At 41.9% G+C, this 121,896-nt stretch overlaps 1 protein-coding gene and 1 pseudogene across 3 annotated transcripts; both read left to right on the top strand.

Annotated features, from left to right (window-relative positions):
* Positions 1–10,975: 10,975 nt before the first annotated feature.
* Positions 10,976–63,200, top strand: Rcl1 (RNA terminal phosphate cyclase like 1). Of its 3 annotated transcripts, XM_042699405.1 has the most exons (9): positions 10,978–11,315; positions 28,818–28,889; positions 31,718–31,893; positions 35,849–35,923; positions 37,907–38,031; positions 42,783–42,908; positions 45,252–45,408; positions 50,460–50,563; positions 62,306–63,200. In XM_042699405.1, the coding sequence occupies exons 1-9, from the start codon at positions 11,180–11,182 to the stop codon at positions 62,454–62,456; spliced, it is 1,122 nt and encodes a 373-aa protein (XP_042555339.1). In that variant the 5' UTR covers positions 10,978–11,179; the 3' UTR covers positions 62,457–63,200. The 3 variants fall into 3 exon arrangements, with proteins under 3 accessions (XP_042555340.1, XP_042555339.1, XP_042555341.1); XM_042699406.1 differs by lacking the exon at positions 50,460–50,563 and having other exon boundaries at positions 10,976–11,315; positions 62,306–62,452; XM_042699407.1 differs by lacking the exon at positions 31,718–31,893 and having other exon boundaries at positions 11,301–11,315.
* Positions 63,201–110,583: 47,383 nt separating this feature from the next.
* On the top strand, positions 110,584–110,856 carry LOC122124668 (annotated as a pseudogene).
* The last annotated feature ends 11,040 nt before the right edge of the window (positions 110,857–121,896 follow it).

Raw genomic sequence — 121,896 nt, 5'->3', positions numbered from 1 at the left:
AAGTAGTAGAGCACTAGCCTTGAGCACAGAGAGGCTCAGGGACAGAGCCCAGGACAAAAACCTACAAACCATTTTCTACAATCATATTGTTGGTGGTAGTTTGGTGGTGTTGGTCTGAAGCTGCATTTTGTTTTTGTTTTTTTTAATAATGCAAAAGAGTAATAATGTTGGAATCATTGGAAGCCAGGATTTTTTGGTATAAGAAAGAAAAAACAAGATGCAACTATAGGGACAATAAGGTTAACTTAAAACCTTAAATCCAGGGCACTACCACTACCGGCTTGTGGTATATTTCATCTTAAAGGAGAGGAAAATATTCTGGTGCTGTTTACTGAAAAAGTCTTGAAATAGGGTAAAGTAACAATGAGCGCTAGCTCTCAGTCCCTAATTCCTCATTCCTATTCATTAATATCAGAGCTTTGAGAAACATGACTGGTTTCAGATTAGGGGAAGAAAATAGAAAACTTGAGTTGAAATAACATGCCATTCACAAAAAGTATTAAGAAAGTTAACTTGAAATACTAAAATCATACATAGAGACTTAGCATCCAAATTAAAGAGTCTTCTTCTAGAGAGAGGGAGGATAACTTGTAAGAATACTGTCTTGAGGCCTAGCGTAGATGAGAGAGCACTTGTCTAGCAAGTACAAGGCTCTGTGTTCAAATTCTAGTCATACACACATAGAGCTGTAATATTTTAGGAGACTCATCTCAAATTAATCACCAGAAAACCTGAAGGGGTGCTGTGGCTCAAGTGGTTGATCAAGCACTAGCCTTGTGCTGAAGAGCTCAGGGACAGCGACCTGGCCAGAGTTCAAGCCCTACAACCAACAACAACAAGAAAGAGAGAAAGAGAGAAAGAAAGAAAGAAAGAAGGAAGGAAGGAAGGAAGGAAGGATGGAAGGAAGGAAAGAAAGAAAGAAAGAAAGAAAGAACCTTTTATGTTTTAGTATAAATTTTAGTTCATTTTTCTATTTCTATGTAGAAAGCCATTAGAATTTTCAGGGAAACTGCACTGAATCTGGAGATTTCTTTTGGCAATCTGATCATTTTCATAGTAATAGTTCTGCCAACCCACAGATAATGGGAGGTAGTTTTAGTTTCTAGTGTTTCTAATTGTGTGTGTGTGTGTGTGTGTGTGTGTGTGTGTGTGTGTGTGTGAGAGAGAGACTTTAGAGCTAAATTTTTAATAGAATGTGAGTTTAAATTCTTACATTTAAATCAAAACCATAAAGTTACTGATTGGTTAAAAATGGCTTTATGAAAAAAAGTTAATCCGTAACAGAAACTTGGCATTAAGTGTGAAGGCCCTATTCTTTTTGTTTTTTTTTTTTTTGAGAAAAATATACCAAGTTTCTATGAGCAAGGCCAAGAAGGAGGGATGCAAACATTTCTAACAGCAGCAATTTTCTTTTTCTTTTACTATTATTAGTTTCCTTTTTTTTTGGGGGGGGGGGTCCGGTCATGGGGCCTGAACTCTGGGCCTGGGCGCTGTCCCTCAGCTCTTCAGCTCAAGGCTAGTGCTCTACCACTTGAGCCACAGCGCCACTTCCGGCTTTTTTTTTTCTGCTTATATGGTACTGAGGAATCGAACCCAGGGCCTCTGGCATGCAAGGCAAGCGCTCTACCACTGAGCCACCTTCCCAGCCCTTCTTTTTTCTTATATGGTGCTGGGGAATCGAACCCAGGGCCTCAGGCATGCAAGGCTCTACCACTGAGCCACCTTCCCAGCCCCAGTTTCCTTTTTTTTTTTGATGAGAAATGGGCCAAAGGACTGCTGGGTTACTTCATGAAACACTCGAGGCCTCACTGTATGGAAGCTGAACATCTCAGCTAATTCACAGCACGTATCTCCTTAGCCATGGCTAATTCCTATGCCATAGAAGGAAGATGATCGGCATCAGATACTTCTTCTGTGTCTTACTTGTATCTTCATTTTCTTCAACATGATGGTTTCTTCCCCCTAGAATGAGGGGGCAATGGTGTCCCATTTCTGGATACCACTTTGCATAGACATTTTCAATTCAACACACCTAAGGGAAAAGTAAGTTAAGAACATATCTGTGGCTGGGAACCAGTGGCTCATACCTGTAATCGTAACTACCCAGGAGGATGAGATTGAGAATCTCAGTTCAAAGCTAGCCAGCGCAGGAAGGTCTGTGAGACTCTCATCTCCAATTAACCACCAGAAAACCAGAAGTGTAGCTGTGGCTCAAAGTAGTAGAGTGCTAGCCTTGAGCACATAGAGCTTAGGGACAGTGCACAGGCCCTGAGTTCAAGGCCCAGTAGCAGCATACACACAAGGATACATCTGTTTGTGAACAGAAAATGAAGTGCAATCTGTCATGTATATCTTTTTTTCCCTTTCTTTAAAAATTTTTTTTTTCTGCTGGTCCTGGGCCAGCTCTCTCATGTGTATCTTCTTGACCAGTTTTATCTTACAAGCCTAGATTCACCAGTTTACTACCATAATACGGGCAGAGTAGTCATCAAAGATTCTTCAGGAAGTTCATTGGTGATGTGTAACTGATCAGTAGAAAAGTTTAACCTATAGCTCTTCTCCCATCACGACACAATTAATGCCAGGCCCTGGGGCCACTGGCTGACAAAGTACTTTGGTAAGAAGTGACTACAAACTTCAGACTATAGGCGGTACTGGGTGCAAGAACTACTGTGAAAGCTGTTCAACTCCTGCTGACCTGAAGCAACCACTGCCCAAAGCTGAGGAAAACTGCCTTGGTTCAGTTTATTCCTAGATTTTTTTTTCTTCTGAGGCTATTGCATATAGGATTGCTTTTCTGATTTCTTTCGTTCATAGTTTCTCTGCAGAGAAACCACTGAATGTTTTGTTTTGTCGGTTGTGGGCCTGAATTCTGAGCCTGAGCACTGTCCCTCAGCTCTCTAGCTCAAGGCTAGCACTCTACCACAGCGCCACTTCCAGCTTTTTCTGCTTACGTGGTACTGAGGAATTGAACCCAGGGCCTCATGCATGCAAGGACAAGCACTCTACCACTGAGCCACCTTCCCAGCTCGCCACTGAATGTTGTATGCTGTTTCACTGTAAGTGTTTATCAAATCTAGGCGTACTCTGGTGGCGCTTATAAATATAGGATCATATCATCTGTTATTAGGAAGAATTTTACTTACTACTTTTCTTTCCATGTCACTTTTACTTCTTTCTCTTGCCTTATTGCTCTGGCTAAAAGTTTAAACATTCTTTTCAATAAGAGTGGAAAAAATGGACTCTCTTGTCTACCTCATTTTAGAGGAAGGCAATTCCCCCCCCCCCCCCCCCCATTCAGCATAGTTTTAGCCATAGTTTTGTTGTATAATGCTGTTAGTGGTTGAGGTATATTCCTTCTATCCCCAATTTCACCAGAGCTTTTTATCAAAAGAATTTTAACTTTTTTTTTTGAGGGGGGTCAGTATTAGCCTTTTGTTTTGTTTTTGCTTTGGTTATCTTTTGCACAGTGTTTTTCTTTTATGGCCTAGCTGGCATGGACTGCAATTCTATTTGTACTTCCTGCATAGCTGAAATAATAGGTGCATGCCATTGTACTTAATATTTCATTGTTTTGCTTTTTAAAAAATTTATTTTTTTAACACAATGTTTTACTTTTGGCCTGAAATCTTTTCAATATCCACCTCCCTAATAGCTGGGATTACAAACATGAGTCACTGTATCCAATGCTAGATACAGTGGGGTTTGAACTCTGGGCCTGGGCACTGTCCCTCAGCTCTGCAGCTCAAGGCGAGCGCTCTACCACTTGAGCTACAGCGCCACTTCCGGTTTTCTGATGGTTTATTGGAGATAGGAGTCTCACGGTCTCTCCTGCCCGGGCTGGCTTTGAACCAGGATCCTCAGATCTCAGCCTCCTGAGTAGCTAGGATTACAGGCGTGAGCCACCAGTGCCTGGCGCAATGCTAGATTTTATCAATTTTTTTCTCCATTGATTGAGATGATCTTACGATTTATTTTTCTTTGCTTCTATTTATGAGTTGTATTTACACGTATTGCTTGGGGATATTGAACCATCCTTGAATCCCCAGAATGAAATCAACTGGCTCATGATTGATAAGGTATTGTTGAATTCAGTTTGCGAGTACTTTATTGAGAATTTTTCCATCTATGTTCATCAAGAAAAATTATGATAGTTTTTTTTCTTTGTATTCTTACTTTGGTTTGGTATCAGGATAACCATGGCTCTACAGAATGAGTTTTGTAACATTCATTCTCTATTTTCTTTTAAACTTTTATTGTAAATGTGATGTACACAGAGGTTACAGTTACATGAGGTAATGAGTACATTTCCTTTTGAACAGTGTCATCCCTTCCATCATTCTCTCTCAGTTTTTCCCCTCCCGACTTCCCTCCCCACAAAGCTGTATAGTTCATTTCCAAAATCCTTCTCTGTTTTACAAAATAAAATGAGGTACATTAGTGTTACCTCTTCATTAAAAGTCTAGTAAAGTTGGGGCTGGGAAAGTGGCTCAGTGGTAGAACACTTGCCTTGCATGCTCGAGGCCCTGGGTTCGATTCCTCAGCACCACATAAGAAAAAAACCGGAAGTGGCGCTGTGGTTCAAGTGGTAGAGTGCTAGCCTTGAGCTGAAGAGCTGAGGGACAGCGCCCAGGCCCAGAGTTCAGGCCCCACGACTGGACCCCTCCCCCCCAAAAAAAAGAAAAAAAAGAAAGTAATAAAAGTCTAGTAAAGTCATCAGTAAATCCATCACAACCAGGGATTTCCTTTGTTGGAAAAAAATTTTTTATGTCTGTTCCAATGCCATTGCTTGTTATTAATCTGCTTAGATTGTTTATATTAGGTAGAGCTGGGGGCAATGGCTCAAATGTTAGGCAACCACTTAGCAAGAAAAAGGCCCTGAGTTCAAACTGTAATACAGCAGCAGCTGCAGAAAAAGAAAAAGAAGAACCTAGATTGTTTATAACCTCTTGGTTCAGTTTTGGAAAATCAAATGTGCCTATAAATTTATATTTCTTTTAGCTTTCTCAATTTGTTGTAATGTCAGTGTTTCCTCATGATCTCCTGTATTTCGCTGATATCAGTATTAATATCACCTTTTTTGTCACTAGGTTTATTAAATTATATCTCTTTTCATTAATTTGGCTAAAGGTTTGTCAATTTTTTTTTTTTTGCCAGTTCTGGGGCTTGAACTCAGGGCCTAGGCACTGTCCCTGAGCTTCTTTTGCTCAAGGCTAGCACTCCACCACTTGAGCCACAGTGCCACTTCTAGCTTCTTCTGTTTAAATGGTACTGAGGAATTGAACCCAGGGCTTAATGCATGCTAGGCAAGCACTCTACCACCAAGCCACATTCCCAGCCGTCTTTTTTTTCTTTTTTTCTTTTATCCTTTCAAAGAACCAACTCTTCGTTTCAATGATTCTTTGTATGGTGCATTCTTTCATTTCTTTCTTCCATTCTTTCTTCCTTCTTTCTTTTTCTTTTTGTCTTCCTTTCTCCCTTTTGATCTTCATCTTTCTTTCTTCTTTTCTTCTCCTTTCATTCTTTTCATTCCTTCCCTTCTTTCTTTCTTTTTTCTTTCTCTCTTCCCCTCCCTACCTCTTTCTTGCTTGCTTGTTTGCTTTCTTGTCCTAGGACTTGAAGTCAGGGCCTGAGCTTTTGTGCTCAAGTTTAGTGCTCTACTCTATGGTTACAGCTTCCCCATGGATCATGGAATTGTGCCCTGCTGCCTACTTTTCTGTTTCCATTTCTCCATGCTTTTTAGCTCTCCTATCACTTCTTTCTTGAATCCTGATACTCTTCTTTTATTCTTAGAATACAGCCTCACCTTTGTTAACTTGACTCTTCTCATCCACTGAGCTACAAAGAAAAAAATCTCTCCCATGTGCAGTATGAGTGTGTGTGTGCATGTGTGTGTGTGGAGGGGGGCGGAGGGAGAGAGGTGGTAGTGGGGTTTAAACTCAGAGCTTTATGCTGACTATGTAGGTGCTGTACCTCTTGAGCCATACCTCCAGCTCTTTTGACTCTGGCTATTTATTTCATTCTATTTTGTGCCTGTCCTGGGGCTTGATCTCAGAGACTGAGTGCTGACCCTGAGCCTTTTGGCTCCCACTTGAGCCACAGCTGCCCTTCCAGCTTTTTGATGGTTAATTGAAAGTAAGAGTCTCATAAACTTTCGTTCCTGGGCTGGCTTTGAACCCAAATCCTTAGATCTTAGCTTCCTGAGTAGTTAGGCATACACATGTGAGCCACATGTGAGAAATGCCAAGCTGTTCTGGTTGTATCTAATCTATCTATCTATCTATCTATCTATCTATCTATCTATCTATCTATCTATCTATCTATCTATCTATCTATCTATCTATCTATCTATCTATCTATCTATCTAATCTATCTTACTAGTGTTTTCTTATTGAAAGGATTTTTTTGCCCTCTAAAACTACAGAGTATCAGAAACTTTGGTTCTTTTCTTTATTCTCATGAAGTTGTTGTACAATGGGGCTACCATTCAACAAACTGGAGAATATACCTTTTTTTAAAAAATCATTTTATTATTATTATCTTTAACTAACTGTATAAAGAAGTTCCCCTTCTACAAACCAGTATATAAATATAAGATGCAGGTCTGACAACATTGTCACCCATCTCTCCTAACCCATCCTTTCTCTCACTTTTCTTTTTTAAGTTGAGATTAGGTGATTACATAAATTTCACAGTATCGTGGAATAGTGATACTTAGTTAAAGTCACAAACACATTTTAACCTTCACAAGGCAAATTGTCATTTTCCTGGTCTATAAAGTTTGTGAATTCTATGAGTTTGACAATATAATTATTTCTTCCACATCAGGTGATGCTTACATTACTTTCCTTCTGCTTAGTGTAGGCTGTTCCCTCTTTCCCTCTCATCCCTCCCTGCCCATCACTGTCTTTGGTTGCTTAGTTCTTTTTCTTCTATGTCCAGTGCAGCTGATGGGCCCCTTTGTTGTATGTTGTTCCGTTTCCCATTTATTCTGTGTCCTCCTCCTATCTTCCCTCCATTGCGTGCATATATATAGTATACATGTTGTATCATTTAGCAATGATACAACAAAATGAGTGGCTGTCCTTTGTTTCTCTCCAGTTCTTTTTACTTTGTCATATCTCCTTGCATTTGGCTTTAGCATCCACATACCAGGGAGACCATGCACCGTGTGTTTCTTTGTTCTTGGCTTACCTCGCTCAAAATAATTCACACTAGTGAATGGCAAATGCCATTATTTTGTCCTTTTTAATGGCGGCATAATATTCCATTGTACAGCAGTTTTTGGATCCACTTATCAGTAGTGGGGCATCTGGGTTGTTTCCATATCTTGGCTATTGTGAACAGTGCTGCAATAAACATGGAAGTGCATGGTGCATGTGTCTTTGTATTCTGGTTCCTGTTGTTTAGGGTAGATGCCTAGGAATGGTATGGCTGGGTTATAGGGGAGATCTATATTAAGCTTTCTGAGGTACCTCCAGACTGCTTTCCACCAGCAATGAAGTAGGGTTCTTCTTTCCCCTCCAGCATTTGTCATTGGCTGAATTTAGGATATGGGCCATTCTTCTAGGGTAAGATGGTATCTCAGGGTTATTTTTATTTGCATTTCCTTTACAGCCAGGGATGATGAACATTAGTTCATTAGTTAGTTTCTTGAGTTCTCTGTACATAATGGATATTAGGCCCTTGTCTGATATATTGCTGGTAAATATTTTTCCTCTGGTTATGTTTTTACTTTTTTTTTTTTTGCCAGTTATGGGGCCTGAACTCTGGGCCTGGGCGCTGTCCCTCAGCTCTTCAGCTCAAGGCTAGTGCGCTACCACTGGAGCCACAGCACCACTTCTGGCTTTTCTGCTTGAATCGAACCCAGGGCCTCATGCATGCAAGGCAAACACTCTACCACCTCCCAGCCCCTCTCTGGTTATTTTTAGAGATAGAAACTCATTATTTTGCCCAGACAGATCTGGGTATGATTTTCCTATTTACACTTCCCACTGCATCCGGGTTAACAGGTGTTCCTCCTTGCTCAGATTTTTATTGGTTGACACAGAGCCTTGAGAACTTTTTTTTTTGGCCAGAGCTAGCCTTATGATTGTAAAACATGACTGCCTTGCCATTTCTGAATATTAGCATCTGGAGAGTCACTTGGCTGCATAGTTCTGGCTCAGTCTCTCTTAGCAGGTTTCTGTCAAAATTCTAACAAGGGCTGCAAAAGATTTATTGAAACAATTTAAATGGAACATTAGAAAGATGAAGTTTCTCAGTTATAAAGTACTAAATGGTAGGATAAACTCAGAAGGGTAAATTTACTTCTACCACTTGAGAATCCTCTATGGGATTAAAGGAGATCAAATAAATAGGATTGTTCCAAGCAAATGAACAAAGGCCATGGACAAAGAGCTTCTCATCTCTCAAATATCCCCAGGCTCATCAAAATCAGAAACACTCACAGTAGGCTAGACATAACCCTTAGCATTTTCTCTGTAAGAAACTATATCCTATGACTGCCTGAAGAAAGCTAAACAAGGATACTGCTTCCTCTGTTCCTCCTAGGCTGGAGTGCTGGTCACACAGCTTCTCTCAGAAGCTGCGTATCATCCATTCTCCATGTGCTTCTGCACCAGAGAATTGCACAGAGCAGTTTGAGCCCCCTGCAGAATGGTCAGCTAGGCAATTTATTTTAAGATACCCATTTCTGCAGCTGACTCTACTTGTGCAAATCAGCAGACCTTCGGTTGTATCCCACGAATATTCATCTTTAATAAGATGTCTTGGGTAAATTATATATATGTGTGTATATATTATATTTTATTTATTTTATACATTGTACTTATATTTATTATATTTAAATTCATATGTTTTAATATATGTTTATGTATTTTATTATGTATACATATATGTTATATATACATATATATACCTTCACTGACTATATATGTGTATATATATACATATATATAATGTATATGTACACACACACACACACACACACACACACACACACACACACACAGGTGTCTTGCTCAACTCTACATTCCTAGTTGCTCATCATGGGTAATTGCACTCTTCGAGATGTTAGATAAATATTAATGGCATTTGTTATGCTTTGGATATAAAGTATCCCTCAAAAGACTCACTTGCTGAAAGTCCTCTTATGTATTTGAGTTCAATAGGTATTTCCTATTGTGTAATTTTAATTATTTTGTCAGTTTACTATGTATTTACTATGTATTGTTTAATTTTTAGTGTTGAACTGGAAATGAATAATAGTATCTATTAGCAGCCTATTTTAAATAAGTTCTAACTCAATTTCATTAACTATTCCTTTTGTTTCTCTCCTTCTACTCTATGCTGTTATTGTTACAATTTATACCTTCCTTCATTGTATATCCTATAACATAGATACTTAGTGATTGACTTAGGCATTGTTTGCCTTTAAAAAAAAAGGAAAAAAAGTTGTAAGCATAAATACTAACATCATTTATATTTACATACTTAGTTACTTTTGTAACTTTCTTATCTCCAATTAACCAGCGAAAAGCTCAAAGTAGAGCTGTGGCTCAGTGGCAGAGCCTAGTGTGGAAAAAGCCAAGTGAGAACTCAAAGCCCTGAGTTCAAGGCCTATTATAGGCACTCACACAAAAAGATCACCCTTGTGACACTTCCTTGTATTGCTTTAGCATCCCACACAACAGCAATAAGGGGGAGTCTTCAGGGCCCCTGGAGTTTTCAAATGCTGTCTATAGATTACCATCAGCTCCCTAAAATGCCATCTCAATAAACAGCATTAATACAATAGGTTTGCAGTTACCCTCAGGGCTGATTCTATCAAGTTTAAATTACATTTGTATACTAACCTGACCTCCTTCTTTCTGTCCTCCTTATATTTCAAAACGGATTCTTACCCTGATTCTTACCGTTTGGGGTGGGTTACACTTTTTGATCTTACTCCAGCACCCACTCTTTGAGCATACTCCCCTCACCCCATGCCCCACGGTGCATTCTGGAACTCCTTGCTCTGGGGAATTTTGTTTAATTACGGCTACAAACTTAAGGTAATGATGACACTGAACTTTCACGTTGGTAGGTAACTGGGCATCTCTGAAAGTCTGAGAAGTGGAATCACCCAATATTCAAGAACATTTGCACGTTTGGAGAATGGAGAAGAGGAAGAGGCTCTCTCTGTCTGTCTCTATCTCTGTCTGTCTGTCTGTCTGTCTGTCTCTCTGTAGAGACAATGTTTGAAGTTGCTGCAACTATTTGTTCTGAGGCTCGGAGGTGAAGCTCAAGGAATATAAACGAAGGCACCGACGGAAAAGGACAAAGCGAGGTGGGTCTCCCACAGTAAGCCACGATCGGTTTCCCGAACTCGGGTCCCAGCTCTAGGGTGCTACTTTGCGCTTGGCGTTTTCTTCTAGGCTTTTCCCCCCGCGACCAAAGGCGGCTATTCTGCCACGGACAGCGGGCACGGTGTCGGCGTCGCCCCGGCAGGGCGCGCGCTCTGCCGGCTCATCTAGGACAGTATCATCCTCGCGCCTGGCTGCCGTGCGCGGCCCTGCTACGGTAGGCGATTCACTGGAGTCCCCCGCCTCCTCGGGAGCTTCCTCCGGGAAAACCACCGAACACGGACCCGACCAGCCCGTTCCGCGCCTGGGTTCCCAGGCAGCGGGTACGCGCCCCCTCCTCCATCCCTCCCTCCACCCTCCATCCCCTCCCACTACGTGCGCTGTTGCCGGGGACCTAGGCTCCGCCCATCTCCACTACTGGCCAATTCATCGAGGTCTGGGCACCGCCCAGCTCCAGCGTGGGCCAATGGTGGCCCGGAATAGGCACCGCCCTGATTTTACAGGACCAATAGAAAGCGTAGCCCGGAGCAATCGTCCGCCCTCCCCCGCCGCCGCCGCCTCCCTCTCCACAACTGGGCGGGGAAGCAGAAGGGGGCCGCTGGCTCCGCCCCGCTCCCCTCTGACCCCGGTGTCTGGTCTACTCCGTCTTCCTGTTCCAAACCACGTGGACGCGCTGAGGGGCTGCGGGATCTGCGGGACTAAAGGGCGGCCACCCGGGGCCGCCGCCGTCCCCGTCGCCGGGGGGTCGCCATCCGCGTGCCCCGTCCGAAGTCTCGGGGTCTCGCGCCCGGGGAGGGGAGGGGTGGCCGGCGCCTCGGCGTCCGGGCGCGCACATGGCGACCCCGGCGCACTCGCTCGGCTACGCGGGCTGCAACTTCTTACGACAGCGGCTGGTCCTGTCCACCCTGAGCGGCCGCCCCGTCAAGATCCGGAAGATTCGGGCCCGAGAGGACAGCCCGGGCCTCCGCGGTGCGTACCTGAGGGGGGCGGCACGGGGTGCGGAGAGAGGGGCGGCCGGGGGCTGCGCGTGGGGGGGCGGGGACGTGGGGGGCCCGGGCGTCTCGGGGTGCGGGGGGAACGTGGGGGGCCGGGCGTCTCGGGGTGCGGGGGGGACGTGGGGGGCCCGGGCGTCTCGGGGTGCGGGGGGGGCTGCGTGCGGGGGGGGGGGGGAACGTCGGGGACCCCCGTGCGTCTCGGGGTGCGGGGGGAGCTGGCGCGCGGGAGGGACGTGGGGGGCCCGGGCGTCTCGGGGTGCGGGGGGGACGTGGGGGGCCCGGGCGTCTCGGGGTGCGGGGGGGACGTGGGGGGCCCGGGCGTCTCGGGGTGCGGGGGGCTGGGGTGCGGGGGGGGGCGGTGGGGGCTGGCGCGCGGGAGGGACGTGGGGGGCCCCCCCGGGCGTCTCGGGGTGCGGGGCGACTGCGGGGCGCTGGTAGTAAACATGCACACGTTTCCCAGCCTGACGTGTTATTGCCAGCTCCCTCTCGCGTCCGCCACTCAGTGCCACAAACCTCTCCCCACAAAGGGGGGGGGGAACAGTCTGTGGGCTCGAATTGTGGTCCAGGAGCATCTGGAGAGGAAAAAAAAAAGATAACTACGGGTTGGTTCCAAAAGCAGCGCCGCCCCCACGCTCGTGTTGCTCGGCTGCTCCTCCTTCCTTGGGTGTGAATTCGAGAATTTAAAAGAAGAATGTGTTTGTGTCCATCAGGACGCGTGATTGATAGGCCTGGAGCGAATCTGGACGTGGATGGGTCACTAGGTAGGCCCACGTGTCTTCACTTCACGCAAGCAGTCAACTGTAGATTTTTGTAAGCTCCCTTCTTGTCCCACAGAGCTAGATACCATAAAAAAAAAAAAAGACCACATTTAAGTCTCTCAAATCAGAATAGTTTTTATTTTTGGCTGGTCCCCTGGAATCATAGGCATATGCCTTTGAAGACTTATTACTGAATTTTCCAACAGTGGACAAAAGAAAACCAAAGGTGTGTGGTTAGTCACAGAAACCGCCTCGGTCAGGATGATACCTTTAACTTTTCTCTGGCTCCTGTATTCGGTGGCCCGTCCATTTCATCATCTGTCTGAATACATTTTTTTTTTTTTTTGATAGTTCTACTTCTGTCTTTTTTTCTTTTCTTTTCTTTTTTTTTTTGGTGCCAGTACTAGTGCTTGAATTCAGGGCCTGGGTGTTGTCTCTGAGCTTTTTTTGCTCAAGGCTAGTGCTCTACAATTTGAAAAACTGGTCTACTCCTGCTTTTTTGCTGGTAATTGGAGATAAGAGTCTTACAAACATTCCTATCCTGGCTGGCTTTGAAACATAGTCCTCAAATCTAGCATCCTGAGTAGCCAGCAGTGGCCCGCTATGCTATTTCTGCATTTCTTTAAGGGAGATTGTTGCATATGGTGGGATGGAGTGTTATGTCAGCTGATGAAGGTAGAAGATTGGGAAGGAAAGAACCACAAGATCTTATGTACAGTGATGAGGGTGATATTAGGAAAAGCTTGCCCATATAGTTCCTGTGCTCTGTGTACTACTTAGAAACTGGAGGTGGAAAGCTGGATGTGGTAATACACACCTGTAATCCTAGCATTCTGGAGACTGAGACAAGGATGCTCGTAAGTATTTGGCCTGCCTGGGCTATGCAGTGAGATTCTGTCTAAGAAGGAAGGAAAGAGGGAAAGCTGAGCGAGTTAAGGAAAGATCACTGAGTTATTTGTGCAGTGACTTTGTCACCCTTATTTTCAGTCTGGCCTTGTGAAAAGTGATTGATTAGTGTTCACATTGATCTTTTTCATTTTTGAACTCCAGATTAGTCTAGAGACATACAAGAAGATACATACAAGAAGGGCTTCTATTTTCTATGAACTCTGGATTTTTTTTTTGAATAGAGGTGCCTTAGAATGAAGACTTTTCATATATATATATATATATATATATATATATATATATATATATGTTTTGTAAAAATACTGTACAGAGGGGTTACAGTTACACAAGTAAGGTAATAAGCGAGTAAGGTAATGAGTACATTTCCTATCGGGCATTGTTACCTCCTCCTTTGTTTTTCCCCTCCCTGACTTTTTTTTTTCTTTTTAAACAACAAATACATTGCTATACAATAGAAAGTTGTGAGCCCTTGGTAGCTTGATGAGAGATATAACCAACAGGCTGTGTTGCTAGTTGTCTCTTTCTGCTTTTTTCTGACTAGGGTTTTGACAGTTGGAAACAACTCAGGGAATATCCAGTAAGATCTTCAGTAAAACCTCTGGCCAGATACAAGAATAACATCTGCCAAAAGTACTCCAGCATCCCCCATGGAGTGGACTGAGGGGAATAGGCATTTTTATGAGAGGCTTTCTACCTCAGGACCATTCTTTCGGAAAAAGTTTATTGAGCCTGTTTATGTGCAAGGTTTTTTGAGGGGCATAAGATGTGAGAAGTTTGCCTCTGCTCTTCAGGGGCTTGCTATCTAAGCAGGAAGAATTTGAGTAACTTGAAGTAGAAAAAGCTGAGGCTGGCCTGCGAAGTTACAAAGGAAAACTTTGTGGATCTCTTTGTATCTTGATAGGATGGAGTGAGTGCTGTGAGGATCCTTATAGGTGAAGGAAATGGTTCTTAAGTAAAGATGTTCTTTATTTTCTTTATTTCACCATGGTAAAAGTCGTCATGGTCATACTAGCTTGGCAGTTAAGAGTTTAGGTTTAGTATTAGACCTTGGATTGAATCCTGGTCTAACTTTTAGCTCTTGGACCTTAGGTAAGTCCTTTAATGTTACTTAGGCTCTACTTCCTATCATTTGTGTAGGGTGATTAGTGCTACGTATCATAGGATTATGATGAGTTCTAATAAATACTTAAAAGTGTAGTGAGCTGGGCGTGGTGGCTTAAGCCTGTAATCCTAGCTGACAGGTCTCGGATCACAGAAAAGTTCTGAGACTCCATCTTACTTAGTGGCTGGGAGCAGTGATGTATCTCTGTTATCTTAGGGAAGCACAAGTAAGGGGGACCACAGCCCAGGTTGGCCTGGGCATAAACTGAAACACTACCTTGAAAGTAAGAAACACAAAAAAGGTGCTAGAAATGTGGTTCAAGGCGTAGAATGCCTGCTTTGCAAGCATGAGACCCGAGCCCCTGATTCAATCTCTAGTACTGTGGACTATTAGATGTAGTTGGTGATATCCTGAATCTGTTCCTGTTTCTGCTTGGAAACTTTTCAGAACTTTAAAGAGAATTATATCTTTTCAGTTTTTTTCATTTAGCTGACCGGTTCTAGTTATTTGTAGGTACTTTGTGAATGCAGTGATTGTCAGCTAGAGGTATAGTTGCTCAACAAAGGGCATTTGGCAGTGTTTGGAGATCTTTCTGGTTATTTCAACCTGGAGTGTTGTTTTGGTATTGACATCTAGTATTGACCAGCGTACTGCTAAATATTCTATGAGGCAGGATAGTTTCCCGCAATAATTATTCTGTCCAAAAGTCAGTTGTGCTGATGTTGAAAATGACTATATTTTAATAGTTAAAACCTTTCTTTTCCCATATCCTTGATGATTAGGAATAGCAGCCTGTGGCATTAAGAAAACTGCCCAACAGTTAGGTGTAGTAGTGCATATCTGTCATCTTAACAGGTGGGAGACTGAGGCAGAAGAATCATGAGTTCAAGACCAGCCTGTACTACATAGAGAATGTGAGGACAGCCTGTAGCCTACTAAGTGAGATGCTGTCGCAAAGCAAAGCAAAACAGCAGAACAACAAAATGAAAGCTGTAAGGATTCTCAAGGAGATAGACCTGGGTCAAACTCTGGGAGTTCACTTCATTTGTTAAATAAAACTATCCCCTTCCTATCCAGAGACGTTGTAGTTAATGAGAACTTGAGTCTTCAAATTGATGCTGGAATGCATTCAGTGATGGACGTATTCATGTTGGGCATGGTGTATTATACGGCACTCTGGAGACTGAGGCAGCAGGGTCTTGAGTTCTAGGCCATCCTGGGCTATTTTATAGTCAGCATCAATTACACTATATCATTATATGCTTCCTGACATTAAAGAGGAAATGTCATTTTGCTGAAGATAAAAAGCCAAGATATAGAAAGCTTCTGAGTTAAACATTCAGTGAGAATTCATCCAGCTCCAGCCTGGAGACTTACTTTCCCCTGTCTAACTTCACAATAGACAGTATTTTGTACCATTTTTAAAAGTAAACTTTATTATACTGACTACCCTCATCAGCATCATAAAGCTCTGTCCCAAGTACTTTTTTTTTGTTTGTTTGTTTTTTTGGTCTGGTCGTGGGGCCTGAACTCTAGGCCTGGGCGCTGTCCCTCAGCTCTTCAGCTCAAGGCTAGTGCTCTACCACTTGAGCCACAGTGCCACTTCCAGCTTTTTTTTTTCTGCTTATGTGGTGCTGAGGAATCGAACCCAGGGCCTCATGCATGCAAGGCAAGCGCTCTACCACTGAGCCACCTTCCCAGCCCTCTGTCCCAAGTACTTTTGTCTCTGCATATCATAAAGCCCATGACTCAAGAGATTATATGGAATTTGAAGCCTAAATAGAAAAGAATTCCATGAGAAAGATAATTGTTTCTGGGAATTGGAGAAGCAGTGGATTTGGGCAAGAGCTCTAGTGTGTCAGGAGACTAAGCCTCAGTGTTACCACCTGTGAAATTTGAGGAGCTCACTTGGTCTCAAGGTAGTGCTACACATGGTTTACGTGAGATTCTGATGAGGAAGAGCGAAGTAGAATTTTAATCAACAGAAGCCTTTAAAATGTCCTGTTGAAAAGGAACACATTTTTTTGGCTAGTTGGTTCATTGTTTTGGGGGAGAAATCTGGCTGTTAATAAATTGGATCTTCTGAAAGAATGTATCTGTCGTTGTTGTTATTGTTGTTTTCCCTCTCATTGTGTCCTGGGACTTGGGATTGTTAACTGACAGCTGAACCGATTTGGGGTTAGAATGACTTTTAACATGCTAAGTATGGATTGAATATTGTTGATTAAGACCCTACTTTATTGTGCCTCTATTGACCAGGAAAGTGTACTCCCCAAGTGATGAATTTTTGGCTACCCAAGGCATGATTTATCTTTTAGAGGCAAATGGCAAGAATTGTAATGGCCTTTTATTAAATGCTGTTAGTTGAAAGTTGTGAAATTCTATTCCAGATCCATCTGTCTACCATCCTTGTTATTCTTTAAGCAAAACATGTTCATTTGAGATAACTTTAGATGCCTATACAGTAATAAAATATAACACAAACCCTATGTAGATTTATCCTATTTTCCACATGGGAAACATCTGGAAAAATCTGGTTTTCCTATGATACCTATAATATTATACTCAGGCTATTAATATTGATGTAGGGGAAAGCCAGAACATTTTTTTTTGGGGGGGGGGTCCGGTCGTGGGGCCTGAACTCTGGGCCTGGGCGCTGTCCCTCAGCTCTTCAGCTCAAGGCTAGTAGTGCTCTACCACTTGAGCCACAGCACCACTTCCGGCTTTTTTCTTTTTGCTTATGTGGTGCTGAGGAATCGAACCCAGGGCCTCATGCATGCAAGGCAAGCGCTCTACCACTGAGCCACCTTCCCAGCCCCAAAGCCAGAACATTTATACTACATTTTTGCACTCAGTAGACCATTGGTATTGTGGGTATAGTCCCTATTTAGGAGAAACTTGACATGGTCAGGATGCATAGTTCAGTGTTGTACTGTGGCTGTTTGATTTCATTTTCCTACAGTGCTCCTGTCTTCCTCCAGAGACATGCCTCTTTTCAACACATCTTTTTTTTCCTCAACAAATCTTTTTTTTTTTTTTGGTCAGTTGTGGGACTTGAACTCTGGGATTGGGTGCTGTCCCTTAGCTCTTCAGCTCAAGGCTAATGCTCTACCACTTGAGTCACAGCACCACTTTTATTTTTTCGGTGGTGAATTGTAGACTTTCCTGCCTGGGCTGGCTTTGAACTGCGATCCTCAGATATCAGCCTTCTGAGTAGCTAGGATTATAGGCATGAGCCACCAGCACCCAGCTTCTTCAACAAATTCTTAAATTGTCATTTTATAACGTTATTGAAGCACATTAACTTTTGCCTTGATTTTTGAGCATCATTTTCCTTGCTCTGTTACTTGATTCATTCTTCAGCCCCTTTCTGAATTGGTTTTATATATATATATATATATATATACATATATATATGTATATATATATATACACACACACACATATATATATAAATAGAGAGTGTGTGTGTGTGTGAGAGAGAGAGAGAGAGAGAGAGAGAGAGAGAGTGTGTGTGTGTGTGTGTGTGTGTGTGTGTGTGTGTGTGTGTGGTGGGGGGGTTGGTCCTAGATCTTGAACTTAGAGCCTGGGTGCTGTCTTTGAGCTTTTGTGCTCAAGGATAGCAATCTACCACTTGAGACACAGCTCTACTTCTGGATATTTTGTTAGTTAATTGGAGGTAAAAGTCTCATGGACTTTCCTGCCGAGGCTGGCTTTGAACCATGGTCTTATATCTCAGCCTCCTGATTAGCTAGCATTACACCAGCATGTAAAAGTACCAGAACCCAGCTTGCAATGATTATTTTCAAGGTAAGGTCTTGCATTATGTCTACAGCCTATTCTGTGATCTTTGTATTCCTGTGCCTCTATTGTCTCTGTTGGCTGGGGATGACAGATGTATACCACTAGGTCTAGCCATTAGGCTTCCTTCTTATCTGGGACAGCATGTGTGCACTACTGTGCCAAACTGTTGGTTGAGATGGATTCTCATGAACTTTTTGTCTATGCTGGCAAGCTATGATTTCTTGATCTCTGCCCACCGCGTACCTAGGATTATTGTCTTTGGCCACCACAGGCATTATTTTGATGTGAATTCAGGTCTTGTTTTCTCTGGAATAACTGGGAGCAAATGCTTTGTTGTAGTTAGTTGTGTTTAATTTCTTGAGAGACTGCCAAGCTTTTTTTTAGGGTGATTGTACTATTTTATTCTCACCAACAAGTGAGCGATTCAATTGCTCTTCATTCTCCAGCCTTTGACTATTTTTAGTTGTAGTCATTCTACTACTTGTGTAGTAATATCTCATTGTGGCTTTAACCCACATATCACAAAGTGACTAATGATGTCTTTATTTTTTTAATGCCATTGCCCATTTTCTAATAGGACTGTTGATTTGTTTATAATGTTTTAAGAGTTGGTAGTGGTTTTGTTTTCTTGTTTTGACTTGCCCTCAACCATGAGTTTTGGGCATTTGGTGTATACTCAGGATTTTTGGCCAGTTAAGTGGCTTGCCAATAATTCTCTTCTTCATCAATAATTCAGTTCTTCATCTTTATAGGTAATCAATTTACAAAAATAAACAATTATTTCATAATGTTTTATAAATAATTTGTAAGTTATTTATTTTTTTATCTTTTATTGTAAAAATGCTGCACAGAGGGGTTACAGTTACGTGAGTAGGGCAATGAGTACGTTACTTGTCGAGCATTGTTACCCCTTCCCTTCCTTGCTGTTGCCCTACTATCCCTTCCCTCCCCACTCCTCTCCCATGCCCCCCACCCAAAGTTGTATAGTTATTTCTAGTATACTGTCTTGTGGCCTTGTTGCAATGCATCATCCTGTGGCCTTGTTTCAGTGTTTTATTATTCCTCTTCCCCTCCCCAAGTTAGATAAATGTATGTACAAGATGCAGGGCACCAAAATCAAATATAGTGATAATACCATAAAGGAAAGAACATACAAAAGAAACAACAACAATAATAAAATCATATGGTACATTAAAACAATAACAATAAATAGACCCCTTGTTCCATATCTTGGGGTTCATTTCACTTAGCATCATCTTATATGGTCATATGTACATGGCTTTTGAGTTTTTCAGCTCATCTAATAAGATTATCCTATATGTATGCTAATTATTGCAAATAAGGGAAACCATAGGATCTAAATTTCTTTGGGACTGGGTTACTTCACTTAATACAATTTTTTTCCCGGTCTTTCCACTTCCTAACAAATGGGGCAGTATAGTTCTTTCTGATGGAAGCATAGAATTCATATATATATATATATATATGAATTCTATATATATATGTATATATACATATATACATATATATACCATATTTTCTTTTTTTATTGTGAAAATACTGTACAGAGGGGTTACAATTACATGAGCAAGATAATGAGTATATTTCTTATCAAGCATTGTAGCCTCCTCCTTTGTTTCCCCTTCCCATCCCTTCCCATCCTCTCCCCGCCCCCCCCACCCAAACCCCCCCCCCACCAAAGTTGTAAAGTTCGTTTTCTACATAACGACTTGTACATCTCATTGTTGCAATGGATCCACCTGTATCCCTATTTAAAAGATTTGTTTTTTCCCTTCCCCTCCACAAATTATACCAACATCAAATACAATACACCATATTTTCTTGATCCATTCATCTACTGAGGGGCATCTAGGTTGGTTCCATATCTTAGCTATGGTGAATAATGCTGCTAGTAAGATCAATAGAAAGCCCACAGGCTGGGAGAAGATCTTCACAGGACCTCATATCGAAAATATACTTAAAACTCAAAAAATTAAATCCTCCCAAAACAAATCCTCAAAGAAACAACTGCCCCATCAACAAGTGGGCTAAAGACTCAAAGAGAGACTTCTCTGAAAAGGAACTAAGAATAGCCAATAGTCACATGAAGAAATGCTCAACTTCTCTGGTCATAAATGCAAATCAAAACAACCTTGAGATTCCACTGCACTCCAGTTAGAATGGCTATAGTCAGAAAATCTAATAATGACAGATGCTGACGGGGATGGGGCCAGAAGAGAGCCCTACTGTATTGTTGGTGTCAACCACTGGAAGTCAGTATGGAGGTTCCTCAAGAGACTCCACATAGAGCTCCTTTGTGACCTAGCAATCCCACTTCTGGGCATTTACCCAGATGATCACAAACAAGGCCACACTAAAGCTACCAGCACAACCATGTTTATTTTTGAGACAAGAGTCTTGCTAGATAGGACAGCCTGGCCTTTGGCTGAGTGCTGGGATTACAGGTATTCAGCATTTCATCCAGTGTTTTATGTTTTGTTTTTTTTCCCACCCAGTGTTTTTGTTTTGTTTTTTGTTTTTGTTTTTTGTTTTGTCAGTCCTGGGGCCTGAACTCTGATCCTGGGCACTGTCCCTCAGCTCTTCAGCTCAAGGCTAGCATTCTACCACTGGAGCCACAGCGCCACTTCTGGCTTTTTCTGCTTATGTGGTGCTGAGGAATTGAAACCTGGGCCTCATGCATGCAAGGCAAGCGCTCTACCACTGAGCCACCTTCCCAGCCCCTACCCAGTGTTTTTAAAGTCACAGAGTAGATTTTCTCAATTTCTTAAATTGTGGCTGAGCTTTTGATTTTAAATGTAAGAACTCATTTCCTAGCCTTAAATCTTAAAGATTTTCTATGACAAATTAAGCATTCTTAATCTGAAAATCTGAAATAATCTCATAATCTGAGACTTTTCTTTTGAAGGCTGACATAACTCCACAAATGGAACATTTCACATCTGACATCATGTGACATGTCAGAAGTAAAATATTAGGTACACTAAAAATATTGTATAAAAAGCACTTTCAAGATATTTGTGTAAGAGGCTGGGAAGGTGGCTCAGTGGTAGAGTGCTTGCCTTGCATGCATGAGGCCCTGGGTTCGATTCCTCAGCACCGCATAAGCAGAAAAGGCTGGAAGTGGCACTGTGCTCAATTGCTAGAGCTTTAACCTTGAGTTGAAGAGCTGAGGGACAGCGCCCAGGTCCAGAGTTCAGGCACCATGACCCTCCTATCCCCCCCCCCCCCCACACACACACACATACAAAAGATATTTGTGTAAGATGAATATGAAACATAAATGAATTTCATGTTTAGGCGTGGGTCTATCTTTTTTTGTATGTTTCCATGTTTTAAAGTTAAGAAAAAAAATCAGAAATCCAAAACACTTAATCCCAAGCATTTTGAGTAAGTGATACCCAATCTGCATGTTTTTCCTGGTTCTACAGTTTTTCTACCTGGGAAGATAGATGTGTGCTATAACACTAGCTTCTTTCACTGAGATGGAATTTCATGGATTTTTCTAGTTGGGCAGTTTTGAACTACAATCCTTCCGTTTTCAGCCTCCAAAATAGGATTCTAAGCATGAGCCTGAAGAGCCTGGCTTCCTAATTTTCAATTTTCAGAATCATTTCACTTATTCCAGCTTTACATTAATTGCTTTTCCACAGAATTTTAGAATTTGCTGGTCTGTTCTACAGAAAAGTCTTGCTGTTAATTTCCACAAGGATTGTATTAAACATATGTCAATTTGGAGAGAATTGATATTTTTGTTGAGTTTTCGAATTTATGTACATAGTCTACTTTTAAAAATACCTATTTTTTTCTTTTATCAGTGTTACGTTGTTTTCTAACTCAATCCCTGTGTATACTGTTAGATATGCCTGATTTTTCTTAAAGCAGTTGAAATGGAGCAGTATTTTTAATTTGGTCTCTGTGTTGTTAGTATATGAAAATATAGTTGATTTTTTTTTTTTGTATATTTACCTTGTACTCTGCAAACTTGCTTTATTTTCTTAGTAGGTAGGTGGGTTTTGTTGGTATGTTTCACTGCTTTTTGGTAAATTTTTAGGGGATTTTTCTACATTGATAATCATGTTATCTGCAGGTAGGAATAATATATATGTATATGTACATATACATAAATATATATACATATGTGTATATATATATAAAGTAAATCATTAAATATTTATATATAAACCCATATAATATACATATGTATATATAAGTATGTTATATATAATATATCAAATAATATACACATATGCTGTGTATATATACATATTATCTATGTACATACAATACACACATTTTATTATATAGTTATATAAAGTTCTAAATCATAAAATCTAATAATTAGTTAATAATTATATAATTATATATAACATGACATATGTAATTATATATAACATGGCATGTGTAATTATATATGTTATAATGTAATATATAACTTAATGTATTGTACAATATGTTTATGTGTAATATACATTTATATAGATTATAGATTCATATAAATATATAGATTATAGATTTATATATATAAATCAGCATGTCTGTTTATGAATACAACACATCCTGATCAATGTCACCCTTTCCCTCCTCACTCCTCCTATGTCCCAACCCACCCTTCCCCTCAAGTTGCCTAGTTTCACATACCTACATTGTGTATTATGACTGCCATAGCCCATTATTTCTGTCTCCATTCACTTGCCAGGAATAATTTATGAATTTAATCTTTATGACTTTCATTTGCTTCTGCCTTATTGTATTGGGGAGAACTGTAAACACCATATGTTAAGTAAGAGTAGTAAAAAGAAACATTCTTACTTGTTCCTTATCATAGGGGAACAGCACACAGTATTTCACCAAGTGTGTTAGCTATATTATTTTTTATTAAATTAAGGGACTTCCCTTTTATTACTATTTTCCTGTTGTCTCTTTTTTAAAGAACCAGCTCTTATCTTGGCCTGTTGGTAGAGAGCTTGCCTCGCATGCATGAGGTCCTGGGTTTGTTTCCCCAGTACATGCATACATGCTCTCCTGGAAGCGGCACAAACGTTGTTTTAGGTGCAGCAATTTTTGTCTTGTTTTTCCGTTTTCAATTTCATTTGTCTCTGCTTGTGTGTGTGTGTGTGTGTGTGTGTGTGTGTGTGTGTGTATTTGTTTATTTGGTAGTACTGGTTGTCAGTTCAAGGTCTCTTCTTGCTAGGTAGCCACTCTACCACTTGAGCCATATCTTCAGCCCTTTTTAAAATGTTTGCCTGTTTAAGTCCTTCTTAAGCAGCTTACTCCCCACCCCCCACCCCTGTAAGTTAGTGGACTACTGTCCTCTCTCCTACACCCCCCTGCATAAGTAGGATGACAGGGGTCCCATCACTGAGTTCAATTTGTTGGCTGAACTGACTCCTAATCTTGTTTGCAGCTCACTGTGTTCTTGTTATTCCCTAAAGAAGTTTAAGTCATGCTGCATCTAGTACTTTTTAAACCTTTCCTCAATACTCTATGAGTGTTTCTTTGTGTAATTAAGTAAAATTCTTTTCAAATTTTTTTTTTTGTCTTTGAGATAGAGTCTCACTGTGTAGAGCAGTCTGACGTCCAACTCCTGAACCTTCTGCCTTAGATTTGTCCATTGTTAGAATTATTAAGGCTTAGAGGAGTATACTGCCTCATCATCTGATTGAAAATATTTTAAATTGCCACATAGTATGAAGATATACTGTAGACTGCTTTTTTGTTTTCGTTTTTTGTAGGTCATGGGGCTTGAACTCAGGGCCTGAGAGTTGTCCTTGAGCTCTTTTGTTCAAGGCTCTCTACCATTCGAGCCACACTGCTACTTCCGGTTTTCTGGTGGTTTGTTGGAAATTAGAATCTCAGGGACTTTCAGATCTCACCTCCTGAGTAGCTAGGATTACAGGTATGAGCCACAGGTGCTCAGCACTAATGCTGGCTTTTTGCTGGTTAACTGGACATAAGAGTCTCACAGACTTTCCTACCCTTGCTGGTTTAGAACCCCTGAGTAGCTAGGATTATGGATATAAGCCATTAGAACCCCTGAGTAGCTAGGATTATGGATATAAGCCACTAATGCCTGGCTGTCTTTTATTCTTGACTCTGAAATAGCTCCTATTACAAATCTGTTATATTTTTCATATAACACACCCACCCACACACCCACACACACATTTTTTTTTACCTGAGTCCTCATCTTTTTTTTTTTTTTATTCACTGTATGTTGAAGATGACTCATAGAGGTACAGCATATTTTAAAAATATCTCAATAATTCTAAGGCCAGGGCCTTGCAAATGGTAGGCAAGTTCTTTACCACTGAGCTAAATCCTCAGTTCTTGTTATTTTGAGACAGGGTTTCCCTAAAGTGTAGCCCAGGCTAGCCTCATATTTGAGATATTCCTGCTTCAATGCTAGAATTTTCCTTCCAAGTGCTAGAATTACAGACAATCCGTGTTTTTGAAGTACAGGTTACTAGGCTTTATTTTAGCTTGCCCTTTCTTTGAGACATCATTTTGCCTTTTGTGTTTTGTCCTTGTTCATCTGGAGGTTTATTAGGGAAACGGGGGTAGGCGTGGGTTTGATGGTCCCAAATAGTTAAAAGACATGATTAAAATACCAGAACATTATTTAATAAACAAGAATATTAATGGATTGTGAAGTGAACATCTATGTAAACTCCATCCAGGTTAGAAAATAGAACCTTGCCAGCATTCTTACCTGTCAACTATTGTACCAAGTGGTAGCTATGTCCGAATTTAAGATACGGCATACACTTTGACTCTCTCTATACCTTTATAACCTTATATATTCTTACACAACATAGTAAACATAGTAAACTTTTTTTTTCTTTTGGAACTTTTATCCCCCAACTTTTAGATCTGTAATATTGTCTACCCCAGGGAACAGTCTTGAAGGGAGAGAGTCCAAGTGTATAGAAAGGCAATGGGGAAGGAACACTATGCATCTTGGCTTAATGAAGTTTTGGGACTTGGCGCTTAGTATTTTTAGGTGAACTTGAGATCTGTTTTGTACCAGGTGATGGAGCTCTATTTTCACTGTTGCTAGGACTCTAGAACTAGCTGGGAGTGTGGTTCTTTGAGATACTGCATTGGAAGCACTTGCTGACTGACCTGAGATGGTCTTGTGGAGGTCTGTTTAGGTGTCTGTTCTCTTCCTGTTCTTGTTCTTGTTAAACATTTCTGGCTGCTTATGCTTCAGAATCCTGTGGATTGCAAAGCAAAACAAAGCATTTCTAACATAATATTTGTTTTCTTTGCTGGTTTTTCTGACCTCGTTTGTAAAAGGTATGGGGTTTTCATTTTAGTCGTTATTTGTATTTGTTCCTTTCTCATATTGTATCTGGAAAGCTTGAGCAAATAAGGTCTGCCTGCCTGCCTGCCTGCCTTCCTTCCTTCCTTCCTTCCTTCCTTCCTTCCTTCCTTCCTTCCTTCCTTCCTTCCTTCCTTCCTTCCTTCCTTCCTCCTTCCTTCCTCCCTTCCTTCCTTCCTCCTTTCCTTCCTCCCTTCCCTTCCATTCCCTTCCTCCCTTTCTTTCTCCCCCTTCTCTCCCTCCTTCTCTCCCTCCCTTTCTTCCTTTCTTTCTTCCTGCCTCCCTCCCTTCTTCCCTTTCTCCCTCCTTCCTTCTTTCCTCTTTCCCTCCATTTCCTCCCTCCTCTTCCTCTCTTCCTTCCTTTCTTTGTCTCTCTCCCTCTTCCCTTATTTCCCTCCTCTCTCTCCTTTCCTTCCTTCCTTCCTCCATCCCTCCCTCCCTCCCTCCCTCCCCCTCTCTCTCTCTCTGTCTCTCTCTTTCTTTCTTTCTTGTAGTATTTTGGTGGATATTGTGTCTAGTTTTTTCTTTTCATATTAATGATACAGAATATTCTGTAGAAAAAGACCAGAGACATAATTTTAGTTCAACTCCACAGTGCAGTTGTTTAAAAAAAAAAAAGATGGGGCTACTTATCCCACAGTCTGTTTATATGTGGACAAAGAAATGTCCAATTGAAGCCAAATTTCATGACCAGCCAGCAGTGCTAGTATATAATTACTGTGAATGTTCCAAGAACCCAGTGATGCTTTAAACTGTGTCTTCGTAGTACTCAAGTCTTCCTTTATTTGTTGTTGCTGTTTTATTTTACTTCTTGAGATCGAGTCTTACTATATAGCACAGAGTTGCTTAGAACTCAACTGTGTAACACAGGCTGGCCTCAAATTCATGATCCTTCTACTTCAACCTCCCACAGTTGGGATTAAACACCCCCACACCTAGCTATACTCGCCTTCACCATATACATACTTAATGATAGTAGGCTTCTCTTTGGCATATCCACATTTCTAGCATCATACTCTTGTGCTCTAGGGTTGTTGTTAAGTAAAATAAAGATTTATTGAACAGAAGTACTGGGGTCCCATGACAAGATCTGCAATAACTGAAGTGTCTTCTAAGTGGCAGATGGTTTAGGAAGGATGTGTGGTGTTTGGATATTGCTGGGCCAAGGAAAGATTTTGATTCTAGACAGAAGGGAAAGGAATGGTTTATTTCTTTTTCTTTTCTTTTTTTTTTTTTTTTGTCGGTCGTGGGGCTTGAACTCTGGGCCTGAGCACTGTCCCTCAGCTCTCCTGCTCTAGGTTAGCGCTCTACCACTTGAGCTACAGCACCACTTCTGGTTTACTGGTTGTTTATTGGAGAGAAGAGTTTCCCGGACTTTCCTGCCCTGGCTGGCTTTGAACCAAGATCCTCAGATCTCAGCCTCCTGAGTAGCTAGGATTACAGGCATGAGCCACCGGCCCTGGCTAGGAATGGTTTATTTCTGAGATTTTTCCATTTAGTCTTTTCTGAGTTTGGTTGTCTGTGGGTAAGTGAAATTGTGGAAAATGAAATGGGCAGATAGGAGGAGTCTGTCCATACTGTTCTAGGTTCATTAAAAAGAAATGTTGATTACAATCATTAAATGGACAGTGAGTTGCTGCTTGCAATTTAAAACTTACCTAGAAATCAGTGCTTCACTTCTTTTCGAAACAGCCAGGCACTGGTGGTTCATGCCTGTAATCTAGCAACTCAGGTGGCTGAGATCTGAGGATCACAATTCAAAGATAGCCTGGACAGGAAAGTCCACGAGACTCTTAACACAAATAAATTACCAAGAAAAGAGCTGCAAGCTATGGTTCAAGTGGTTGAGCGCTAGCCTTGAGCACAGAAGTTCAGAGACAGTGACCAGACCCTGAGTTCAAGCCCCATGACTCACACACACACACAATAGACTAGGAGCAAGCTAATGTCACAATGTGGTTAGAGCATGGACTTTTAAGGACAGATTTAGTTCCAAATCCTGCCTGCCATTGCTGGTTAGGGTAGGTTTGTTGGCCGTCTTGGCCATAAGATATGCATGACATTCATTGCCAATGAGGCTTACATGACAGAAGGTCTGGTGTAAAGTATTAGCCATTTTTATTTATTTATTTTGAGGTTTAATGGAGTTTCTCTGCCTTCCAAACTAGAGCTCTTTGCAGAAATGGTGGAATTTACTTTGACAGGAGTTAAGAGGCAGTGTTAAGCAACAGACTAGGGAGATGAGAATTGCTTAGTTGATTTGCTCACCCTTTGGGATCAGTTTAGGTGACTGTTGAGATCTGTGCTGGTTTATTACAGGAGGGGAACCTGTCTGCAAGTGTCAGGCAGTTCCAGTGTCTTTAATGGCAGGATTGCTGGCCTTCCTGGGTAGCAGTTGTGTGTGTGTGTGTGTGTACATATTCTCTTGTTAGAATCATTAGTCTGCCCTGTTCCATAATTTCACAATTCAGAAAAGAGATTCTCTCATATTCTTATTAACTTTTTCCCTCTCTTTCTCTTAAAGAACAACTGCCTTATGCTAAACTGCCTTATGCCTAAGTGGAATTGAAGGAAATTTGAACAGAAAAGTATAGCCATTTTATATAAAATTAAATTCATATAGTCTTTTCAACAAATGAAGCTCATGTATTAATTGTGTTTTATGCATTTACAAATAGGTAACAGTGCTGTGGCTCATGCCTATAATCCCAACTAATCAGGAGGCTGATATCTCTGGATCTTGGGCCAGCCCAGATAGGAAAGACCTTGAGACAACCAACAACAACAACAACTTTTTTTAAAGAGTTTCAATATAATATTACTGTTACTTATTTTGGAGGGTAGATGGTGTTAGTTGTAGGGCTTTAACTTGGGGCCCTGTTACTGAGCTCTCTTTGCTCAAGGCTAGTGCTCTTTCACGTAAAGCCACAGTGCCATTTTTCAGTTTTTCTGAGTAGTTTATTGGAGATAAGAGTCTCATGGTCTTTCCTGCCCAGGCTGGCTTTGAACTGTGGTCTTCAGATCTCAGCCCCTTGACTAGCTAGGATTACAGGTGTGAGCCATCAGTACCCGGTTGAAGCACCTTCTTAAAGAAACCAAAAAAAGAACTAGTTAGTGATCTTTTCCTGTCTGTGAGACACCATTTAATTTCCACTTTAATGGCCTTCCATTTAATTTCCCCTCTCAGTTATTTTGGAGCAAGAGGTAGGGAGGGGAGGGGGCAATTTTAAACCTTCCTTACTTTCTGCTGTTTCTGTCCTATTTGGCCATCCTAAGGTCAAAGAACAGATCTTTTATGGACTTTATGCTGCTGAAATTAACATTCCATTCGGTTGCTGGTGGAGTTGCCATTTCGTGTGAATGTGAAAGCTGAACTCTTTCCAGCAGTTCTATACTAACCATATATTCTAGCTGGTGCTTCAGATTCCTCAGCCAGTTCTGGAAGAAAACCCGGATGTGATGCTGGACGTAACCTGTCCTTTCCTGCAGAATCTGGACAGATAAGCGTTCTGGAAATAGTACCTTAACACCAGACCAATGCATTTCCTCTTTTTCTTACAGATTTTGAAGCCAGCTTCATAAGGCTATTGGACAAAATAACTAATGGCTCTCGAATAGAAATAAACCAAACAGGTAAGCTGCTTTTCTGTCAATTCCTGTAAATACCTCGCTGTACATTCCTCCATTTCTCACTTTTTGGCAGAGTTTGAACTCAGTCTTGTACTTTCCCAGCAGATGCGCTACCATTTGAGCCACACCTCCCCCCCTCCCCCAGTCTGTTTCTTACCCTTTTTAGTGGTATAAATAGTGTATTATGTTGAAAATTTTACTAATCACTTTGTACACATAAGTCATTATCAGATTAGATGATGTAGAAGTACCTTTTGGGATTAACATGAAAATTTTGTGAGTGAATAGTATAGTTAAACTTATTAAAATACCAGTTCAGATAAAAAGGCTTATTAGTTCCTTCTGTGTTATATGATTGTCCAGACATGTACATGAAATCTTCCAATTTAAGTGACATTCACATGATTACCTGAAAATTGTCAGATGAATGACAAGCCAGTACCGTTTTGGGGGGCGGGGGAGGGGTGCCTGTCTTGGGGCTTGAACTGAGGTCACAGGCACTATCCCTGAGCTTTTTTGCTCAAGGCTGTTATTCTACTACTAAAGCCACAGCTCTACTTCTGACTTTTTAGAAGTTTATTGGAGGTGAGTCTCATGGATTTTCCTGCCAGGGCTGGCATTGAACCAAGATTCTTAGATCTCAGCCTCCCGAGTATTATAGCCATGAGCCACCAGTGTCTAGCCACTCTTTTTATCCTGGCTACTTGGTGCCCTGGGTTCAAGCCCCCCAGTATTAGCACAAAAGGAAAAAATTACGTGTAGCATTTATGCAAAACTTCTCAAAGTCCATTTATTTATACCATCATAGTAAGTTCTTACAACAAATTCTGAGTTTGTATGTACTAATACCTATTTTATTTAAAGTTTGTCTCTTAAAATTTGTACAAAAAGATGCACAAAATGTGAGAAGTCCTTCACTTCTATTCTCTTACTTTTATTTTTACTTATTTTATTATTACTGTAAAGGTGATGTACAGAGGGGTCATACCTGTATAGGTAATGAGTACATTTCTTTTTGAAGTGTCACCTATTCCCAGTTCCTCTCCCCCATAAGTTGTGTCATTCATTTTTTACACAGTGTCTAGTGAATGTCACTGCTGCATTTGTTCACCCTTTGTTCCACCATTTCTGTGTTCTCCCTTACCCTCCTGCAAGCACATAAACTTACATACAAGACAAAAGGTACAGCTACCAAAAACAGTGACCCAAAAAAACCCACAAGAAAGCAAAAATAACATAAAACCTCTTGTTTCCATTTCTTGGAGTTCTTTTGGATAAACATCATTTTATTTAATCATGTGCCCATAGCTATTGAACCTTGGTGATTCTTTCCTAAGAATATCGTCCTTTGGACTCACTTTGTGAATGTCTAGAATTCTAAATAGTTGATCATGTTCTGCTGTATTTTTTTTTCTTGTCCTTTACCGTCCTTGAGTGTTTACTTGTAGATTTATAAGAACTTTCTAGTTACAACAAATGCACCTCTTATTGTCTTTTGACAGTCTTCTCTAGGGATAGCCAGTGTCACAGCATTAGCTTATATGGGCCCCTGTACAAACCCAGCCATCAACAGGGTCATGTTTTTCGTGTTTTTCTGCAGCCAGAGTTTTTTCAGTAGCATGTGTGTCTCAGAGCTTTCCTTGCTTCAGGAACTGGTCTACCACCTTACTTCTATGGGCTTTTTGGATGAGTAATAATTGAAGTAACCACTACTTATGATACACTTTTTGCTGTTACAAGAGACCATGGCAAGCATCCTGTGGCTGATTCTGTGGGCTATATACCCTTGTATATAGCCTTTCTCATATGTTGGCTTCCGTGTGTGTGTGTGTGTGTGTGTGTGTGTGTGTGTGTGTCCGTCCTGTGGCTTGAACTCAGGGCCTGGGTACTGTTGCTGAGCTTCTTTTGCTCAGCCACAGCTCTATTTCCACAGCTTTTTGGTGGTTAATTGGAGATAAGAGCCTTACAGACTTTCCTGCCTGGGCTGGCTTTGATTATGATCTTCAGATCCTGCCTCCTAAGTAGCTAGGGTTACAAACATGAGCCATTGTCACCTGGCCAAATTAACAACAACAACAACAACAACAACAACAAAAACCCAAATCCCCCCCAAAAACAAAAATCCTTTTTCAGTGATTCACAAGGCAGAATATTTTATCCTCTAGTCATATATACCATGTATCAGTGGAAGTGTGGCTCAAATGGGATAGCATCAAATGAGCTAAAATGCCAGCTAGGCTAAAAGGCCTGGGTTCAAAAAGAAAAAGAAAAAATAAGTAAGGATAATGAAGAGCATTCACTAATGCCATGAAATAATTTGTGGTCTTTCCATTTACTAATACTAAATTGAAATCGCTGCCAGGAATAGCATGAAGTGCCATAAGTCCCACCTTTTCCTGGGGATCTTGTTTGGTAAATAAAATGTATGAACACTTGTTTCAAGGGCCTAGAGAATGCAGGATACTGGTAGACTAAGACCACCTCCAATCAGCGTGATCTGAGACAATGCCCCCAGGAGGTGTGGGTGCCCGTGTAGAGCCCTCCTGTGTGCCCTGCTGTGACATTGGCAACTTAAGATGGCTCGGGAGAGTTTTAATTTATTACTGTCTATTAAATTACTCTCACGGTTTATTACTGTTTCAGAGGCTTGACAGTAGTGAGTCAGCTTTTGGAGTGAAGTGTGGCTGTCAGGAATGGCATTTTGAATTCCCTTGGATGCCCTTGTCAGATTTTCCCCTTGGGATGACTTCTTGCCTTCGTTGCCTTGTGACACTTGGTTTTGTTCCTGCTACATTTGCCTGTTTTTTGTTTTTGTTTTTCTTCACTTTAAGGAACAACACTGTATTATCAGCCTGGCCTTCTGTATGGAGGATCTGTGGAACATGACTGTAGTGTCCTTCGAAGCATTGGCTATTACTTAGAAGGACTTCTTTGCCTGGCTCCATTTATGAAGCACCCATTAAAAATAGTTCTGCGAGGAGTGACCAATGACCAGGTTGATCCTTCAGTGAGTATTGAGGCCAAACTATGGTGTGTATGGTGTAATTCCCCCCCCCCCCCACTTTGTCTATTTTTGTTTTTGTTTTAAACTTACTTTTATTTTGGAGCATGCTCTTTCTGTTATTTACCTTAAATCTGAGGTCAATGCATTCCATGAGGCAGATGAACCCAGACTTGAAATGGTCATTTTGGGGATGGTTGCTAACATTCCAGCAAGACACCTTCCATTGTTATGTCTAGGAACCTTCACAACAGGTGCTGGCCATTTCATCATGTCTGACATGAAAGATGGCTCTGTTTGGCTGTATTGCGGGAATGAAGAGTTTCTAAGGTCACGTGAGAGCTCAGGCTAGGAGGCAGCAGATCAAAGGTTTAAGTAGGAAATCATATCTCTTGGCAATGCCACAGTGTAATCGTTACTTATGCAGGTTTCAGTCATGAACTCAAGGCCTTTCTTTGTGTTAGGAATTTTCAGAGTTAGACAAAAAGGCCTAAGGATAGGAGAGGAATATGTGAGCTTTTGATAGATTATGGGTACTGGCAGGTTTTTTTTATCAAGCATACTAATTTTCATATATATATATACATATATGTATATATGGGGACAATAGTTTAATATCCAACTACAGTTTTCATCTTAGCCCCCACAGTTGATTTTTGTGACAGTCTTAGACATCTCCTAGGGAGGTCTAGAGAAGGTGTTGGAAAGCTGATGGCCCTGAAGTCCTGAAGGAAGAGGTAATCTTGTTTTTACCACTCTGGACACATGCCATAACCCATAAAATGGATAGCTTCTGAGGTCACTTGTGAAGTGTAGTTCTCCTAACTGAGAAGGATCTGTTAGTGACGTACTGAGCAGCCCCAAGGTAAAACTGTTGGTCTTTACCCAGATACCCACTAAAGTCTAAACACAGTTAATATGTTCTTAAGGCAGTAGAAGAGTTACTTCTAAATTCTTGGAAACTCAGTTGAGTAAACTCTTCCCCCTAGAATACAGAGAAATAGCTGAAATTTTTATCCTTAGAGGAATGTTGCATGAGTGGTTTAGAATTTTAAATTAACTGATTGCTTTTTCCCCTTGGCATTTTCTAGACAGTTCTAGGAAATGAGCCCTTTGATTAAAAGTGATATGGTCAAGTTGAGATTGCACTTTTAGATTGCACTTCTTTTTATTTTTTTTTGCAATTTTTTATTGTGATTAAATGATTACATAAATTTCACAAATTTCATAGTATTATGGGATAGTGGTACTTAGTTAAAGTCACAAACACATTCTAACCGTCATGGGGCAAATTGTCTCTATTGTGGTCTATAAAGTGTATGAGTTCTATGAGCTTTGACAATACAGTTATTTCTTTCACATCGGGTGACATGTACATTCCTTTCCTTTTGTTTAGTGTCATCTGTTCCCTCTTTCCCACTCGTTCCCTCCCTCCCATTGCTGCCATTGAGTTGCTTAGTTCGTTTTGATCAATGTCCAGTGCAGCTGATGGGTCTTGCTGTTGTATGTTTTCCATTTCCCTCTGGTTCTGTGTCTTCCTTCTAGTTTCCTTCCAATGTGCACATATATACCCTATATGTGGTCAGCAGCATGGGGTCATTTAGTATGCACTTCTTTTTAGATCCACTTTCAGATTGCAAGGAGGGAAAGTACCTTCCTTGATGGGAAAACTGTAGCACAGTGTATCTCAGTTTTATATTCTTTTTCTATGATGGCTGATAATCTTAAAAAATTGGTTTTGATTAGCAAACAGGTTTTTTAAAAAAAAAAACATGTTTTACATGTTCACAGTGAGTGTTTATGTACAATATTAAAAAACAAATCAGTTTTTATTGCCATCTGCTTTTATTATTACATGACTAAAATGATCATGAGTACCTGGCTGTAGCCTAGGTTAAACTAAACATGCCCTTGGACTTCCCCTGCCTCTAGAAATAGAAATAATAAAGATCAGACTGGTGGTGTGGCTAGATAAAGAACATAATATTTTTTTTTCAAGCTTCCTTTGTGTGGTTTCCCTGTCAGTTCATGTCCCCAGCTCCTCTCTTCATAAAAGGATGAATACCAGGAATGATTCTGACCCTAGAGAACTTCATTCAATAGTATGGGCAGCTGTAAACACAGCTGGGGAGCTAATAAGGCTGAGTTACCCTGGGCCCTGATAGGAGTATAAGAATAGTGCTGAGCGCCAGTACTAGCTGAGCGCTAGTCTGTTTTACCTTGCTTACTTTGCTATAACAAAATACCTGAGACTAGCTAATGTATAAAGCAGGGAGGTTCTTTTCTGTATTCCTTTTTTCTTCTTCTTCTTCTTTTATAGTGGGGATTGAACTCATTCATGATCTTGCACTTGTTGGACAAATACTGTGCCACTTGAGTCATCCTCCTACTCTAAGATTTATTTCTTACAGTTCTAGAGGCTAGGAATTCTCCCAGGATCTGGTGAAAGCCTTTGCGCTGTGTCTTGATATAGTACCTGGATTTCACAGTGGTGAGCTAGAGCATCCTTTTTATCAAATGCATCCTTTGATCAGGAGCCCACTCCCAAGATAATTACCTTTATCCTCATGACTTAATGACATCTTAAAGGTCCTACATCTTAAAAGTGTTACACTGGCAAATACAGTTTAGCATGAGTTTTGTAGCAGACCTTCAAACTGTAGGATTGCTAGAGGAAGGAGATCCACAATCCGTAATGCAGTTTAGGGTAATTGTGTGGAGATTGAGTTAATATAACACATTTTAGATTGTTGCACACAGGTTATATACGGACAGGATATGATGTTCAAGCAAGGATGAAATTGCTTAATGTTGCATCAGAATGCATCACTGTTAAGTGACACATGCTTAAGATATCGGCTTTAATATTTAATTGAAATCTTAACCTTAATTCAAATAAAAATCTTGAATAAGTTTTCCTAGTCACTAGCCCTGCCACAACTGACCTATCCTGAGCACGTTCTTAGGGTTTTATTTTCTGATATCAGAAAATTTACTTATAACTTGTCTTCTGTCCTAAAGCCTTGTTGCATTATTGAATCAGCCTCCAAGAGTTGTTGCCAGCTTGGAGACAATCGAAGCTTAAAGCCCTTATTGTATAGACAAGGAAATTCAGGTAGTTGTGAGTTTCTTGTTTGAGACCAAGCAGTGAGTTAGTGGCAGAGCCAGGAGGACTGGGCTACTCCTGGGACCCTCTTGCTCATTTTACCTTTCCTCGCTGCCCCTAGTAGGTCAGCCTCATAGGCTTCAAAGGGAATGGCTCATTCCTTAGTGAGCAGGTATGGGAGTAATTCTCTTTCCTTTGTGTAGTTGAGCAATATTTATGGGCTTGTTAGGTATATATGATGTGAATGTCATTTGCACACCCTATGAGGATCCACAGGTGACTAGGGAAGACCTAGAAACTGGGAAAGACATAACAGAAAGACATAACAGAAGCAGGTGGCGTGGTCTGAATGAAGTTGGGGGGGGGGGGGTCCTGTGCTTCTTCATGTACTTTGAGGTTTGTCTTAGCCCCATCCACCCGTACATTCATGTAGAAATACCACCTACACCTGGCTGGATTCACCTTGAACATTTTATTTGGTTTGCATAGGCTCATTGTGCCCCCAGCTCTAAACATTAAAAGGCCATCTTAGAAAAAAGAGGAATTAGGGAAGAAAATGAGAATGAACAAGGGCCAGGTTAGTTTTCTGTGCGAGTTTGGCAGTTTTTCCCATGTTGCATATAGTGCCCCCAGTGACTTTAAGATAGGCGCAGGTCCCTGTGATCAGTGAGGAACGCCAGGCTGATGGCGCCCCTTCCCCTCCTGGCCTGTAAACTTGTAGATCTACTCAAAAGCAGAGCCGCTGTAAGCCAGCTCTCTTTTCCTCTTAGCAAACTGTGGTTGCTAAGCCTCACTTGCTCCTTGGACTGTATAACACTTTAAACTGTCTTACTTCTTTCCTGAAATAATTTCTAGGTTGATGTTCTTAAGGCAACAGCGCTCCCTTTGTTGAAACAGTTTGGGATTGATGGAGAATCATTTGAGCTAAAGGTATGAACTGCTGGCTTTCTATATAAGTATCAAACATTTCTCATGAACTCATTTGGAAGAGTTGTGACTGTGTGTGTGTGTGTGTGTGTGTGTGTGTGTGAGAGAGAGAGAGAGAGAGAGAGAGAGAGAGAGAGATTTGAAGTCACTGTTTATCAGAAGTCCCAGAACACCCACAAAGCTTACCAACCAGACAAACCAGACACTACTGATTTCCAACTAAAGGCGACCTTTTAGTAATGACTGTAGTAGCCAACAGTCATGTTACACTTACTTTGTGGTAGGTGCTGCTATGAGCATTTCCCATGGACTTAATTCCTGCCTTCCTCTTCACAATTCTTGAGCAGCAAGAACTGTGATCCCACTGCCTCTCTGACCTAAATCATCTGTGCAACTTATGTCCAGGAGCTTGCAGTATTTCTCAAACCTTGTACAAGTACTTTAAACATCTATTAACTATTTATTGTTATCTTTAAGTAGTGTACAAAGGAGTTGCTGTTTAACAAAGCAGGTTTGGTTTTTGTTATTGTTGGTTGTGGGGCCTGAACTCTGGGCCCGGACGCTGTCCCTCAGCTCTTCAGCTTAAGGCTAGCACTCAACCACTTGAGCCATAGCACCACTTCTGGCTTTTTCTGCTTATGTGGTGCTGAGGAATTGAAACCAGGGCCTCATGCATGCAAGGCAAGCATTCTACTACTCTGCTACCTTCCCAGCCCTTAACAAAGCAGTTTATGAATACAGTATATGTATTTTTAAAATTTGTTTTGTTTTGTTAGTCCTGGGGCTTGAACCTGGGGGCTGGGCACTGTCCCAGAGCTCTTTTTGGTCAAGGCTAGCTCTCTATCACTTTGAGCCACAGCACTACTTCCATGAATACGATATATAAAATTGATCAATATCACACCTTTCAATATTCTCACCCATTTCTCCCCTACCTACCCTTTCCCTCACTTTTCTTAATTTTGTAGGATATATATTAGATTTTGTCTGCATTTTCCCTCTCTTTTCTTCATTCATCTGCCCCCCCTCCCCCATCTCTTTATTATCGAAAGGAAAGGAATAAAGCAATCAAGTATGGTGGTACTGGACATCTCTTTTTCATTTTATTTTTTTGTGCTGGTCCTAAAGCTTGAACTCAGGGTCTGGGCGCTGTCCCTGAGCTTTTCTTTTTAAACTTAAGGCTAGCATTCTATCACTTGAGCCACAGCTCCATTTCCAGCTTTTTCATGGCTAATTGAAGATAAGAATTTCATGAACTCATCTCCTAGGCTGGTTTAGAACTGTGATCCTCAGATCTCAGCCTCCTGAATAGCTAGGATTACAGGCGTGAACCACAGGCACCGGCTCATTTTATAATTTTAAATGGAAGAAATTAGATTTAAATAAAAGAAAAATTTTGGGGATAATACGGAGTTTTGGTAGATGTGCAGTTTGCATTAGAAGATAATAACAGATTTTCGGTGGTTAAGAAATGAGATCAGCTGACAAACTAGGATCCGAGAATAGACCAAGGTAGTGAAGTGGCCTGTTTCTGTAGGTAAAGAGGAAGCCACTTTGATCTGCTCCCTCTTGTTGCTGACTTTAGATGCTACAGACTTTGAAGGGCTTAAGATGAAGAAGCGTCAGGTGCCGGTGGCTCACTCCTGTAATCCTAGCTACTCAGGAGGCTGAGATCTGAGGATCGTGGTTCAAAGCCAGTCTGGGCAGGAAAGTCCCTGAGACTCTTCTCTCCAATTCACCACCAGAAAACAGGAAGTGGCGCTGTGGCTCAAGTGGTAGAGCGCTTGCCTTGAGCCGAAGAGCTCAGGAACAGCGCCCAGGCCCAGAGTTCAAGCCCCATGACCGACAAAACAACAACAACAACAACCATGTGAAGAAGAGCCATGGAGAAAACCTTCCCCAGTTTGGCACCAGGGGACTCCACTTTGCTCCGCTGTGTCTTTGCCTCGCCAGTCTCTTCACCTCCGCCTCTCCCATTTTATGCAGATTGTACGACGTGGAATGCCTCCCGGAGGAGGCGGCGAAGTGATTTTCTCTTGTCCTGTAAGGAAGGTTCTGAAGCCTATTCAGCTCACAGATCCAGGAAAAATCAAACGAATTAGAGGAATGGCGTATCCTTACATGGGTTTAGATTTCTCATTCTTCTTTTCTGCCTCACTTAAGATCAGAATGACTTACTTAACGGCTTTATTTCTTCTCAGGACGGTTAAATTTGAGACAATAATGGAAACATTTTTGAAACAGTGAGATTGTAACTATTAGTTGAATATAATGCTTTATTATTATTATTACTACTGGTGTATGTGTTAATCCTGGGGCACAGTAGCCCTGCATACTGCTTGTATTTTTATGCCTTAGCATGGCTAGGTTGATTCGTTCTTTTTCTCCTATCAGTATGTTATCCGGAGCTAGGCTTTTAACTTTTTCTTTGTCTTATAGTTCGAGAGAGCACTTATTGACATAAAAATGAAACTTGTAACTAGACACCAACCAGTACCTCATGCTGTAATCCTAGCTATTCAGGAGACTCAGATCCAGAGGATCTGTTTGAGGCTTGCCCTGGCACAAAAGTTTGTAGAATTCATTTCCAGTTAACCAGCAAAAAGCAAGGCTAGAGGAATGGCTCCAGGATTAGAGTGCCAGCTATGAGCAAGTAAACCAGATGAGAACTGTGGCCTAAGGTCAAACCCTGGTGTTGCCAGAAAGAAAAGAAAAGAAACACAGCACCACAAGAGTATCAAGAAAACATAAAACGAGAGAGAGGGGGCGGGGGGGGGGGAGAATATATCATTGAATCTACAGGAATATAGAAGAAACTTGCCTGGATGTGTTCTCTGCGTGGCTGTCTTGGGACTTACCTCAAGTCTCCGCCCTGTAGGAAGGTAGGGGGAGATTGCGGGCAGGTTGAGAAGTGGCGCTTGTCCTGGGCCCCCCAGGTGACTTCCTCAGGTGATATTCTTGCTAGTATTCTTTGCAGCTGGAACAGCTTATGGAGAAGACTACGAAGTAATAGAAATGCAGTGAGACTAGATGTGTATTTTGTAAACCAAATACGCCATTTCTACAGATCCATGTCAGTCACTTACAGGTGGATCTCATGACTGCTGCCTTGTGTCCACCATCCAGGGAACCCCCATATCCAACATAGTTCGTGACCATGTGTTTTCCATTTTTCACAATCACTTGCCCAAAATGCTAGTTTTTTTTTGTTGTTGTTTTTTTAATCAAAGTCCCATAGGTTCTCCTGGAGGCTACCATATTGGGGTAACTCTGTGCTCTTTGTTCCAAGTCTTGTGAACGATCCTTTGAGAGCACCCTCAAGGCTGTCTTGGGGGCTTTATGGAGGGGTGCCTAGAAACTGGAAGACTGGTAGCCTGGCCCTGTAGGTGCAGCTTTGTCGCTCCCTGATTTCTCCTGGCTGTATAATTGGAGCCTTGCATCTGCAGGAGACTAGCCAGGTTAGTCTACATCCCTCCCTTCTGAGCCCTGGATGGAATACCTGAACCATCCCTGGTGCCTCTCTCACTGGTAGAAGCTTCCTCTCTGCTTGCCAGGAAAGTCAACATGCCACACTCGCTCAGTCTCCTGTCTAGAGGCCCAGTGTTCCAACTATTGGTCAGCCGAGCTGCCCTATTAAACAAGCACCTCAGAGGAATGTGGGCTGAATTAGCAGGTTGCCTGCCAAGTTTGGAGCCTGGGGGCAGTGGGATGGGGGTGGGGGGGAAGCTGCCTTTGCAAAAGACTTCACTTTTGTACTTTTTCTTTCTTTCTTTTTGGTGTAAGGCTGATTGACTGTTGGACTGAGCTTGGTGGCTTTTCTTCTTCATCTTTTTTTCCCCTCCTCTAAGAGGGCTCAAGTTGGGAGAAGTGTGGTTTTAACCAAATCTCCCTCGTCCCCTCCCCTCCCGGTCGATGACTGACTGGCAGAGTCTAGAGGGAGTTGGTGTTGGCTGCTTGCTGTGATTGCACAGCAGTTACCTTTTATTGAATGCCACCCACTCTGATCCTCCCTATTGCCTAATGGGGATGGGGGGGGGAGGGAGGGAAGAGAAAAGAACATTCTGTGTTAGTTTTGTGGTGCTGTCCCAGAGCTCACGATCCCATGTGTAAGAGTTAAATGATGAAGCCAGAATATAGGTTTTACATTTTTCTCTTTAGTACTAGGGTTTGGAAATAGCTGCTCAGGTTTTCTACCATGTGAACTGTGTCCTCCTCCCCCATCCCTTTTTTACTTTTAGCTATTCTCTGGACAGGGTTTCAGATTTTGCCTGGGGTTGGCTGGCTGGCCTTGGGCTCTAGTCCTCCTACCTGTGGCTTACTATGTAAGTAGGGACTACAGGTAAGAAACACCCGGCCCAGCTTGTTTGTTGAGATGGGGTCTTGTGAACTGTGCACAGGCTGACCTCAAACTGCGGTCCTTCTAGCCATCCCCTCCAGAGCAGCTGGAATTTTTTTTGTTTTTCCTGCCATTCCTAGGGCTTGAACTTGGGGCCTGTGTCTCTGTCTCCGAGCTTCTTTTGCCGAAGGCTAGTGCTCTACTACTTGAGTCACAGCTCTACTTCTGTCCTTTTTTGTGTGTGTCGGTGATTAATTCGAGATAAGAGTCTCGTGGACTTTTCTGCCCAGGGCTGGCTTCAGACCATCCTTTGAACGATCCTCAGGTCTCAACCTCCTGAATGGTTAGGATTACAGGCGTGAATCACCAATGCCCAGTTGGAATATGTATTTTGAAGCCAAATCGTTTGAATTTTGAGCAATTAACTTTGCTCTGCAACCCACAGGCTTACTTTAGATGAAACCCTGGAACTAGGAATCATGACCCTTACGATAGGCCTGTTCCACATATAAAATAAAGTGATAATAATATATGTAAAAGAATTTTGAGGTGGGGCTGGGAAGGTGGCTCAGTGGTAGAGCGCTTGCCTTGCATGCATGAGGCCCTGGGTTCGATTCCTCAGCACCACATAAGCAAAAAGAAAAAGCCGGAAGTGGCGCTGTGGCTCAAGTGGTAGAGCGCTAGCCTTGAGCTGAAGAGCTGAGGACAGCGCCCAGGCCCAGAGTTCAGGCCCCACGACCGGACCCAAAAAAAAAATTTTCTTTTTGAGAGCCATAAATGTGATTGATTATGATAATGGCATCTCTTGTGCTATCTCGAGGAGTGTGGGCAATGTCAGGCTCAGATGAGAGGCACCCACTCAGTCCAAAGCATCTGAGACCCAGGACTGTTTGTCTAAACTGCCTGTGGTCAAAAGTACAATTTGGTGGTGATGTAACCGAGCTCTTGTGTACTGAAAAATTCTTTGCTCTTTCCCCATTGCAGTTTTGTCCTTTTGAGTCAAGTCAAATATTTATTGAGCATTTCTGAGTATAAAAGTAGGAGCATCAGAGTTAGGGATGCAGCAGTCAAGCCACTGCCCTTATGGCGTGTGTGGTCTCTTTCAGAGCAAGAACGAGGTGTGTGTAGGGGAAGGGAGACGTGCGGTAAGTTCAGGTGGAGATTGTAGTGAGGTGAGAGGGCTTCAGGGGAAAGAGGAGGAATTCGAGGTTGGAAGAAGAGGGGAAGATAGTTGAGGTGGGAGAATTTGGTAAAGCTGAACGGGTGGAGGGAGCTAAAGATACCAAATCAAATAAAGATATCAGGGGACAAATGCTGTGTAGTCCATAGCGGGCTGGTAAGATGTAGGAGGGTCGCTGGCCTCTGGGACACTCACTCAGCTTGTTTTGTTAGCGAAGGGTTCGGGATATGATGCTTAGTCAAGTTCCTTGTACAACAGTTTTGTTTCTCAGCTTAAGTGAAACGTGTTCTTCTGTAATCTTCCAGCATTTGTGCTGCGGTGGGAAGATCACACAGACACACTTGCAGTGTGTGGGTCTGTATCGGGAGAGAGGGAAGGTCACTTGTTGGTATTTTTTTCATGTAGCCAGCTATCTCCTCAAACACTTGTTCCCAGTAATTTCCTCCTTTTCTCAGGTGCCATATAGTAGAAGTGCTAGTAATTGTCATTCTTCCTCACCATAAGTTAGCAGGTGGAGGAATCTGTATTACCCACAAATGGAGTGATTCTTAAATAATAGGACATAGGCTCTGAGTCGGGGTGGGGGAGGGAGAAACTGTTTAGAACTTTATAACAGTAATCACCTTGATCTTTGACTAAATGTTTTCTGCTTCCTGGTGTTAGCACACCAGGAGACAGGCAGGTCCAGCCCAGGGAGGAGTATATCCTAGCTTTAGGTTCTTATTGAAGGATTTCATGCATGTAGCCACAGAAATGGACAGGGAATAGAGAGGTGTTCTTGCATGTGGTACCTTTAAAGGAAGATACCTGCAGGAAGAGGCAAGTGTCTCCGTGCCTTCTCAGTTGGACAATCTCTAGAGAAAGGAAATATGAGTAGGAAGTTAGGGTCCACGTTGAAGAATCTTGAATTTAAACTTTCCATTCTCAATTAGATTTTTTTTTCCTTACTATGAGCATGTGGACCTTGGATAATAATGGAAAAAAGTTGAGAGTGAGAATGTAGCTTAGTGGTAGAGTGCTTGCCTAGCATGCATGAATCCCTAGGTTCAATTCCTCAGCACCACATAAACAGAAAAAAAGCCAGAAGTGGCGCTGTAGCTCAAGTGGTAGAAGTGCTAGCCTTGAGCAAAAAGAAGCTCAAGAACAGTGCTCAGGTCTTGAGTTCAAGTCCCAGGACTGGCAAAAATAAAAAAGTTGAGTGATGGTACTAGAAAGTTAAGCAATTACATGCAGCTGGAATCGTATGGAATTCTAAGTCCTAGTTTGTTCTTGATAGTTTGACAAATCCTTGCCAGCTTCTCTGCTTGAGGTACAAGCAACGTTATATCCTTAACTCTAGGCTACAGGTACTCGGTGCGTGTGTCGCCTCAGATGGCCAACCGGATCGTGGAGTCTGCGAGGAGCATCCTCAACAAGTTCATACCTGATATCTATATTTACACAGACCACATGAAGGGACTCAACTCTGGGAAGTAAGTATCTGAATTTTAGAATTTACTTCACGCGCCTTATTCTACTTGAAGGTAAAACTACCAGCTCCAAGGGTGGGCTACAGAGGAAGAATGATTTCAGAAATAAATTTCCTTCTGACTTGTTGCCGTAGTCACCAATAGGCATTTTTTGAGTGCTGTCACATGGAAAGTGTCCCAGTGGCTGGCACTGGGTTAGATCTTGAGTTGTGGACAATTAAAACCTACCTATTAATAAACAATGTCTTTACTTTAAGTCCCATTTGTCCTCTGTTCCAAGAAGAAAATGGAAAGACTCTTCAACCCCAAGTAAATAAAGAGAAAAAAAAAATTGCTGTTACCTAATGCAAATTAACTTCCCACTGTATCTGTGGGAATATGTATATGTAAAGGAAGTTATTCTTGCAGATTTGAGTTTGGTTTTGTTAAAACTTTTGCTAACCTGTAGACCAAAATTGGACGTGGTGGCGCACACTTCCAGTCGTAGCACTTGCGAGATTGAGGCGTGAAAATGATGAGTTCAAGATTACCCCAAACCGTAACAACAAAGCAAACAAACAAAAACTAAGTAGAAGTTTAAATAAAGACAGAGCTGATAACTCAGTAGTAAAGCACTTACTTATCTATCATGTATCATCTCCAGCACTGAAAATATTAGAAAATTAAGACCATTTTAAATAAGAAAAATTAAAACAAAAATAGAAGAACTTGATGATCTATCTAATGCAAATGTCTATTTTAGACTGAGCTTATTATGTATTTAGGAATGAGATATTAGAGAGCAATTAAAATCATGTTCATTACTTAAAAAAGTGTTCCAACTATAGAAAAATGGGAGGAATAGTACAGTAAAACAGTTGTGTATTTTTTTGTTGTTTGGGCTTAACAATTTATATTTGGCCACATTCGTGGATTTTTCTTCGTGGGTTTTGTTTTAATTTTTTGTGAAATCATTCTGATGTAAGTAATGACATCTTTTTTTTTTTTTTTTTAATGTTTTGAATTTGAAGTTGTTAGGTTTTATCTCTGAAAAGTAAGACTCCCAGAGTCTGAGGTTAGTTCTTATGAGTTAGCAAGAAGGTAAGAGTTGAGGGTAGGATTCTTTAATTCCTATTTTTTGCATGAAGAATAGGAAATGAATCTTTCTCTTTTTCTATTTCTCCCTTCTTTAACTTAAACCTTTGCTAAAACTTTCAAAAAAAAAAAAAAAGAAGAAAAATGAAGGTGGGGAAGAGTATTGAGTGAGTGGGAATCTTTGACCTTTGGGGCCCAATAGAAAGATAAAGGTGATATCAGACACATGGTAGTGAGTCAGAGTCCAAAGCAACAGAAAAGAGGTACCAGAGGTTACAGTTGGGAAAGGATTTGTGTGCAAAGCTAGCCCTTCCTGTGGGGATTAGAAAGGTCAGTGAAGGGCCCATACCTTTGATGACTTAAACATCAATAGTATTTTTCTCATTTGTTCATAGATGGTACTAATGCTTGCATCCTCATGGTTATTGTACATATGAAGCAATCCTGAATGTAAGCTAACAGTATGATTTCTGGCACATAGTGGATGCTACAGAAACGGTGCCTGCAAATCTAGCCTTTGCTTTACCCTGCCTTTTTGGCTGCGGGTCTAGAATTAATTAATGTGTCAACTATTTTCTATAGAGGAGATTACAGAAGGTTGAGGCAGAGTAGGTTGCAGTAGATGCTGCTGTCCTAAGTAAGGGTCAGATCTTGATAAAGGTTCCTTTTCTGTCTGATCGCTGTCCTTACCAAAAAGTGGGCAGAACTGAAGCAGAGCAGGCCAGGAGGCCTTGCTGCCTGCCACCAACTGGTGTGGCTTTTTATAGTGCCAGTGACTCAGCGACCCTAGTACACGATCAAGTTTCGTACTTGCTGATGGTGAGTGGAAATCTTACACAAGGGTCAAAGTGTAGAATGAGAAATGATGTAGACTTGTGGGCCATTAACTCTATGCACCATTGAAAAATTACATAGGAAAACCAACCCATGATGTAAGTTTGTGCTTGGTTTGTAATTACGAAGTAGCTGCTCGCCATCTGGTCACCCTGTTGATGTTACTTCATCATGTACTACTGGTTGTCAGGTTGGAGGGAGGGAGAAGGGCTTATAGGCCAAGTGGCGTCAACTTTGCATCTCTCTTGAGTGTGCCTTATGTACCCTCACTCAGCAGGCTGTATTTCCAGTGTAAACTAGGGGGCAGTCTGGTAAGGCTTAATATAACCAGAAGGGAGCCTTAGGATAAAATGCCATCCAAAAGATGTCTGTCTTTGATTTCTGCCTGCTGGTATATGTGCTGTACCTACTCAGCATCTGAAACCTTTGTGTCTGCAGATCTCCAGGCTTTGGGTTGTCACTGGTTGCTGAGACCACCAATGGCACTTTCCTCAGTGCTGAACTTGCCTCCAACCCTCAGGGTCAGGGAGCAGCAGTGCTTCCAGAGGACCTCGGGAGGAACTGTGCCCAGCTGCTGCTGGAAGAAATCTACAGGGTATGTCCTAAGCCGCTTCCTAGGTGCTGGGAAAGGAACAACCAGGAAGTCTGTCATTCTTATTCCTCTCCAAAGACTTAACCTGTGCCTGTGCATTCAACACTTTAATTAGTTGATTGAATTGCTCAAGAAGAAGGCATCCAGTCCCTCTTGGGTTGGGATCTAGAGCAGATAAGTGGTGATGAACGGGGGAACAGAGGAAAGAACTAGAACAGATGGGAATGAAGGTTAAAAAGAAAAACCTAGGCGTTGGAGGCATGGGTCAGGTGGCAAAGCCAGTGAGCAGAAGCGTTAGATGAAGAGTTCAAATCCTGGTCTGGGATGAAAAATAAAATAAAACAGCTCCTCCCTCTGCCCCCATCCTCCACTAGCCCTCCAAAGCAACCTCCAAAAAGAAGTCGGTGAGCTGGACACTGGTGGCTCACACCTGTAATCCTAGCTACTCAAGAGGCTAAGATCTGAAGATCACAATTCAAAGCCAGTCTGGGCAGGAAAGTGCATGAGACTCTTATCGCCAATTAACTGACCAGAAAACTGGAAGTAGAGTTGTAGCTCAAAGTGATAAAGTGTTAGTCCTGACGGTAATAGCTCAGGGATAGCACCCAGTGCTGAGTTCAAGCAAGAAGTAGGTGAGATGGTGATCCCTCACCAGAGAGGGTACCATCTCCCTGTTTTACTAGTTGCTGCCATTTGTATCCTTGCCTTCAGCTTCTGTGTGTGTGTGTGTGTGTGTGTGTGTGTGTGTGTGTGTGTGTGTGTGTGTGTGTGTGTGTGTGTGTGTGTGTGTGTGTGTGTATGTGTGTTGGTACTGGGACCCTGAACAATCAGGACTTCTCACTCTTGCTCAGCTTTTTAACTCATGGCTGAGGTTCTGTCCCTTGAGCTTTGCTATTTTGTTTATTAATTGGAGATAGAGTCTCAAACTTTTGTGCTTGGGCTATCTTTGGATCACAATCATCAGATCTCAAGTTCCTGAGTTGTAGAATTACAGGCATGAACCGCCAGCACCTGGCTATCATTAAAACTCTGAGAGACACTAGAAATCTAAATTTGTATGTGATAATTGACTCATATAAAATGTCTATAGGCTAGGTTTTTCAGGCTTTTCTGGAACATTAGAAAAGCCCAGGGAGGCAGGCCTGTGGTATAGTGTGATAGGGGGGCTTTGGAAAGAACAAGAACCTGGGATAGACAAAGGTTGACACATCGTTGAAGACAGACTTGAACTGGTAGCTGTTTTGTTTCTATAGCTGTGTGGTTGGAAGCAACTTCGGTCACCTGCTTTCTCCCTCACCGTGTGTTGGTCATCCATGCACCTCAGTAATTGTGGTGTCCAAAAGTAGGGAAGGAATGGTGAGAGACGGAGATACCAACAAGATGAAGATGAGTTTAAATGAAAATACAGTGCTCTAAGATCTATATGATTTGCTTGGGTGGGTCACACACCTGCTTCACGATGTTACTGTCTTTTTTTGCCTTGGTTGTGCCTCGTGTTTTCCATAGGGAAAGTCCAGGACAGGCTCTGAGACAGATGGTTGTTTCTCTGTTCTGTGTTTGCAGGGCCCCACGTTCTTCAGCTGAACACTAGCAAGAACTATTCTTCAGGTGGCTTGTTGTTGGAGAGTATATAATGCTTCCTAATCATCTCTGTCCATAAGGAGCTGCAGACTTCATATTTGCCATTTCTGTATATATTTCTTTATAATTTTCACTCATCTCTGTCTTTGTCCTTTTTTAAAATAGTAAAACTGTTTTGTCTTTTTTAAAATAGCAAAACTGCACATTTGGGACTGTTAAAAATAAGGTCCAGTTAAAGGATACAGAGGTAACTTTGTTTTTCTTACAACCTACTCTTTGGTCACTGAGTCAGTTCATTAATTTGCTGTGGTAAAGAAAAGCCTGGCTCATCATCTGTATACTCCTGAAACAGGCCTCACAGTTTAGGCCAGCTGACAATGACAGCCCGCCAACCTAATCCAAAGCAGCAACCTTGAAAGGCGGGACTAGAGAGAATGAACTCTCAGAATTAATTAAAATGCCCACATCTGTTTAATATCTATGGAATTAAAAATTGGGAGACAAAACACCAAAGGTGAGCCGCCTTTGAAACACAGCTGCAGACTTCTGCCTGCCACTGTTTGGGAACCAGCGGGAAATGGTGGAGGAACAAAGTGTCATCTGCCGTAGGACATGTCCTGTCACAGGTCTTGCGCAGTCAAGGCCGCTGCAGTTTTTTAGTGCTGCGTTAACTCATTTTCTGATGCTAAATTTAGTGATGCTTTGGAAAGATGAGGAATAATTACCAAAAGTTTGTGAGTAAATGGTGGGGCAGTTGCTCTGCCAGTTAATTTATGAAGTTTGTCAGCTGCCCATTGTGGGGAGTGTGTGTGTGTGTGTGTGTGTGTGTGTGTGTGTGTGTGTGTGTGTGTGTGTGTGTGTGTGTGTGTGTGTGTGTGTGTGTGTGTGTGTGTGTGTGTGTGTGTGTGTGTGTGTGTGTGTGTGTGTGTGTGTGTGTGTGTGTGTGTGTCTTAGGCTCCTTCCTCCGGTTTCCTTTTCCCAGGTCCTCTTTCTGGCTGCAGGGACACTTCTGTCCTTTTTAAGTAGGTCTTGGGAAAATTGAAAGCATCCCATCACAGGGCGGTTCATTGGTGGGGGAGGGGGAGGAACCCAGCACAGCTGGAATTTGGGTTTTGCGTTTCCATAAATAGCAGATTACTTACTTCAGGGTAAAAGGACAGGCCTGTAGGATACAAGACAAGAAACATGCAGTCTGAATTAGTTCATTTTATTATTTATTTTCTTTAATTGAGATCTTTTAAAAATTTTACATTTCCTGGGCCAACATTGTTTAGTCATTTGCAAAACTTCCTTTGTGTGTCTGTGATGTCTAATTAGTAGAAGGATAAAAGTGCTTCATCCTTTTTTTTTTTTTTTGAATAATTGTCTACAGGTACATGATGAGACATGAATTTTAAATGAGTAATAAAACTCAATTCCTTGGAAGGCACTCTTCGCTTTGTGCAGTTTTAAGCCTCTGACTGAATTCCTCCTGTTTGCAGGTTAACACAGCCTCTTGTTCTGCACCGGGCTTCCCGGGACTGCTCTTCAGATTCCATCCTTTTTATAGCTCTGCCTATTGTCCTGCTTTCCTGCCTCCCCATCTCACCTCAGAAATTGCTCTCTCCATCTCCTTAGGGGAAGTTCTTTGCAAATCCTCTCCATCTGAATCTCCTTCAATCACAGATTCTACGTCTTCACTCCTGAGTACAGAGATCTCTGCCGGCTTCTGGGATAAAGTCAGTGTGGCTGACCTAGTTGTGAGAAGGCCTGCTTCAGTCTGACCACCCTTCCTCCTCCCTGCTGAGGTTGTGTGTGGCTCTCCAGAGGCTGGCTTCTTGATTCTGTCCGCCACACTGGCCCCAAGTCATTGCTTCCCTCTCATCTTGTTCTTCCTTCCTTCCCAAAGCCTGTTTATCCCTCCAGAGCCAATTCAAGTCCCTGTTTCCCAGTGTCTCCCTTTGGTATTGAATAAATGACCCCTCCAACCTGTCCTTTGATCTGGTAGTATCTTCTTCTTCCATACTGTCCAGGGACCCTAATGCATTTATTGTATTGAAATATTGCTCCAATACCTAACATCAGTTGAGCGTGGTGTACTAACAGCTTAGTGACAGGAGGCAATTGTAGAAGGGACCAAGATCTGCAAGACAGTTTGGTTTGTTGGGCAGGCTTTTTGTTTTGTATGGAAAAGGAACTTTTGTCCTGAATTTTGCTGTGTGAAAAAGATGTTCTCTATCCTTTGTTAACTTAAGTAATTTGGGGATAGTAATAGAATTTCATAAAGGTTAGTAATAGAATGAACTTCCTTATTTCTTATGTCCTTGTCAGGACTACTCACTGAAGTCCGACAGCCAGAGAATGGGTGATTGTTACACACCCTACGTGCACTTAAAATAGCAGGGCAGTGTAACCCATAAGAAGTGCAGTGTACCCCATAAGCAAGTCTAGCCTAGCAACTGTTCTATTTACCATTCATGGTCAGAAACTACTTCTCATTCTGATCTATGCAAAATAGGTTGAGAGTTTAGGCCATCCTGCTTATACTTTGTACAATGTAAATTTAGATTGTAGATCAGCCTCAGAAAGAATGATCAGAAATTATGGTGTTTTTTTTTTTAAAGCCACAAACAAATACTAGTAATACATACAAGTAGACTGGCTGAAATGGTGAGAAAAGTGAAAACTGGAGGAAGAAAGACAACTAAAGCAGTTGTGCCTCAGGAGAAAGTTTTGGAAAGACTTGTTCTGTATACTGGTTTGAAAGAAAAAGGAGGCCCTTAAGGAAAAGGCCTTCCAATGTCAGATATTCTTTTGTGACAGATTAAGTAAATGGAAGCATTATTTACTTAACCCTTAGAGTTGTCTATACAACCTATGAAAATTCTTCCCCTTTTGGGGGAGAGGGGATGGGTTGGTCATGGGCTTGAACTCAGTGCCTTGTCACTATCCCTGAGATTTTGTGCTCCAGGCCAGCTCTCTACCACTTCAGCCACAGCTCCACTTACAGTGGTTAATGAGACATAAGAGTCTCATGGATTTTCCCGACTGGGCCAGCTTTGAACCAAGATCCTGAGATCTCAGCCTCTTGAGTAGCTGGGTTGGATCACAGGTGTAAATCAACAATGTCTGGCTCTGCCTTTTTTTATTCTTTTCCTGTTTTTGGTTATACTCAGTAAAGTGATATCCACTGTTGCTTTGATTATAAAAGGGAAAGTATCCTTTTTCAGTAGATTACACTTTAAGATATTTAAATGTTTGCATTCATACTGATAGCAGCTGTGATAATTGTTAGGATTAACTTTGTTTAACTACCTCCAATTAGTTGGCATAAGGATTAGTCTCATTACTCCTTGTTCTGTTTTATTTTTGTAGTCTGCTTTTCTGTGAGTTCTGATATTCTTAGTGTATGTTTCTGGATGGCTTTGTTCCTCTTCTCCTTTTTTCTTTTCATTTTCTGCTTTGTACAAAGATTAAAGTGTTTGTGTTTACAGGGTGGGTGTGTGGACTCAACCAACCAAAGTCTGGCCTTACTGCTCATGACCCTTGGACAGCAGGATGTTTCCAAAGTTCTGCTAGGACCACTTTCCCCTTACACGTAAGTTGGTTCCTTTCAGTATCACTGGTCTATGCAGTTTACTTTTCCAGTTGCACAAAATGACAGAGTTGTGGTGCATGTGTTTTATCATCAGATCATTGGCTTGAACTGATTCACTTACATGAGGCAGCAAATGCTACTGTGAACCTGGTGTCTAACCCAGGCATTGTTGCCTTCCTTGCTTTCCTTGTCCCATCATTCCTGTGTGATTGAAGTTGCATGATAGATACAAGGCGGGTCTTTGGGCTGTGCTTTCAGTTTTGTTCCTATTTTACAGGTGAGCTTCTGGTTCTCTAAGCTTGGATTGTGTTCTTAGTTTTAGTTTTATAGTTACACAAGTCAGGTAATGACTACAGTTCTTTTTGGATAATATCACCCCTTCCCATGACTCTCTCTGTTTCCTTAAAGTCCACTTTGCCTTAGCAGTCTCATTTGCTGTGGTTTTGGGCTTGTCCATTTGTCTCAGCTGATAGTGTATTAACTGGCTGGCACAGCTAGTTTGGAGACTTGAGTTATAAAGTATATAGTGAAAGAAGCAATTCCGTGGGTAGTAAGTAAATGAGTTTGCCGGAAGCAGCCTGCTTCAATTCGGATATGTGTGCCTGCACACATGTGCAAACATGTGCTCATGTGCTTGCAGATGATTAAATGGCCATCTGGTAGGGAGCTGGGATTGAGGGAGGGGGAAGAAAGGAAGGAGGAGCTGGCTAGCTGTGAGACTGAACTGTCCTTTTTCGGTTATCATGGTACCGATGCTGTATACGTGAAAGGTACAGTACTGTGATAACTGAAGAATGGTGGTGCCATCACGTTGAGGAAGAGGAGCAGACTGTGGAGAGGCTGAGGGCCTAGAAACCAGGAGCCACAAAGGGATTGTTTTGGAGGTTTTATTTTTATTTTTTGGTGTAGGTGGTGGGAGGTTTTTTTGGGAACAGGAAAAAGGGAGAGAATACATTCGGTTATCAGTGGGGAAAATTGATAAGCAGGGAAATGGTAAGCCGGGTGTTATCTCCTGATCACTTGTGTAAGTATTTCACAGGACAGGAAACCTAAAGTTGAGCAATCCTAAATGGCACACTGACACCAGCAGTGCAACATTGCTCAAACAGACACGGCAGTGAAATGTGTGGGGAGCTGGTGAGGGCTGTGAGTACAGCACCCCAAGTGGAGCTAGACTTCCCATTGGCTGTTGGTGGAAGTGATTGGTGGCTGTGTTCCCACTCAGGGTCCAGCCAGCTTCTTTGCTGCATCTTTTCCCAGCTGTGCTTCAAGGACAGCAGCAGGCCTCACAGCCCACACAGCAGGACTTACTGTCTTCAAATTGTGTGGTCTCAGGGCATGGGTTTTGGCAGAACATCATGTGAAAATGGAATATAAGTTTTTCTTTTCTTGACATGTCTTTTTGCTTTTGGAGTTTTTCAGTTTGGCTCCAGGGCCTTGTATATCATCTTTCTATTAAAGTCTGTAGTCTCACTGGAGATGGTCAAGATGTGACTGGACGGTTTGCTCTTCAGTGCACCCTTCACCAAACATGAATTGCAATGTCTTTTCTTCCAGAAGTCTATAATTGCAGCATCTCGGGATGGTGGGCTCTCAACAGAGCATTAAAAGAATAGAACAATATTAAGCAAAGTAAGCCAGATCCAAAGGAACATAGTTCCCGTTGTTTCCCTTATTTGCAATAACTAGTATATGTCTGAGATAATCTTAACAGACAAACAGAAAAGGTCAAAAGCTATGTACGTATGACTATATAAGATGATGCTAAGAGAAATGAACCCCAAGATACAGACACAAGAGGTTTTTTCTTTGTTGCTGTTGTTTTTAATGTACTATGTGATATTTTTTTTGTTTCTTTTGTATATTCTTCCCCCTATGGTACAACCCCTGCTGTCACTGTATTTGATTCTGGTGCCCTGCATCTTGTATATACGTTTTTCTAATTTGGACAGGGGAAGGGAAAATAACAAAATACTGAAACAAGGATACAGGTTGACCCAGTATAACAATGAGACATACAAGACACTATGTTGAATATGAACTTTACAACTTTGGGGTTGGTGGCGGGGGGGTGGGGGAGGAGTTGGGGAGATGGGGAGGGAAAGGGTAATAGTAAGGGAAAAACAAAGGGGGTAACTGCTCGATAGGACGTGTACTCATTACCTTACTCATGTAACTGTAACCCCCTTATATGGTATAAGACTGGGTCCTAGGGCACAGACAAATTACCCTCTGAGGACCTGCTACAGGGTGAAAAGGTGTAGCCTCTCCCCCTTCCCCAGTCCCGTGTGTGTGTGTGTGTGTGTGCGTGTGTGCGTGTGTGTGCGTGCGTGCGTGTGTGTGCGCGCGCGTGTGTGTGTGTGCGTGCGTGTGTGTGTGTGTGTGTGCGTGTGTGTGTGTGTGTGTGTGTGTGCGTGTGTGCGTGTGTTTACTGGGGCTTGAACTGAGGGCCTGGGTACTTTCCCATAGCTTTTTTTGGCTCATGGCTTACATTCTACCACAGAGCCACAGTTCCACTTCTGGCTTCTTGCTGGCTATTTGGAGATGGGAATCTCATAGACTTCTGCCTGAGCTGGCTTTGACTCAAGCTCCTCAGCTCTCAGCTTCCTGAGTAACTAGGATTACATGTGTGAGCCACCACCGGCTGCTGGCTCCCTCTCTCATCCTGTTCTTCCTTCCTCCCCAAAGCCTGGTTATTATCCCGCCAGTTCAAGTCCCTGTTCCCCAGTGTCTCCCTTTGGTGTTGAATAAATGACACCTCCAGCCTGTCCTTTGGCATCTGGTAGTAAGCCAGCACATGGAGAGGAAAGTGAGTTAATTTTCAGGAAACTTGTATCGTGTGTTTTCAGGAAACTTGTATCATTAAGAGCAAAAAGGGTTTCTTTTTGCTCTTAATCATAGTGGAGGATTCTAGCAGCCCAAAGTGAGGAGGAGGAGGAGAAGGAGGAAAACTAAGGTGGGATGTGTAGGTGTAAGTAACAACCTGTTTGTAAGAATGGTTAAAGTGGGGCGGACTCCATGGTTGGGACCATTGTGGAGGAAACAATTTATTCTACTTAGATTCAATAGCTGTGGACGCAAGAATCATATTCTTATGTCATATGTGGAACCTCGCATTTCTAAAAGCAGAAGCAAAACTTTGTTTGGTTTTACCAAGAATGTATTTCTTCTGGCAGTTTGTACTTGCTTGGATTTGTATAAATAGCTCTTTAAATGTCTAGTTACAGAACACTGGAATTTTTTCTTTCAGTGTTGCTTTCAAGCTGGAAAGTGTGGTTCTCCGAGTTCCTCCTTGTTTTCTCTATTCTTCTTCCTCTTGCATTAGGTAGCTGCCGTTGCTGATTCTGTATACTGCCCAAGAAAGCTAAGTTTTATATGTGAAATTTCCAAGGAAGGCTAGGGGAATTCTTTTCAGAAGACTAAAATAGTATTGGATAACACTATATTGTGTGGAGCATCTATTTCTGATACATTTGATGAATTTTTATAGGTGTTTTATAATTGGTGGTTCTACCTCCTGCTCAAATGGCTTAAGTTTACAATTTAGTGTGTATTTTTCCTTTATTTTAAAGTTGGAGAACGCAGTCATGACTTTCAGTGCATATCTTATGAAACTAAGAATGGAAGAGGTGGGGTGGGTTGGGAGAGAAGAACGAAAGGAGTAACACTGGCCAAAATGCATTGCATTTATAAACTGATGTGGTGAATGATAACCCCTTTGTACAACTACTTACAGATAATAAAAATATAATTTAAAACAAGTTAGGGGGCTGGGAAGGTGGCTCAGTGGTAGAGCGCATGTCTTGCATGCATGAGGCCCTGGGTTCGATTCCTCAGCACCACATAAGCAAAAAGAAAAAAGTCGGAAGTGGCGCTATGGCTCAAGTGGTAGAGCGCTAGCCTTGAGCTGAAGAGCTGAGGGACAGCGCCCAGGCCCAGGGTTCAGGCCCCACGAGTGGCCCAAAAAAAATTAAATAAAACAAGTTAGGTTAATAGTAAGAAAAGTACCCATCAACAAACACCTTCATGAGGACCTTCAGAAATTACAGTAAGAGACTGGCTATTAGTGCACAGGCTTTGGGGTCCAGTCTGTTTTAACTTAAGTTCTGGCTCTACTACAGAGCCTCAAGGGGATTGAGATGGTGTTCGGCATCTGTGAGCCTCAGTCTTCTCCGGAGCTAACGTGAGTGGTCCTAAGCTAAAATGAGCTCAGACGCTCAGTGCTCTTCCTTAGTTTGCACCAGACATCTTGCCCTGCCCCAGTGTAGTCTCTCAGTCATGTCATTTAGAACATGAGAAGGTAAACTCCCTCTGGGTGAATTCAGGCCTGAAGTCAGCTACTAATCTGTCTACACAGCTATTTATAATTCTATATACATTAACTGCTTAAATTCTTCCCGTCACATTACTGATCACACTACATGCACTTTATTTGCTATCCCTGAGAATTCTGAAAGGTAGGTGTTTAATATAGTCCTAGGAACTACTGTGTGTCAACCGTTGTTTTCTTTTTTCCCTGTTGTGCTGGAGATCGATGACAGGCTAGTGCTGTACGATTCCAGGGTACATTCCCAGTCCCCAAATTCTGTGTAAATGACCTGACTCTTCGTTTTCCGCATCAACCTTTGGGAGCGAGAGAGCAGGCACCGCACTGTGCTCCAGCTTCACAAGTGCTCAGTGAGAGGTTATGTCACACTCCAGATCTGGGCTGATTTCATCCAGCCATGCTTCCACTAGCCACTGCCCTCTTAGGCAGGAACTGGACTTCCATCCATTACTGTTGAACTCAAAACCTTTGCCTGAGGCAGGATGCCAGGAGAGGCCTTGTTTCAAATTCTGTTGAAAGTGATCTCAAAGATCTTTAGTTGGAAGTCTACCATAAACTATGCCATTTCCCCCCCTTCCTTCTGGAACTATAGCCCTCTCGATCAGAGTTTCTTGATCCACTCATGTGAAGCTCACCTGATTCAGTGTCTTCATTGCTTGTGATACTCCAATACCTTTGAGCCTAGAACATATTTGCCACATAGTAAAAGCAAATGATACTCGTACATTTTTTTTTTTTTAACACAGTCATGGAGCTTAGGGCCTGGGCACTGTCCTTGAGCTTTTCGCTCAAGACTAGCACTCTTACCACTTTGAGCCACAGTGCCACTTTCAGTATTCTGGTGGTTATTTGGAGAGAAGAGTCTCACAGACTTTCCTGACCAGGCTAGCTTGGAATCATAATCCTCAGATCTCAGCCTCCTGAATAGCTAGGATTATAGGCATGAGCTACCAGCACCCAGCATGATACTCTTACTTTACAGTAAGAAAGAATTCAGTGATTTGTTCACGGTGACTTTCTGACTAAACTTGGCTAGGACACCCCAGTGGCCCACCAATATATAGCCTTGTTCTGTTTCTTGTTGCTACTGTAACTGATATTAATAATGTCATTCTTGCAGTGGAAGTTAGCTGGGCTTTGGAAAAGCTGTTATAGATAAACATCAGCAATGTATGTTAAAGCTGTCATGTACTGACGAGGGAGATACATCAAGCAGATTCCTTTCCTGCCCCCAGATATTGCCTCTTAGCCTCCCATGCAACTCCGTACACTTGATACACAGATAATCCAAACTCTGTCCCATACCCAGGCAGCTTGGTTGGCCCCATGATTGCTCCCTCCACCCCATTCAGAAAAGGACCTGGAGAGAGAGGCTGTCATGAAAGTGCAGAGCTTGGGAAGACCTGGGCACTTGGGCTTCAATGGCCACGTTCCATTTACCTGTTGACCAACAGCTGTGGTAGCAATCTGCCTTTTGAAAATACAGAGGGAAAAAAAATTCCTCTGCTCCGGAAATCTCTGAAGCTTGCTCTCTTCAGGTTGATTAGGTTTTTGTAGAAAAGGCTGGGTTTTTTTGTTTGTTTGTTTAATTTTTGCCAACAAATCACTTGATCTTAAACTCAACCGTGGCTCATTACACATGTAGTTCTTCAAGTTAGGAATTAAAATCCTTCATACAAGAGTAACAGAGAAGCTCATCCGAGAAGCTATTAATTGCTGTGTGGGGGTGGCCATCTGTGGAAGGACAGAGTTACTTTCAGCGTATGGTGACCTTTCCTGCTCGTGTGGCTGGGTAGTTGTATCTAGGAAATGTGACTCTGCGGTCTATGGTGTGGGAGGGAAAGAACACCAAGTGTAGTGAACCTGGTAGGCCGGGTGCAGAGCTGCAGGTTGCAGAGAACGCATATGGACCAGAGCTTTTGTGCTCAGGGCTAGTGCTCTACCACTTCTGGTACAGCCAGAGCTCCATTTCTGGCTTTTTTGGTAGTTAACCGGGCTGGCTTTGAGTGGCGATCCTCCGCTGTCAGCCTCCTGAGTAGCTAAGATTTCAGGTGTGAGCCACTGGCATCTGGCACATTTTTGGCTTTTTAAACATCCTAGTTATTAGGAGACAAAAAGAGAAAGGGCTGGGGCATAGGGAAAGACATTCGTACTTTAATCCAGTCTGCCCTCCAGCATTCCTCAGGCAGACCGAAGAGTTGGCAGAACACGATGTTAAAAGTCACATTGATGGTGCTTTTTCTAACTGTTCCAAAGGTAACAAACACCCCAAAGCTACAAATATGTAGGTCTGTAACACTCAGGCCTGTGTTCCTCCCACCCTTCTCCAAGAGATCAAGCAAGCTGAGGCCGCCAGGAATCCTGCCAGCTGGGGAGGGTGACTGGGTGTTTGAGCACAGTGGCATGGTTCAGAGTGAAGCAGCTGGGTGAGGTCCTGGGAGAATATAGCACCCTGGGCTTGAATTCATCCAAAGCAAGAAAAGAGAGAACACGATGTTTTATCCTTAGAAGACCGAGGCGTGGATGAGTTGGCTGCCATTTTCTGTGTTGCTGTCAGCTGCAAGTTTGGCCCACAGATGTTTATTTTTGAGTTTGATGTGTTTGTTTTCTTCTTTCCCTGGGACAGGGTGGTAGGCTAGCTGAAATGGAGTAAGGGGAAAAAAAAAGAGGAAAAAAATTCTCTTGGTTAGTAAGAGAGGAAGCCAGCCAGGGGGAGAGCAGACTTCTCTTAAATGCTGAGAATGTTGAAATCATTTCTCAAAATTACCTCCAACTCCTAAATTCTGTTTGATGTCTCTTTGTTGAGGGCTTTAGAATGGGTTTCAGCTGTAGAAAATCTGGTCATGACTGCAGGGGGGGAGAGGGGAGGTAGTTACAGAGACAACTACACACAGGCATTGAATTAGGCAGCACAAGAACAGAATGCTTTTGAATACCCAGAAGGGAGGGAGAGGGGTATAGGCAAGACTGTAGAATTGCTGACCAATGGATGCTATTCTAAAGATCAATTCACTCCTTCCCAGATGGAAGTGGAGATCCTTTTGTGGGCATTATACTCACCTGACCACTGATGCCCCTCACAATTACTTCTGTGTGGATTTTCTGTTTTGTTGGTGGTACTGGGGATTCTAGGAGCCTCATATTTATATTAGGCAGATGTTTTGATGCTTGAGCTACACCCCAGATTTTCATTTTTAAGTTTATTTTTCAAATAGGGCCTCAGAATAGGATCTTCCTACCCCTTCCTTCCTGAATAGTGGGATTTACAGGTGTGCAACACACTTGCCTTGTTTTTGAGATAAGGTCTCACTAACATTTGCTGTAATCCAATCTCTAGTCCTCTCCCACCCCTAGTAACTGGGATGATAGATATTAGGTATTACTGACCCATTTGGTAGCCCTTCACATGCCAGTCATTTCAGCCCATCTTTGTGTCATTTTCCTCTTTTGAACCAGAAGGGCAGCAGCAGGAGACACAGTCATTGCAGTAGGCTCTGTACTTAGTGTGGTATATATACTCTTGAGTATTTCCTCTCTTCTCCTCTCCTCCCCTCCCCTTTTTGTGACTCCGTAAGTATATTTTGGTACATTTTAAACACCTTTATTGTGAAAGTATACAATTCAACCGCCTTTAGAATATTTACAGCGTTGTATAACCACAACCACAATCTAATTTTAGAAAAATTTTATCACCCCGGAAAGAAACTCTGTGCCCATTTATGGTTGCTCTCCAGCCCCACTGGCCTGCCTTTTGCCTCGGTGATAGATTTGTCTGCTGTGGCCATGTCATATAAATGGAACCATGCGAAACGTGGTCCCTTTCACTTGGCATACTGTTCACAAAGCTCATCCTTGTACTTCATTGGGCTGAATAACTGACAGAACGCATGGTATTAGTCCATTCATGCAATCCCAATGGTATTTGGGTTATTGCTCCTTCATAAATGCAATGAGTAGTGCTGTTAATGATTGGGTATCATTTTTTGTGGGCGTGTATGTTTTCATTTCTCTGGGGGTGAATCTCAAAGGGGAGTTTGAGTTATGGGAACCCACTGCTTAACATTTCCAGGAATTACCAGATTGTTTCCAGTGGCATCTGAACACTTTACCTTCCTACCTACCTACAGTGCTCGAGAGTCTCACTTCTTCACCTCTTCCTTGTTAGCAGCTGGCTGTTGTAGTGTAGTCAACCTGTTTGGTATGAAGTAGTGATCACCTAATGCGTTCTGATTTTCAGCTCCCTGATGACAAAATGATACTGAGTCTGTTGGTTATTCACATCTTTCAGGAAATGCCAGTTTAGATATGTTGGCTGTCCTTTAATTGCTTTGTTTTTGTTGTTGCTGTTTTTTGCTTTTCTGTTTGTCAGTCATGGGGTTTGAACTCTGGGCCTGGGCGCTGTCCCTCAGCTCTTCAGCTGCTTATGTGGTGCTGAGGAATTGAACACAGGGCTTCATGCATGCAAGGCAAGCACTCTACCACTGAGCCACCTTCCCAGCCCCCCTTTAATTGGTTTTTAAAGTTACATATGAGTTACTAAAGTTTCTTGTTTTTTTTTTATTCCCTCTTTCATTGTTCTGTTTGTGATGTTAATGTAAGGAATTATACATTTAAGAAATTCTTGCCTCACCCAAAGTAATAAAGATTTTTATTCCTGTTTTCTTCTATGAGTTTTATACTTACTTTTAGTTCCTACAATTAGGTCTCTGAGCTAGTTGAGTCAATTTTTTGTGTTGGATGTGAGGAAAGCACTAAATTTCTCTACCACTTGAGACACAAATCTGGTCCCAAACTTCATTCTTTTGTATGTTCCCACACCATTTGTTGAAGAGCTTATTCTTCCCAATCAAGCTGCCCTTAAGCATGTGAGTTTATTTATATCTTGACAGTTCTGTTCCACTGATCTTCGTGTGTACCACCTGTCTGTATGCATGGTATGTATTTTGATGGCACTGAGGTTTGAAATCAGGGACTTGAGCTTGCTAGGCTGGCACTGTACCCCCGAACCCTGCCTCCAGCCCTAACATTTTTTTCTGGTTATTATTGTTGTCATCTTGTTGTTGTTGTGCTGGTCCTAAACACTGCCCCTGGCTAGTGTTCTCCCTCTTGAGTGAGCCACTTTTGGCTTTTTAGTGTTTAGTTGGAGAGAAGACTCACAGACTTTCTTGCCTGGGCTGGCTTGGTCCTCAGATCCTAGCTTCCTGAGTAGTGAGGATTATAGACGTGAGCCACTAGCACGTCGCTGTTTATTTTTGAGATAGTGGCTTTTTCTCAGCAGCATGACCTTGAACCATATTCTTTCCAATCTCCACTTTTGGTAGTCAGATTACAGGTAGGGGCCACCTTGCTGTCCTCCATTTTTTTTAATAAGGCTCCTCAAATGGTTGTCCACCTAGCTGCACAGTAGGCTAAGCTAGGGAGAATCAAGGTTCCAGGCCAGCCCAAGCAACAAAGGTTCTTGAGATACCCTTAGAAAAAAATGCTGGGTGTGATGGCGCCCAACTGTCAGCCCTGCTATAGCATGAAATGTTAATAGGCCAGTCATGGTGAGAGAGAGAGAGAGAGAGAGAGAGAGAGAGAGAGAGAGAGAGAGACACAGAGAGAGAGAGAGAGAGAGAGAGAGAGAGAGAGAGAACTGAAGGCATAGTTCAGGTGTTAGAACACCTTTGTAGCAAGGGTGAGGCTGTGAGTTCAAATCCCAATATTGTTACAAAGATTAATATGTCTTTTTTTTTTTTTTTTGTCAGTCGTGGGTCTTGAACTCTGAGCCTGGGCTCTGTCCCTCAGCTCTTCAACTCAAGGCTGGCACTGTACCACTTGAGCCACAGCATCACTTCCGGCTTTTTCTGCTTATGTGGTGCTGAGGAATCGAATCCAGGGTCTCATGCATGCAAGGCAAGCGCTGTACCACTGAGCCACCTTCCCCGCCCCTAAAATGTCTTTTAAATGATGGATTCCATGTGCAGTTAGGTTGACAGCGAGGTGGCTGCAGTAGGGAGTTTGGCTAGTTTGCTTGGGAGGCGGCATAACGTGAGGTCTCTGTATACTCTGTTGTGGACGCACAGATTGTCACTGCTCACTAAGTCAGTGTTTGCTGAACTTACCTGGTAAGAATTGTAATAGAGGGATGGGGAGGGGACTTGTTTGCATGCGCTCCTTTGCACGGCTACTGTGTTCCTGCTGGTTGCAAACTGATTGTCAGCACCTTCAGGAACCTGTGTTAATGAATTCTCCAGGTGAGTCCTGGAGTCAGACTGACGAGGGCAGTGCTTAGTTTGCTGGGGCAGCCCATTAGAAGCGGTATACCTACACCGCAGTCTATCCTAGGGTCTTTAGGGTTGGTGCCATCCTTCAGTGGTAAGGCAGGATCACACAAAACCCTGCCATGAACTGTTTTTCTGTGACCGCTTTGAGCCCTTCCCTGACATTTTATTTACTATTGCTCCTTCCAAATCTGCATGATTACTGTTAACCCCCTGGTTCTTCCCCCTTGTCACTATATTTCATTTTCTTAGATCCTTTCAAGAATATTGAACTTTGCCATTTCATCTACACCATTAGATTAAAATCTTCAAACTAAGGATTTTCAGTTGGCTGCAGCAACCCCAGCACCCACATTAATAATGCCTGTACCAAGTGAGCATCCATCCAGTAGCATTTGTTGAGGAAATGGAATTGTTGAGGAATGAATTTGTTTTAGCCTCAGAGATAATCACCCTGCCTATTTGATTACCCTGTTCTTTCTACTCTATTCCTTTTCTAGGGTATGAGCCTGCTCTTCAGGCACTTCCTGCTCTTTTGCACTGATTATTTTGAGTTAGGATCTCACTTACCTGGCTCTACCCCTGCTTTTCAATCTGCTTTTCTACCTGAGCTGGCCTGGAGTGGTGATCCTCTTAGCTGGGATGACAGATGTATGCCACTGTGCCTGGCTATTTCTTGGTTTGGTGGGTCAGGGGAGTGTGTGTGTATCATGTCTGCCCAGCCTGGCCTCAAACTGTAGCCTTCCTGAACTCAGCATCCTGAATGGCTAAGATTATAAGCCTGAACCACCAGTACCTGACTTTTTTTTTTTTTTTAACCTCATGGTGTTTCTGAATCATGAAGAATAAATTGTCTGTGCACGGGCCATTCCGAATTATCGCTGTATTTAACAGCTGTGTGGGACTAAATATGTCATGTGCTAAACTCTAACCTGTCATTAATTTAAACGTATCTTGCTGCATTGTGTTCTCTTTGAAAACCAGCAGGCTGAACATGAGCCATTAGTAAATCCGTTCTGATTAGAAGTTATTCATTTTCATCTTTTTAAGTCTTGGAAAGGCAAAGCTTGGATTCTCTAAAGTTGGAGGAGGAAGGAGAATTTTCCTTTACAAATGATTCCTTTAACATTTTTTTGTTGTTTTCATTTGTAGGATAGAGTTTTTGCGGCACTTGAAGAGCTTTTTCCAGATTATGTTTAAAATTGAAACCAAACCCTGTGGTGAAGAACTCAAGGGCGGGGACAAAGTGTTGATGACCTGTGTTGGCATTGGCTTCTCGAACCTTAGCAAGACTCTCAAGTGACACCTTCACAGGAGAAGGCTGACAGACAAAGCAGAAGCTGCCAAGGACACCAAAGGGACCACATCCATGCCACTCAACCCAGGACAGGAGAGCCACTTACATTACGACTTTCTTGAGTTTCTACTGAAAATGTCAGCACGCAAATACAAATCAAGGGCACCTTATTTTCCAGCTGTTTCTCTGGTGCTGTTAATATTCTTCAGAGACTCAATCAACCAGAGTTCCCTGGCCAGCCTGGGGGAAGACTCACTGGGACAGCGTTTCTGTGTTTCCTCCAGCTCACAGCCATCTCTGGCCTTCTGTCCTGTGGCCCTCACACATGCCTGGGCAGCCTGGTACAGCTCTTTCTGCAAGGACTTACAACCTTTTGACCAAAGTTTTCCGTCGTAAGGACCAATGCCACAGTATATGGAAGTTTCATATGCATCACGCAGTGCTATGCAAATATCGGAAATTTCCATACTGGACTTTTTTTTTTTTCTTTTGTCTCATGAATGGGTTGTTTATCAAGGACATGTGATCCATTGTAAGTGGCTGGGCTGGAGAAGACAGTTAGGGATGTGTCTAGGTATTTTCTGTAGCACAGGTGTGCCGTAGATTTTCTTATTATATTCTTGTAATAGCCCCATCATGCAAATTCTTGTTACCACAAAAAAAAAACTGAAAAAAGGGTATTTTTGTTCTTTGGATATGTATAATGGAAAAATACTAGATCTCATCATTTAAAAGTCTAAGTGGATGACAGACTTGTTTAAGATGGCTCATGATTTAATTTGAATATGGTTCTGAGATAGGGCTTGGAGCCTGGCAAGAATGCATGTAGGGAGTACTCAGGACCAAGGACTGATTTGCCTCTGCCATCTAATAGTCTATATTTAGTTTGTGCTGGGTTATAGTTGGCAGAGGGAAAAGTCTAATGGTATCCTGCTCCTGGGGTGGTCTTTGTCTCTTTTTTTTGTTTTGTTTTGTCAGTGAAAAGAGCTGGAGGAAAGGGTATGTTCTCTGGGATGTGGGAGTGTGGGAGGAAGCAGAGTTAGAAGGCCAGGCCATTCTGAATTCAGGTACTCTGTGGAGAGCTTCCCATATTGTATTGGTGTTCTTTTGATACATAACAAATGACCACAGACTTAGCAGCTTAATAACAATGCCTGCTTAGCCTTTCACAGTTCTGGAGGTTAGACGTGAGGTGAGTGAGATTGGATTCTCTGTGGTCTTTCACAAGGCTGGTGTCATTATGTCAGCAAGGAAGGGCTCTCACTTGAAGGCTTTGGGAAGGGATGTGCTTTCCAGTGCATTCAGGTTGAAATTCAGGATTTGGAGTTGCAGTTCCCATTTCTTGGCTGGCTGTCAGTTGTAGACAATCCTCTGCTTATATAGAGGTGCTGTACCCATATTTCCATTTACCTCCAACTATATAGCCGACAATAGTGCACTGAATACAGATTCATGCTGCTAATCTACTACCTTTTCTGTGATGTTGGCTAGAGGAAGCATGACTTCTAAATGGCTCAGTACAATTATGTATAGTCTGGGTGAGACTACTTTTCCTATCGTAAGGCCAGCTGATCACAGAGAATCTGCATCAGTGTTGGGACAGCCAGGGTTGTAAGTAAGTGGATCGTCATCTTAAGAGTTCTGCCTAGGATTTTCCTAAGCCTCTTTGTGCTTAAGGCTAGCGCTTTACCATTTGAGCTACAGCACCACTTCTGGACTTTTCTGAGTAATTTATTGGAGTTAAGAGTCTTGTGTACTTTCCTACCAGGGCTGGCCTTGAACCGTGATCCTCACATCTCAATCTCCTGAGTAGGTAGGATTATAGGCGTGAGCTACCAGTGCCCTGCTATTGCAATTGTTTTAATACCACTGCTGGGTTAGCTTAGCTCTGCCCACATGGAACTCAGGTGTAGAGCTAAGCATCATGTTGCTTTGGACTGTTACATGCCATCCAACACTAGGGGCCTCCTATTGTTCAAAAATGCCATCCCCAAATAGGGGCCTCCTGTGTTTTGATATGAGCTGTGGAAATGGTCGGTTGAGTGGTAGGCATAAGCCAGATTATTGCAAGCAGCCGTAGAGAAGGTATGTGCTCCTGCTTTAAAACCCAGTAGTGTCTGGGGTGGGTCCCAGCCCTCTATCTGGCAGAGCTGCTTCTGGAGTAGTGCCCATATTACTCTATAAAAAAAAGGGCAAATACAACTTTTTTTTTTCTTTTGGGACAGGATCAATCTTTCTGTGTAGTTCAGCATGGCCTTGAATTTGTAACCTCCTGCTTCTGTCTCCTGAGTATTACTACTATACCTGGCTCACAAATGTAACATTTATTTAAATAGCTTGCTTGTCACCCTTCTCAGATTATCAGGAGAATACCATTCCTTGAATAGAACTCATCCTTTGCTGGTTGCTGGTGTGTCCTGGAGATACTTCAGCTCCTGCAATCCCAATCTCTCCCTCCCTGCCCCCATCTGTCTGTCTGTCTGTCTGTCTTTCTCTCTCCCTCTCTCTCTTGTACCCAGCTTTGTTTCCTCTTCATCCAACTGCTTGCCAAGGGTAGAGAGATTCCAGCATTTGAGGTGTGTGTGTGTGTGTGTGTGTGTGTGTGCGTGTGCGTGTGTGCGTGCGTGCGTGCGCTTGTCTGTTCGTTCCCCTCTGTTGACAGATACCCTTAAATCACAGCAACAGTTAGTTACTCAATGGTAAGGTTTCACCTCTTTAGGAAGAAACTTTGGGGGCTGGGAATGTGTCTTAGTGGTAGAATGCTTGCCTAGCATGCATGAAACCCTGGGTTTGATACCTCAGCACCACATAAACAGAAAAAGCCAGAAGTGGTGCTGTGGCTCAAATGGTAGAGTGCTAGCCTTGAGCAAAAAGATCCTTAGGGACAGTGCCCAGGCCTTAGTTCTAACCCCAAGACTAGCAAAAAAAAAAAAAAGTGTGTGTGGGGGGGTGCAAATACACCTGTTGTGTGTCATGGCAGAATTGCTGTGTTTACCTGTCTATGGAATGCATGTTCTGCTTCTATTTTTCAATAGAGGGGGCCAGTCTCTGTCACCATTACTCTACAATGTTTCTCAAAACCCCTGGCCAGGATGGGAGGAAGCTAGAGCACTGGGGCATGGCTGGGAAGATCCCCAGGAAGACCTGCTGAAGCCCAACTAACTTGTCAAGGCAAGCAGCTGAGCGTCGTGGGTTGCGGTAATAAATTGTATTGGATTGTTATTACAGTATTGTTAAGGGGTTACCATTTCATAAGTCAGGTCAATGAATGCATTTCTTTTTTTTTTCTTTTTTTGGACCATGTCACCCCTCTCTTTACTTTCCCCTACCTTCCCCTGTGTTATATTTTTTAAAAGCATTTTTTTGTAGAAAAAATAAGTAAAGGATGACTTATAAAGGCTAAATGCAACGCGACACCTGCCTTTTCTGACTGTCACCCCTGTAACATAAATTGGCCAGTCCCCTTTCCATCTTTATGGTGGGAGGCCCCTCCATGAGGCCAGGGCTACCGCTAAGTCCCAGGGTCACCAAGCAGAATTGTTGAGTGTCCTAAAGACAAGCAAAGGAAGTAGGTAGGATGGGGTCCAGGAGGCTAGAAGAACTTGGTGTAATCATAGGGAGAAGCCATGTGCTGGTGGCTCAAACCTGTATCAGAGATTAAGGTTTGAAGCCAGCCAAGGCAGACATGCCCAAGAGACCCTTAACTTTCAATTAGCCAGCAAAATGCTGGAAGCGGTAGAGCACCAGCCTCGAGCCATAGTTGAAACCCCCAGTACCAATGTGTGCGCACACAAAATCATAGGGAGATAGAGAAACGGAAGCACCAACGTTTTGGCAGCACCTTCAGGTGATGGGTGGTAAGATTCGCCTGGGTGAGGGAAACTGGGTAGGCTGTAGGACAGGATTGGTTAGGGCTTTGGTCACAGGTGTGAGAAGAATGGGTTACATAGTTTTCAGTTGCACACTGGGGGAAGCTGAGGACATGCCACATGAACCTTAGTCAGATCTTCCCCATCCAGAAGACTCCGGCCTGATTTTTAAGAAGTGACTAATAGTTCGTGGGAATGTGAGGATGCAGGCCAGGCCTTTTTGTACGCTCCTTGGCCCCATCGATGAAGCCATTTGTGGAACAATTTATCCATGTTAAGACATCTAATGGAACCACATCACTCACTCAAATGAGTAGAAGCTGTCATTTTGTCGAGCATAGCGCCACTCCAGTTCTTAGTCATAGTTGGTTCATACCTGTCAGATTTCTGACTCCAATCTCGTGCATAGGCCTTGAGTCAGTACCTGATCAAATAGGGGTTTCTGATAGTTGTCATTCTCTGAAAAAGGAAGGCATACTATTCTCTTATTTTCCCCATTCCCAAACCCTTTAAAGAAGTTTGCACTCACAACTATTTCGGCTGAATTGTTAATAATTTCTCCAAATGATATGTGCAAACTGATGAAGATGGATTATTTTATAGCAGTGCTACATGATGATTTCACATGTCTTTATTCATGGTCCCTATTGTGGAGGGAAAACATGAGTGGAGGCCATTTTTCCCCCCCCAGTCCTGGGGCTTGAACTCAGGGCCTGGGCACTGTCCTTGAGCTGATTTTGCTGAAGACTTAACACTCTACCACTTGAGCCACAGTGCCACTTCCAGCCTTCCTGTTTGAACCCAGGGCTTCATGCATGCCTGGCTTACTATGTGAATGGATGTCACTTGAATTTTGTCAACTTGCTTCAGGCTGGATATTTTAAGAGTTGAATGTACTTGGCGCCTGGATACTCCCACGGTCTCTGCTCTCTGTTTTAACCTTTGTTGACTACTTCATGATTTTACCTACTGGGCAATTGAAAGCCTTGTACCTAAAAATCTGCAAGCTTTGAAAGACTTATGAAAGTATTTTCAGGGAGCCAAGGTTGTTTTTTCTTTCTTCTTTAAAGAAACAGGAGTAATTAAATATATAAAGTAAAATAAAATGCTTTCTAGCTTAATAGTTAAAACGCTGGAAACCACATGAGTGAGTGTGTTTACAAAGACTTCAAAGGTACAGCCAATGATGGACAGGGAATCATAACTAATCATCTCTTAAATGAGCTATTGACCATTGTCAAGCAAGTTTGAAAGGTAGGACTAAAAAGTTTTCGGTGACTTTGACTATGACTCCATATTAGTATCTATGGTGTGATAATATTATTGTTAAAAGCCAAGAATGTTGATCTAAGGCTTTCCCTTCTCTCATTTTTTTTTGGTCAGTTGTTTGGCTTGAACTCAGGGCCTGGGCACTGTCCCTAAACTCTTTTACTCCAGGCTCGTGCTCTACCACATTGAGCCACAGCTCCCCTTCCTGTTTTCTTGTGGTTAATTGGAAGTAAGTCTTACAGGGACTTTCTGGACTGCTTTGGCTGGCTTTGAACTATGATCCTCAGATCTCAAGCTCCTGAATGGCTAGGGTTATATTGTTTTGTTGTTGTTTTTAAGGCTTATTATCAACAAATGAGTCATTATTAAGGAAAGCTTTTGTTTTATGAACATACACAGAATGTTGTGGAAATAACAGGCTTGGGGAGTAGTAGACCTATGGTGGAATCTAAACAGTCCATGGTCCTTTATCTTTCTGATGCTTGGTTACTTCATTCTTCATTTGAAAATGAGAATGAACCATGTGCCTCACCCCACACTGGTGTTGAGGATTTATTAATTAAACACAGTGGTTGTGATTAGGATTCTTTTGGGTTGTCTTTGGTAAAGATTCAGAGCAGCCTGCCACCTAGTAGGTTAATGTCAGCTTCAGTCATAGGATTTATCTTTACATCTAGTACTTGAATGTCCTAATCAAGAAGATAGGATGCAAGCTACGGCACCTACATGTGGTTTGGGGTCAAACTGTCCCTTGACAAGTGTGACATTTAAAAAGAAAGGCCCACAGGCATTTCAGTGAAGTATGCCATGTTCTGACATGGAGTGCTAGCATTGATGCAGTCTAGGCAAGAGTGGAAGGTCTGGCTGACCCCAGGACTGTCTGGTCTAGAGCTCTGTGTAAGCCAAACTAAGCTTTAAGGAACCGCAGGCTTTCCAACAAGAAAGAAAAAGAAGCAGGGTGTTTAGTTGCCACTTGGGAGATTTTTGTGTGAGTCTACTTTGCCTATAGCCTGTTTGGTGCAGCATGGAATAACATAGAAATAAGGTTGGACACATCCAAGGTTTCTGTAAGGGCCACCTTTGAGCAAGTCCTTCAGCCTTCATGCTTTGAACAACAGTTATGCATACAATTCAAGCCCTGGCACAGACCAGGCATTCATAAACTGAGTTGCCTTGTTGACAGATGGTGGAGTAAAAGAGATTGGTTTTTCCTGAGACCAGAGATTTTATGATAGGGATATGGAAGTCCAGTAAGGGACAAGTCCTCAGGCTTTGGCCTGAGTAGAGTGTAGTTGCCAATGAGAAATCGAATAAATTGACTCAAAAGGCGTAGTTCTCTTAAGTAGTGCATTTGACTTCAGGTTTAGCTGATTATCCAAGGTTCAAACAATGTCATGGAAATTCAACGTTCTCCCATGTCACAGCTCTGCTCTTTCACGGGTTATCCCTCTTCTCCAGCAGTGTTGATCTTCATATTCTGCTTTCTATTGGACTCAGAAATATACCCAATACTTTGAAAAAGAAAATTTCATCCCCTTGCTTTGAGTCTCCGTGCAGAACACGATTCCTAAAGGAAGATGTGAATGCTTTTATACAGAAAGAGAAATGGATACTGGCAGTGGTCCAGTGTGGTCCACTACAGACCACACTGCCTCATCTCTAAATATTCTCAGAGAGGTAGCCCTCAACTGGCTGCTGACCACCATCTTTCTCCACCCAGAATCTTTCGAGCATGATGGTAAAGAATTGGTTGCATAAGGATGAAATGAGTTTAACAATGTCCAACATAGATGGGTCATTGTGAGCCAGGCATGGTGGTATGTGCTTTTACTCTCAGCTTCTCTGGAGGCAGAGGCAGGAGTCTGAAGTCAACTGGGGCAAAATTTGCAAGACCCTTTATCAAAAACGACATGAAAACGAAAGCGCTGGGTGTAAAGCTCAGAAAATAGTGTTTGCCTAGCATACACAAGGCCCTAGGTTCAATCACCAAAAGACAAAATAATAATAATAACATTAATAGTAAGCCCAAAACCCAGAGAGCCAAAGATCACATAGGTACTTGCTAAATGTGATCCTCTCCCCCCCGCACTCCCTCCCCCCACACCCCGGGTCGGTCATAGGGCCTGAATTCTGGGCCTGGGCGCTGTCCCTCAGCTCTTCAGCTCAAGGCTAGCGCTCTACCACTTGAGCCATAGCTCCACTTTCAGCTTTTTCTGTTTATGTGGTGCTGAGGAATCAAACCCAAGCCCTCATGCATGCAAGGTAAGCGCTCTACCACTGAACCACCTTCCCAGCCCAATGTGATCATTTTAGCCAGTGGTATTTTTGATCATGAAAAGAGAGCCGCATCTGGATAAGCATCCACAGATAGAAGTAGCCATGACCCGTTGAAGCTATGGGAGTAGCATGTGCCAGGTACCTGGCCAAAGGGAAGAAGGCCACCCTTCTGTCTCCATTACAGTTTTGCCTTTCCCAGCTTCTGGAAAGACCTTCAAGAGTTGCAGGTTTGGGGGAGGGTGACGGGGACTATTTCTCTGGAGTGTAACATGTTGGCTGCAGCGTAACTGGAAGAACAATGGAGACCTTCAAGCAGCAACAAGGCACAGGGTAGAAATGAAGAAGTGTGTCTCCTATTTCCAAGTAATAGTTATATATATTAATATATATTAAATATCCCAGATCTTTTTTTTTCCTGTAATATTTTCATCAGTTCTAAGGCAAATAAAGACTTAGGAGTTCTTTTTTTCCCCTCTACTCTACCCTCAAAGCAAATAGCACATAACCAACTTGTGATGGGGCGTTGGATGGGGTACCAAAGGTGGAGGGAGGCCTGCTTGCCATGACACCTGCCAAGAAGCTTGGCCCTCACCTGTGGTCTCTCTTACAGCTGTGGCACCAGAATCCTGGCACGCGCAACCTCCAAATTCATGTCTCTTTAGCCACGTGGTGCTTCCCAGAGAATGTTCTGTGGACACTGGCATCGTGGTATGTTTTCCCTGGAAATGACTTAGAATATGCCATCTCCATCCCCGGCCCGGAAAGTCACATTGTACAATAACGTGAAATTTTTAAAAAATCCTAACCCACCCACTTTTCAAACTCACTTGACCCTAGGAATTTTGCCACCCGGAAAAAAAAAAAAAATCAACAGTGTTAATGTTGTGTAGCCCTTTCATTCTGCAAATGCCACGTTGGGGGTTCCTGGCCTAGTAGGATTCTTATGGAAAATTATATATATATATATTCTTTATGTATAATTATACATATATTCTTTACGTGTATATATATATATATATATATAGATACACACACACACACATATATATATATATATATATATATATATATATATATGAGCTTTTTTTATATTTGAGCTTTTTTGCTCAAGGATGAGGCTCTCAACCACTTGAACCACAGCCCCACTACCAGCTTTTTGGTGGTTAGTTGGAGATAAGAGTGTCAGGGACTTTTCTGCCTGGGCTGCCTTTGAACCACGATTCTCAGATCTCAGCCTCCTGAGATTATAGGCACGGACTACTGGCACCCAGCTTTTTTTCCCCTCCTGTTTGAGCAAAGGTGTCACTATGTCATCCAGGCTGACTTTGTACTTGTGATCTATCTCAGCCATCTTGTACTAGGATGATAGGTGTGTTGTATCACCTTGCCCGGCTTACAGTCTCACAATCTTGGCTGGGGTATTTGTGAGAAACTGGGCACCGGAGGGGACTGAGGTGGAAAGCTGAGATGCATAACTGACCATCTGGCCCTCTTAATTTCCACAGCCCCCAAACATGCCTTTTAAATCAGTAGCCACTAGCTCCATCCAGCCCTATTGCATTTTCCCTTACCTGGGCTTCCTGGAATTAGCAGCATCATGCAAGTGGATAGGATGGGAACTTTCCACCTATTATGTAATTATTATATATTTTTTTAGATTAATACTGCTCTTTTCCTAGTGGCTTGGAGGCCGAACATGGCAGTAGAGTTCACCTTGGTCCCTTAGCACTGTGTTAGAAGAGATCAGGGAGAATACTAGGGAAGGGAGGTTTCTTTTTCTTCTTATTTAAGGAGGTGTATAAAGGAGTTGCCATTCAACCATTTATGAATACTACACGCATCTTGGCCAGTGTCATCCCTTTCATCATTCTCCCCCATCCCTCTCATCATTCCCTTCCCTCAGTTTTGTAGGATATGCATTGAATTTTATGGGAAGGTGAATTTTGTTTGTTTTCTCTTTAAGTCCTTTGATCATTCTCCAGGCCAAGCCTACGCCTCAGAATTCCTAGGTTTGCATGGAAGTCAGTCTGGGGAACCATCTACCAGCAGATACCAATATGATGTACAGATGTAGCTTTCAAGGCAGAGGAGCTGGTGGCAGGGGAGGAGGCTTAGGCCTTGTGCATGAGCTTCTGAAAAGCTACTCTTGTACATGGGACAAGCCCCCATGTTGGATGGCTGCCTGGCTGGATAGTCTCTCAGTGTCTTTAAAACTGTGGAGTCCACATGTGTGCTTTCAACAGTTGTTGATTCTGTATGCCTAGGAGCTGCAGCTCTTGTCAAACTGAGCAAATGCTGGTATTAGTCCTGAGTGTTTTTTTGCCTTTTAGGAGCAAAAAAGGAGGAGGAGCAAAGGTTGTATCCACCCTTCATGCAAAACCTAGGTAGGAAATAACCAGGAGATGTTTACCTCCTTGCCAAGGAGAGTGCAGGAAATGGAAAATAATCTCAGCCTAAAGAAGGATATGGTGAGAACTTCTAATGAACAGTATCAAGAAAACAGTTTGGGCAAGGTGAGAGTCTATGGTCTTGGAAAGCAGGAAGGTCAGCTGTCCCAATCCCTCACGACTGGCCTACTTCTCTAATTTTGGCAGGATGATAGACACTACAGCAGGACCAGGTCAATGCCAAGTGCATGATTGACCTCGTGCATCTTGTACTGTCTCCCAAGTGTTTAAACCACTGCTCTGGTAAAGAGCATGCCTATCCATTTTAAAGCATTAATTAAGCACTTTTCCATCAATAGATTCTGTCATTACATAGAAACAGGTCAGCAAAACTTTTAGGTGTTTAACAAGAGGTCTTCATGCTTTCTTGAAAGGATGGGACACTGGGTGCTGGTGGCTCATGCCTGTAATCCTAACAACTAAGGAGGCTGAAATCTGAGGATTGAGGTTCAAAGCTAACCCCAGGCAGAAAAGTCTGTGAAACTCTTTAACTCCAATTAAGCTCCAGAAACTGGAAGTGGTGCTGTGGCTCAAAGTGGTAGTGAGGTAGCCATGAGCATATAGAGAGCTCAGGGACAGCACCCAGGCCCTGAGTTCAAATCCACAACCTACATAAAAAAAAAAAACAAAAACCAGATTGGAATGAATGCTACATTGTAATATTATTTTCTCCCAAATAATAGTTTCTGGTTGGTTACCTAGCTCTGTCATGGGGTCATGGGATTATTCTAGGAGGTTCTGGAAAATTATATGTATATATATATATATATATATATATATATATATATATATATATGCCTCGAAGTTTATATGGTGGTACTGTTATATGAACTCGGGGCTTTACACTTGGTAGGAAAGCACTCAATTAAGCCATACCTCAGGCCCTTTTGCTTTGCTTTTTTGTTGTTGTTGTTGGTCGTGGGGCTTGAACGCTGGACCTGGGCGCTGTTCCTCAGCTCTTCAGCTCAAGGCTAGGGCTCTACCACTTGAGCCACAGCACTACTTCCGGTTTTCTGGTGGTTTATTGAAGATAAGAGTCTCACGGACTTTCCTGCCCTGGATGGCTTTGAACTGTGATCTTCAGATCTCAGCCTCCTGAGTAGCTAGGATTACAGGTGTGAGCCACCGATGCCTGGCTTTATTTTTTATAGGCAAGATCTCACCCTATGCCCAGAACTGACATAGAACTGAGAGCTTCTTATGCCTCCAGTGTAGCTAAGATTACAGGCATGAGTCACCATGCCTAGCTTCTTCTTTTTTGCCAGTCCTGGTTGAACTTAGAGCCTGGGCATTTTCCCTGTGTTCAAGCCTACTGCTCTGCCACTTGAACCACAGCACCACTTCTGGCTTTTCCTTAGTAGTTTATTGGAGGTAAGAGTCTCGTGGAGACTGTTCTCAGACTGGGTTTGAACCATGATCTCAGATCTCAGCCTCTTGAGCTAGGATTACAGGTGTGAGCCTCTGGCGCTTGGGCCCAGCTTCCTTTTTTCCCCCCTTGAATCTTGATCCTTCTATCTCTGACTCTCTAGTATCAGAAATTACAGGCATGAGCTACGTTGCTCGATGTGGTACTGTTGATTACCTGCCAATGTTGAGGAGGTTTAGAAGAGAGAAACAGAGAGATCAGACCTCAGCTAAGTTACTGAGCTTTTCTCAATCGTTAAAGTTTTAAGTCAATCATTAAAGTTCTGAGTGGCATCACTAATCACCTGACACAAACCAGTTGTCCTTGCATTGAGAATCCTGCCACTTCCTCTCTTCGGGATATTCTTTTCCTCAAAGCTTCTGACATCCAAGGTGCCTTGACTCATACGGGTCACTGCCTTAGGCATGTAAAACACTTCCACAGCATTATCTCCTGTCATCATTGTCAGACGGTTCCAGCATAGGCTTAGAAAACCTCTGAGACTTCGTAAGTTGTCTGTTCCTGAAGCAGCATGAATATGAACATTTGAGTTCTAGTAGCTCTGAGCCATGGCCAATGCATGTATGCCACTAACAGGTCACACCTCTGCCCTTTCAAATGAACATTCTTTACATGGCTGGTATTTGCATGTCTGCATCTGAAAATTCAAACAGGCTGAAACAAACAAGCACCAATCATATAGTAGTGGCTTTCTCTGAGGCCAGCCGGTATGACAGTGCTCAGAGGTTATAGGATGTTATGCAAGACCGCTTGGACCAGCTGATGGATCATGCCTCTTGGATCATCACAGCAATGACTCCACTGTGCTTACTTCCTGGATGATGAGGTCTTGAAAAGGACCACGGTACATTTATCTCTTTACTTCCAGCACCTGCAACAGAGCTGGCACAGATGATGTAGAGTGAGACATTTTCTTTGAGATAACTCCAGATGCTGACACCTCCTCTATTTTTTATTTTTTTTACCAGTACTAGGGTTTGAACTTAGGCCTTGGGTGCCATCCCTTAACTTTTTCGCTTAAGACTAGCATTCTTCCACATGAGCTACAGCTCCACTTCTGGCTTCTTGGTAGTTCATTGGAAATAAGAGTCTCCTAATCTGGCTGGCTTCAAACCATGAACCTCAGATCTCAGCCTTCTGAGAAGCTAGGATTACAGGCATGAGCCATGGAGCCCAGCTCTGACACACTGTTAAGTGGTATATCCAACACTGCAAGCAAAGCCACCTCTCCCTCCTCCTCCCCACACCCACCCCCAAAAGAAATTTCCAGACTCAGAAAATTTCATTTGTCCCCTATGTGGCACTCTGCATCGAAGAGCCATTTCTGGAGGGCAAGGTTTTTCAGACTGGTGATGAACTTGGTGTTTAGTGACCCTGCCTTACAGCTCCTTCATCATCCCCATACTAAGACTGTTCAAATGCTGAGGGCTTAGGCTGGGCTGTGTGATGAATGAAGAGGAAAGCTGGGGCTAGACAGGTTCCTAGAAGTTGCTGGTCCTTGACTTGCCTGAGTGAGGCTCTAACTAAACACAGAAGCCTGACCCGGAACCACTTTGCCTGTATCATCCTGTAGGTCACCAAAATCTGTTCTGAAGGCAAGCACGATTTGATCGACTCCTTGGTGCCAGCCTCACTTGAACATTAAATCAAATCCCAATTAAATGGAGCAGTGGTTGCTGGGAAACTAATGAGTGTCAAGTATCTGACATCTTTCAGAAAGAGATTGTTTTGTTTTTCCTACGGTGCCCTTTTGGGTAATCCTTTCCTCAGGGGTAAAGTGGATCTCATTCCCTCCCATTGGTACATCTATCCTTTGCTGGGGCTTGAAAATGCCCCCCAGTGGCTACTCCCACAGTGAGCTGGCGGCCTCTCCTATCCCTGCCACAGATCTTTAGGAGGCTATAGATGATCTTTTCAGAAGAAAAATTCTCAACGCAATCAGTGCCTGAGTAACAATTGCCAGCTCATCTGACTCCTGCAGCTCCCTGAGACTATTTCCAGCTGAAGTGGGCAGCTCTCAGCATGGGTATATTTGCCCTGCACTGGTGGTGTGCCTCATCATCTCTGTCTTCCATTAGCTGTCCAAAGAGGCTAGGCAGTCACCCTGGGATCTTTTGTCCTGCACAGCTCTCCTGGGGGGTAGAGATGGAGAGTTTGTGCTTGCTTGGCTTCCTGTCTAGCCTTCCTGTTCTCCGCCTTTGTCATACCCTGGGCTGACCTTCCCAGAGGCTGTGTTGGGAAGTGGCACCCTGTGTTAGGAAAGAGGACCGATCTCATGTTCGTTGCTGAGTACAGGCTGGTACTGAAGCATTAGATGCCAGCTGGTAGGTGCCTGCCCTGCTGCCAGCTTTGCCAGAGCATGTGGTTCTCATTGCCTCCTTTCTCTGTGTGTGCAGCTAGTCATGGGTGCTATCTTCCTCAGATGTCTGAGTCCCTTGAAAAGTGGGCTCTGAACTCTATTCCACAGGAATGAACCATAAGCTACTCCATCAGAATTTCCAGCTAGGCCTTTGGTTTCCTTACAGCAAAAGGCAAAAGAGCAATGTGAGAGGGGACAATAATGGCAAGATGGCCCAAGAACAGCAGCTCTGATTTACCAACAGAGAGGCAGAAGAGCACCTTTTGTCCGTAGACCCATCGCCCAACAGTGTTCCTGGTGTGGGAATGTCTGCATTTCCTAGACATGCCATAACAGTCCTACACACTTCATGGTGTACAACTACCGAAATGATTGTGGCACAATTCTGGTAGCTAATCCAAAATCAAAGCATCAGCAAGCACAGTTCCTTCTGAGAGCTTTGAGGGAGAATGGTTCATTCTTCTCTCCTAATATCTGATAATTCCAAGTGTCTGTGGGTTTGTAGAAATGTGCAGATGTTCTTTGGATTGTGGACCCAATCTTCCATTTTCACATCACATTCTTGGTGGAGCTCTGTTTTCTTATGGCTGTCTTCTTATAGAGATGTCAATTAGCTTAGATTCGAGGTCTGCCTACCCTACTCCAGTATGACCTCATCCTTGTCAACAAGGTCATATTCTAAGGCTCTGAAATTAAGATGTCAACTTTTTTTTTTAAAGGACATAATAGAGCTATTTTATTTTTTTATTTTTATTTTTTGTTGGTCATGGGGCCTGAACTCTGATCCTGGATGCTGTCCCTCAGCTCTTCAGCTCAAGGTTAGCACTCTACCATTTGAGCCACAGTGCCAACTTCTGGCTTTTTCTGCTTATGTGGTGCTGAGGAATTGAACCCAGGGCCTCATGCAGGCAAGGCAAGCGCTCTACCACTGAGCCACCTTCTCAGTCCCTCCAACCCATCATAGAGACAAAAGGCAAGTGAATTAGGGAGGCCCTGCCAGAACAGTGGTCTTGTGAATTCTATGGAGAAACTTGCATAAAGTCTGAGACTTCATGAAGCCCTATATTGTATGTGTTATAGGAACTAAGGTTTTGGTGGCAAGTAATAAAAATCAACTTACATTAATCAGAGAAGGTTGAGAAGCAAGTGATAGTAGCCCAATCTCGGCTGCCTTAAAAATAATTATTTGAAAAGAAATTCATATACATAACCCCAAAATTCCTTTTAGAATTTTGAATCGGGAGGATACTTAATTCCTAACCATCTTCCAAAGTTGGCTTTAACTGTGACTTTTTCCTGACTTACTTGTTTTGTGTTCTTGTCATCCTTCTGTTCTTCCCTTCTATTACTAGCAAGTGTAAGTCTGTATGGCTATCAGGATTTTTGTGTCATCTCCAGGTTCAGCGTGATTACTTGAGCATGGCAGGTGCTTAGTAGATGTTGGTTGAAAAACCCAAAAGAATGAACCATAAGAGGACAATGAGGAAAAGAACCTCTGTCTTTATCTTTTCTTAAAAAGAAAAACACTGTATTCATTTGGCAAATCCTGAGATTAGGGGAAAAAATTATTTCAGAATTAGGGGAAAAGCTATTTCAGAAATACATTTTGGGTGAAAGTATATCGTTTACTTTCATGTACTGTGACCAAAATACCCAAGAGAACAGCTTAAAAGTTCCCATCCTAGGAAGCAAAGATTTCTCTATGCAAAGGACAAATTTCCAGGTATAACCCTCAAAGGCCCCACTCTGGCAGTCTCCACCTCCTAAAGCTTCCAGAACCTTCCAAAATAGCACCACCAGAGAAGGACCAAGCATTCACCACATGAACCCATGGGAGTCCTTTCATCTTCACACAGTAACATTTGGTCCTAGTTCCCATCTCATAATGTAAAATGTCTGGTTTATCTTCAAGAGTCTCCAAAGTTAATAGTTCCAATATGGCTCAAATGCCAAAGTACAGCTTTCCAGAGCAAGATGGTAGATTTGAAGTTTCCTATGTGCAACCTGTGTTGCACATTAGGAAACAAGGAACAGTTGTCAAGACAGCTAAAGAGCATGGAGGAATGGAAAGGCGATGCAAGGAAAGTAAGAACAGTCCGTAACTTCAACCTGGTCTTTTCACAGCAGGGAGTTGGGGGATGCTAACACTATTGCAACCATAAGGTAAACCAGGCAGGCCTGCTGATATCAGCTAACAGTTCTTGCAAGCCTTAAAACAGGTTGAGGGCTTTGATCTGACTGAGAAGGGGAACTTCTTGCATGAGCTCGACCTGTTCTCGAAACTGAAAACCAAGAATGTCAGGGATCTTGGGGGGAAATCAGGTGTCTGGGAGGGAATGGCCACCAGAGGCAGTCCTAGAGAAGGAGGCAGACTCTTGAGTTTAGGCAGTCAAGACCTTGGGCTGTTGAGGACAGGAAGTTGGTAGTCCTGACCTCTGTGACTAGGACGCAGTACTATTCATTGCCTGTGAATGACTATGGAGACTGCACAATCCAAGCCTGTGGTTGGAAGATGAACTCGGCCTCTGGAGCTGCCTGACCAGTATGTGGTGCGCTGCCTGGCGGGACTGAAGAGTTCTGAGCCCAGGCCTGCCAGATGACTCAATTCCCACAGCTTCTTCTTTTCAGAATGGGTAGCTAATTGTTGGAATCTGAATGTGCTGAGAATGGCCAGCAGAGTTCTCTGTTCCCTCACAGCGTCCTTCTAGTTCAGAACTCTGCGTTTTCACTCTGTAATGCACATGAGGTTCATCCCTCAGCTTGGACTGGGAGGGCTCCAGAGAGAGGGGAAACCTACTGGACCTGTGGGTCATAAGGCTCCTTGAGGCCAGAAGTAGCACCCCATATATACTGAAGGGAAGTTGCTAAAGGAAATGCAACTCTGACACTGGCAAGTCACCCATGACTGGCCTTCCCTTAGTCCACATACACCAGCTCTTATACTGCGAGCAGAGAGAAATTATAATAGACTCCAGCTAGATCCACAACCTCCTTGTCTCAGGCTTTGTGGATTCTAATAGTGGAAGGCCCTGAAAAAAACAAGTTTCTCCAGTGTTTTCTTCTTTTTTCTTTTTAGTGCCAGTCATGGATCTTAAACTCGGGACCTACCCTGTACGGTGTCCCTGAGCTTTTGCATTCAAGGCTACTGTTCTACTAGTTGAGCCACAGATCCACTTCTGGCTTTTTGGTGGTTAATCAGAGATAAGAGTCAGACAGACTTTCCCACCCAAGCTGGCTCTGAACTGCAATCCTCCAATATCAACCTCCTGAATAGCTTGGGTTACAGGTATGAGCTCCCAGTGCCTGGTTTGTTTTGTCTTTTCTTTTCTAGAATACTTTTTTCTTTTGTACTATTTTAAAGTCTTATGGATTTTAATGTGTTGTTAATTTTATTATTAATGTTTTTTGTTATTGTAGGTTTTTTGGTTCTTGTTTTGTGCCTGTACAGCGGCTTGAACACAGGGTCTCATCTACTCCTTTAGCTTTTTTGTTCAAGGCTGGCACTCTACAGCTTGAACCACAACTCCAGCTCCTTAATTTTTAAAAGGTGTTTTATGTTTTTATTTGTATTCCTTTCGCATATACATGTGTATGTATATTTACGTTGCCATCAGATCTTTCAAATTTTTTATTCCTTTCCTCTTTTTTTCATATTCTTTTCTACTCTTCCACCTCCTTTTCATTTAACTTTGCTTATTTCTTTTTTCCCTTTCCTGACTGCTTTTATTTCACTCTTTCTTTGTTATTACTTACACTTTTAATAAAATTTTCACATATGATTTTATTCTCTACACTTTTGCCACTTTTCTGACTATCGATTCTGTGGTTGTTGTTTTTAATTGATTTTTTTATTGTATTTTAAGTCTGGTTTGTTTTGGTGGTGTTGCTATTTTGGTGGTTTGTTGACTACTCGTTGGGTGATACTAGGAAATGAATCGTCAGAACAAGTTCACTCACTGAGAAGACCACATATAAAGCCAGAAGACATGTCCATCCCCACCAGTGCACAAATTATAATACAGAAACACAAGAAATATAAAAAGGCATCACAACATGACTCCTCCAAAAATTCACGGTTCTTTGTTAGTAAAATCAAAATTACTGCAGCAATTAAAATGCCAAGGGATTAAAAGGTCTAGTTTGAAGAATGATCAATGACATCAAAAAGGATTCAAATAAGCAGATGAATGAATGAATAAGTCAACTCAACACATGGTTGGGAAATTCATCAAAAAGTAAAGATTCTGCTGGGTGCTGGTGACTCACACCTGTAATCCTAGCTACTCAGGAGGCTGAGATCTGAGGATCAAAGTTCAAAGCCAGCCCAGGCAAGAAAATCCATGAGACCCTTATCTCCAAGTAACCACCAGAAAACTGGATGTGGTGCTGTGGCTCAATTGGTAGAGTGCTAGCCTTGAGCTGAAGAGCTGAGGGACAGCGCCCAGGCCCAGAGTTCAGGACCCACGAAGGACAAAAAACAAAAAAAAATGAAAAATTTAGAATAAAAATAAGCACATATTTCAAGGATATGAAACAATAGACTGCTTAAAATCAGTCAGACTCATGTTGAATTAGCCACCTAAAATCTATAAGTGGAACTGTGGCTGAAGTGGTAGAGCATTGGGCTTTGAGCACAAAGTCTCAGGGATAGCAACCAGGCCCTGAGTTCAAGCCCCATGACCAACTCATCCCCTCTCCTCAAAAGGGGCAGAATTCTAGTAGGTTGTAGAGACAACTCCAAGGGTTAAGTAAATAATGCTTCTACTTATTTAATCTGTCACAAAAGAACAATATCTGACATTGGAAGGCCTTTTCCTTAGAGGGCCTTATCACTACACTATGCCAATACACTCAGAAACTGCTTCCATGTTCCATTAATAGGTGCTTGTTCCACTAACAAACTGTATGTCTTTATTGTTTATGGCTATTATGCAAGGGACTGTAGAGCTGTGTTTCTCAAAACAGAAGTCACTAGAGCAACATGGAATACTCAGGTGGGTGATGAGAAGTGTCTTACAACTGGATGCCGGTGGCTTAGGCCTGTAATCCTAGCTACTCAGGAGGCTGAGATTCGAGGATTGTGGTTCGAAGCTAGACCAGGCAGAAAAGAGTGAGAGACTCTTATCTCCAATTAACAACCAGAAAACTAGAAGTGAAGCTGTGGTCAAAAGTGGTAGTGCACTAGCCTTGAACAGAAAAGCTCAGGGATAGTGCCCAGGACCTGAGTTCGAGCCCCATGACCACCACCACCACCACCACCAACAGAAGAAGTGCCTTACAGAGGGGTCTGAGACAATGGAATATTCCTGATTCCATGATCTTCCTATACTCTGCAGGGGTCACAGAAGTCACTGCCCACCTCTGGAGGATCATAGATATGACTAGTGACCTAATTATATCTTAACACTACTTCAACACAATACAGGATGTCTTTCCCATTGTAGAGGGAGTTTCCTCAACCAAGCAGTGCTGGACGCTGGAGCAGAGCATTAACATCAAACTACTTCTTCATTATAAACCTAAAGGCAAATCCATCAACGCACAGAATTCTGCTGGAAAAAAAAAAAAAAGAAATGGGAAAGACTAGTTTTGCTAGTGGCTTTTTACTCAGAATTGCTCAATGAAGAGGAAGGATCATGTCCTTCCTCACATTTCTGCAGCTGCTGGCTGTGGGGCTCTTGGCTCTAATCATGTTTCCCTCCAATCCAGAGTGACCTTGGAAGTGCAAATGTGATGATGAAGCTTCTTGAGGGCAGAGATGTTTTGTATTCTCTATTGTACCCTTAGTACCTAAGGGACTCTAGTGGAAGGATATTCTGGGAAGCAGATAGTTTATAACCAGGGTATACCCCTAAATTCATCACGTGAGGTCCTTTGGAATTTAGAATGCCTTTGGCCATCAGGACAGATGGTTGTTTAACTCAGTTACCAAACAGGTAACCGAGATAGCTTAACCTTTAGTCACAACTTTCCAGGAAACCATAAGATTAAGGAGGGGAGAAGAATAGGAAGGATAAGTTTAGGAGCCATTTGGAATTAATGTTGTTTCTTTCACGTTTATTCTTCCATGTTGGTAACCCTCCTTGTTACTCCAGAGAGCCCTCTCTGTAATTGCTCCCTTTCTCTGCCCATGTTCCAATTCCCATGGGAGACTTTACCCCCAGCCCCCCCCCCCCGTCCCCTCCCCCAAGGCTCCTCTGATATCCCTCATTCTGCCCATCACAACTTCTGCTCCTGAGAACAATTCATTTCAAGTACCCGGAGGAAAGTGGCTGGGTTGAGTGAATCCTCATATTTATAGTTGTACAACATGCCCAGATATACTTCCATTTTTTCTAAATCAATTTAAGTGAATCTAATTATTAGAATTCATTATAAGAAGATAAAATGGCCAGGCACAAGTGGCTCATGCCTGTAATCCTAGCTACTCAGGTAGCTGAGATCTTAGGATCATGGTTCAAAGCCAGTCAGAGCAAGAAAGTCTGGGAGGCTCTTATCTTCAATTAACCAGTACAAAAGCCAGAAGTAGAGCTGTGGCTCAGAGTGGTAGAGGACGAGCCTTGAGCACAAAAGATCAGGCATAGCACGCAGGCTCAGGATTAAGTCCCAGGATCTGCACCAAAAAAAAAAAAAAGAACATTATAAACATTTTTTTTTTTTGTCTGTCGTGGGGCCTGAACTCTGGGCCTGGGCGCTGTCCCTCAGTTCTTCAGCTCAAGGCAAGCACTCTACCACTTGAGCCACAGCGCCACTTCCGGCTTTTTCTGCGTATGTGGTGCTGAGGAATCAAATCCAGGGCCTCTTCCATGCAAGGCAAGAGCTCTACCACTGAGCCACCTTCCCAGTCCCATGAACAATATTTTGAGGCAGGTATTCTCACCCATTTTTCAGCCTTTTCTCCCCATGACACTCCTCCCACTCACTCCCCCCCCACCTTTTTTTTTTCTTCCAGGACTAATCATGTAAATTAAATTATTTCTGGTGTTTCACAACTTTGGGCTTTTTATTTTATTTATTTTTTTATTTTTGGGTCCGGTTGTGGGGCTTGAACTCTGGGCCTGGGCGCTGTCCCTCAGCTCTTCAGCTCAAGGCTAGCGCTCTACCACTTGAGCCACAGCGCCACCTCCAGCATTTTTCTCTTTGCTTATGTGGTGCTGAGGAATAGAACCCAGGGTCACAGGCATGCAAGGCAAGCACTCTACCACTGAGCCATCTTCCCAGCCCAACTTTGGGCTTTTTAAAGACCACTACACTGCCTCCATCCTACCCTCCACCGCCACTATCTCAGAGGCCTGGTTGGAGAGCGGACTTTTGAGTGAAGGCAGCCACAGGTGGGAAGACCACAGAGTAGACACTTTCTCACCGACTTTGGGGACTTGCTCCATTCCGGTTGGCTTTTTCAACTGCCACAAATGTGTATCTTTAACCCCCACTCGAAACCAAACCCAACATCAAAATGTGGCCAGTACTCAATATTGTAGGAATGAGGAAAGTTGGAGGGAATTCCTAACTGGGTAGTGTGGGGATTTCCATTCTGATATTTACAATCTCCTTAATTGGACGTTCTTCAAGTGTATGTATAGATGGTTTCTAACACAGAGAACTCTGAGAAGAGAATTTTTCCTTTTGTAGTTGTAGGAAAAAAACTGGATTAGAGAACACACACACACACACACACACACAAAATATGCTAATTCAGGAATAAATGTAAAAGGTTTCAGATGTGTTTAACTTTTATATGTAATTGCAATTAACTGACCTTTGACACATCTGGTCCTGTTTCCTGTTTAGGCCTAGGCTAGTAAGCGCGTGTTTGCTAAGGTCTTTTTGTTTGTTTGTTTTAATTTTTCCCCTTGTATGGAGTGTCTCCTATTGGCTAGATTTAAATTATATACTTGTTTCGAAGTCAAATCACTAGTTGGCTTATTTAGTCAGTCCATATAGGATCAGCTTCCTTTCATTGCAGATGGTGGAAAGGGTGGATACCACATTAAGACTGAGATCTGTTAAGAAGGGTGAAGAGGACAATAGATCTGGGGGAATAACCAATGATATCCATCTCTTTATATTATTCTCCAACTGTAGCTTACCTGAGGCTACTGATACTTAACTCTGCACTGACAGTTGAAAGCTCAGAGGTAAGTCTGTGATCCATTCATAGGAACTGCACAGAACTCTGTGTTGTTGTTTTTTGTTGTTGTTGTTGGTTATGTGGCTTGAACTCTGGGCCTGGGCTCTGTCCTTGCACTCTTCAGCTCAAGGCAAGTGCTCTACCGCTTGAGCCACAGCGCTACTTCCGGTTTTCTAATGTTTTATTGGAGATGAGTCTCAAGGACTTTCCTGCCCCAGCTGGCTTTGAACTTTGATCCTCAGATCTCAGCCTCCTGAGTAGCTAGGATTACAGGCGTGAGCCATCAGCACTGTGGTGTTTTACATTGCCCCCTCCCATACTTTCTTTTTTTACTTATGCCCCTTTTTTGCCTCTCTTTTTGTTGATTCTCTATTTTATGTATTTAATCAAACAATTCTTCCCTTTGCTGTTATGTTACATGTTAAATCTCCTTCAGCAGTAGAATAATTTGTTGGCACAATCAACATGCCATTATGTTTTCTTCTTTTATTTTTAAAGACTAACCTTTTGGAACATTCCAGGGTTTTGTTTTGCTTTGTTTTTGCGGGTTGTGGCGCCTGAACTCTGGGCCTGGGCGCTGTCCCTCAGCTCTTCAGCTCAAGGCTAGCTCTCTACCACTTGAGCCACAGCACCACTTCCAGCTTTTTCTGCTTATGCGGTGCTAAGGAAACGAACTCAGGGCCTCATGCATGCAAGGCAAGCACTCTACCACTGAGCCTCCTTCCCAGCCCTGTTCCAGTATTTTGAAAAGATAGATTTTTGTGATGACAGAAACCCAAAAAAATAAAGAAAATTAAATAATTTTATTGCCTTCTGAGAGAAAAAAAAAACACCCTATATGGAAATTATTTTTGGGAATTTAAAACAGAACTAACTTCATTATGAAATAACTACCCTGTCCTTTCTCTGTGGGGCATGGTGTATTTTACATGGCTTTGTGGTTTAAAGTATGACACCCAATAGCCATGAGGAAAGTGGGAGTTAGATCTTTTCCATAGTCATTATATCTAAATAAATTCCAAGAAGAATAGATTGAAATGTAAAGCACAAGACATTAAAAGTAAATATGAGATCTGATTATTGTGGTTCAAAGCCAACTGAGGCAGGAAAGTTTGTGAGACTCTTACATACAATCAACTACCAAAAAGCCTGAAATGGAATCAACTACCAAAAAGCCTGAAATGGAACTGTGGCCTGAGTGATAGAGTGCTAGCCTTGAGCAAAAGAAGCTCAGAGTCAGTGCCAGGCCCTGGGTTTAAGCCCCAGGACTGGCACAAAAAAAAAAAAAAAAAAAACAAGTATGAGTGAATCTTAGGTAGTAAAAGAAACCATGTAAAACACTGGTAACAAATACTAGCTGGCACCTATTGAGAGATCATTATAGATTATTGTGTATTCACTAGTTCACTAGCTCACCAATAGTTCACTAATAGCTTGCTATGTAAAAATAAGGGAGTAGCTAATGTAGTTTTCACTAGTTTCCTTTCATCTTTTTCACCTTTATTCATCTTCTTTTGGTCATTCTCATTTAAGCTTTTGCTGTTGATTTGTCCACTGGAACCACCTGAAGTAAGCAAAATGCTCCCCAAATTCTACCAAAGAATCTGGTGTCTGATTCCTCAGAAACATAAGGGCATATGTTTTACACCTGAAAGATCAAATAGTATTGGATTAAAAAATGGCAATTCTCTATTCCTTCCTTCTTTCCCAGCAAGTAAACACTGTTAACACAGCTGGTGTAGAGTTGAGAATATATAGAAACATGTTTGGATAAAGTTGGGAATATATAGAAACATGTTTGGATAATTGGAAAATAAAGCTAATTTTTGGTACAAAATTTTACAGGAAGGCAGTATTTGTAATACAATATTGCTATTTCCAAGGAATTTATGAAACCTATTCAGTGATGTACCACTGGAAGCTGTTTACTCTTCTATAATCTTTCATCCAAAGTAATTGTTTGGAATTCTTACTACTGAAAATGTGAAAAGGAACTCTGCCCATTTTTTTTTAAAGTAAAGGCAAATTTCTGTCATTGACAAGAATTGGAATTTCCACATCTGCTACATTCCAATGGACTTACAAATAATCAGAAATCATGAGTGGTTCTACTTTGGGAAGAAAACTGGAAAATTTCAAAACTTCCAGTATCTGTTGCTTTAGATTGCCTTCCCTTCTTCTAGAAATGTATTCTTACCAGCACGAAGGGCAATTTTAAGAGGGGGGAGAAAGAAACCTTACCAAATAGACTTTTGGAAGAAGACATCACCTCATGCAATCATTTCCTTTGTTGGTTGTGTGAAACACAGGTGTCTTGAGTTTCTCCACATCTGGTCTGGAACCAGTCGTCTGGGAACTACAGTGAGAACTCATCACCTTGGTGAAGTCTGACTTTTATGAAGCCTGAGGAAGAGTCGCAGAGGACTCCATGAGAATTCCCAACTGAGCTCCAGCTCTGCGGAAAAGTAGGCAAGTGTTCATAGGTTATAAGCTATTTATTTTCTTATTCTTTATATATCTCTCTATAGTGTCACTATGATATTTTGCTTGGAAAAAAATAGTCTTTTATTAGTGGTATTATAAAGATTCATTATTTTCAAAAGTGAGCAATTTAGAGTAGGAATTAGCAACCCAGGCATAATACAATGCTTATTTTTTTTAAATCTTTAATTCTAATAATTCTTTGAAGGAGCTACTTTGCTTAAGATTAGATTCATTGTTCTATTATAACCTGTGAAATTGAGAGAAGATATGTTAATTTACATACTCTAAATATCGATGCCATCTCTGAATGGTTGCATCTCTTCATTAGTTGACTCGAAAGGAAGTATCCATATAGATTGTTAAAGTTCATTAGCTAGACATTCTGGTGTTTTTAAATTTTTCTGTTTTTGTGTGTTTTATGTATGTATACACGTAGGAAAGGAGAGAGGGGGGAGGGAGGGAGAGAGGGAGGAAGAGAGAGAGTCAAAGTCATTAGGGATGGAACCCAGAGTCTTATGAAGCTAGGTGAGCACTCTACCATGGAACTACATCCGTAGGCCCTTAAGTAGATTTTTAAGATTTTAGAATTGTGCTGCAAGCATTTGAAAATATTTTTTTGGTTATAAACATGAACTTTTCCCCATGAAAAGAAAATTTAGTCTATCATCACACTATTTAGAAAAACCATTGGAAATCTACCCCTTTTTACAGCCTCTGCACTTTGAGAATATGTTCTCATACCTGATCTAAACAAATATATATATTGGTTGTGGGGCTTAAACCCAGAGCCTGGGCGCTATCCCTGAGCTCTTTTGCTTAAGACTATCACTCTACTATTGGTAGAGTTAACTGGTAGTTAAATGGAGATAAGGGTCTCATGGACTTTCCTGCCCAGGCTTGCTTTGATCAGTGATGATCAAAGCTCAGCCTCCTGAGTAGTTAGGTGTAAACCACCAGCACTGGGCAATTTTTTTCTTGAAGCACCATGATGAGGTAAATGTTTTACGAGGTAAATGTGTCAGTTTACACTGGTTGTCATGATGTTTTTAGACAAATTTGTTATACAAGAAAACAAGACCAGCCGGTACCGGTGGCTCATGCTTGTACTCATGCTAGCTACTCAGGAGGCTGAGATCTAAAAATCATGGTTCAAAGCCAGCCCAGGCAGGAAAAGCTATGAAACTTTTATCTCCAATAAACTACCAGAAAACCAGAAGTGGCGCTGTGGCTCAAGTGGTGGAGCGCTAGCCTTGAGCTGAAGAGCTGAGGGACAGCGCCCAGGCCCTGAGTTCAAGCCCCATGACCAACAACAACAACCACAAAAAAAAAAAAGAAAAAGAAAAGAAAACAAGACTAAACTTCAGAGAAAATAGTTACAGAGGACTATCCCAAGAATTTCTGAAAGGTTTTGCCTGAATATCAACAAATTATGACATACAGAGCTGAGATCAGGAGATTGCATATTATAGTTTTGTTTGTTCTGTTGGTAGTACTGGGATTTGAACTCAGGGTCTTGTGTTTGCTAAGCAGGCAATGTACCTCTGAGCCGCAACTTCAGCCTTCTATTTCATTTTTTATTTTTGCTGGTACTGGGTTTTGAACTGAGGGCCTAGGCATTGTACCTGAGCTGCTTTTTTTGCTCAACAATAGCACACTAAACTTGAGCCACCCCTCCACTCCCCTTGCCCCCTCTCTCTCGGTGTTTAATTGGAAATGAGAGTCTCACAGACTTTCCTGCCTGGGCTGGCTTTGAACCATGATCCTCAGATCTCAGCTTCCTGAGTGGCTGAGATCTGGCTGCTCAGTATTTTCAAGGTAGAGTCTTGCTTCCTGTCTAGGTCTCTGCCTTGTCTGAGGCTCTCCAATTTTATGCTTCGAGTCTAGCTGAAATAACAGATGCATGCTCCCACATCGAGTTTCTTCCACTGACTTCTGCCCATGTTGAGCTGGAACCATTGTTCTCTTAATCTCAGCCTCCCATGTAGCCAGGAAGATGGGCATGTGCCACCATGAGTTGGGGTGGGGGAGGGCTGTCTCTATAACTTTTTTCTTGATAGATTCATAGAATCCCAAAGAACAAAGAAAGGAACCAACTGTGATGAAGAACAAGAATCAGGGGGAAACATGTTCTAATAGATGGGAACAAAGCAAGAGTATATTTATTAGAAAAAAAAAGACTGAACTTCGGTCATGGGGACAAATTTCATGGCACACAAGAATAAATTACTCCTGTTATCCCAACCAAGACAGTTTTAGGCAAAGGTAAAAAAAAAAATGGTCTGAGTGGGCAAATCTCCTCTCCAGTCAGTGATGATTTGAGGTCAGTGATGACACTATAATGTCCCTTCTTTTCACGGCCTGAATCACATGACCACTACATCTGCTAACAGCGCTGACCTTCACACGTGGCCTCATTGGCTGTGCCTTGGAGCTGGATTTGAGAGGAGGGGCATCTTCTAGCTCACAGGATGACAGCTCTACCCTAAGGTCTCTTTGCAAATGTTAATTCAGAGGATCCTCAGTATGTCATGAGAATGAGGTTTTCTTTCCATGTTTTACAGACAGGGTGGTCAGCTGGAGAATAGAACTTTTGAAACTTGGCAAAATGCAGACCCCACAATGAACCCCCCGGGGAGACAATGAGCCTCAAATGCTTGGTGTTCATATCCTGGCTCTTCTTGTTATTACTCCAGGATACTGGAATGTTTCCTTAACTCCTCGATTCCTATGTTGTAGAAGGGAGATCGTGATAGTATCTTAGATCAGTCGTGTAGCATGTACGGTTTATTGAAACTGCTTAGAAAATGTTACCTCTCATGTTCCTCTATTTTTCTACGACTTTCTCCCCTTGGCGATTTAATTGCATTCAAACTGCTATATTCAGTTGCTCAGGTCTTTCAACAGAACACCACTTCTGTTGGCTTGTTTGGCTCTGGGCAAATAATATGTAAGACATAAATCTTTGCAAAAACTTGAGCTTTCTCTTGCAGTAATCACTTTAAACAGTCTTTTTTGTCATATTCTCCTCTCCCTCCCCCCCCCCCCCACCTTCCCCACCCTAGATTGAGTAACTGACAGATGAAAATAATCATCAATTTGCTTCCAGAAAGCTTTGTTTTGTTGTCAGTCACGGGACTTGAACTCAGGGCCTGGGCACTGTCCCTGAGCTTTTTCACTCAAGGCTCCTGCTGTCCTGCTAAGCTTAAGCCACAGTGCCACTTCCAGTTTTCTACTGGCTAGTTGGAAATAAATAATCTCATGGACTTTCCTGCCTGAGCTGGCTTTGAACTGATATCCTCAGATCTCAGTCTCCTGAGTAGCTAGGATTACAGGCATGAACCATCATCGCCTGCCTTTTTATTATTATTATGACATTTTTAACATGCTTTCTGTGATAGTGGTCCATCATTTAACACCACTCACCTGGTAATGACATTTCATCGTCTGAACTGGGAGACAGAGATGGGACTCAGGTGACTCTGATGAGAGAGTCACACCACGATTTTCTGGGCAGTGTTCAGTCAGCATCCCTCTCTTGTTCAAGGTCAATTTGGGATGAATAGCTGTCCATTATGGGCAGAAGTGTATGATTCTTGGGTATTGTGTTATTGCTTAAATTTCTAAATAAAGAAGCAAATGGAAGAACTGGCTGTACTCATCACTTTTTACTTCTTGGCTCAAACGAACTTTTCTCCCATTAACTCGAGTCCATGATGTTTATAGGCGCCTCTGCAGGCTCTGGGGAATTGCTTTGAAGAAGAGAGGCTGAGCAAATGACTTTCTCTGAGCAAGCAAATTGAGAGGCGTTAGAGCCGGTAGAATTTGAATATTACTGTTAGTGTCATTTATCTTTGTTCTAGAGGCAAGCAGAGGCTGAACTATATTTGCTTGCCTTTTGTTTTTAAGGTCTGAAAGTCTGGGAATTCCCAGAAAGATACATGATCTCTGTGTAAAACAATAGGTTAAACACTCCTCAAGGTCAGGCATGAATTACATCTTAAACACTTTAAACAATAGTATCCATAGAATCTGGCGCACAGTAGATGCTCAAAAAATTTAGAGGCAAATTTATTGCTGAATTGATTTTTCTCTTGGGCATAGAATGCTTAGTAGTGGGCTGTGGTTTCTTGCAAAGTATCAAATTCTCCTCTGCTATGACTCACGGTAACAGCAAATCTGATGAAATATCTTTGGCAGTAACTGGAGTGTGTTCCCTTTATTACCTAAAAGGCAGAAGAGTTACTAACACAGGAATCAGCTATGGCCAAGGCTGAGCAATAGCAAAGGAGAGTGGAACCTGGATACTTACAGCCCTGGGGTAAAACCTGTCCCTTCTGATAGTTTTTCAAATCAAAGGAATGAGGATAACTATAGCAACAATAACATAAAAGAAAAAAACTATTATTCTGAAAAAAGGAGTGAGTGCTGTGAAGACACATTCCAAATGAGTAACAATTCCTTATCAGTAGGAATATATTATCTGTAGTTGGCATTTCTATTTTTTTAATGCAGTGTAAATATAAAATATCTGGTGAATTCATTAATTAGGTGAAATTCTCCCATTTCTTGCACAGTACCTGTTATGTGTGGGATGGGGTGAGGTGGGGGTTGTTGTGTTTAGTTATTATAGGAAAGACAAGAAGTTCTGTTATTTTCTGAGCACTTGGAAGGAGGTTGACATAGGGAAAGGACATGAACAGTCTTGCTGTTCTTTTGAGAAACTGGTGAGTAATTTGGGTGTGTCAGTTTCACTGGAGTTTTGGTACCAGAATGTTTTTCCCTGGACATTTTTCCCCTTTGAGCTTTACATTCTACACCCAATATAATTGCTTAGATAATTTATCTGGAATACATGATACAGTTAGGCATCTGAAATAAAAACAATCGTGTCAATGTCCTTAATTTTAATCTGGTGGCTACATTAGGTCTTATTTAAATTACAGGTCTGGGAAAGTCTTTGGATGGTACAACAATTTCCTAGGGCATGTGTCCCTGCTTCCATTCTCAAAACCACCACATAAAAAGGGAAGACGAAGGAAGAAGATGACAAAGGAGAAGAGGAGAGATAGGGGAAAAGGAAGAAAGAAAACTAGTTAAATTATAGTGTAGTATTGCTTTGCTTTCATGCACATGTTTCTCAAAGGTAGTCTCCAGATGAGTGTCATTTGTTACATGCCCATTTTCAACTAGGTTTTTTACCGGAAGTATCTAGTCAATCAGTACAACCTGCTCCCTGTGGGAGCTGCTATTACTGTTTACATTTTCTTGGGGAGAACATGGTGGCACATGCCTTGTAAACATGGAATCTGCTTTCAACTCAATTCATTCTTATACCTCAGCTGACACAGTTGATGCAGACACAAGGTCCAGGGTCTGCTCAATACCTCTGGTCACAGATTGACACTTAATGGAAAAGGAGAGAGGACCTTCTAATTTTAGAAGAGAAGGAAGGAGAGAAAACAAGAAATGAAAAATCAAACTGAAATGCGATAGAGGGAAGATACAAAGGTATTTAGGGGTAATTTTTGGAGGACATGAAAGAAAAATTAAACTAAAACTCTGCAAAAATAGAAAAGAAGAAATCAAAGACTTCAGCTGTTTTATGTGTGTGGGAGAGGGAATTTCTTCCATTTTCACTGGACAGTCCCCAAATATTTAATACTTTACTTTTCCATCTGACACTGTTTTCTTGCAATCTGAAGAGCTTTGAGATTTTTTTTTTGGGTAGCCCCAATCTTTTGCAAATAAGTATTTTCAGCTATTGGAATTTATTTTCAGATAGAAAAAGAGCTTATTGGGTGGAGAGCAAACTCCAGGCCTGCATAAGATGAAGGCACACAGAGACACAGGGGAAGGAGAAAGAAAAAGAGCTGAAAAAGGTTTTAACCTTCACTTGTTTGTTTGTTTGATTTTTTTTTTTTTTTTTGGTGCCAGTCCTAGGGCTTGAACTCTGGTCCTGAATGCTGTCCCTGAGCTTTTGTGCGTGCGGCCAGAGCTCTAACACTTGAACTACAGTTCTACTCCTAGAGAGATAAGAGTCTCATGGACTTTTCTGCCTGGGCTGACTTTGAACTGCAATCCTCAGATCTCAGGCTCCTGAGTAGCTAGGATTACAGGCGTGAGCCACTGCCACCTGACCAAACCTTCAGTTTTTAAGGATATTTCACTAGCTATGAAATTGAGTTGACAGCAAGGAGTTTAATGATGAAATCACAGTTTGATGCTCTTTATTCTTGCTGATGAGAGGTCAGTTATTGATTTTGTACATTCTCTATCTTATTTTTCCTCTCCTTAAATTTAAAATTTTATGTTTTCGTCTTTAGCGTTTCCTTTGTATATGCTTGGCCTGGCTATTTTTATAAATACTCTGCTTAAGTTTACTGGACATCTTAGTTCTTGAGTTGATTTTTTTTCACCAAATTAACAAAATTAGTAGCCATTATTCCTTCAGATATAACATCAGTCCCTTCCTTTTTTTCCCCCTGTGATTTAGTTTCTGCCACATGTTATTCCCCCCAAATCTTTTTGTTCTGTCACATTGGACAATTTCTATTGATTTGTCTTCCAGATTTATCTATTTTGTAACATGCATCAATATTTTATTCCTTTTTATGGCTAAATAATTCCATAGTGGTTGTTGGGGTTTTTTGTTTGTTTGTTTGTTTTTCTTTTTTTTTTTTTTTTTACCAGTTGTAGGGCTTAAACTGTCTCTGAGCTTTTTTTGCTCAAGGCTAGTGTGTTACCACTTGAGCCATAGCTCTATTTTTGGCTTTTTTGGTGGTTAATAGGAGAGAAGAGTCTCACAGAGTTTTCCCTTCTCAGGCTGGCTTTGAACTGCCATCCTCAGATTCAATTTTCTGAGTAGCCAGGAATACAGGGGTGAGCCACCGGTGCCTGGCCCTTAGTATATATTCTTATATTTCTCTCTCTCTCTCTCTTTTTTTTTGGCGGTTGTGGGGCCTGAACTCTGGGCCTGGGCGCTGTCCCTCAGCTCTTCAGCTCAAGGCTAGCATTCTACCACTTGAGCCACCGTGCTACTTCTAGCATTTTCTGCTTATGTGGTGCTGAGGAATCAAACACAGGGCCTCAGGCACGCAAGGCAAGCACTCTACCACTGAGCCACCTTCCAGCCCCTCTTGTTTGTTTAAATCTAGTTATCACTTCATGGATATTATTTTTTTCTTCTTATTTGGTGCTTATGATTATTGCTGCTATGAAGTTTTATTTACAGGCCATTTTCATGGACCTATGTTTTATTTCTTTGGGGGTATATATCTAGCTATAGATTATATATTTATATCTATACATAGATCTATGTATGTCTCTATATTAATAGAGATAGATATGGATTGATTTATAGATAGATATCTCTATCTATTTCTAGATACATGCCTAAAAGTATATAGAGTTCTCAATAAATATAACTAACAAGATGAGTATATACAGAGAGATTTATTTGTAGAGAATTGTCTCACATGGTTCTGGAAACTTGTTAAGTCTAAACTCTGCAGGTCAGGCCAGTGGACTGGAGATTCAAGAAGAATTACAGTTAGAGTCTAAAGGCAGTCTTCTGGCAGCATTTCTTTTCTGTTCAAAGGAGGCCAGCCTTTATTTTATTAGGGCCTTCAACTGATTGGATAAGGCCAGTCCACATTGCTCTAAGTCCACTGACTTAAATGTTAATCTCATCTCCAAAATGCTTTACAGAAACTTCCAGAATGTTTGACCAAATGTCTAGACGCTGTGACCCAGCCAAGTTGGCCCATGGGATTAACCATCACATTACTAGAGAGTGGAACTGCTGTCTAAGAGTGTAGTAATTCTGTAGTAAATGTTTTGAAGAAATACCAAACTGTTGGCCTAAGTGCCCAGGTCATTTTGCATTCCCAGAAGTAATGTCTGTTGGCTCTTATTTCTCTACACTTTTACTGACACTTACCCAGCTTTGACTGTAGCCATCTTAATGTGTATAAAGTGGTCTTACTTATTTGTGAGTGCTCAAGTTGTTAAGTTGTAAGAGCTCCCATTCATTCTTCTGTTAGGAGTCAATAGTTGCATGTCATCATGCAATTACCTTCTACCAGATGCTGAATGTCAAGGAATAAACAACACCAACATGGGTTCTTTCTAAACAGGGCTGATTAATAGTTTAAGCATTACTAATATGGTAGAGTGAGGGAGGACAGTGAGTTGAATGGGTGCTTAGAGAGTTTCCTAATCAGCGCTTCCTGCATCTGCCTCACAAGGAACCTTTAGGAACAGAATTCTCAGGCCCTCACTCAGACCTGTGCATTAAATCCAGCAGGGAGGATCAAGGGGTATGTGTTTCACCAACCTTTGAGATAATTCTGATATGTATAAAACTTTGAGAGCTTCTCTAAAAACATTTTTTTCAGTAGCCCATATCATTCTAAGATGCATATAAAGGCTGAGACACTAGTCTGGAAAGAGCAGGAGGTGAATTTGAAGTTATTAGTAGGTCTAGATAAGACAAGGCTTTGAGAACTAATGCCAAGAGTTTAGACTCTAAGCGCAATCACAAACATGTGGGAGAGTTTAGTTAATAAATTTTTGTTTTAGTTCTCTCTTAACCATGCAGTCTGAGAAAGAGTGAGTTCTGTTTATTCTGTGAAGTTCTCTCTAGGATTTAAGTTAAAACAAGGCAAAATGTTTATACTTGTTTATACTATCTTGGTGTATTAGGGACATAGATACCATATTCTTCAAAGGACTGGAATAATAAATCAAAAGCTAATAAAAGTTGGGTACCTACGGGAAAAGCAAAGTCAGAGGGGGAGGGAAAGGAATAAAAGAAGAGTTTTGTTGAATTATTTTGTTGTGTAGTGTTGGCTTTAGAGCCATGTAAGTGTTCTACATAAAAATTTAACTTAACTGAAGAATTAAATAAAACATTTCTAAATATTGAAAACAAATGGGAACAAATGACCGTAGTGGTGTTACAAGTTGATGCCAAAACCATGTAAAGAAAATCATTCCTAAAATGTCTTTAAGATGCAATGTTTTAGAAAGAAGGAAGAAATACAGTATTGAGTTTATATCCCTTGTGAGATATATCCTCAGAACAAAAGTCCACAAAGAAATATTAAATTCCATTTGTTTGGCTTATTTAGTTATTTAGTTATTTGCAGGTACTGAGGCTTGAATTTAGGGCTTGGCACTTTGCATGCCTTGATTGTTCATGGCTCATGCTCTACCACTTAATCACATCTTCAGATAAGCCTTTTGCTTGTTAATGGAAAACAGTCTTCTAGATTTTGTTTCTTTTTCTTTTTCTGTCCAGGCGATCTTTGAACCTCCATCCTTCAGGTCCCTGCCTCCATACTAGCTCAGATTTCAAGTGCCTGGCCTGTCTCAGTGGTTTAAACAATATCAGCATTAAAAAAAATACTACAGGTATATCATAGGATAGAGAAACTGATGATACTGTTAGAAATTAAGTTGTCAGCTTAAGAGAAAAGTGACATAAGTAAAACTAGAGAAGCAAACACTTTGTAAATTTTAAAATGGAAATAATACCTTCATTTCGTACTTTTACTTCTTTCCTTTGTCCACTGAAAGACCTAAAAACAATAACAAGGCAGAAGCAATGAGTATCCACATTGTAGTTTCTATTTCCAACCAAACAGAACCTCTCCTTGAAAAACTGGGTGGTTGCAGTTTCAGGGTACAATATGCATAATATAAACTTGTAAAATCTTATCATGCCTCCAATAGCAAAGACTAAACGGAAAAATACAGCCATCAGACAAAGAACAATAACTGTAATTCATCAGATTACATCAGATATGTAAAATACATACAGGTGTATGTGATATAACTCACTGTCTCAGTCACTTCCAAAGGTGGCTAAGACACTACTTTATGTATAATAAGTATAAGAGAGGGGCTGGGAAGGTGGCTCAGTGGTAGAGCGCTTGCATGAGGCCCTGGGTTCGATTCCTCAGCACCACATAAGCAGAAAAAGAAAAAAGCCAGAAGTGGCACTGTGGTTCAAGTGGTAGAGTGCTAGTCTTGAGCTGAAAAGCTGAGCGACAGCGCCCAGACCCAGAGTTCAGGCCCACGACTGGACCCCCCCCCCAAAAAAAAAATAAGTATAAGAGAATAATATAAAATATTCCATAAGTAAACAACTTTAAGACATTTATTTATGCATTAGAAATATCACAATATTTTTTCTTTGCTTATATATTGTTTGTAGCATTAAATTTACACATTTGAATTCCATGCAGTAAGGTACTTAAAACTTTTATGATTTTTAAAGTTGCTAAAAAAACAAAAAAAAACTTTTATGATTTTAACTGTAGTAAATTTCTAAATTTGACACACCTTTCTTTCCTGCTTTTATAATTTTTCCTGCCTTTGAATTTTATTCCTTTTATGAACTTTATTATTGTTCTCCCATTACTATTTGCATGTGTTGAACAGTAGGGATTAAATTTTCTTTTCTTTTCTTTTTTTGTTGGTCATGGGTCTTGTACTCTGGACTCTGGGCCTGGGTGCTGTCCCTCAGTTCTTCAGCTCAAGGCTAGCATTCCACCTCTTGAGCTACAACGCTACGTCTGGCTTTTTTTTTTTCCTGCTTATGTGATACTGAGGAATCGAACCCAGGGCCACATGCATTCAAGGCAAGCACTCAACCACTGAGCCATCTTCCCAGCTCCTCTTTGATCTACTTTTAAGTGCATTGTTCAGTAGTTAATAAAGAAAACAATGTTTTTCAGTGGTATGAGGACTTTTATTTATGTAGATTCTAATGACAAGGTAAAATTCTCAGACTGCCATCTGTCATATGTGTGTGTCTATGTAATATACAATACTACCTACAGTATTAAATATGAATGAATACTTATTTTTAAAAAATGCCCACCCTTGTTATAGACCGTGATAGACCATTTGCTCCAGGAAAGTTAGAATGTGTTTGTGACTTTAACTGAGCATTACTATTCCACAATACTGTGAAATTTGAGAAATTATGTAACCACTTAATCACAATAAAAAATTTGAAAAATAAATAAATAAATAAAAATGCCCACCCAGGCCCTGAGTTCAAGCACCAGGACCAGAACAAAAATAAATATTAAATAATAATGCCAGGTCTTCCTTTCCGATTTTAATAGCCCTGGGTTTGATTCCTCAGCACCACATAAACAAGAAAAAAAAGCCGGACGTGGCGCTGTGGCTCAAGTGGTAGAGCTGAAGCACTGAGGAACAAAACCCAGGCCCAGAGTTCAGGCCCCACAACCAGAAAAAAAAAATGTAGATCAAAGATAAACATAGGATTGTCGATGAGAAAGATGAGTCAAAAGAACCAACCTGCAATGCTACTTGAAGAAAGCAACGAAATATTAGAGTGTAAGTAAACATGTGGAAGAAAAGGAAACAGTATCTGTTGGGTTATGTAACAGTGTACTCCTTTTTAAGACTGTTATTCTCCTTTTACATTAATATAGATTAGTTGTATGAAGGTATTTCCTTGTGACATTTCCAGGCATGCATATCATGTACTTGGTTTAAACTCCCTGATCAGTGTCGGGTGAGGGCCATTCCAGGTAATGAATGTGACCTCTTATCTCTTTGGCTGAGAGAGTCTTGAAATCTGACTGGGAGGTGGCCCTCTGAGGGCATGCCTACTGAGCTGCATCATAAATCTTTCTTTCTTCAAGTGGCCACATCAGGCTTTATGTGTATATTATCAACAGTCAGAAGCCACTAGAACTTTCATGAGTAGTTTGTTATACATGGCTTTTTCGAGTACTCAGTTTTTGTTTAGCTACAGGTACATTTTGGCCAAAGTTCATAGATGGTGAACTTTCTGAGTCCTTCTTTACGTATCTAAATACAACTTTTTTATTTTGGTCTGTATACCTGAGTAATTGTTTGGCTCAATACAGAATTCTGGGCTCAAAATTATTTCTCTCAGTATTTTGAAGAAAGTGGGCCATTATAATCTGGCATTCACTAAGGCAGATGAAAATTCTGATGTTAACTTTTCTCATTTCTTCAAAAGGATTATTTTCCTCTCCTGTCTCTTGGGGCTTTTAGATTTCTCTTTTTCTTAGAATTTAGACATCTTTCCAACATGGATCTAAATGTGTTTTCTCTATGACTGGCACTCAATGTGCCTTCTCTTTCGATCTGAAGAATCAAGTCTCCATTTAAGAAAAATTTTCTTCTGTAATTCCCTTGGTAACCCTCTTTCTTCAGTCTAATTCTCTCTTTCTTTCTCTCTCTCTCTCTCTCTCTCTCTAACTCCTATTATACTAGCAATATCATTTGTGGATGATCTCTCTCACATCTTGAAATTCCTGTTAGACTTCTACATCATGTTGTGTGTGTGTGTGTGTATGTGTGTGTGTGTGTGTGTGCGTGCGTGTGTGTGTGCATGCGTGTGTGTGTGTGTGTGTGTGTGTGTGTGTGTGTGTGTGTGTGCACCAGTTCTGGGATTTGAATTCAAGGCCTAGGCACTGTCCCTAAGCTTTTTTTGTTCAAGGCTAGTGCTCTTCCACTTGAGTCACAGCTCCACTTCTGGATTTTTTTTTTTTTTGGCAGTTTATTGGAGAAAAGTCTCACAGACTTCCTGCCCAGGCTGGCTTTGAACCGCGATCCTTAGATCTCAGTCTCCTAAGTAACTAACTTTACAGGTGTGAGCCACTGGCAGCCGGGTCGCCAGTTTACTACTTCACTTTTTGCCTGTCTTTATTTGCCTATTCAGACCAATACTGATCTTTTAATTTTGGCAATTGATACACTTGATTTTCATATGCTCTTTTCATTTCATTTGCTTCTGTTCTTTTACATCATCCTGGGAATATTAATTATAATTAAAGTTTTCCCTGTGATTCCATAGTGGTAATGGGTGTTTTCTCTTATCTGGAGTGAGATCACTCTCTCCCTTTCTATCTGACAGCAACTGAAAGTTATTTTCAACACCCTCTACTCATTGTATGCTTGTTTGTTTGTTTTCATTGTAGTATAAAAAGGACTCCCATTTTAAAGGTGCAATTCATTATCATTAAGTATATCTTCTGTATAGAGCAACAATCACCATAAAAGTTCATTTCCAGAACTTTTGAACATCTCAAACAGAAGTTTGCAGCCATTATATAACAGATGCTTTTGTCGGTCCCTGGGATTCTCTGTGTTCATGAGCTTGCCTGTGCTAGGTGCCATCTATCTATCTATCTATCTATCTATCTATCTACCTACGTATCTATATCTATCTATCTGGCAAATATATATAGTGAGCAGATAAATAATATTTCTCCTTCATGTCTAGTTTATTTCACTGAGTATAATATTTTCATTATTAATCCATGTTGTAGCATATATCAAAATTTTATTCTTTCCTTTTTTTTTTTTTTTTTGCCAGTCCTGGGATATGAACTCAGGGCCTGGGCACTGTCCCTGAACTTCTTTTGCTCAAGGATAGCACTCTACCACTTGAGCCACAGCGTCAAGCTTTTTCTGTTTATGTGGTACTGAAGAATTGAACCCAGGGCTTCATACTAGGCATACTAGGCAAGCACTCTACCATAAAGCCACATTCCCAGACTAAAATTTTATTCTTTTAAAGGCTGAATCACAAGTTGGGAGGTGGTGGTTCAGGCCTCTAATCCCATACTCAGAAAGCTGAGGGAGGAGGGTTGTGAATTTGAAGCCAGCCTGGGTGACCTAGTGACATTGTCTCCATATGTAAGTAATTAAGTAAATACATGCAAATAAAAGTACATTGTAGTAAATATACAATTTTGTTTATTCCTTTGTCTGTTGATAGACTTTTGGGTTGGTTTCCCCATTGGCTACTATGAACACTGATTTGAAAGTATCTGTTCAAATTCCTGCTTTTATTTCCAGAAGTGGAATTTCTAGATCATATTATGGCAATCTATGGTTAGGGGAACTGCTGATCTGTGTTCTATGGTACCTGTGTAATTTCACAGACCCAGCAGCAATGCACTCAGATTCCAGTTTCTTTACATCCTCACCAAGACCTGTTTCTTTTTGTAAACTCACACACACAGAGCCATTTTTATGTATATGACACAGTATTTCATGGTGGTTTTAATTTGCATTTTCCTAATGATGCTCAGCACCTTTTCCTGTGTGTTTATTGGCCTGTTGAATATCATTTTGGGAGAAATGTCCATTTGAGTTCTTTACCAATTTCTAATTGGGTTGGTTGTTTTGTTGAGGCTGTCATTGAACTGTAGAAGATACACACAGACACACATATATATATGTTTATGTATATATATGCTGTATATTCATCTCTCATCAGATATATATTTGTAAATATTTTTCCCAGTGTCACTGGTATGGAGTAGGAATGTCTGATGAGTGGGTTTCTTTTAAGTGAAAATCTTTTGGAGGTACAAAAATTGGCCACAGGATTGCTGAGGCACTATTGAAAATTTCAGAAACTAACATTTTCTTTTCTTTTCTTCTTTTTTCTCTTTGTGCTGGTCCCCTGGGGCTTGCACTCAGGGACCAGGCACTGTCCCTGAGTTTTTCGTGCTCAAGCTTTTGTGCTCAAGGTTAGCACTCTACCACTTGAGCTGCAACCCCACTTTGGACTTTTTTTCATGCTTAATTGGAGATAATAGTCTCGCAGATACTCATGTAACTCATTACATTTCTTTTTGAGCAATATCACCTCTTCCCACACACTCCGTTTTTCCCTCCCACCCTTATACACAAGTGGTAGAGTTCATTTTCAACATAGTGTCTAGTGAAACCACTGCTGGATTTGTTCACCCTATGTCCCTCCATTTCTGTGCCCTCCCTCATGCTTACTGTTTTATTTTGGCAGTCAGGACTGCATCCTTTCTCATGTCCATCTAAGATTTATCCTGTCATCTGATTGATCAGTCCTGAATCACACATTCATTCCCAAACAAATCAAAGGACATGATTGTACTTTGAAGCTGAGAGATCTGGTCACCCCAGAACCATATAATATGCTGTGTTTGGTGCAATTATAGAGCAAAAGTGTGTGTCCATTAGGAAGAAGGAGGAATGGATGAGTGCCCGATCCAAGCAGTGGACTATCCTCTATTAAGAAATTGACAGGTGGGAGGGGTGGGGAGGGGGGAGGGGAGGAGGGGCGGAGGGACGGGAATAGCCAGCTGGAGAGCTCAGTGTCCACACTTTTCCTTTTGCCTTTAATCTTGAGGCATTCTCGAGTTCTTTTAGAAATTAGTTTGTGGTGTTTGTAGTGTGTGTGGTTTCTTTTAATCTTCTAACTATAACTAATTCTCACTCTCAGGGTTTATACCATGCAGTCATTTTTTTGCCCCTCAGAGAGTCTGGAAGCACCCATACTTCCTTCTCATGTTTGCCTTAAGGTTACTTTTATGCTTACATTTACTGTTTCTATCATTCTAATGGGGTATTGGAAATGAGAAGAAACTCATGTGTGTGACCAGACATATTGATCTGGATGCCAATATGCTTTCTAGTTGCCATGATTATCCTATCTGATATGCCTAAAACACTAATTTAGCTTTAAAACTCTCCAGAGCAGTGCTTATTCAAATTTTGACCTACAGTCCGGTTCTGGTCCATGAACTATATGTTATCAGTCTATACAAAGATAAGTACAGAAACTTAGAGTATTTAAAAATGTATTTAAAAAGTGACATTTCGCTGGGTGCTGGTGGCTCATGTCTTTAATCCTAGCTATTCAGAAGGCTGAGATCTGAGGAGCACAGTTCAAAATCAACCAGGGCAGAAAAGTCCCTATGAGTCTCTTATTTCCAATTAACCACTCAGAAACTGGAAGTGCTGCTGTGGCTCAGTTGTAGAGCACTAGCTTGGAGCAAAAGAGCTCAGTGACAGTGCCCAGGCCTTGAGTTCAAACCCCATGATCAACCAAAAAAAACAAACAAACAAGAACCTCAGTCCTTGGGTACTAATTGTAAGATTAAAAATTATCCAAAACACAGGTGCTAATTACCAGGTGCTAATCAGACTGTGGAAAGGATTGTTTATGGAATGATAATTGAGAATAGAAAGTAGAGCCAGCTGTGTTTCAGGTGATCAAAATCTTCACCTTTCTGTACGTGTCTACCAATGACTCCCCCAAGGCTCTGTGAGTTTTGTTTTTGTTTTTGTTTTTTGGTCAGTCATGGGGCTTGAACTCTGGGCCTGGGTGCTTTACCTCAGCTCTTCAGCTCAAGGCAAGTGCTGTACTACTTGAGCCACAGTGCCACTTCCAGTTTTTGATGGTTAATTGGAGATAAGAGTCTCATATACTTTCTTGCCTGGGCTGGCTTTGAACCGTGATCCTCAGATCTCATCCTCTTGAGTAGCTAGGATTGTGAGCCACCGGTGCCCAGCTCTCTGTGAGTTTTCATGCTAAGATTATAAATAAATTTGACCAAATAAGTGAATTCAAATGAATGAATCCTCTGCTAATAAGTACTGATAATGTGCTGGATTAATGCTAATACATTACTTTCTCTTTAAAAATACTCTGCTTCTTAACACTGCTGTTTGGTCCATCAGTACACTGAAAAAGTGAAATCAAGTTGGGAAGTTGGGACTGAAGTAAGGTAGAAATTTAGAAATGAAGGGAAGGACTCTCTAGTACCACAGATACGCAAAATTTAGAAATGAAGGGAAGGACTCTCTAGTACCACAGATACGCAACCTTCTCAAGTCTAAAGTTTTTGTTGCTCTTGCTTGATTTGACAGAGGTTTTCTTGGCAACCATATAGAAACACTACTATGTCTGGAGAACTACCCTATTGGGGGGAGGGGTTGGAGTGCTAGGGGGGAATTATTCTGAAGCAAAATTATAAATATCAGAAACAAAACAGACAAACTTCCCGAGAAAAAAATTCCAAGGAGAAACTTGGTTAAATTTGTGTCCAACTGTGTTCAGTTTGAATTTCCTTAAGTGCCACATAAATTATTTTGGGATTAGTAAGTGGTCTTAGGGTTGACCATTCTATTGTTCTTGACTAGAGCCTGTCTGGTCTCAAGAGATAGGGTAACCCCACCCATTATAAAGCAATTGGCCCTCTTGAAGAAAACAAAAATGCCTCCAGAAGACCAAAAATTGCCCTAACTGCTTTAAGACTTGTTCTTTAATGAAATCCAGTCCTGCCAGCATTTTAACTCTCTCCTTTGAGTTCTCACAAAGTAGATTCACAGAGTATTTTATAACTTCTTAGTAAATTGTTTTTTTTGTTTGTTTGTTTTTTTGGGTCCGGTCGTGGGGCCTGAACTCTGGGCCTGGGCGCTGTCCCTCAGCTCTTCAGCTCAAGGCTAGCGCTCTACCACTTGAGCCACAGCGCCACTTCCGGCTCTTTTCTTTTTGCTTATGTGGTGCTGAGGAATCGAACCCAGGGCCTCAGGCATGCAAGACAAGCACTCTACCACTGAGCCATCTTCCCAGCCCCCACTTCTTAGTAAATTGTAACTGTACATCTCCTCCTAAAATACAGTCCTCCATTCACATGAGCCCCTCCCTCCCCCCAGGTCTTGTCTACACTACTCCTATTTCCACCGCCAAGAAAGAGGACGCAATGTCACATCAGCAACTTTGTGCCTGCCCTTTCAAAATTAACCAGAGCCAGGAGGTCAATAGAAGTAAGAAGCCTGCCCCTTTAATGTCCATACCTATCTACCTATTAACTGGACAGGAATTTATATTCTTGCCTTTGTCACCTGACTTCTCCTCTACCTAGTTGCCAGATGTCAGAAGTAGCTAGGGACATTTCTACCAACATTTTCAGCCCCAAGTCCTTCCTCTTGCCATTTATTTGCTCTCTAGTAATTTTTTTTCAGTCCCTCAATGCCTCATGAGACTTCTCCAGACTTCATCTAAGGATTCACGCCTACCAAATGACTGCTGCTGCCTGCCGCCTTCTCCGGGACGGACCACATCTCAGCCTTTTACCCCTAATGTCGATGCTCCCTTGTCAGCAGGAAGTAGCCAGAGAGAATCTGCACCCCATTTCATGATTATTAAAAGGCTGGAATGTAAGGTCCATTCCTGGATGGCGAGCAGACTGCCCAGTACCTGCGTTACCTAGGCAACTGGGACACCTGGAAGAGGTCACATCTGCATCCACTGAGGTCACATCTGGATCTGATGTGGCCACACCTTCCTTCCACCTGGTCCCACTTCCCTTTACCTGGACACACCTTTTACCTCGCCCCTACCCTAGATAAGGCCTAACCCAGGTCCAGATACCCTCTTTGCCAGCAGCGTGGAGTGCCAACTGGCCTGGTCCCAGCAGGTCTACTGAGTAAACCTACCCCTTACCTGAAAAAAAAAAAGAATGATGTATTTGCTCTACTGTGACTAAAAATGTAATGAAGAAATGCCTAATACCTTTGGACTGTTAATTCATATATTATCAACCACTATTAATCCCTGAATGTATCTTAGGTACCATTAGGCAAAAGTCACAGGTCTCTTCTTCATCTTAAGGTAGAGTCATGATTCAAACATGCACACATGTTACCTCAGTGCTTTTACAGTTATAATTAACCAGGCTTTGTCATTTGTGAAAGCAAGTGATATTAATAACTATTTATAAGCATGTACATATTGAGTCGAAGCTACATGACCTGCACCCTCAAACCAACTGTTGGCTCGGGCAATAACTGTCTCTGCTTCTCTGTTTATCTATTTAGAAAATAAAGGTTTCAGACTAAAAAAATTGCTTTCATTAATGATGAGTTACTTAATTAGTTAATTCTCTCCCTACTAGCGCTTGAATTCACACTCTCTTGCTCACAACTGGCACTCTAACCGTGGAGCTATGCCCCTAGCCTGGCATTTTACTGGTTAATTGGAGATGGACTCTCATGGACTCTTCTGCTGGGGCTGCCTTTCAACTGTGATCCTCTAGGTAAGCTTTTTGAGTAGCTTGGATTACAGATGTGAAACCACCAGCTCCTGCCTTTGAAGGCTGACTTTAAGATTTTGTTATTCTTTTTTTAAGGACCTTTACCCTGCATTGAATTTGTCTTGAAACTGACAGACATCTTAATACTCATTAAGAGTATAGGACTTAAAAAGCAATGTATGGGCTGGGAAGGTGGCTCAGTGGTAGAGCGCTTGCCTTGCATGCCTGAGGCCCTGGGTTCAATTCCTCAGCACCACATAAGCAAAGAGAAAAAAGCCGAAGTGGCGCTGTGGCTCAAGTGGTAGAGTGCTAGCCTTGAGCTGAAGAGCTGAGGGACAGCACCCGGGCCCAGAGTTCAGGCCCCATGACCGGACACCCCCCCCCCAAAAAAAAAACAATGTATGTTCAAAATACATTATTAGGAAACTCTTAGATATAGCTATCAAAAAATTCTTACTTTGAGGACCTGGGAAGGTGGCTCAGTAGTAGAGTGCTTGCCTCACATGCAAGAGGCCCTAGGTTCAATTCCTCAGCACCACATAAACAGAAAAGGCTGGAACTGGTGCTGTGGCTCAAGTGGTAGAGCTCTAGCCATGAGTTGAAGAGCTGAGGGACAGCGCCCAGGCCCAGAGTTCAAGCCCTAGGACTGACAAAAATAAATAAATAAATAAAATAAAAATGCTCAGCTTCTAAGGATTTTCACAGAGAAATTGAAGGATCCAAGTTATTTACTTAGAGCGATGAAGTACCAACCTGATACATTTCTTATTCCTTAATATTCTACCAGTGAGGGCTGGGAAGGTGGCTCAGTGGTAGAGCGCTTGCCTTGCATGCATGAGGCCCTGGGTTCGATTCTTCAGCACCACATAAGCAGAAAGAAAAAAAAAAAGCTGGAAGTGGCACTGTGGCTGAAGTGGTAGAGCACTAGCCTTGAGCTGAAGAGCTGAGGGACAGCGCCCAGGCCCAGAGTTCAGGCCCCAGGACCAGACCAAAAAAAAAAAAATATTCTACCAGTGATTATTATCTCCCTTTCCTTCTATTTACTTTGCAAATATTTATATTGTATATTATTTTAAAATGGAAAAATATGGAAATGTATTTTGGAGGGGAAAATTACGCCATCTTAACATAGCTGTTTTTCTCTTTGTGAGATGGCACTGTTTTGATTTTGCCAAAAGACCAAAGAGGTAGCAAACTAGAACTTCTTCAACCATCTGAAAAGACTTTAAGAGATTTTTACTGTTGAAAGTGAAGAGAGAAAATAAAGCTTCTTGTGTGTAATCAGAGATGTGCGTAATCAGAGCTGACTTGAGAGATCTATTTTTAGAAAAGTTTATGACTCTCAAGACCACTGAGCAAATGGCAATATTTTCCTGTGAATAATAGCAAAACTAGCATGGCAAGACCCTGGAGGAGTCTTCTGGAACTTTAAGATGCTGTAGAAAACTAACTGGTACACCTTAAGGATATTATATTGTCACAGATATAATTGTAATACATCGTGAAAGTTGTACCATGATATCTTGGGCTCCCTCCACAAGAATGCAGGAGGATTGTTTATACATCTGTGGGGGTTTCCTTCTATTCCCTCTATACCCTTCTATACCCTCTGCTGGAGCTCCAACCCTGGCCTTGTGTATTGGTAGGAAAAACTGTTCCATTGAGGTGTATCTCTATAGCTATACCTCTGGTTTTATTTATTTATTTATTTAGCTGAACTCTGGGCCTGGGCACTGTCCCTCAGCTCTTCAGCTCCAGGCAAGCGCTCTACCACTTGAGCCACAGTGCTACTTCCAGCCTTTTCTGTGTATAAGGTGCTGAGGAATCGAACCCAGGGCCTCATGCATGCAAGGCAAGCACTCTACCACTGAGCCACCTTCCCAGCCCCTCCCTCTGGTTTTAGACAGGGTCTTTCCATATCACCTGGGCTGGTGTCAAACTCACAATTCTCCTGCCTCTTTTTGTCTGTAGCCTGGAATTACAGATGTGCACATACCTTCACACAAGGTGCTCTTTGCATTGTGATGCATACTTGAATTGGGACGAGTCAAAAGGGAACAAAGTCTAGATTTTCCTACACACTCTCCCCTATCTTTTCCAGGAAAACTGGAAGTGACCTCAGTTCTGGAACGTGCCTGGAATCCTTTTTCATTTCTAGAACGAGTTTCCAGCTCAGTGATCTTCGTAGTTTGTTTGCCCTCCAGGCTCCTTATCTTTCAGCCTCTGCTCTCTGCTATCTGTGCTCTCCTCAGATCCTGCTGCAGGGCAATCTTGTCTTACTTTCTACACACTTTCCTTTCTCAACAACACAGAGGGGTTCTACAGCCCAGTTACCAGCTTGTGACTTTATCTTATCACCACACCCAGCTCGGAAGAAAGTTCTCCTATCAGTTTGGGTTCAGAGGTGCCCTCTGCTGGTTGTGATGGAGCCTCCAAATAACTGGAAACAGTTATTTAATCGATTGATTAAATAAAAAGGGTGGGGATACTAGCAAACAGCATAAGCAGGTGAGAATAGGTTGCTGTGAGTACTAAAAGCTTTTCAAACCGCTGGGATGGTGCTTGGTTTACTGTGGTTTGCTGAGAGAATGAGGCAGGGGTGGGTACCTTTTGGCAATGTGTGTCTGAAGGCATTGTATTGTTGTTGTTTACCTGATAACTGGAGAGTAGGGATGATGGGATTGCTAATATGTTGAGGCAAGGGATACTGCCTAACAGTCTACCATGCATGAAAGCATCCCCACAGCAAAGAAACCTGCAGCTCCAGCACAGTGAACCTCCCTTGTATAGGCTTGAGAAAGCTGAAATTAGACTAACGGTGCCTTTAACACCAGCTTCCTGGAAGCCTGAGGCAGGAAGATCATTTGAGACCAAGAGTTCAAGCCTAGCCTGGGCAACACACTAAGATTTTTATCTCTTGAAAATAAACAAGTCAGCCAGATGCAGGTGGTTCACACCTGTAATCCTAGCTACTCAGAAGGCTGAGATCTGAGGATCAAGGTTCAAAGCCAGCCCAGACAGGAAAGTCCATAAGACTCTTATCTCTTAAACCACCAGAAAACCAGAAGTGGCGCTGTGGCTCAAGTGGTAGAGCGCTTGCCTTGAGCTGAAGCGCTGAGGGACAGCGCCCAGGCTAGGAGTTCAGACCCCACAAAATAAGGTGGTGCCTAGCTGGAGAAAGTGGGGTTATTGTGAGGTGCTATGATGGCTCCAGTCTTTTCCTGGCTTCCTGGATGCCAAGAGGTGAGAAGCTTTCCTCTGCCAGGTGTCCTCCATCATGATTCATCACCTTGCCAGACACAAAAGCAATTAGCCCATGAACTAGAACTTCTGAAACTATCAAAGGAAACTTTTCCTTCCTTTCCCCCTCCCTCCCTGCCTCCCTCCCTCCCTCCCTGCCTCCCTCCCTCCCTCCCTCCCTCCCTCCCTCCCTTCCTTCCTTCCTCCGTCCCTCCCTCCCTTCCTTCCTCCCTCCCTCCCTCCCTCCCTCCCTTCTTTCCTTCCTTCCTTCCTTCCTTCCTTCCTTCCTTCCTTCCTTCCTTCCTTCCTTCCTTCCTTCCTTCCTTCCTTCCTTCCTTCCTTCCTTCCTTCCTTCCTTCCTTCCTTCCTTCCTTCCTTTTCTCTCTCTTATCATGAGGCTTGAACTCAGTGCCTGAGCCCTGTCCCTGAGCTCTTTTGTTCAAGGTTAGGGCTCTACCACTTTGAGCCCACATCTCCACTTCCAGTTTTTGAGTGATTAATTAGAGATAAGAGACTCACAGAGACTTTTCTGCCTGGGCTTGCTTCCAACCATGATCCTCAGATCTCAGCCTCCTGAATAGCTAGAATTACAGACGTGTGCCACCAGCACCTAGCTCCTTTTTTTCTTCTAAAATCAAGGCTGGCACTGTACCATTTTAGCTACAGCTACATTGCCAACTTTTGGCAGCTATTCAGAGATATGAGTCTCATAGATTTTCTTGCTGGGCTGGCTTTGAACTAGGTCTCAGCCTCCTGAGTAACTAGGATTACAGGCATGAGACACCAGCACCCAGCTAGAAACATTCCCTTTTAAAAACTGGTTTTCTTAGCTATTTTGTCACAATGACAGCTACCTTATATCACAACTCAATAATAAAAGTAGAGAAACTACTAATTCATATAACAGAATGAATCTGAAAGGATCATATGAAGTAAAAGAAGTCAGTCTATTCATATGAAATCCTGGAAAAGGCAAAGTGATAAGAAAAATAATAACAAGAGATTATAAGAAGAAGCTACATTAGTAATTTGAAAGGTTGCTGACAGAGTAGAAGAGTACATGGGTAGCAAAAGCAAAGTTTTGGAGTGATGCTACAACTATTCTAGGTCTAGATTTTGGAGGTGGTTATGACTATTTTTATCTAAATCCAAAGAAATATAGAACCAAAAAAGGAAGTTTTTTTTTTACCTGCAAATTCAAAAAAATTATACCCAGTGCTGGTGGCTCACACCTGTAATCCTAGCTACTCAGGAGGCTGAGATCTGAGGCTAGTGGTTCAAAGCCAGCCCAGACAGAAAAGTCCCCATAAGACTCTTATCTCCAATTAACTACTCAAAAACCAGAAGTGGCACTGTGGTTCAAGTGGTAGAGCACTAGCCTTGAGCACAATGAGGCTCAGGCTCAGCACCCAGGCTCTGAGTTCAAGCCCCACAACTGACCAAAAAAAAAAAAAAAAAATACTGACTTTTTTTTTAAAAAAAGAAGAAAGCAAAGCTCATAGAATTCAGAAATGATATAGACCACGATAAAGACAATTTGCCCCATGAAGGTTTAGAATGGGTTTGTGACTTTAAGTATCACTATCTCACAATACGGTGAAATTTGTGAAATTTATGTAATCACTTCATCACAATAAAAAAAATTAAAAGAAAAAGCAAAGAAGAGATGCTCCCTGCTCCTGCTCTGATCCCCAAGGGATCAGAACTAATGGTTAGTTCTCATAACCTTGGTTAGTTCTCTTTATAAACTTGCCAGCATGTCTCAGGCTGACTTAGACAAAGCTACTGATGCAGGAAAGCGTCTCAAGACCCAGCCAGCTGACAGGGAGCTGCTGTTTATCTGCAGCCACTTCAACCAAACCACCATGGGCGATATACATAGAGTGGCCTGGGTTGTTGGACCTCAAAGGCAAGACCAAAGGGGATGGGTGATATCAGCTGAAAGGGATGTCCGGGGAAAATGCCCTGCAAGCTTTCATCAACAAAAGTAGAAGATGTCAAGAAGAAATATGGAACTTAAGAGATTGCACTTGGCTGCCAGCCATACATTTAACCTAAAATGACATCATGCCTTGTTTTTGCTAATACTATGGACGCTGTGGCTCTAACACATTAAGGAAAGAGTTGATTCCTGGGTCTTCCTAAGTAATTTTTATCTGAAATCAATTAAAAGTACATTTTAAAAAAAGAAGAAGAAAGCAACAACTCATTCAAATCATTCAAAATCTTCTATCCCCAAAGAAGGACTCTGATAGTTCTTTAATATATTTGCAAGCATTTCTTTTTTTTTTCTTCTTTTTTTTTTTTGGTCCGGTCATGGGGCCTGAACTCTGGGCCTGGGCGCTGTCCCTCAGCTCTTCAGCTCAAGGCTAGCACTCTACCACTTGAGCTACAGTGCTACTTCCAGCTTTTTTCTTTTTGCTTATGTGGTGCTGAGGAATTGAACCCAGGGCCTCAGGCATGCAAGGCAAGCGCTCTACCACTGAGCCACCTTCCCAGCTCTTGCAGGCATTTCTTTATGAATAAAAATGGATGAAAAATAATGAATAGTTAGAAATGGAGATTATCCTCTAGGGTTTAAATAAATTCAATTGTGATAAATAACACTAGATTTAATTTTATTTGACTTTACACATAAAATCATGTTATAAATGATATTTAGATAATTTATTTGAGTTCAACTAAAGTAGCAGAAACTGAAAAGGACAAGATTGATGAACTCCTAATATCTCTTTGCATAGAGATATCCTTCTAGGGTAAATAAAAGAAATGAGAAACAGTAAGAGTTGGTGACTTTTTGTGAGTTTTTTTTTTCTTTTTTTGGTCAGTCGTGGGGCTTGAACTCTGGGCCTGGGCACTGTCCCTCAGCTCTTCAGCTCAAGGCTCTACCACTTGAGCCACAGTGCCACATCTGGCTTTTTCTGCTTATGTGGTGTTGAGGAATCAAACCCAGGGCCTCATGAATGCAAGGCAAGACTCTACCACTGAGCCACCTACCCAGCCCAAGAGTTGGTGACTTAAAAAAAAAAAAATCCGTTGTGGGTCTTGAACTCTGGGCCTAGGTGCTGTCCCTGAGCCTCTTCAGCTCAAGGCTAGCACTCTGCTCTACCACACCACAGCACCACATTCAGTTTTCTGGTAGTTAATTGGAGATAAGAGTCTCTTGGGACTTTCCTGTCTGGGCTGGCTTTGAACCGAGATCCTCAGATCTTAGCCTCCTAAGTAGCTAGGATTTCAGGCGTGAGCCACCATTGCTCAGTGAGTTGGTAACTTTTAAAAGAATATATGCTTAACTTTAGACAGTACAGACTGATTCCTTGTTAGAAAAAAAAAAAAAGATGAAATCCTACATTTTCTTTCATTTCCCTTTCTAGAAACCCTATGGGTTTTGTTGATCATTTGTTTTAACTTTGTCAGGAATTACATTTGGGTCCTCGGTCATAATTCAAAATCTTCCAGTTATTTAGTTTTAGTTTAGCATTTAAAAGACTTCAGTGGTGGGGCTGGAAAGGTGGCTCAGTGGTAGAGCGCTTGCCTCACATGCATGAGGCCCTGGGTTTGAGTCTTCAGTACCACATAAGCAAAAATAAAAGCCGGAGGTGGTGCTGTAGCTCAAGTGGTAGGATGCTAGCCTTGAGCCGAAGAGCTGAGGAACAGCACCTGGGCCCAGAGTTCAGGCCCCACTACTGACAAAAAAAAAAAAAAAAGACTTCAGTGGTTACAACTAACTCTTTTACCATGACTTTTAAAAATTCTTGTTTATTTTGATTTAACTTAGGTTGCTAGATTACACAGTTGAATGGTTTTTCTCAGAAGAGTTGCATGGGTGCTATAAGACCAGAGTTATCTAAAATGTTGTAAGTAATAGCTGCCTACTACATTTAAAGAACAACTGTGCAATTTGTAATATTACTAGGGTGGACTTTTCTTTAGAACCTTGTAAGCATTACTCTGTATATCATAGTTATGATAAAATGCGTTAAGGAGTTCTTTAAGACATGTTTGATTCTTCCTCCTTTTCTGCCTGTGTGCTTGAAATTCTCCCTCTTTCTCTCTCTCTCTCTCAACAGTACTGGGAACTCAACCCCAAGGTCTTGTGCATGCTCAGCAGAGGTCCTCTACGACTGAGTTACATCTCTAGTCCTTGAAATAATCTAACTACTGTAATCTTAGTATCTTAGTCAGAATATTAAGTCAAAATATTATGAATTTGAATCAAATACTGATTTTTTTCTTTTCATGAATGTGGGGTAGATTTTGTGTGTGTGTGTGTGTGTGTGTGTGTGTGTGTGTGTGTGTGTGTGTGTGTGTGCTGGTCCTGGGACTAGAACTCAGGGCCTAGATGCTGTCAATGAGCTGTTGTTGCTCAAGGCTAATGCTTTATCACTTGAGCCACAGCTGTATGTGGGTACTTTTAATCAGTTCTTCTGTCATCTGAGAGAACCAATTTTTTTTTTTTTTTTTTGTCGGTGTAGGGCCTGAACTCTGGGTTTGGGCGCTGTCCCTCAGCTCTTTAGCTCAAGGCTAGCACTCTACCACTTGAGCCACAGTGCCACCTCGGCTTTTTCTGCTTATGTGTTGCTGAGGAATTGAACCCAGGGCCTCATGAATGCAAGGCAAGCGCTCTACCACTGAGCTACCTTCCCAGCCCTGAATCATTGTTTTTTTAAGAGGACAACTTCTAAAAACTTGATTGATAAACTAAGTTCATTTCTTGATGCTTCTTTCTCAAGATGCTTCATCTGTCTTATTAAAAAGCAAAGCACTGTAAGGATTCTTCCCCTAGCTTTCTGACCCTAATCCATTCTTTCCCTTGACTAATATGGAAGTAATGAAGTCCAGTCTCCTTTCAGAAGCAACCACACGAAGCCAACCACAAAGGTTATTCTTCCTAAGATATTTCTTGGTAAGGTATTTCGAATGCCTGATAGAGAACGGCTTCTCAGAAACAACTGTGATTTTATTCTTGAAGCATTCAGTGTGAATGACATTCCTAAGATTGTTAGTTTTTCCATTGCTTTTAAGTTCCAAGAAAGAAAACCCTAGATACGGGTGGTGGAGAGAGAAAAACAAAAAAACAAAAAATACCAAAACACCTAGATATTCACTAAGGAAGGTACCATAATTTCCATTTTACTACTGAGTGTATACAGTCCAAACAAACTTCAAATTGACTTCTTAGGCTTCTTGCTTTTCAAGATAATCTTGAGAGCCAGTTGTGTGATCTGAGAGACCAATTATTTTTATCTAGAATTGTCTTTAGTTTTCTTCTTCTTCTTTATTTTTTTCAATAGCAGGCACTTTTTTTTTTTTTTTTTTATTTTATTTTTTTATTGTAAAGCTACTATACAGAGGGTTACAGTTACATGAGTGAGGTTATGAGTACACTTCCTCTTGAACATTGTTACCCCCTCCATTGTTTTCCCCCTACCATCCCCTCCCTCCCTCCCTTCCCCGAGGTTCTTTTTTTTTTTTTTTTTTTTTGATTGTGATTAAATGATTACATAATTTCAAAGTCACAAGTTCATTCTAACTTCCCTGGAGCAAATTGTCTACCACAGTCTGTAATATATAACAGTGTTCACATGTTATATACCATATTTGTGATCAGCAGCATGAGGATATTTAGTAGTGGTTCAACCAGATGAGCGGGAGTTCTTTGTTTCTTAAGTCCTGTTAGTTTTGTCGTATCACTAACCTTTTGGATTTAGCATCCACTTATGAGGGAGACCATGTACCGTTTGTCTCTTCGTTCTTGGCTTACCTCGCTCAACATGATTCCTTCTAGCTCCATCCATTTCCCTGCAAATGCCATTATTTTGTCATTTCTAATGGCTGCATAATATTCCATTGTGTATAGATACCACAATTTTTGGATCCATTCATCTGTGGTGGGGCACCTAGGTTGTTTCCATATCCTAGCTATTGCGAACAGTGCTGCAATAAACATGGAGGTGCACGTGTCCTTGTATATTGGTTCCTGTTGTTCAGGGTAGATGCCTAGAAGTGGTATGACTGGGTCGTAAGGGAGGTCAATCTTTAGCTTTCTAAGGACCCTCCAGACTGCTTTCCAAAGTGGTTGTATAAGTGTACATTCCCACCAGCAGTGTAATAGGGTTCCTCTTTCTCCACATCCCCTCCAGCATTTGTCGTTGGCTGATTTGTGGATGTGGGACATTCTGACTGGGGTAAGGTGGTATCTCAGGGTTGTCTTTATTTGCATTTCCTTCACCACCAGGGATGATGAACATTTCCTCATGTGTTTCTTTGCCATTTTTATTTCTTCATTTGAGAAGTCCCTCTTTAGTTCCCTTGCCCATTTAGTAATTGGTTTGTTAGGTTTGGGAGGGATTAGTTTCTTGAGTTCCCTGTATATACAGGATGTTAACCCCTCGTCTGATATATTGCTGGTAAATATTTTTTCCCAATTAGTTGGTTGTCTTTCTAGCTTAGTTGCGATAGATTTAGCTGTGCAGAAGCTTTTTATTTTAAGGTAGTCCCATTTGTCGAGTCTCTCTCCAACTTGTTGTGACCCTGGGACTCTGTTCAGGAAGTTCCTTCCTGTGCCTATTAGTTCAAGTGTCTCTCCTACTCTGTCCTGCAGTAGTTTCAGAGATTCAGGTTTAATGTTAAGGTCTTTAATCCATTTTGAGTTGATGTTGGTGCATGGTGATAGGCTGGGGTCCACTTTTAGTTTTCTGCATGTGGCTGCCCAGTTTTCCCAGCACCAGCGGTTGAAGAGGCTGTGTTTCTTCCATTGTATGTCTTTGGCTCCTTTGTCGAATATCAGCTGGCTGTAGGCCTGTGGATTTATATCTGGATCTTCTATTCTGTTCCATTGGTCTTCGGGTCTGTTTTTGTGCCAGTACCATGCTGTCTTTGTGATTATAGCTCTGTAGTAGAGTTTGAAGTTCGGCATGGATAGCCCTCCCATATTGTCTTTATCCCCTAGAATTGTTTTGGCTATTCTAGGTCTTTTGTTGTTCCATATAAATTTTTGGACTGTTTTCTGTATTTCAGTGATGTACGTCATTGGGATTTTAATAGGAATTGCATTGAATTTGTATATTAATTTTGGAAGTATCACCATCTTTACTATATTAAGTCGGCCTATCCAGGAGCATGGGAGGTCTTTCCATTTCCTAGTGTCTTCTGCAATTTCTTTCTTTAACTTTTTATAGTTCTCATTAAATAGTTCTTTTACATCTTTGGTTAGGTTAATTCCTAAATATTTTATTTTTTGGGAGGTTATTGTGAATGGGGTTGCTCCCTTTATTTCCCTCTCTTCCTGTGCGTTATCAGTGTATAGGAAGGCAACTGATTTTTGTGGGTTTATTTTGTATCCTGCTATTTTGCCGAAGTGACTTATGATTTCTAAAAGTTTGGGGATGGAGTTTTTGGGATCGTGGAGGTATAGTATCATGTCGTCTGCAAAAAGGGATAGTTTCACTTCTTCTTTCCCTATGCGGATCCCTTTAATGTCTTTTTCTTGCCTTATTGCCCTGGCTAAGGGTTCTAGGACTATGTTGAAGAGGAGTGGAGACAGTGGACATCCTTGCCTTGTTCCTGTTTTTAGGAGGATTGGTTGTAGCTTTTCCCCATTAAGTATAATATTGGCTATTGGTCTGTCATAAATGGCTTTTATTGTTTTTAGAAATGTTCCTTCTATTCCTATTTTCTCCAGAGCTTTTAGCATGAATGAATGTTGAATTTTATCAAAGGCCTTTTCTGCATCTGTGGCGATAATCATGTGATTCTTGACCTTGGCTCTGTTGATATGCTGGATTACATTTATTGACTTACGTATGTTAAACCATCCCTGTGTCTCTGGGATGAAGCCTACCTGATCATAGTGTATTATTTTTTTTATGTGTTTCTGGATTCTGTTAGCTAGAATCTTGTTAAGGATCTTTGCATCTGTGTTCATCAAGGAGATTGGCCTGTAATTCTCCTTTTTGGTTGGGTCTTTGCCTGGTTTGGGGATGAGTGTGATATTGGCTTCGTAGAATGAGTTTGGGATAGCTCCCTCCTTCTCTGTTTCTCTGAAGAGCTTGAGGAGTATGGGTATTAGTTCTTCTTTAAAGGTCTTATAGAATTCTGCTGTGAATCCATCTGGTCCTGGGCTTTTTTTTGTTGGAAGACTTTTGATAGCTTCCTGTATCTCATTATAGGATATTGGCTTATTTAATTGGTTAACTTCTTCTTTGCTCAGTTTGGGTAACTTGTATTTCTCTAAAAATGCATCCATTTCCGCCAGATTTTCTTCCTTTAGAGAGTATAGCTTTTGAAAGTAGTCTGTTAGAATTGTTTGGATATCTTGGGTACGTGTTGTGATGTTTCCCGTGGCATCCCTAATCCTATTAATATGGGTTTCCTCTCTTCTTTTTTTAATTAATCTTGCCAACGGGCCATCAATTTTGTTTATTTTTTCAAAGAACCAGCTTTTTGTTTGGTTTATTTTGGTTATGGTTTTCTGATTTTCTAATTGGTTAATCTCTGCTCTCAATTTGGTTATCTGGTTTCGTCTAGTAGCTTTAGGTCCCATTTTTTCTTGTTTTTCTAGCTGTTTTAGTTGCAACATGAGATTATTTACTTGGTCTGTCTCCATTCTCTTGATGTGGGCACTGAGGGCAATAAATTTGCCCCTCAGGACTGCTTTTGCTGTGTCCCACAAGTTTTTTTGTGAGGTGTTTTCATTTTCATTGAGTTCTAGGAAATGCTTTATTTCTTCTCTGATCTCTTCTGTTACCCAGGCCTTGTTAAGGAGTGTGCTGTTCAATTTCCATGTATTAGAGAAATTTCTGCGGTATGCTTTGTTATTGAGAGCTAGCTTGATTCCACTGTGGTCAGATAGGATACAGGGGATTATGTCGATCCCTTTGTATTTGCTTAAGTTCCTTGAATGAACTATGATATGGTCTATTTTGGAGAAAGTTCCATGAGCTGCTGAGAAGAATGTGTACTGTGTTGTTTTAGGGTGAAATACTCGGTAGATGTCAGTTAATTCCGCTTGAAGTATGGCCTCACTTAATTCGGTAGCTTCTTTGCCAATCCTCTGGTTGGTAGACCTGTCCTTTGGTGAGAGTGGCGTGTTAAAGTCTCCTAGTATTATCGTATTGGGATCTATTTTATTCTGTAAGTTTGAGAGCATTTGTTTAACATATCTGGGTGCACCGATATTTGGGGCATATAAGTTGATGATGGTTATATCTTCCTCTTGGATTGTTCCCTTTATTAATATGTAGTGTCCGTCCTTGTCTTTCTGTACTGATTTTAATGAAAAGTTTATTTTGTCAGATATCAGGATAGCTACACCTGCTTTCTTATTGGGGGAATTTGATTGGTAGATCCTTTTCCACCCCTTCACTCTGAGTTTGTTTGTATGTTTGGCTGAGAGGTGGGTCTCCTGAAGGCAACAGATGGATGGGTCTTGTTTTCTGATCCAGTCCTCAGTTCGTTTTCTTTTAATTGGCGAATTCAGCCCATTTATATTAAGAGAAAGTTTAGAGAGATGCATTGTTGTCCCTGCCATTCCGTTTTCCTAAGTTTTTCTTCTTTCCTTTCCTCCTGTGCTTGCTCAGTTAGACTTTGAGTAATGCCTGTTTGGGGCAGGTCCCAGTTCCTGGTTGCTTTCTTCAGGTTGTGTCCCCCCTCTTAGAATTCTTTGTAATGCTGGCTTAATGTTTATGTATTCATTTAGTTTTTCTTTGCTATTAAAAGTTTTCAGTTCTCCATCGAATGTGAATGCTAGCTTTGCCGGGTATATCAGTCTGGGTTGGCAGTTATTGGCTCTCAGGGCTCGTATGGTGCTTTCCCAGGCTTTTCTTGCATTCATTGTTTGTGTGGAGAGATCTGCAGTGATTCTAATTTTTTTCCCGTTGTAGTATAGCTCCTTCTTCATTTTTTTTTTTTTTTTTTTTTTTTATTGTAAAGCTACTATACAGAGGGTCACAGTTACATGAGTGAGGTTATGAGTACACTTCCTCTTGAACATTGTTACCCCCTCCATTGTTTTCCCCCTACCATCCCCTCCCTCCCTCCCTTCCCCGAGGTTCTTTTTTTTTTTTTTTTTTTGATTGTGATTAAATGATTACATAATTTCAAAGTCACAAGTTCATTCTAACTTCCCTGGAGCAAATTGTCTACCACAGTCTGTAATATATAACAGTGTTCACATGTTATATACCATATTTGTGATCAGCAGCATGAGGATATTTAGTTTTTGCTGCATGCAGGATTGTTTCCTTATTATTCAGATCCATCATTGTTACTATTATGTGCCTAGAAGTGTTTCTCCTGGGATCTTGCTTGTTGGGTGTTCGATAAGCTTTTGTGATGTAGTTAAGATGGTCGTTTTTGAGGTGGGGAAAATTTTCATTGACTATCTTGTTAAATAGGTGTTGCATTCCCTTGCTCTGGAATTCCTCACCTTCGTCCACTCCGATTATGCGAAGGTTAAATTTTTTAGCATTATCTGCTTGCTCTTGAATTTCCCTTTGGTTTAATTTGAGTGATTTTTCCATATCTGTCACTTTTTGGTCCAGTTGGTGTATTCTGTCTTCTGTATCTGACACTCTACCTTCCATTTCATTCACTCTGTTGACCGTGGCTTCTATTGTGGTTTGCATGGTGGAAATGGATCCCTTTATGGATTCAATGTTGGTTCTCAGAGTACTGATCTCACCTCTCAATGAGGTGATATCAGTATGCATTACCTCTAATTTGGCGTTTATCTCACTTCTTACTGAGGTTTGTGCAGCTTCTATTTTTGCATCCAATTTTTGTTTGATATCCTGTATATCTTTTGATAGTTCATCCTTGTGCTCTTTCAATTTCTGATCCATTTCTCGCTTTATTTCTTGAGTCATTGCCTCCAGCAACCCTTGGATGTAGTTTTTGTCTTCCATTCCTGCTTTGCTCCCACTGGGGCTCTCCCCTGCGTGGCTGCTGGCTTTTGAGGTGAGCTTGCTGTCCTGGGTAGTGGTAAACCTTGTGATTTTTCTCTGTGATTTTCGCATGGGGGTTCAGGAGACTGCTCTTCAATCTTGTTTTGGTGTGTCTGTCTTTGCTTGGTTGCTGATTCTCTATTGGTAGAGAGAGTCTGTGCCTGATCTGGATTCTGTTGGGAGCCTATTTCCAGCTGCTATTCACTTAGGATTCTCAGCTCTCTGCTGTAGCAATTCCCGCCTTTGGAAGGGTTGAGCAGCCTAGACTGCTTGTGTTTGCTCCTGCGGGTGCTCTTGGGAAGATCAGATGCTCTGGATGCACTCTCCCAAATACTGGAGTCTGCTATGGGCTCCTGATGTGTTTTTGTTTGTTTGTTTTGGGCTGGTTGTGGGCTTGAACTCTAGGTTTGGGTGCTGTCCCTCAGCTCTTCAGCTCAGGGCTGGCACCCTACCATTTGAGCCACAGCCCCACTTCTGACCCTTTTTGCTTTGTTCAGGCGCCGGTCCTCTGGCCTGGTTCCGGCCCCAGCCTGGAGCGCGCTCGTTAGGCCTGTGCTAATGTGTATACCACCTTGGTTATGCAGCCTGGAGGACACAGTTCAAATTTCTTCTACTGTTGGTAGTCTTGACCCAGGGGCACTGTTCCTGGCTTGAGCATTTAAGCTCCCTTCCCGGGGCGCTCTTGCTCTGGCCTGGCCAGCAGAGTGTGCTCCACCGGCTGGTGGGGCTCTCGAACAGTTCCCAGTTTTAGTGGGTCCTGTGGTCCGGGTGTTGGGGTAGGGAGTCTAGGTCAGGGTCTGGGGATTCCCTCCAGCTCTGGTCTCCCTTGATGGATTCTCTGTCCCCTGATGGGTACTCACCCTGTAGGTCGTCAGTTGTTGTTGCAGTCCGTCAGTTGTTGTTGCAGTCCGAGTTCAGTTGGGGTGGTTGCGGGCTGGGTTGGGCGGCCCCCCGCCGGGTTGTTGCGATCGCGATTGGGCGGGTGGTCTGCGGACAGGTCCCTTTGTGGCGCTGCTGGTGCCGGGCGGCTTTGGCGGGATGGAGCCTCTCCGCTCCGGTGGAGAGTGATGGGTGGGGTGGGATCCTCCTGGAGACTCCCGGCTGGTAGGTTTCTCTGTTCCTGGCGATCCGCTGTTCTGCAATCCGGTACCTGGTGATCTGCAAGCAGCCCCCTGTGTCTCTGTGGCTCCGGCAGCCCCCGCCGGGCCGGCTGGCGGCGGCTTGGCGCACTGCCGCGCGGCCAGTAAAGGTTGGGGGAGGGGTCTTCGCTCTTCTCTGTTCTGAAATTCTTCTTTTCCTCTCTTTCTTTTTTTGTTATTTTCCACCTCTGGTTTTTCTCTGAGTGTTCGTCTTTTTGTTGTTGTCCAATAGCAGGCACTTTTTACCTAGATTAGCCTGCCTGAACCACTGTCCTTCTATTTCAATTCCTACTGTAGCTAGGAGAACCAGCTCACATCATCAGCTCAGTTATTGGTTGAGATGCAGTCCAGAACTTTTTGGGGTGCCTGGGAACTGTGATATTCTCATCTTCACCTTTCCAGTAGCTAAATCATCCCCCCCTCCCTTCTTCCCTCCCCTTCTTTCTCCATCCCTGCATTTCAGTGATTATTTTTAGGATAGGGTGTACTTTTCAGTCTAGGTACATACCTGAACTGCTGATTGCCCACTTTAGGCTTCCCATGATTGCTGGAATAATAGAAACCTGCTCCCACATCTAACTTCCTTTTGTGCTAAGAGTTTCATAGACTTTTTCTGCCTGTGCTGGCCTGGAATGGTGATCCTCCAGTTTTCAACATCCCAATCAGTTAGGATCTCAGGCACGAATCACCGGTGCCTGGCTTCATTGCCATTACTTTTGTTGTTGTTGTTGCTGTTTTTATATGGTATATACATTACTATATTCTCATAGTACAAAAGAAGTTTAGAAGAAGAGTATTTCTTTTCAGCATTCAAACACAAACAGAAGTATGCATTAAAAATATCCTTATCTGGTTAATAACAAAAAACTTTCCTCACAAGTAGACATCATAGTGGACCTAATTTGGCTCCCTTTGTGTGTGTGTGTGTGTGTGTGTGTGTGTGTGTGTGTGTGTGTGAGTGTGTGTGTGTGAGTC

The sequence above is a fragment of the Dipodomys spectabilis genome, unplaced genomic scaffold (genome assembly GCF_019054845.1).
Source record: "Dipodomys spectabilis isolate Male_0828 unplaced genomic scaffold, ASM1905484v1 ptg000241l, whole genome shotgun sequence".
In the NCBI taxonomy this organism is placed as follows: Eukaryota; Metazoa; Chordata; class Mammalia; order Rodentia; family Heteromyidae; genus Dipodomys; species Dipodomys spectabilis.
The sequence above is the reverse complement of the archived record's forward strand: the minus strand, read 5'-3'. Positions and strand labels throughout refer to the sequence as shown.

Coding starts and splice junctions, on each gene's coding strand:
- Rcl1 (XM_042699405.1), top strand. CDS start 11,180: ATGGCGACCCCGGCGCACTCGCTCGGCTACGCGGGCTGCAACTTCTTA. Junction 31,894..35,848: donor ATGACCAGGTTGATCCTTCA/GTGAGTATTGAG, acceptor AATAATTTCTAG/GTTGATGTTCTTAAGGCAAC. Junction 42,909..45,251: donor AAGGGACTCAACTCTGGGAA/GTAAGTATCTGA, acceptor TTGTGTCTGCAG/ATCTCCAGGCTTTGGGTTGT.